This window comes from Cebidichthys violaceus, unplaced genomic scaffold (assembly GCF_023349555.1).
Source record: "Cebidichthys violaceus isolate CVI_PGR_0920_01 unplaced genomic scaffold, fCebVio1.0.p SCAF_12, whole genome shotgun sequence".
Taxonomy (NCBI): domain Eukaryota; kingdom Metazoa; phylum Chordata; class Actinopteri; order Perciformes; family Stichaeidae; genus Cebidichthys; species Cebidichthys violaceus.
Genome location: NW_027176285.1, coordinates 11194434 through 11331933, shown reverse-complemented (window position 1 = coordinate 11331933; position 137500 = coordinate 11194434). Strand labels below are relative to the sequence as shown.

Sequence of the window (137500 nt, the reverse complement as noted above, 5' to 3'; positions counted from 1 at the left end):
TTTCCAAAGAGGAGCAGGACTTTTATTTTGAAAAGAAAGTCAAGATCACAGAGAGAAACAGCCCTAACCCTTTAAAGTTCAGAGGGTTAAAGAGAGCTCAGAGAAACTTCACCTCCTCATTCTGCACTGTGAACCTTAACTTCAATTAAAAAATACACCGAAAATTCAAAACAGATGAGACTGTAATGCCTCGTGCATTCATTGTATTTTGGTTCTCTGAGTAAACCTGTTCTGGATGTGGCTTTAAATCCATCTGACCCCTCCAGCTTGGCTCAGCTTGTTTCTGTTAGACGCCTCAAATCTCTTTTGTCTTCACACGACACAGCAAAGTAAACACTCGGTCCAGAGACACTCAAGAAACAAAGACCTGAGGACCCTCAGGGACCCTCAAAGACCCTCATCAGGTCTCTGTTCACACTGAACGGTAAACAGGCCAAACCCACTCTGTGTTTACATAAAGACTCCTGTAATATGTTGCTGCAGCAATGACTTGTGGGTAACGTGTGCATGTGTCTTACCATGGTGAGCGTCATACGGTCAATCTCATGTTTGTCTTTGGTCTTGTGCTGCCTGAAGGGACTGTGCCTGAGCAGGAGACAGAGGAGAGAGGAGTATTAGTAGTAGTATTTAATAATAAAGAAGTATTCAGATCCTTTACTTCAGTAGAAGTATTCATACAACACCACTTCTAAACATCAGCACTGTCCCTTTAAGAGAGCACTTTGATCCTAACAAGTTTGTTGAAACTGACTTGTGAGGAGAAACACCTTCTAGAGTGAGGCAGAGAGCATCTCTCCACTTTATTCTGCAGATGCATGTCGAGTTTGATACGTGGATAAAGATTAATTTTGTAAGGATTGTGACTTTAATATCAGAGGATAGTTTTCTAGTTTGAGAATTCAGTGTTAAAACATTTCCATCCATCTCTCCAACCTTTCACCAATCACACACACAGACACACTCCTCTTTAAAGTGTTCAAACACACTGAAGACATCAATGAGAGAAACGTCACACACTCTCCTCTTGTACTGTCACTCAGACCAACACACACACACACACACACACACACACACACACACACACACACACACACACACACACACAATTTCTGACCTACTGGGCCCTGACCTCTGGCATTTACACACTCCAGATCAAACAAACACACACACACACACACACACGCACACACACACACACACACACACACACACGCGCGCACACGCACGATCAAACAAACCAAACAGTGGAGACAGAGGAGTGGATTCAAAGAGGATAGAGAGGAGAGAATGAAAGCAGAAGGGAAGTGAAGAGGAAGAGAAGAAAGAGAAGATGGAGAATGAGGAAGAAAAAGAAGAGGAAGAGAAGCAAAAGAAAAAAAGGAGGAGGAGATGAAGAAGAAGGAGACAAAGGAAAAGAAGGAGAAGAAGAAGAAGATGAAAGAGAAGGAGGAAAAGGAAAAGAAGGAAAAGAAGGAGAAGAAGAAGACAAAGAATGAGGAGAGACGAAGGAGGAGAAGAAGAAGAAGAAGAAGAAGAAGAAGAAGAGGAAGGAGAAGCAGGAGAAGACAAAGAAGGAGAAGAAGGAGGAGAGAAGAAGAAGAAGGAGAAGAAGAAGAAGAAGAGGAAGGAGAAGTAGGAGAAGAAGACAAAGAAGGAGGAGAAGGAGAGAAGAAGAAGAAGGACAAGAAGAAGAAGAGGAAGAAGGAGAGGAAGAAGAGATTATCTAGTAGTTACCCTCGGAGGAGCTTGAAGAGCATGCAGCCTAAAGAGAACCAGTCGGCGCTGCTGTCGTAGGCTGTCCCCTTCTGAAGAACCTCTGGAGCCATGTAGCCGTGAGTTCCCCTGAGACACAAACACTCATTACTGCTTTACAGTAACTCTCCGTACAGTCGTTCACACGGGATTAATATCAGAGGAGGAGGTGGGTGAAGATGTAACTCCTCTCATCTCCTGTAATAACTGTTATGGTTGTTCTGGGAGGTCGTTTAGATTCTGGTAAATTACAGGAGTTGCTGAGGAGAAACACAGCAATGCTGCAGGAGAAACACGTGACCATCACCACCAGCAGGCTCACTCAGTCTTTATATTATTTAGTTTTTATTATTATTGTTTTTTTTGCTTCTTTTTAAAGTGGCAACAGACAACTTCCCCCCCCGTTAGCGTTTCATCACCGCAAGAAAACGTGTTCTTTGTCTCGATTATCAAACGGACAACGAGCCATAGATGTTTGTTTCTGGCTGCTAGTGTTAGCGTTAGCCTACATAGCTAGTGTTAGTGTTAGCCTACATAGCTAGTGTTAGCGTTAGCCAACATAGCTAGTGTTAGCCGACATAGATAGCATTAGCGGACATAGCAAGTGTTAGTGTTAGCCGACATAGCTAGCGTTAGCTCGCATAGATATCAATAGCAACATGGCTAACATTAGCAGCCAGAAACTTTGTGTCAGAAACAAATCCAGAAGTTTGTTTCTTTTGTGCCAGAAACAATCATAGATTTTTGTTTCTGGCTGTTAGTGTTAGCTTGCACAGCTATCGATAGCATCATGGCTAGCAGTAGCAGCCAGAAACAATCGCAGATGTCTGTGTCCTGGATTCCTCGTAGCTCCTGGTTTGTTTTCTGGTTTTAGCAGAGTTTAGTTCTCCGTCTACTAAACTAAATAGCATCTATTAGTAAAGAGACTTTCTACAAAATAAAAGCATCATTCAGACATTTCATAGTATTTTAGTTTGAAAAGCTACTAAAGGGTTTAGCTGACCTGACGGATCCCTCATTAAATCAGTGAACTCGCACCTTGCATGTAAAAGTAATGAAAGCTTTCTGATCCACATTCAAGAGGAAACACGTTTAAATTATTCATATTCATATTCATATTATTCAATCAACTCAGAGTGTTGCTCAGCTTTACTTTGGAAGGAAGTGTTGCAAACAGATTGTAGCGCTCTTAATAATGAATGCAGTAGCTTCTAATATCCCATCAGAGAGACAGCTTTCCTCACAGTGATGTCATTGATTTTCTTCTTCTAATGTCCTGTTTATTTCTGAGTGTGTGGAGATGTTATTAGCTGATGAATCCTATATGTTTGGGAGCACTGTTTCATCCAACTGCAACGTTAAAACTTTATTTACACTCTGATGGTTAACGGTAAACCGTGAGGGGGATCCGTATGGATCAGGGACAAGATGTCAGACATTAACACTCTGGACGGGAGTTTAAACAGTGAGCAGCAGACTGTAATATTTAACATCAGTCCAGAGGGTAACTCAGATACTTACACACTGGCGTGAGGTTTCTTCTTGGAGAAGTCACAAGCCAGACCGAGGTCTGAGATACGAACATGACCGTGTTCATCCAACAGGATATTAGCTGGCTGGAAGGAGGGAGAGAGAGGGAGAGAGACAGAGAGGGAGAGACAGAGAGAGAAAGAGAGAGAGAGACAGACAGACAAAGAGAGAGAGACAGACAGACAGAGAGACAGACAGACAGACAGAGAGACAGACAGACAGACAGAGAGAAAGAGAGAGACAGACAGAGAGAGAAAGAGAGACAGACAGAAAGAGAAAGAGAGACAGACAGACAGAAAGAGAGACAGACAGAGAGAGACAGACAGACAGAGAGAGACAAACAGAGAAAGAGAGACAGACAGAGAGCAAAAGAGAGACAGACAGACAGAGAGAGACAGAGAGACAGAGACAGACAGACAGACAGACAGACAGACAGACAGACAGAGAGAGAGATATTGATGGAGGACAGAAGAGATAAAATCAGAGGAAACAATGTTAGAGATTTCATTAATAACTTAAGTTCTAATTTCCGTTTGACGAGTAGAAAAACTCTGGTGGACACAGACAATAAAAGAGAAAGCTCCTGTCCTGGTTATCCTCTTCTGTTTGGCATGAAACGTCCCCCCCCCCCCTCCTCTCCCAGTGTTATCAGCATTGTTCTGCTCTGTTTATTGAAGCCCTAAAACTGCTCCCTGACTTCCACAGAAATATGTCTGTTATTATGGCAACCAGTCCAAACAGGGGAGCCAGAGGAGAACCAGAGGACTGAGGGCTGAACACAGAGCATCTGTGTGGAGGTGTGACGGAGGTTCGGGGTTTGTTCCAGGCTGCCACAATAAGATTTATTACGTCCCAATGCACACTACAGCAAATACCAGCATTTTTACAGTATGCGAGCCAGCCTGTTCCTACCCACAATCCTTTGCACTGCAGAAATATGAGCAAGAGGGTCAGAGTTCCTAGTTATGAGGAAGTAGAATGTCACAGTTTAATGCTTGCTGCATGCAGCAGTATGTAGTTTGTAAAGGTAAAAATGATGCGAGTTCTATAATTATCTAATAAATAATCTGAATATTAAACTTTCTTATAAGGGTGACATGCTTTGATTCATCAATATGATAAAACAGACATCATTCTATATTATTCTTCTTCTTTTTGTCAACAAATGTCATTAAAACATTGTGTCGGTCCGTCTCTCAATACCGTCTGACTTCCTGTTTGTGACTCTCAGCACATTGGTTCCTGCTGAAGACGTCAATCTTTAAAAAACACAAATATATAGTTTGCGTTTCTTTTTTTTTAAACAGCTGCTTGCTGTTGTTTTTTTATTCAAACAAACAGGAAGAAAAATTAGTGCATTTGTTGGGGGTCTAATTTCAGCGGCGGATTAATGCCCATTTGGAGCTGTCGTGAATATTTAAATCTGCACTGGAATATTTTTAATTGACAATATGTCAAATGAGTCATGTGAAACTCATCATTGACTGCTCGTAGCCTCTTTCATCTTGTAGTTTTGGTTTTTATGACGCTCAACTTCATCTAAACAAGAAGACTTCAAGACGAGGGAACAGGAAGTGAATAAAATGCTGATTCATTTCTGCAGCACGTTATGGCAAAGAGGAGGAAGAGACACACACACACACACACACACACACACACACACACACACACACATACACACACACACACACACACACACACACACACACACACACATAATACAACTGTATTTAAGAGTCTACCTTGAGGTCCCTGTAGACCACGAAGCGGTTGTGCATGTGCTCCAGACCCAGGATGATCTCAGCCGCGTAGAAACGCATCTCCTTCTCACTGAACACGCCGTGCTGAGACAAGTGGTAGTGCAGGTCGCCGCCTGAAAACACACACACACACACACACACACACACACACACACACACACACACACACACACACACACACACACACAATAGAGTGAGTCAGTGTGGCCTCATAAAACCTCATGCTTGGATCAATATCTATCAAATAAGAGGTGGCTATTGTCTCGGGGGGGTGAGAATGGATTTAGAGAGATGACTCAGGAGTTTGATTGTGAGACGGCTACAGCAGACCCTTAAGAGGAAGTACAGGACCATAAGGGGTGAGGAAGTACAGGACCATGAGGGGTGAAGAAGTACGGGACCATGAGGGGTGAGAAAGTACGAGACCATGAGGGGTGAGGAAGTACAGGACCATGAGGGGTGAGGAAGTACGGAACCATGAGGAAGTACAGGACTATGAGGGGTGAGGAAGTATAGGACCATGAGGAAGTATAGGACCATGAGGAAGTACAGGACCATTAGGGGTTAGGAAGTACAGGACCATGAGGGGTGAGGAAGTACAGGATCATGAGGGGTAAGGAAATACGGGACCATGAGGAAGTACGGGACCATGAGGAGGTACGGGACCATGAGGAAGTACGGGACCATGAGGAAGTACGGGACCATGAGGAAGTACGGGACCATGAGGAGGTACGGGACCATGAGGAAGTACGGGACCATGAGGAAGTAAAGGACCATGAGGAAGTAAAGGACCATGAGGAGGTGCGGGACCATGAGGAAGTACGGGACCATGAGGAAGTACGGGACCATGAGGGCTCAGCCTACCGTTCATGAGGTCCAGGATGAAGCAGAGCTTGTCGGGGGTGTGGAAGGCGTACGTCATGCACACGATGAACGGGCAGTCCTGCAGAGAGTCAGAACCGGATCATTAACTGGACCTGATACTCACATACTTGTATAATAAAACCTCTGGTATCAGTTCAACAAAGAGGAGAATTATAAGCTCTCCATATGTTTTTATAGTATTGTTTTCATTTTATGTAACCAGTCAGGATGAGTAATCTTCTTTAAGAGAATAAAGCTTAATGTGATTTCAGCGAGTACCTTTTAAAGCGTAAAATGTAGGATACTCATCATCATAATTATTATTATATCTGTTTACATGGAGAAATGTGTGTTAGTAATAATCATGCAGATCAGAGTGAGTGTGATGCTAATCTAGCAGCTGCTAACTAGTCCTTTATGACCAGGTGAATGAGTGTAACTGTGATTAACTAAACTAACTCACCCCGGTGCTGACTAACGACAGCATGATTCTCTCGTTGAGCGCTAGAGTCTCCCCCTGCTTCATCTTGATCCTCTTCTTGTCCAGACACTTCATGGCGTACCTGAAGTTCAGACCACAAGCACTACAGATCAACACAGGCTCAGCCTAACCCCGGACCTCTTTGATCGATTCATTATACATTCTGCTTCCTCACATCTTGCCCGTGTCGGCCTTCCTGCAGCCGTACACCTCTCCGAAGCCTCCCCTGCCGATGATCCGATGCACGCTGAAGTCGTTCATGGTCAGCTGAGGACGGACAGACGGAAGCACAAGGAGGCGTCTTTGAGAGGCAGTCGCACGAATACAGACATTAACCGTCAAACTCACACACACACACGGTGGTTTAAGAAACCGTGGTGTCTGTTTGAAATTAAATAAGTTCGATAAAGAGTAAATTACTGCATTTTATTTGGTCCTTTAACCTGCAGAACTTTTATGTTATTGTTTGAGAGGAGGGTCTGTTACCTGGTGCAGCTTAGGTTAAGAAGAAAAAAGAAGTTTGTTCATTGTTCTGGGCTCTTCTCTTGGTTTTTGTGTGAAATAATAACTGAAACATGAAGTCCAACAGTGTGGCAACATTTCACTTCCTGTTTATGTCCCCCAAAGCATTCTGGGGAGTGTAGTTCTAAAACTAACCACCTTAAATATGCTCCAAACAGAAGACAAAGAATAATAATAATATGAGCAACTAAAGCCTGTTATTAGCTCTTTAGTGTTGCACAACGTCATGGTTTTTAAAGCCTGTACTCACGTGGATGTTTAGCTCCACGTTCTTCCACTGGCAAAAACGAGTAAATTTGTCACTGAAGGGAAGAAGAATAGAAACAAACAAACACACACACACACACACACACACACACACACACAGAGAGAGAGACAGACAGAGAGAGGGTTAACAATGTGAGTTGACTGTTGGAGGTGAGGAAGTGATGAAGCTGCTCTTCTTCTCCGGTCTCACCTCTCGATGAACTTCTGGAAGATCTTCCCTCTCAAGCTGTCGCAGATCTCCACGATGTACGGCTGCAGGGAGACACAAGCAGCTTCTCTCAGTAACATCGTGATCATACATCAACACCTCTCCTCCACATCGCTGTGTCTTCTTGTTAAAGCTTCTGTCCACTTCCTTTTGTCCGCCGTTTAAAGTTAATTCACTTCTCAGGAACTCCCACTGAACATTTTGACAAGTGTGCACATAAGACGCCTCTTTTGTTTCCAGCTGAACATGAAGCGAGAGCTTTGAGGGAATATGTTTTCACTTATGATAATTTTATAGTCACAATGAGAGCCATGCTGCAGTCAGGAGGCTCTGGTGATTAGATTCACTGAGCTCAGAGGAAACAACCGTGTTTTTCTGTGCTGCCTTCTCTGACAATGTATGCTTCTCTCTGAATGTTTAATTACAATCTGAGAGTTGACAGAAAACAAGACCTGCTACAAGAACAGAGCTGTACGACAGAAAAGATACAAACAGGAAACGTGAGTACAGACAGAATACGGTGGAATTATCTCATAACGTATAATAAAGAAGCATAATAACGCTCTTTATTTATGGTGAAAGATGAGGCACCAATACACACACAACAACGAGGGACTAAAACAAACTGAAGTTAAGTTTCTACAAACTTTACTTCCATTAATTTATTCATGAAACCTACAAATCTATTCTGAGAAAGGTCATAAAGTTCAGGTTAAAAATAAGGCAGACAAAGGTTGTGTGTGTGTGTGTGTGTGTGTGTGTGTGTGTGAGAATAATTCACACCCTCAGATGTGTTGAAGGTGTGAAGTCTCTACTGTTTTAATTATTCATTTACCGCTTCAAGTGTTATATTTCGAGAAAAACAATTGTTTATGTCACCAGAACAACATTTCCCAGAGTTCATAGCGGTGTAGAAGTGTCGTGGTTTTACCTGGAACAGAGTCGGGGGAACCTGTTTCTTTGTTAAGTTACTCTGCACGTGGTCCACTGCTTTCTTAGAAAACGGCTGAAATAAAAGAAGAAGCGTTATTAAAAAATAATGAAATAAAAAGCAGCTGTTCCAGTATTCACTTCTGTTTTATGAGACGATATGAGACCTCAGTGTGACCAGGAAGACATTATATTATAGAGACAACTAGGGAACGGTCCGTCCGTCCTCGTCTGAGTGTGTTTTTGTCTGTGTGTCCTCGTCTGAGTGTGTCCTCGTGTGTGTCTTTGTCTGAGTGTCCTCGTCTGAGTGTGTCCTCGTCTCTATTGGGTGACCGTGGCTAAGTGGAGAGCAGGGCCGCCTTTCAATCAGAGGGTCGGCGGTTCGATCCCCTGCTCCACTAGTCTCATGTCAATGTGTCCTTGAGCAAGACACTTAACCCCAAAACTGCTCCCGTAGCTGCATCTATGGTGTGTAGATAGATACTGAATTGTAAGTCGCTTTGGATAAAAGCGTCTGCTAAATGACCGTAATGTAACGTAATGTATTGAGGAGTGAAGGAGACGTCGTCCTCACGTGTGAACACGACAGCAGCTCCTTCATGATGTAGCCGTCGTAAATCTGCCGACTGCGGCTCAACCTCTCCTCCTCTGAGTCCAACTTCTCGTAGTCCTTAATCTGAGAGCAGAGACACACGAGGTCATCGGAGAAACAACAACAACAAACAAACGCTTCCTGGATTACGAGGCCTTAATCTCCCGTCTAATCCCCGGAGGACGCTGTGGACTCACTTCTTCGTAGAACTTGAGCTGTGGCACGGCCTCGTCGATCTCGTTCATACAGAAGTCTTTGAAGAGGAGGAAACCTGCAGCAAACAAAAGACATAAAGAACCATCAGATACATAATGTCACAGAGCAGGAGTGACCTATAGAACATTAACATTTAACAACATAATGAATATGCATGAAACAGGACTATGTGAAATATAATTGACAAATACTATTTGTTGGTTTGAAACATCTAAACTTTTAAACGGGGTCGTTATGAAACGTGGCCGATATTCAAGGTCCCCAGAGGATGAACCCTTCAGACCTTTGACATGACAGTGAGATGGAGATTCCACTCATAAAGCTTGTAAATTAAAACATAAATCACAAAAAGAAACAAGAGGGAAAGATGCTTCCATGTCTCCACAAGAGATGTTTTAAATCTAAATGTGTACTCACAGATAGATAAAGCAGATAAACTGTTGTATTTTACTGCTCACTCTTCTTTTATGTAGCGAGGCGTGAACAACAGAGTGACTTGCTCACATACATACCAGACTTGTGTGATCCAAACATTTACAATAACTCTGGAGCAGAAAGTCAAAATGTATTAAAAAAAGATAGAACATTTTATTTTAAAGTACTGCTATATGAACAAAAGTACAATTACATTTGGTTTGAAACACTTTAAACAAATCAGGTTCTTTTTAACGGCAGTACTCCTTTACACAGTAACAGTTATATTTCTTCACTATCTGTGCTCAGTTACTGACTTTATTTAAACATTCCACTGCTGTGCAACATGAATAAAATGTTCCGCGCACTTTTCATCAAAATGTCTGTCTTCTGTTTTCATGACAGTCAGAGCATTTGAACGCAGCTCCCACTGTTCATCAATATAATGCACCGTAACTCCGAGGTGATGACGGTTACCCGGCGATGTCCGGTAGTCTCCGGTGAGAGCGACAGCTGGTGCACGTTTTTGTAGTCCTCTCCTATTCATACAACTCGTGTGTTCTTCTTGTGACGGTGCGTCTAGAGGGAGGCTCATACGTGCCGTCATTCGTTGATCCTAAGAACGTTCCTCAGATCTTCCACGATACTAGTCGTCCTGCAATTTGTATCTATCCACTTCTCTGTGGCATTTGTTAGCTTGTCTTTAGTTTATCTATACTTCTCCCACACGCTGCATCAACGTAGTCTGATGAAGACTCCCTCCACCGTTTGTTTGGGTGATTTGCTAGCATCAACGGTGTGTATTGCATAAAAAAACAAAAAACGGCGTTAATAGCAATACAATAATTGTCAGCGTTAATTAATGAATGCGTTAACGCGATAATAACGCGTCAAGTTGCCCAACCTCAATATATATATATATATATATATATATATATATATATATATATATATATATATATATATATATATATATATATATATTGAGGTTGTCTTGTCCTTGTTAGGGTTAGTACAGCAGCTGATTCTGAGCCTCCAGCTAACAAATGTACACACACACACACACACACACACACACACACACACACACACACACACACACACACACACACACACACACACACACACACACACACACACACACACGGAATCTGACGACGTGGAGCCGTTCATCTACACTGAAACATTATCTGAAGAAGAAGAGATGGGGGGGGGGGGGCTCATCCACGTTGTTGCATAGATGAGATGCCCTGTTGCCATGGTAATTGCCTCCGTGGCTACAGGCTGTGTGGAGACAGAGATGAGATGAACAGAGACGATGCTGCTGGGAGGTCAGATTAGGTCTACAACAAGACCACCTCAGGGAGACCGCTAGAGACACGAGACCACCAGAGACCAGAGACGACTAGAGACTAGAGAGTAGAGACCAGAGGACAGACACAACTAGAGACTACTTGAGACCAGAGGACAGAGACCACCAGAGACCAGAGACGACTAGAGAACAGAGACCAGAGACGACTAGAGATTAGAGGACGCAGCAGTAATGAGTTAAGACACTCGTTAGCATGTTGACTCTCCTCTCAGCAGCTTTTAGCCGATTAGCTTCAGGTATTAACAGAAATAGACACGCAACAAGATTCTGGACTCAGATCTCTGGTCGGACCTTCAGGAGCGTCCTGGAGGACGACACGGTGGGTTTGTTGAGGTTGTACCAACACATCTAATTACATTAGAGTAAACACATTAGAACAACATTCAAAAAATCTATTCAAACTGAATAAATACATTAGAAAATATAGATTATGGTGAAGTTAGTTACTTTTCCTTGTTAAACAAAAGCAAAGAAGAGAACTAAACCAAAGGGTTGAATGTTGGAGAGTGTTTACCGTCTTTAAAAGAGAGGAAGAGGAAGAGGAGGAGGAAGAAGAGGAGGAGTTTGTAGAAGTGTTAAAGCGATAAAGGTCAGTGTGTTAGAACATGAAGACTAAACTCCAGGAGAGTAAACTGTGACAGACAGTCTGCTGCGACATGTATTGGGTCATTTCTGGTGACGAAAGCGACAAAGACACAAACAATCGTCACAAAGTACACACACTGTGTACAAGTACACTGAGAGGAACTGGAAACAGAGCGACGTCCTTTAAAGCTACTGGAAGACTTTTTTAGGAATAAAGTACTACAGAAGTACCGTAGTACAGTACTACAGTAGTACAGTACTACTGTATTACAGTACTACAGTAGTAGCTGTCGTACCTCGTCTTTACACCGACACGTTAAACAGATATTAACTCAGCTCTAGAAAAGTGTGACAGAGTTTCTATCTTCAGTTTGAGGAGACATTTGAGGTTTTTTGGAGCCTCCCTCCTCATATCACCCATCATGCACCTCTTCCCCTCCCGAAGGCTTTATCGCTCCTCCAGACGTGACGCATCATTTCCCCTCACACTCACACACACACACACACACACACACACACACACACACACACACACACACACACAGCAGGAAGGTGTGAGAGGAGAACTACAGTTCTTACATCACCACGACTCGAGGATTAACCTTAATCGCTGAACACTTCAACACTGCCCAGCTAATTCAACAAATGGCCTCTTACAGGGAACACACACACACACACACACACACACACACACACACACACACACACACACACACACACACACACACACACACACACACACACACACACACACACACACCTAAGCTCGAATCAGACACGAGTTCTTTGGAGCTTTGTCTCATTAGAGAGGATCACCTGAAACGTCTAAAAATACCTGACCGGCTCCATCCAGAGTCTCACATAAAGGAATAAATGAAACAGTTGATGCTTCCATCTTTTAGAAACAGATATTAACGACAGACGTCGTGATATCTCAGGAGTTCACACGGTGTGGAGTCAACATGTAGAAGCATTTAGTAACAGAGTTTTCAGCTCTATTGTGAGCATAAAAACACTATTTCAGGTTTATCTTCTCCCTCCTGTCATGTACAAATACATCAGACATGTACAAATAGATCAGACATGTGGAGGTGAAGAAGAACTCAAATGATGAGGAGATGTGAGATGAATGAGTAGGTTCAATGTGTCAATGAATCAACGAGTCGATCAGTGTGAGGCTCGCTTCATCGTTAGTCACCGTTAGCATGAACATCTACATGTTTATTGAGGAGATATTTAGAGTTTTATTTGGACTAAACCGTCTTTAATAAAGTTGTGATTGTCTCTATGATTTCATCATTTTAAGGAACTTATCAGGCAGATTAATGAACAAGAAAAACAAGTATTTCAGTTTCACTGTCAGCTGGTGAAGAAATGAACTAAATAATGAGAGTGAAGGAACTAAGAGAGCATTGTTGTTTTGTTTCCATTAAATTAATAGGAAAGATTAGCAAAGTAAGATTCATTAATATGTGAAAGTATTTTGTTTAAAGAGCAAATAAATTAGTCAATTAATCAATTAGTCGATCAACAGAAAAATTATCTGCAGCCATTTTGAGAATTGATTGATTCAAATGTTAATGAACTGGTTTCAGTTTGTAATTAAGTAAAATAAATATTCTGACTGAAAACGACTCAAAGTTTACTTTTCTCCTCACTGTGCTGTGAAAGAAATGATTTCAATTAAAAATGTTCAATTCAATTCATGGAAAAATGTAAAAAAAAAGACAGACTGGACTGTGTTGCATTAAACATAAACTGACCTTTACTGGTGTGTGTGTGTGTGTGTGTGTGTCAGATACAACATCAGGATTAACAAACAATGTGAAGTATTCTCCTGATGTCTGCTGTCAGTCTGCTGGTGATCACAGGGTGATGAAGACTAAAGAGGTGAGATATGTTGTTTAAATTTAAATGGTTTTCAGACAACTCTGATAAAATATCATAAAAACATCAAATATGAAGAGACTGTTCATCCTTTAACCCTCTGAACCACACACATGGGATTTAAAGCATGTTTTCTTTAAACAATCTCCTAAACTTCACCGTTTATCAGCCAGAAGCTGTTCAAACCAACATCATCGTCACAATGTCATCTTTCCGACGCTCCTTGAACACATCATGTGAGACGAACACCTCCGCCAAAATAAGCAGCCAAATCAAAGCTTAAAATATTGATATTTTATCAAAATGATTTTATTCTTCATGTTCTCATTATAATAAAGCGTTCACTTTAATCAGATTGTGTAAAAACATTAAATTGTGAGCTCCTCAGTGAAACTATGAAGTCATGATTGATTCATCTGAGACCAACAGTCATGTGACAACAAATCAGAGAAACTTTGACTGAACTTCAGGAAGTGAACACAGAGAGGAGAGGAGGAGAGAGGCTGAAGTAAAGGTTGCAAATATATATATATATATATATATATTAAAAAAACAGATGAGGACAGGAGATGAGAGGACAGAGGAGAGGCTGAAACATGTCAATAGTTTAATATTTAAAACACATGAAGGTAGAGGAGTTCAATATATTATATTGTATAAATATTACAGGACAGTTCATATGGTCGGGGTTAGGGTTTGATTTTTAAAAAATTAAAATAAAAAGGTAAACGTTTCTAACGGCGTACAAATACACGTTTCCAGGTAGAACTCCTCGTGTATCCGACGACTCATAAAGCTTTACAGTCCTTCAGCAACACAGTTATTAATTATTCATCTGCTTAATCTTTCCATCAATCATTTCATCTAGAAACGTCAGAGAATATTGAACGTACGAGGTGAGAACATCATCTTTGTAACCTAAAGACGTTCAGTTTTTAAAGATAATAGAAGAAATAGTTGCAGATTAATTTACTGGCAATCGATTTATGATCTAATGTTTTTAAATTATTAATACCTGACATCTGAAGTCATGCGTGAGCAAAGCTCACATGCTTGTCTCTCCATCATCTCATGTTTAATTCCCCGGAGGTCTTTAATCTGCTAATTAATAGTCAGAAGAACTTCTTATGATAATTAATAAAAAGCGGTCGGTGCCTGAACATCACAGAATATAAATCAAATATTTACCAGACGCAACGAAGCCCTGATCTCTGAGGATAAGTTTTATTCTGATATGAGAATAAAATCATAATATGACTTATTGAGAGGAACAGGAAGCAGAAGTCTCAAACAACATAGAAGTAAATATTTAAGCTGACGATGACATCCTGCCCAGTGAACAGCTGATTCAGAGATCCAGGATGTGATCGGTCCTATGAAAACACACGAGTCAGCGTAAGAGACTACCTCCATAGCCTCAGCACTGTTTGAGCACACGTTGACACGTTAATGACGGAGCGGATGTCTCGTCCTGGAGCGCTCCGCTCTGTTTGCGAAGGCAGCGACGCTGAAGACGCTAAACAAGCATTTGAACAAGAAGAACTCGCCGTGTGAAACATGGAATTATGGAATTATGGAAATATTACCTCGAGATTGTTCATAAATAACAAGAAGCTGAGAGACGCAGACGGACCATTCGTACATCATGCTGAAGATAGAACCGAAGAGACCAAGCTGCTCCATCTACAGAAATATTTAGGCTCATTGTTTACATTCAGAACACATGAGGAGGAACTGACGTGGTCTCCAACAGAAGGTGAAACCTTTCACGTGACAGCTATGTTCATATTTATTATGAATATATTTATTTATCAAAGATGAAGACAAGAAAACCGATACGGACCACTTCAAATGTACGATTAACTGTGAACCCAGAAAACCCGCCATGTTTTCTTTAAACAATCGCCAAAACTTCACCGTTCATCTCATCCAGGAGCCGTAAACGTCATTAACGGCAGATTTTCATCTTTCCGACAGTTTACAAACACATCATGTGTGACGAACACTTCCATCAGTAAAAGCAACCAAAACAAAGCTTAAAAATATGATATTTCACCAAAAACATTTTATTCTACATGTTCTCGTTATAATAAAGCGTTCACTTTAACCAGATTGTGTAAACTATGAAGTCATGATTGATTCACCTGAGACCAACAGTCATGTGACAACAAATCAGAGAAACTTTGACTGAACTTCAGGAAGTGAAAGAGGAGAGGAGAGGAGAAGAGAGGAGATGAGAGGAGAGGAGAGAGGAGATGAGAGAGGAGGGGAGGAGAGAGGAGAGGAGAGGAGAGAGAAGAGAGGAGAGGCTGAGACATGTCAATAGTTCAATATTCATAACACATAGAACATCCATGTGTTTCCAACATTGGTAACACTTGTGGACACTTGTAAATAAGTTGGATAAATAGATTCCAGTGTTTCTATTTCTAAAGACATGTCCTAGTTCTCTCTACTTCTAGTCATCATGGGGTGACCGTGGCTAAGTGGAGAGCAGGGCCGCCTTTCAATCAGAGGGTCAGCGGTTCGATCCCCGGCTGCTGCTAGTCTCATGTCAATGTGTCCTTGAGCAAGACCCTTAACCCCAAAATTGCTCCCGTAGCTGCGTCTACGGTAGATAGATACTGAATTGTAAGTCGCTTTGGATAAAAGCGTCTGCTAAATGACTGTAATGTAATGTAAATGACAGTAATGTAATAAATGACAGTAATGTCATGGTTCTGTTTCCACAGAGGAGCAGGACTTTTATTTTGAAGTGAAAAACAAAACCACAGAGAGAAAAATGTGCAAAAAACACCAAAGAAAACACTAGAGAACCAATAAAAAACATGAGGTACAGGACCAGATGCATGATGGGTAAAAACAGCAGCATCTAAAAACAGTTCAATGTTTCTGCCGATATCAGCAGATTCTCTGGTTAGGGGTGAGTGACTCTGGTGGACTTTGACTCACAAAGTTACATCAGAGGAGCAGAGTCCAGACCAGAGGAAGTTAAATACAGAAAGTTAAAAAGCTATATACTCGTTCAAAACCTCAACAACATTTGTAACAACTCTAATAACTCAAAGTAAACCCGGTTCTTAAAAGTTCTTTAAAGTTCTCCAAAGCCGCATTCTCTCTAGTGTCCATCAGGGGGCGACTCCTCTGGGTGTATAGAAGTCTATGAGAAAATGACTACTTCTCTCTGTGGTCGTTCATACAAAGGGTGGACAAAAAAAACATGAACATCTGTAAATGCACAATGCAGAGAAAGGTTGGTGTTCATTTGTGTTTGTAGAACACATTCGACTGCAACATAACTGAATCATTAAGTATTAACAGTTCATTGGATTTTATTAAGTAACATAAATGTCTGCCCTTTTATTTTGTGAAGCATTGTGAGCTGCATCTTGTGTCTCAACGGTGCCATGAAGATAAAGTTATATTATCATAATTATTACTATGATTAAAGGTTTATGTATTACAGTCCCTGTGTGTGTTCATATAGGGCCTCAGAGGAGACGATGTGAAAGAGGGACAGACATGAGGACAGACGGTCTGTTGACATACGGGAGAAACACTGCATTCTGGGAAACAAAAGGTCTGGGTCTCCAATGCGCTCTATCTCTCTCTCTCATTCCCACTTTAATCAATTTCATTTTATCCCCCCGAACGACGAGCAAAATGCAGCAGTAGTTCTATGTGGGGGTTCCCATGGCAACCCCGCAGTTGCTAGGCAACGCACAACTCTCCATCATCCATTCCAGAAGTCTGACAGATGGAGAGAGAGAAAGAAAAAGAGGGAGAGAAGAGGAGAAGATGGGGGGAAGAAGAGAAGGAAGAAGAAGAGGAAGAAGAGGAAAATTAAGAGAAAGAAGAGGAAGAAGAAGATGCAGAAAAAGATGAGGAAGAAGAAGAAGAGCAGGAAGAGAAGAAGAGGAGAAGATGGGGAGAAAGAGGAGGAAGAAGACGAAGAAGACGAAGACGTGGAAGAAGAAGAGGAGGAGGAAGAGGAATGAGGAAGAGGAAGAAGAGCAGGAAGAGGAAGTGGTCACATGTTTTATTAATAATGTAGTTTTTATGAAGATATCTTGATGTTATGAAGCTTTATGTCACTGAGGCCTTTAGAGACAATGAACACATATTTATTAATATCTATTATTATCTATTATTTATTATTATCTATTATTATTTATGATTATCTATTATGTATTATAATTATGTAATATTATTTATTATTTATAATGATTTAATCTGCAGATACTGTTTGTGATTTACTTTAAAACTATTTTAACAATAAAAACTGTGAAAGAATTTGTAATTATTTCAACAAACAGAAGCACTAACATGAACAATAAAGGTTTCTGATTTATACATTCATGTTCAAGAAGCATAAAAAGTCATATTTAATATTTAGTTAATATAAGTGATAATCCAGTCTTTATCAAAAAGTGTGATTTTAACTTTCCATGGTGGAATATCAAGGTTATTTATCTGGCAATCAACACAAAATGTTGTTCATATTAAGTATTTATATGACTCTGAATTTATGCTACGTTGCATCAAAATACATTTAAACTACAAGCTGTTTATATTTGTAGACTTTCATCAATGTTCTTTATTTGTACTTTAGACTTCAAACAACTCCCCTGAATAAATAAAGTTTTATCTCATCTTTAAAGCAGCAATCATTGATTTTCCGACTCGCAGTCTGAGCTTAAATCACCTTTTAATGTTCTTATTGTTCCTCAGAGCGACTTTAGCATTCACTAGCCACGCTAAAGCTAATATAATAATGCAGCTTTTAAAGACCAAGCCTCTATAATCAAACTACTGGACTTAGTCAAGTTTATCACCAAAACTACATTTTACATGTGAACACATCATGATAACGTTGTAATGTAAGTTCAGCCAGTACTCATTTTCACTGAGCAGAGCCTGAAGGCATCATAATGTAACTGAAGTGAACCTCCGTTGGTTAGCCGTTAGCGGTGCTGCTAACGTTACTAGCTCTCCTCCTGTTGGTTTAAACACTGATTGGTTTTTTACAAAGAAACATTATCAGAGATCAGATACTAGAAACACATGTTCTACTGAATACTGGAGGAGAACCATCGTCAGGAAAACTTTATTTACACTGTGATGGTTAACGGTAAAACTTTATTTACACTGATGGTTAACGTTGTTTGATTCACTTTATGCACAAATTCAAACTAACCTAATTCTCCATTTAAAAACATCTCATTGTTGTTCTCTGGACTAGAAGTCGGTTGTCTTGATGATCAACGAAGGCTTGTTGAGCTCGAGGACAAAAACTCTTTAAAAAAGAACTAAACTCGAAAGCAAAACTCAAGAGAAGAGCTATTCAAAGTGAGTCAAAGTGAAAAGATGGCCGACGTATTGAACGCATGAGAAGGAACCAGAACCATCAGGTGAACCCACAACCTGGAGGGTCTGACGCAGATCCAGGAGCATTTATTCTTTATTTTCACATTTTTGGATGTGGCTCAATCATTAGAGGCTCTGGTGTGTAAAGTCAAATGATTTTCCATTCATTAATCTAGTTGCCTCGGGTGAATGAAGCAGCTGTTTTTAGGCATCTCAGTTTTATTTTGTATGAAAAGCAAAACGCTGAAAAGAGTTGAAGAGCGTCGCAGTAAGAGAAGCAGGAAGGAGGACAACACGTCTTAAAAATAACTGAAATGTGCTTTAAAACATTGACTTTTAACTCTATTTAACAACGTGGCTGATTGGTTCGTTTGTGCAATTAGATGTTAAAGCAACAGGTGTGAGTTTGAGGTCACCGCTACTCGACCACACGGACGGTGTGACGTTTAAACGCGTCCCGTTTTACAAGGAAAAGCACCAATATTTGCCATTCAAATGTGTTGAGCACACAGAACACTGCTCTCAGAGTCTCACCACTCAGCTGAGCTGGATCAAGAGACTCCGACTGGCTGTTCTGGTTCCGTTCACGGTCTCAAACCAGAGAGGAGGAGGAGGAGGAGGGTCTCCTTCATGTAGACTACGTCTCATCCATCATGGCCGATATCACCTCTAGTGCTGCTTTGTTCATGTCAAAGTCTCAGATATCCGTCTGGATCATAACATCATCATGAGGAGTGTTCACCGTGTCTAACTAGACACACGTCGGCTGGTTTACTACAGCTGTATGAACCATAAATACACATATATGCTGTGATTTAATCACAATAAACTGATGAAAATGAAGCAGAAATAACTTCATAATGATGGTGATTTGTAAAAAGTCTGAATTCATGTTTTAGTAGTAACTTTAGTAGTTACTGTCAACAAGACGACAAGTAAACAGCTTTTAAAATGCTTGTTTTATTAATGGAGTTTGGTTTGATCGATGCTAAGCTAACGTTGTAGCAGCTCCATCAACACTCACAATAAAATAGTTTTTTACCTTGGTATTAAATGTTTATCAAGAATCGTAGAACTTCACTGGTTTTGGTTATCGTGACCTCCTGAGAACAACCTGATTTTTCTAAATAAAATGAATATTGAATGCGTTTAAACAAATTCACAGACAATGACGAGACGGATAGGTCAAAATGAACACTTGTGATGAGATCCTGGTTTAATAAGACAGAAGAAGAAGTAACAGTGACGTCCACATTAGAGGAGACCAGATCACAAGCAGAGGACGGCTGCCTGTAAACGTCCCCAGAGACACGTGGAGCGGCCCGGTGTCAATGTGTTCTGGAAGAGCCGGATAATGACCAGTAATGAGCAGTGGGACCAGAGGACAGCGATGTGGTCCCAATAAACCCTAACCGTCACACAGTCACTGATCCAGGGTCAGCAATCTGAGCCTTTTATGTTTGGATAGTTGTAAATTGATATTTTTAATTCTTACATTTGAAGACTGGACTAGTTCCCGGACACGTTGCACGGGTTAGTGAAGTGAAACCTGTATTTTCTCACACTTCTGCCGGAGGGAGAGCTGAAGCTGAACACAGAATTAGCTCAGTCTCTTTAGACCCAGAACAGTAAGTACAGGGAGCAGGAGCCTGCAGGGCGGCCTCGGTCCCCCGGTGCTCCCGCTGCTCCGCCGGCTCTCAGTCCGTCTGCTCGCTGTGGAAACAACACGAGCAAAAGAACTGCTGCCGAAGAACCACGGAGGACAGGAAACACGACGCTCTGCACCAAGAACGCCAACGATACTCACAAACAAACGCAGAAATAAAGGAAAGTACTTCACGTTAACCATCTGAACATCAAAGCAGTATCAGGGGGGTTTGCTCCTCTCACATTTTAATCTCTCTGTGGTCTTGATTTTCACTTCAAAATAAAAGTCCTGCTCCTCTATGGAAACAGAACCATCATGACTAGAAGTAGAGAGAACCAGAACATGTCTTTAGTGCAGAAACACAGTTATGATGACATAAAGGCTCTACGATTCATATGAATATCAAACTATTAAGTTTCTCTGATTTGTTGTCACATGACTGTTGGTCTCAGATGAATCAATCATGACTTCATAGTTTCACTGAGGAGCTCACAATTTCATGTTTTTACACAATCTGGTCAAAGGAAAAGCTTTAATTGAGTAGAGATTTGAATTTTTTTATTTTAAATCATTTAAATCAAAAATGTTAAGTTTTAGTTTGTTTTAGCTGCTTTTTATGATGGTGTTCAAAGACTGTCAGAAAGATGAACATCTGATGATTATGACTGTTTTTAAAGCTCGTGGCTGAGATAAACGGTGTGGTTTTGGCGATTGTTTAAAGAAAACATGGCGTGTTTTGGGGCTCAGAGGGGTGTGAAGACGTGGAGGAGCAGCAGCGATGAAAGAACACCACAGAGACCGATAACAACAGAGCTAACGCTTCACCTCCGACTGTCAGATCAATGTGGTCGATGGAATATCTGAGGAGATGAACGTCACTGATCTCTGTGCTGTGACAACGTCTCATTACATCTGGATCCAGCTCATCAAACTCATTCAATAGAAAATATAGAATATAAATGAGATCGATGCAGAAACTCTGATTATTGTTCACATACTGAAGATGTGAGGAGCAACAGAAGATATGAAATGTGGATTAAATGTATCCGACTTCAGAAAAACAGCCGATTTTTATGGAGTTTCTTAAAAAAGAAATATTGTGAAAACTTCTAATAGATTTATGGGACCCTGCCAAATCCTACTACTACTCCAAAAACATCTTTATTTAGGAATATGTGAAGTTTTGGAGGCTTCACCTGCTTCTTTTTCACTGGATGTGGTTGAAATTTGTCCTGAACAAATAAAAAAAAGATTTCCGACATGTGTTCATGTGAAAAAAATGTTTTTTTTATACCTGAACATTTTTGAAAAATCTTTCATTTTCAAAAATGTGTATCCAGGATCTTATAAATAAAGCACTTTTTAAGATAGTTTAACTGTATTTCTGGATTATTTTGCGTTTATATAAAAATATAAAAAAGCACCAACAGGGGAACATGACTGTATGAACCAAAATTGTCCATCAACAGTTGAGTTTTTACTCAAAACCACAAATTTCCACCTCACGGTGACGCTACAGGAGGAGCTAGAGGATCATCAAAAACAGCAGGGTTCATCCTCTGGGGATCATGAACGCCTCCACAAACATTGGTGATAAATGTAGTAGAGGTAGAGATATTTCAGAGGTAAAACTTTGAGTTGAGATATTGTATAGAAATAGAGAGGATGTCCCCAGCCGCTCAAAGGAGAAATAAGAGAGTAGTTTTATTGTATTGTTTGTGGTCTTTTCCTTCCTGTTATCACATCTGCACACGTCTCCTTCGATGCGATAAGAAAAATAAAAAACGTTCACTTACCAATTTTCTGGTTGAATATTTTGTCAAATGTCAGCTCGTCTCTCTCCTCCAGGTACTTCTGCATCACACTGCGAATGCTGTGAACACAGAGCAGGAAGTGGATTAATATACATACATAAATACATATATACATACATACATACATAACACATATCTCATCGTGTCAGCCCTCCTCCTCCACCATCTGTGTGATCCCGGCCTCGGTTTGGGACTCTCTCTGCCACCTGAGACCTGCTACCTTGGGAGAGGCTGTTAACGAGAAGGAGTCTCGGGGACAACAAATCAATTAGCGCCCCCCCCCCCCCCCCTCCTCCACAGGGCCCATTAGCACTCCACCAGCACCCCAGAGAGAGAAGTGGCCCTACAAGGGGTGTACTGAGCATGTGCAAAGGAGGCTCCTTGAGACGAGGTCATCAGTCCTCCAGTGTTTACGTTGTGATAGCGTTTGTTTCTTCAGGATCACGTCCAGAGGAAGAAAGCTTTTAGACGACTTTACAACCATACGAATAATAACCGACCTCAACATTTGGTTTTTATATATTATCATTAATAACTCAAACTGATAACAGACTATCAGTGTGCAGTTCTGAGTGTTTTCACATTCAAATGGTGTTTTTTTTCCTGGTGTTTAGTTACACACTGACTGTTTACATGCACGTTAATACTGCATTATTATTATCAAGAATAAGGCAATATTGTGTATTTGATACATCTTGTTTTTTTGCAACCAGTGAACAGGAAGTGACCATATCTGGACTGAGGAAGAGTGACGAAGACACGTCGTATACGTCTCTGGTAGAGACCTGTCAATCACTGTGTAGCCCCGCCCTAAAGCATACCCTGCTTTATGGTCTGTTTGACTCTAAATGGACCATAATTTACTAAATGAACATCATGCTGTATTGAAGAAGACTTGAAACTAGAGATTGAGATCATAAACTCATGTTTACTGAGGGAATAAATCAAGAGAGAAGTAGAGTCATTTTAGACTAGACTTCTATACAACCAGAGGAGTCGCCCCCTGATGGACACTAGAAAGAATGCAGCTTTAACACTTGAAGCTTTGACTTCACTCTTCACATGACTGCAGCTAGAAAAGGAGGGAAGTTTAAGTTATTTAAAGGACGTAGCTGTGGATGTTCGTCATGGGGCACTTAGTCAGAGTATGAACGGCTGCATGTGAAACGGGAATATTAGTGAAATATTCATCATCATCATCATCAGATGTGTAAAAACAGCTCAGTGTGAATATTGTCTTTTTCAGAACAATGGCAAAAGTGCAATATTTTGGGCCTCAATAGATTTAAATGTATCATATATTCATAGTAATTTATTATACTTGTACTACCCGTTTAAACCTGCAGTATAAATATGTATCTATTTATTTTCCTGTATATTTTACAGTTTGTTTATTTCTATCAATATTGTGCTGTATTTTTTGTATATTTTAACATCTTAACCTAGTTTTTATTTTATATATATATATATATATATATATATATATATATATATATATATATATATATATATATATATTCTTGTAGTATTGTTGGAGGGAGCCTGAAATCTTTACCAACCACAAATAAAGACTGTTATCTGCCCCACCATAAAGTTGTGGTATATTTGGGTTTTGCACCAGAGACAATGGCTGAACTGTAAATACAACACATGTATTTTGAATGTAAAAAGAATATTGCCTGATTTGACTTACTATTAGCCTTGTTAGCATTAGATAAATAGATACTTTATTTCAGACATTAAAACTATAGGAGGTCACAAATTTCTCACTAAATGTTTAAAATTTAGCAATTATATTCATATTATTTATTTCTGGTTTCAGGTGGGCAAATAATATACGTCAAGGAATAATAAAAAGGCTAAATGACTTTCTGTTATTGTCACTTCTATATTTTCTTGAGCCAATAAACACATTAAAACTACAACGTGTCCGGTGCAAACTGGGATTAATTACCACCCAAAATAATGAAGCCTCCCTGCAGCAGACCAGTAGTCCCAGTTACTGATGTGCATGCAGAGAGCAGCCACGCAGGAACAAGAAGCTAGGAAGTAAACACTTCCTCTTTGAGAGGAGGCCCGTTTGTGAGCAACGCTGAATCACTAGCAGCTGACTCCATTCGTGTGGAACCTCTGAGACACTTTTTCGGCGCCATATTAAGACCGTCGGTGACATTTAGAGTACAAGTCTGTTTGTGTGGTTGTTGAGGTTAGCTAGGAGAAGCCATCGGTCCACAGGTGCTTTAAAAAAAAAAAAAGACCACAGGGGTTATTTTCTATAACGTCAGGTCAATATATAAGAAAGAACATTTCAACACGTCTCTAAATATATAGAAATACACCACCGTCCCGGCAGCAGCTCTCAAGAACACGCAGACCTCGTTGTGAGCGGTCACGCCCAAGAAAACACCTCCGTTAGCAACAGCTTCACACATTAGCGTTAGCTCACGGGAGCAGACGACCTCCTGCTGTGACAACGAGTGACCGCTGGCAACGCTCAGATAAAATAAGGCAGGATCACAAGCGTATGACTTTTGTGAAGAAAATAACCCTCTACTCCTGTTGGTTTGTTTACAATGAAACATTATCAGAGATCAGAGACTAGAAACACATGTTCAACTGAATACTGATAATGCTTAAACTTTATTTACACTCTGATGGTTAACGGTAACACTGCAGGAACGTGCTGGTTAATGTGGGGTGAGTTCAGGAAACACAAAGACACGACGTGTCCTTGAGCAAGGCTCTTAACTCCTCTGTGTGTTCACTGCATGGTCAGATGCAAACGAGGGCCCACAATGCACTGCACCTTCCTTTTGGCAATGTGGTTACGTAACTCCGCCTCCATTACATCTGCCTCAGCAGGAACCAGCTGTTACCTCCACAACAAGATGAGCACCATTACAAAGAGCCACGAGCTAACAACACCAGTCTCCTGATGGGGACACCGTAAAATAAATAAAAAACTCCCAGAAGCCACTGCTGCGATGACGAAGCAGCACCCTGAAGGTGGGAGACGCTTCCTGTGTTCTCTGACCTCGTTACATGCATTTAATTTATTATATTTACTACAGGACGGCTGCTAAAGTGATACTCTGTGTGAACAAAGTACACATACTCAAGTACAATTTAGAGGTTTTTGTACTTCACCTGTCAATATCCATGTTATGTTACTTTATACTTCTACACTACTACATATCAGAGGAAACTATTTTACATTTTACTCCATTTGACAGCTTAAAAGTACTATATATAATATATATATATATATATATATATATATATATATATATATATATATATATGTTTATATAACCAATTGTTTATATAACATAGTAATTAAAATGAGCTCCCCCTCCACCAGCTGCAACATTACAGTAATTAACACATTAATGACTCAATAATAATAATAATAATAATAATAATGTAATATTATAATATATATTATTCTGTACTTTCAAGTATATTTTGATGCAAGTAAATGTAAAAAAAAAACACTAAGGGTATTTCTACACTGTGCTCTCGCTACTTTTACATCAGTAAAATGTTTTGAGTACTTCTTCCACCACTGGTGGTACTAGTATTGGTGATAATAATTCATATATATAGATCCACCCCGGTCCGGTGGATCAGACCCTGTTCACACCTGCTCTAACGTGGGCGATCCCGTCACTATCAGAATCATCTCAAATGAGAATAAACACCTCCATCATTTCCGTTTTTGTAAAACAACAAATGAGTCGAGAGGCATCAAAGCACTTCCTGTGTCTCATCTGTGGGAAATAAAAAAGAAAGAAGAAGAAATCCAAAACCACTAACGACTGAGTCTGTTCCAGACAAAACCAATCGCACAAGATGTCTGACGGACTCGTAATATAGACGATCCATGTTAACAGATACAGATCACTTTGTTTGATTACAGCAGCTGGTCTACAAGGATCCAGAATGTCTATTTTTGCCAGGAGAACCATCGTCAGTAAAACTTTATTTACACTGTGATGGTTAACGGTAGACTGTGTCAGTAATATTTAACTTGTGTATTTGTCTCTTGATGACCGGACAATGACCAGCTTTGTAACAGGACCAGAAACGCTTTCATTGGCTTATTTAATCCTCTACGCACACATTTACTCTCTTTACCTGAGAAAATAGTTGGCCTCTGAAACCTGTTTTTCCGGCTGCCGCTTGGCGCCTGAATGCAACAACTGTGAGGTTTTAGGGTTTGTTGAAGGAGACCAAGAGTTTGAGAGACTAAAGTCAGTCCTGGATCAGTTTTCCTTCCTTTATAAAGCTGATGTACCTCCAACGCTCTCTCAGTGTTATAGACTGTGTGTGTGTGTGTGTGTGTGTGTGTGTGTGTGTGTGTGTGTGTGTATATATATATATTTCATATTTTAAGAGGGGCTCCAGAGCCGCCACCAACATGCTGACTCTCAGGATTCATGACATAATACACAAAACACAAGTTTAAAGTAAAACAATTATTGTAATTCCAATACAAGAGTCACTACAATATGTCTCATTGATTCTTTTAAGCTTTGTTTGTTCTCGTTAAAGCTCAACAAGCTGTTCGCTGCATTATTCTCCAAAAAAAACCAGAGGACGTACAAACAAAATGAACAGTTCAGAATCAAAAAGACGAGTTTAACTGATAAAAACACCATAAACTAACCTCCAAACCAACTCATATCTCATATTCATGAACTACTTAATCATCTTTATACAAACCCTGTAAAGAAAGTCTAGTATTAAATGTATTCTAAAGAAACAAAGGTTTAATATCCTGTAAACTATTTGATTTGGCTGAAACATATTTACTCAAATGTATATTTTTAAGACTTCCTGTTTCCAAAGTGTTTTAAAATCCTCTAAATAGTGATTTTATTAGTGAACTATTTGTGACAGTCACGTCCAAAAAGCTCCAATTGTGCGACCAAACCTCACTACAGTGAGTATAAACTAAGCTTTATGCAGTATAATATATAGTACTTCAAAAGTCAGAAATCATTATAATAACAATAATCGCTGCAAAGTAGTTCCTAAAAATAATGACGAATCAGCTGAAACAGAAACAGAGAAAGTTAAAGACAACGGTGAGGAGTCAAGTCTTAAAAACTGTGTATATGTTAAAGTACGAGTACTACAGAACTGTGTATATATACACGTTAAAGTACAAGTACTCCAGCTTCAAGTGTTTGAATTTTCTTTGGGGAGTCAAGTGGTGCTTTTCTGCTGAGTCACCGCTTCCTCCAACAGGAACATGAAACAAAAGTCCTGTTTAAAAACTCCACAAAATATTATGAAACATTCCGAGAATCCATATTCATCTACCTTTGTTTTCAATTACACATCACGAATCATAAAGAGGAAAAACAATACTGGAAATCAACCGTTTTTTTATCTAAATGTCAATAAAACTTCTGACTGAATTATGATATCAGATATGCACTTTATCTTCTAATATTAACACAGATAATGTTGGAGTTTCACAGAAATACAGATTAAAGTGTTGAGGTCAACTTCAGAAATCTACTTTCCTTAAATCAACTTTTATGATTCCATTTATCAGACCAAAGTCTTCGCCATTTGCTACTGAGCATGTGCAGCTCTCACTAGAGCCGAGAAGGAAGCCGTTATTTGTAATGTATTAATATTGTTACAATATATATATATATATATATATATATATATATATATATATATATCTTGTAAAAACATCTTGTCAATAATACTTTACGTAGTCCTATATTATGCAGATTTATTTTATATTCTCTGATAATATTGTAAATTGTAATATTATAAAGGTTGAGGCTTTAAATAAGCAGTTGGCTTTTTGTCTCTTCCAGCACTGTGATATGTATTTATCTCTGTTGTTTGCTTATTTTTATTTTACTGGTTAAATTGTGCAAGAATAAATAAAATAAAAGTAAAATAAATTTACCAGCGTTTCTTTTACTTTCCAGGCGTCATTGTGACGACGGAATAAAACAAACTGTATTTAGTATTTTCAGTTTTAAAATCATAAGAGATGCTTTTCTATTTTATAGCCTGTTGTGACCTGTTGCATTCTGGGAAAGTGTGTTCCTATAGTTTCAGACACGCGTGTTTGAAACGATTCTTATTTTTCATAATGAAGATTTATTAACCAAACTAGCTAGTGGACATTGTGTCCCTCTTTTTTTCTCAAACTCTCACCAAAACTTGACTCCTAAAGCGAGAAGCGAGCTGTGACTTCTGTGAAGCGTTGACACATCTACGGACTACAGCTGCTCGCTACAACGCTGCTCACACAGTTGATGCTGCTCTTCATTGAATAAAAACAGATTTTATTATTAAATGTGGTGCATCTGAGCCTCCGTATTCTCCCGTATCTCCACCTCCTGGAGAACTTCATGGCGTCTCCGGTGGTGATTTCTGGATCACAGAACCCCCCCCCCGTCAAAAATCTCACCTCTCCGGCATAGGCCCGCCGAGAATGTGGCAGCACCACGTTATCTCCAAAAGTGCCACATTTAACTTGCACAAAAAGCTTTGCACGTGCACCAATGCTGAAAAACGTGCATTGCTTTATGCAAGTTTTTGCACACGATCTCTACGATCTGGTTTCATGGACACATACAGACCCTTTAACAAACCGCATTAAAGTCAGTCAAACAAACAGAAAGCCACGGTTTCATCCCGTTAGATCGGACACATTATGGAGATAATAACGACCTGAGTGACATGTTTTAATACATCTCCACATGATGCGAGTCCATTAGTCGAGGCTTTTATCTCTGCAGCTCCTGTGGGCACTAAATAACACGGCTCATGTCCAACATAACATCCCATAATAAACCACATTCACAAACAGAGTCTTCTGTTTGTTCGTATAGAAACTCCTCTACATGAAGCATTAATGAAGCATTAACCCTCTGAACCCCATAAACACATTGGTGGGATTTAAAAGCATGTTTTCTTTAAACAATCTCTAAAACTGAACTGTTTATCTCAGCCAGACGCTGGAAAACAACTGCATTATCGTCAGATTTTCATTTTTCCGACGGTCCGTGAACATATCATGTGAACCTCAGATTAATTCCACAGTTTAACGTTAACCATCAGAGTGTAAATAAAGTTTTATTGTTAACCATCAGTGTAAATAAAGTTTTAACATTAACCATCACAGTGTAAATAAAGTTTAAACGTTAACCATTAGAATGTAAATTAAGTTTTAACGTTAACATCACAGTGTAAATAAAGTTTTAACGTTAATCATCAGAGTGTAAATAAAGTTTTCCTGACGATGGTTCTCCTCCAGTATTCAGTAGAACATGTGTTTCTAGTCTCTGATAATGTTTCATTGTAAACAACCAATCAGTGTTTAAACCAACAGGAGGAGAGCTAGTAACGTTAGCAGCACCGCTAACGGCTAACCAACGGAGGTTCACTTCAGTTACATTATGATGCCTTCATGCTCTGCTCAGTGAAAATGAGTACTGGCTGAAGGTACATTATAACTTTATCGTGATGTGTTCACATGTAATCTGTAAAATGTAGTTTTGGTGATAAACTTGAATTAACAAATAGTTTAAAGATGTTTTCACATTAATATAAAATACATATTAGAGATGAATTGTGTCGTCATAACTGTTATTCTGCACTAAAGACATGTTCTAGTTCTCTCCACTTCTAGTTATAATTGTTCTGTTTCCATAGAGGAGCAGGACTTTTATTTTGAAGTGAAAATCAAGACCACAGAGAGATTAAAATGTGACGGAGGGTTAACCAGTATCAGAGCTTCATCAGGTGATCTCAGTGATTACCTGCTGCTCTCCTCTTGATAACCTGATAATCAGTCTTATAACCTGCTGTTGTCTTCAGAAGCGTCGGAGCCTCGTGGTTCTAAATCCTCAGATTAACTCCCAGCGTCGATGTTTTGCAACCCCGGTTCTTGTCTGAACGTCTGATGAGGAGCAGCGACTCAATTAGAAAGAAAGTTTTTACTGTCAAACGAGACGAAAGACACACGGCCTGAATTTAACAAACGGATCAATAATCTATCAATAATCTATCAGTAACCTATCAGATATCACCTGGTGTTCAGTTTGTCTCAACAGCAGAGTTTAGCACGGGTTTAATAAAAACTAGCTCACTGGGTCTTCAATTTGTTCGGGTGTCATAATGATTTCAACACCGGTTCCTAATGTTTGATTTGAAAACCAAATATTTTATATTTTACCTCTATATACTAACTCTACCAGCTCTACCAACAGTTGGCTAGTTGGTTTGTGTTCAACACACAGAGCTGCTGGTCAACAGGAAGGAGACGTAAAGATCTCTTTTGTTTTGATCGTTTAGCATGAGGCTAACAACACTAAAGGCTAGTTTAGCATCTCTTTAACATCTATATATCTATATATCTATATATATCTATATATCTATATATAGATATATATATATATATCTATATATAGATATATATATATATATCTATATAGATATATAAAGATATATATATGATGTCACAGGCAGGTCCTGTCCTACAACAAGGCGAGAAACGTTAGCAATCAGCTGATTCAACAAAAGTATATTTATTGTAAATTTAAGCCCCGCCCCCTTGGAGACCACACTGTCACTAACTGCACTCCCTGAATGAACATCATCGAGTTTTCTGAAAGTGAAGACAGACAGAAGACGATGACATGAAGGAACACTGTTAAAATACATTCAGCAGACCTCCGGTAGCTAGCGCAGCATAGGCATGCTTTACTGACCACACTTTGAAGAAAAAAAGAAAAATATTACAAATGGTAAATTACCAAAATCACATTTACTGTCACTGCAGGTTATTAGCTCAATATTAACCTTATAAGTAAAAGAAAAATACTGTCAAGTACAGTGAAAGAACCTTCAGGGATTGTTCCTCCAAAAACATAACGTTTGTGGAGGCAGGCTTGAAAGTTTTTAACTAAATTACAGAGCCAGTGACCAATAGAAACGTCTTTAGACGTTCATAGGAACCTGTAAAAACCCACTTTTGCAGCATATTAAATATGCAAAAATATGACTAAATACACAACTTCAGTTTGACGTCAGCTGTTTATTTGCTCATATTTACACATTATTTAAACGTGTGACTGAAACGTCACGTTTCTGCAACTTGAGTTTATTTAAAACCAAACTGACACAAACTGAAACCGATGAGGAGGAAGGAAACCCACATTTACCAACTTGAATGAGGACAAAAAAATTTAAAATAAAAATCACAAATACTTAGCAGTAGCGTGAAGCTAACGTCACTAGAAGCTAACAGGATAGAACCCTGACGTGTGATCTAAAAGAGGAACACTGAGACATCGTGATCGATACGTCTTTGACTTATTAAATAATTACTATATCTAGTGAGACGTCTGAGGTTAAGATAGACAGTTTGATAAACACTGGAGGTCACCGTGTCTCCTTAAGCAGAGGATTTCTGCTTTTTAGGATTGATTAAATGATTTGAAAACTGACAATTCATCTAACAGGGTGTCACATTGAATTAGCTCCCCTTTGATTCATATCCACGACTGTAACGCACCATCTGGACCGTTGCTTTCTGCTGATCTGCCAACACAAGTCAGTCAGTAAGTAACCGACCAGCTGACCTCCTCCAAACAACAACAACAAAAAGGTTTAAATATAAATGGACGTTTAACCCACATCAGCACTTTGAAATGTGGAGCCACTCTGGTTGCACATGTGTGGGCGTGTGAAGAAGAGTTTTCAGTTGGCGATTAATAAATGTTGAAGTACGAGGTGATGAATGTAAAAACACCAGGAGCACTAATCCAACCTGACAGTGGTGACTGACTGACTGACACACACACACACACACACACACACACACACACACACACACACACACACACACACACACACAAGCTCGAATCAGCAACGGTGATCATTTGACTAAAAACTCAAATGGTTTCTGTGAAGGTTGCTAACCCTCTGTATGTAAAACAAACCATTTCAATAACCAAATTTTAACCACATCCTCTTCAATCAAGCTGCTCGCTGCAGGCCCGTAAAAAGAGACAGATCCAAGGCCGACAAGCTGCGTAGCTGCAGGGACAAAAGGGTGTGCAATGATGTGTACATGTTGGATTGGGGGGGGGGGGGGGTATTTAAATCAGATTCTAGATGAAGTCTCTCTGAAGACCTGCTCACGCTGGGTTCTTTGCAAACAGCTCGGATGTGCAGAGGTTTTCAGCATCGAGAGCTGCACATAGTGACAGTGCAACTGCATCAAAGGGGGGGGGGGGGCAGCAACAGCACAGACTGCAGCCTCCACAAATGTGTTGTATCTATGATCACATACTGACATGAACAGGACACGGTACTGGTATTGATCAGACAGAGCAAAAGAAGATAATATGGTGACATGTTGTGCATGTAGCTGCTGATCAGGAAGCTACATGAGCACCACAGTTAACTTCTCTGTAAGTTAGATGAGAGCAATACCATGCTAATGGAGTCATGCATGGCTGTTTTGGGGGGGTGATCATCATGAAGTTGCAGCATGTTTACTAGGAGTCATATTTGAACATCTACTGTAAGTGAGACAGGGGTTTTTGGGGGGAGGAAGCACGCCTCCATCCCCCTATATGGCTGCATAGCGTGCACACAAAACACATCCATCCGTTAACATGCATGCAAACGTAAAGCTGGTGTTAAAGATGGTGCTGTTTTTTACCTGGGCTCCGGAAGGATGATCTTCTTGCTCGCCCTGGCCGCTGGAGTAGATTTGCTCTTCTCCATCGCCATCAAATAACTGACATCGGCGAGCACTGCTTCGAGGTCCGCCATCTTTCGACCCTGGGACGACCAAAAATCGATAAAACAACCAGGGATGGATGTGTGTTTGGAGGGAGGGGGTTATTCTAGGGAATTAGAAATAAAACAATGTCCTCCACAGGATTGTGAGCAACATCAAGCACCAAGCTTGAGCGGACCATCGACGGGAAAAGGTGTCGTTGTCTCCGGCTGTAGTCTCTCAAACTACCATCATTGTGACAGACACACAATGAAGAGAGGAGACCTCAAATAAACACGAGATCAGCGTCCTTGTAATCCCATGTTTTTTGGTAAAAAAAAAAAAATGCAGGTTTGCTTGAGGGAGAGGAAAAATAAAGCAAAAATTAGATGAGATCTTTATAGTGAGGAGATGTCTCACAGAGATAGGTAGATGCACCAGGAGACAGCTGTCACAATCCTACAGGTCTCCTGGTCCCTCTTGATGGAAATATGTCCCCAAAAAACACGACTGTTTGCAGCATGTGCAGGACTTCTTCTTTTTTCCACCACCACCCACTTTAAAATGTAAACACTGTGAGAAACACTGAGAGAAAAACAAAATCTAATTTTTGCTTTAAATGGAGCAGCTAGAGAGGCTGACTGGCTCCTGATGAAAAAGAGAAACCATTAAACCTCTAATAACCCAGGGACACGTGTGGTTCTTCTTCGTCTCTCGAATAAAAGGTTGACAGGTTGATCATCGAGGTGCTACTTCTTCGTCTTCCTTAACGTCTAATTAAAATATTATAATGCTAATCTCTTGGTCGGGCTTTTGGCAGAAATACAACCAACACAGGTTAAAGATGAGCCAGGAATCCATAAAAATAGAAACTCCTGTTGTTTATGTTTCCGTCGCTGCTTCCTGTGTAACGTCCATTAAATCCATTAAAAAGAAAACACCCCGAAAAGATGCCATTAATCACCTTAAGAGGCTTAGCTAAAGCTAACGGGTGTAATCGATTAATCACGAGCTAAAATCCACTGAAGCTAACTTGTTTTAGCCTGCTCGATATTTTTGGGTTCGTCTTTGCTAGTTAGCCACCAAGCTAGCTAGCTAAAAGAAACTGCTAGCCAGTTAGGCTAACTACTGCATATAAGCGTGATTAATCAGTATATACATCTAGTTTGGATTGTTTCACTGCAGCCGATGTATTCGTTAAAAAGCCCCAGTTGCCAGCAGCTAACAGGCTCCACTGACTGGCGGACTTAACGGCTACTCTGGCTCGATTTCGGATTTAGTTTAATAAGCTAACGGCTGCGAGTCAGCTCGTTATTTAAGGGGAAGTCTTGCAGCGTTTTTCTGAGAGAACCCCGGGAAAACAAAAAAGCGTCAAAATCAAAGAGTTAATCGCACAAGATAATCCATAGTTTGCTCATTGAGTGGTAGGGGGGTGGTCCCTCCTCGTCTGGAGACCCAGCAGAGAGCGACTGACCGTAGGGTTGATGGTGACGCTGATGTCGGTGGTGGTGGTGGTGGAGGAGGAGGAGGAGGAGGGGGGGAGATGGAAATCGGGCTCCGGCGGTAGTTTAGCTTGTTAAAACGTGTTCCTCTTTCATATTTAAAAAAGTAAAAATACGTTAAATACGTCAAGTATTTAATTTAATTATAAAATGTATTAATTTAAATATAAAAAACTATATTTGATTTGAAATATGTTTTAAATACGATAAACTCGTATTTAAATAACACGACAACACATTTTTAAAGAATCGCGTTGTCGTGTAAAAAAACACCCCCAACACGACACGGAGGTCGATATCGCGAAAGAAGAACCGAGCGACTCCTGGCTGCTCGGGCTATACGCTCTGGAGAGCTCAAACTCCGGCTAAAAGAAGCTGTCCGTCCGCGGCCAACCCTGGAGCGTCTCTTCCCAGCCGATACAAGCGTATCGCTTCTTTTTTTCCGGTTAAGCTGTCCGTTTTCCAGCTCGGGACATGTTTTAATTAAAAGTCCCTCTAGATTGATGTATTTTTATGTGTGTGTGTGTGTGTGTGTGTGTGTGTGTGTGTGTGTGTGTATATATATATATATATATATATATATATATATATATATATATATATATATATATATATATATATATATATATATATATATATATATATATATATTTTGCTACTGCTTGCTTTGTGGGTCCAACTTCCTCCCACTGCGGTGGAGGAGAGGCTCATAAAACCCGGAGCGGTCTCATTGTTGGCTGGAGCCGGACTCTCAGGCGTTGAGAGAGAGAGTGAATGGCTTTTTTGTTTTTCTATTTTTATACACGTTACAAAAACTGCATTTTCATCTCTTTGAATCGGAAATGAAAGAATACATGTATAGCTATACATAACCACAGTTTTACAGTTCTGGAGTTCCCCTTTCTTACACATTTAGAGTATTTTGTGATGATTTACGACCTTTACTGTTACAGGACATTTCACAACACACATATTTACTGTATTTGTTTGTATGAAATCCTCCCTGCAGCACACATAGCATGGTCTATTTTTGATGTCGGTGTGAAATAATATATTGTTTTTTCCACATTTAATCTGAATGTGCATGCCTCCCCTGATAATTAATGTTACATCTTAGTGTATTCATTTCCTCCTGAGAGCTGTGTTTGTGTGGGAACATAGTGCCGTTTCCTGGTTGGTAGAGGAACTGCTCTTCATGCAGTGTGAAGATCAGGCCTGTAGGCTGCAGCAGGCCTTCACATGTAGGATCAGGAGCATTATTCATCAGAAACAGGTGTTTCATACCTTGACCCTGCAGAAAAAGCATGCACCACCAATGAATTCTTCTCTTTGTTTAGGAGTCATAAGTGACATTTGGTAACCTTTGAACTAAAAGATATATATATTATAAGCTTTTAACTGTGATCAGTTAAATAAATGATATGTTCTTTAACTGCAGCTTTAACAAATGTTTATTTTATTTATTCTATTTATTTTAGATTAATTTATTAATGTGGAACAAATTGCCAAAAAAGCAAATCCAAGATTGATTTTAAATCAAATTTATTCGTCACTTTGCTTTTATTGTTTGTATCATTTATTTATTGTGGTTTTACCTGTGTAATCTATACAAAGGTTGTTTTTCTCCATCATTTAGTCTATAAACCACCTGAAAAATATGTCAAATATTCACAAAGTGAATAGAACCCCAGACTTTTACATTTGCAATCATATAAGAGAGGAATAAAGCAGATCTTCTCATTTGAAAACCAGATTTTTGCCATTTTTTCTTGATAATTCAAATTATTATTTAAGTTTTTTTTGTTTTACTTGAAATAATTTTACTGCGCTGTAATACTATAAACTATTAAATCACAAATGTTTTCTAGAGCACCTGTTGAGTAGAAGAGGTAAATCAGGACAACACGTGGACGTCAGTAGGGTTTAAGAAAGACAGTTTATTCAGCACTGGGGGTCAGAGGTGAAGGGTCACATGGGAGAGAGGGGGGGGGGGTATTTTTTATTTTTTTTTTTGGGGGGGGGGGGGCGTTACTGCTGAATACGGCGGATGGACTGGATCTGAGGGGTCTGGCAGTGGGAGCCAAACTCCCTGAAGTGTTTGAACTCCCCACAGTGACGATCACACTCCATGATATACTGGTATCCACGATAACCAGGGTACTGGTAGCACACAAATCTGTGGGGAGGAGGAGGAGGAAGAGGAAGAGGAGGAGGAGGAAGAAGGGCCGGAAGTTAGGATGACATGTTGCAACAGATTGTTGTTGTGGAAGCAGGATTATTTAGTTTTTTTAAAACATGCTGGTGGGAGAAAGGTGAAGAGGAAATGTGTTGTGAGTACTTGTGAGTACTTGACAATATAAGAGAATGATGTTCCTCCTTATATTAATATTATATCTTCTTTCATTGCTTCTGCATCCTTTGTAAATTCAGTTTTTAGGTTGACTTTGTAACATCTGTTCAGGGACTACAGATGAAAAATATAAGTTTACAGGAATGTTTTTATTAATGTGGACTGTCCCTGACCAGATAAAGCAATAAAATACAATAACATAACATAACACTTACGCTCCAGACTGGATCCTGAGAGAGCCCACTTCATTGTTGCACCAGCCCATGGCCTGGAGGGAGGGATAGTCGTCACTGAGCTCACCCTTACGGCCCAGGAAGTTCTCACGCTCGAAGATGGTCATACGACACTCTCTGTGGTTCTGCAGGAAAACACACACACACACACACAGGAACACACTCAGGAGTTGTTCTTTTTAATCCTAAAAGAAAATAATATATAATATAAAAGATAGCTTCACATCTTCAGTAGGAACCAGAGAGTTTTTCATTCATCCTTCAAATCTGCTAACGCAGTGTTCCTGAAGCTAAAAAGTAGACCAGACTTACAGCACAGGCGATGGGTCTGAAGGAGGTCATCCTCTCGATGTGGTAGGCGTTGCTGCCTCCGAAGGCGTCACACTGGGGGTACTCTCCTCTCTCCAGGACGAACTGCTGCCCCTGGTAGGAGGCGTGCTCGTAACCCACCCAGCTGTCACACACAAAATACACCACAACTCTCTTTTAAAAACTCCTTTTTTTTTGCAGGATATTATTAGAGTATATATCGGAGCAGTTCACTCACGCTCCGCTCTCCACCCTCAGGGAGCGCACGGTCTCGAAGCCGAACTCCATCACGTTGCAGCACTCAGAGGTGAACTCATGGCGACGGCCCTGGAAGCACTCCTCGTCGAAGACAATGATCTGGAGGAGGAAAGAGATGCAGATGTGTTTAAAGAAAATAAAGCAGCTGATGCACAATAACAATAACTACATATAGACACTAAAAAAACACTGTTTGATGTAAGAAATCTTTAGTTTAAAGGCGTAACATTGAGGTAGTTTTACAGATTTAGATAGTGTTATTTATTATATTTAGCTTTATTTAACCAGATAAGTCAATTTAGAGATTCAAGACAAGATAAAAACATCTCAAACAAACTCTTAAAAACTAGTAAACTATTAAATAGTAAGTAATTTCTCTCCAGAGAGGTTAAAATATGAATCTTGTGTTTTTCCATAAATGCAGACTCACCTTCCAGTGACCGGAGAATTTGGTGCAATGGTGAGTCATCTTGTCTGGAAAGAAAAAGAAAAAGCACAGACTGATGAGACTAAAAGTAAAAGTTTAGGCATTTTAAATTAAAGCAGCACGACAGGAGAGAAACTCAGTGTTATTCTATGCAGACGACACATTGAATAACCTATAAAACAACAGTGTGTGTTTTTAGAAGAGCTTCAGCAACTAGAATGAATACAATCTATATTTAGTTCTTCATCTTTTTGTTATCTGCTCTTGCTGCAGAGAGCCTCCACCGGCTTTTGGGCCCTTGTCTTTTTTGGGGGGATTTGTGTGTGTGTGTGTGTGTGTGTGTGTGTGTGGCTGAGGGACGGTGAGGGGACTCACCTCGCTTTGGTGTCCTGCTGTGAGAGTGAGAGGAGCCACGCGCCCCCACCCTTTTAAAGCCTCCCCTGGCAGGGGGCCACACAGAAAGCCCCGGGTCAGCAGCGGGGGAGGGGCCACCTTTTTTTTTTGTGCCCCCCCCAACAAAAGCGTGGTTAATCTGTGGACGGGGCAGAAGTGCAGACGCCACATTATCACGTTGTAACAGTGGACACATGGAGACACAGGAATATAAGACAGACGAGAAGATGCAGCTATCATTGAAACAAATATTATATTTATTATAAACATACTTATTCTGTTGAATATTCAAGTTTCTTCCATAAAAAGTCCTAAAATAATGAATAAAAAAGCCCTTGTGATGAATCAAAAGTCCAAAAACAAAAGATATTCAGTTTATGATCAAATGTGACAAATAAAAAACATCCAATCCTCACGTTTGGAAACATTATTATTAACAATTAAAGATTATTAGATTATCAAAACATTACTTTTCTAAGTTGTTCAAAGTATTCAGAACTTTTACTGAAGTAAAAGTAATACAACACTCTGATACAAGTACATATCCTGCATTCAAAACTTCAGTAAAACTATGTTATCCTCATAATATACTGAATGAACCAAAAGTAAAGTACTCATTATGTCAAAATTACATATATTCATTCTATCATGTCATGTATTTTATTTGTGTGTCAAACATTTGTTCCGACCTACGTGAAGTTAAGAGACGTCACCAACTCTCCCATTTACAAAAAACTAAACAACAACAACAAACAAATCCATTAAATATCTACAGATTATCTCAGTGAAGAGCTTTTTAAAATATAATATAATATTATTGTATTTGAAGTAGATGTTGTACTTTTTACTGTACTACATCTCAGAGGTACATGTTGTACTTTTTACTATACTACATCTCAGAGTAAATATTGTACTTTATACTGTACTACATCTCAGAGGTATACAAAACATTAAAGCAATGCACATATTAATGCATCAATAATAATACTTCAATAATATTCTAAATTGGACCATTCAGTATAATGTCATTTTTTTTACTTTTTTTTTTTCTTTTGTACTTTTACTTGAGTTAAACTTTGAATGCAGGACATTTACTTGTAACAGAGTATTTCTATACTGTGGAGTAGTAATACCACCACTGATAATTAGTGAATCACTTTATAGTTTTTCCTTCAAAGTAAAAGAATAGATTCTGCTCATCATGAGAACAAAACAGTTTCCTTCCTGAAAGACATTATTGATTTATTGGGATTGTGTGGATCACAAATGAGTGGAGATCAGTTACACGGTGTCATGATCAGCTGACGGGATGGTTCATCAGAATCAGAATCAGAACCGTTTATTGCCATGGTATGTTGAACATACAAGGAATTTGACATGACGGGAGGTGCATAACATTTAACAATCAACAACAATTAAACGTTACAGAAGGGACAGGTCATGAGGTCAGGAAACATCTATGTATTTGTTCCTGTTGGTGGCCTGAACTGTGAATAGAAACATTAAAATAAATATAATAATAGTTTTAATAAATAAACAAGATGGAATAAAGAGAACAGTCAGGTTTTATGTCTCACAGATGATTTTGGATGAAGGGATGAAAGAGTGACGGCTGCTGAAGACTGAGAGTTTATTGATGAGAGGAAGTGATACAGGGACAAACATCTTCCTGTTCGGAGCAGAGAGGTTCACTGGGGATTGTGTCGGTGCACAAAGCTTCTTCTTGAGTTTAGTTTATTAAACCAAAATAATACTTTACATTGACAAATATAAACATGAGTACCAAAAAATGTATTCATCCGTCGCTGTTAAAAAATAGCAATATAATATAACTTTATTTATGTTGGACATTTAAATACAGAGAGCAATACAATTTAATTTTATTTAATTTTATTTAATTTTATTTAATTTAATTTTATAAAATTGTGAGTATGATAAAAAATAGAAATATATACAAAAATGTAATATCACCATCCTTTATCAAAAGAGATTTCTAACAATGTGATAAATTATTATGCATCTATTCAGGCACTGCAGTCTTTTGATACTCCACCAAAAACAGTATTGCGGTTTGATCTCCTGCCAGATTTGTTGCACAGAATCCAACAGGAACCACACAGATTACACAGCGGGATTAGTTCACACCTAATCTGCACATATCAAACACGTTTTAATCCAAACTGCTTCCAGAATGGAAATAATCACAGCAGAGGTGATGTAATCCAGATGTAATACAGGCTGTAATCCAAGAATTATCATCACCACCAACAATATTTATTTCACCCCTGAAGACCAACAATCCTCATTTACTTGCTTTAATTATGGAATTATGATGGTTTATAGTTATTAAATTCTAACAGTGTATCTATATATCTTTATGGATGTAGATTGAAAGAATAATCTTCCTCTTACAAATGATGAATTCAGTTCTTTTGCAATAAAACTTTTGCTTCTACTGTCGTACTTCATCTGATGTGACCATTAGCTCATGGTGGCTAACGTTAGCTAATGCTATTGAACATTGCATAGGTGTTAATGTGTTTGTAGAATGCGTGACTCTGGTTGTTATGCTGCATTCCATTCAAAGTCGGAATTTCTGAGTTCCCGGTCGGAAATTTCATCTGGAAGTCAGACTTCAGACTCTGAAATTTGGAAGAACCCCACGAATCCCAACCACAAAATCCAAGATGGCTGCCCAGTAAAAAAACTGTAGTACTATGCTGTTCATTTGCACTTCTGTCTTACTTGTGCCTTTATTAAATCAGTACAATACAATACTGTCCAACTCATATCTGTTAACATGTTGCTACGCTGTTTATATGCTCAAAATAATGTGTTGTTGCCAACTGGTAATGCTAATAGTGGCTAAACTAGCTGGAGCTGTTGAACTGGAACGCAGTCACCTCCAGTTTGATTGCGTTATATAATTCAAACAGTGCATCAATATATATTTATGAATGTAGATTTTTGAAAATCTTTCAAATGAAAAGTTGAGTTTATAAATAATAAAACTGTTTACTACAGTTTTGCTGCTATAGTCTTACTTGGTCTGGTGTGAACATTAGTGTATGGTGGCTAACGTTAGCTAAGGTTATCAAGCATTATATAGATATTACTGTAAAAGCAGAAACAGTAAGCACTTCAGATAGATGTCGCATGTTCTCGGCTGGCTAGCATGCTAGCGGTTAGCTATCCTGCTGCTACATCGGTTTACCAGCTAGCCTTTCACTGACCTGTTTTCAGGTGTGATCAGGCTTGTTGCTAGGTGTATTCATAGCTGTTTCCTTCCTGCTTCCAGTTTTTATGCTAAGCTAGGCTAACTGCCTACTGACTCCAGCTCTGCAGCTAACACACAGATAAGGGATTGATATAAATCTTCTCCTCTCACCCTTTAGAGAGAAAGCAAAATGTAAAACTATGTATTTACCTGACCTTTTAGGTTAATTAGCCGTTAAGCAGCTAAAACTCATATAAATCACACTTTTCTTGTGTTTTCTTTGAAATGATCCATTTAACACAACAAGACCCAATTTAACTGTTGTAGAAATGATAACCAGGTGTGTTTATTCCCATTTATTTTCATTATTTTCTCGCTGTGGTTCCTAAAAAACAATAAGCTTTCTGTTTCAGATGGATGGCTGATTTTAAAATCTTTGTTTCCAGAGAATATGTTGTGTGTTTTCCCTGTAGGTGATAGAGAGAAGGGATTACCTCTTTGTGCCCTCTGAACCTTTTGCATTCCTTCTCTCTACATGGCCAACCAACCCAACACATGATGATGGGCGTGGGGGGGGAATGCCTCGGTCAGTGGTTTCCTTTGATAGCAAAACGCTTACGGCATTGGCCAGAGGCGGCCGGGCGGCGTTTTCCAGGCGATGCGATGACCCGGCTGGCTTTGGCACGGGCCGACTGTGATGACGAGGGGCTTTTTCTTTTGTGCCGTGAGCCTCCACGTTTGGCCTTTGCCAGAGTATAAAAGCTTGGGTCGAGCGTTAAAAGGCACCAGCACGAGCCAGCCTCCCACACGGCACTGCAAGCTATACTAACGCAGGTAAGGACACACGGACCGCAGACACCAGAACCAGAAGTCCAGGGCCCCCCCGTCCACCCATGACCCCCCACATAAAAAAACAGCAGATTTGTGTTTTAATCCTCATCCCATAAACACACCAGCCCTCTGACCACGTCAACACCTCCACTGTCTCCTTGTCACTTGCGTTGACACCTTCTATTTCTGTTCCGTCCCCTCAATCTCTCTCACCCAGACTCTCCTGAAGCCCCTCTCACCATGTCTCAGACCGCCAAGTCCGCCTCCAGCCAGGGCACCGACGCCAAGGACAAGGGAGCCCCCGCTCCAGCCGCCTCCAGCAAGGCCACCAAGACCGGAGAGCCCGGCATGGGATCCTACAGAGTGAGTGCCACTGCTGGTTTTATTTAAAGGGACAGTTCCTCATATCCAGACAGACGGCAGATAGTTTTTGTTTCATTTGTTCTGTTTTTAAAGTAGATCAGGACGTTGTTTCTATAGAGATTCGTTGCCGTTTTTTTAAAGCTATACCACGAATAATAATTTGAGTGAGCAGACCCTTTAAAGGGGGCTTTTCATACAGGTTATTGCTTCATATAGCTTGGATTAGTTTCATTTTATTTAAATGGATTCAACAGACAGTGGAAGAAGAAGTTTTCACATTATTTACTTAGTAGTAGTAGTAAAAGTGCAGTAGCAATACCACTTGTGCAAAAATACTGAAAGTTCAATGATTCATTGTGCAGAAAAACTCATTTGGGAGTTGTTATATTATTGCAATTTTTATTATTGCTGCATTGACATACACACATCATTTTAATGCTGTTTAGCTGGAGAAACATACTGAACAGAATTACATACTGTTCTATAACGCAACTAGAACACAACCGGAATATTTTATCTCTTGTTTTCTGCAAAGAAGCTAAAGCTGTTAATAAAACTAGTGGAGTAATAAAAGTAGAATATTTTCATCTGAAATGTGGTGGAGTACAAGTACAGAGTAGAAAAGGAGAATACTTTTGTAAATACACTTCCCACCGATTATTCTTCCAGTTTAGAGTTGAGGCAGACTCTGCTGGGACATGTTTTCATGGTACCGGTGTAATGTGTGAAACCTCTTCTGTGCAGATCATGATGTTCGACCAGGAGAACTTCCAGGGCCGGATGATCGAGGTCCAGAATGAGTGTATGAACGTGTGTGACCGTGGCATGGATAGAGTGCGTAGTATCATTGTGGAGTGCGGCCCGTAAGTGGACACACAGACTCTGTGATCACAATCACAACATGTTCACCGTCGTCTCTCCTCTAATTCTTCTCTCCTGTCCTCTCCAACCCCTCTGTGCCCCCCCCGTGCCCGGCGGACCCCCTTCTCCAGCTTCGTTGCCTTTGAGCAGACTAACTTCCGTGGGGAGATGTTCATCCTGGAGAAGGGAGAGTATCCTCGCTGGGACACCTGGAGCAACTCCTACCGCAGCGACTGCCTCATGTCCCTCAAGCCCATCCGCATGGTAAGAAATTAAATTAAATTAAATTAAACTAAATTAAATTAAATTAAATTAAATTAAATTAAATTAAATTAAATTAAATTAAATTAAATTAAATTAAATTAAAAATTTAAAATACATATTTTTTAAAACTACATACATCTATATATTGTTTTTCCAAAAAGATGGTACAGTTAAACAAGACTGTATGTATACATTTTGAAGGCATATTGTTTAGTGAGAAACCCTGTGGTGAAAGGCATGAATAATGATAAGAATAATTATACAAAACAAACAACAAAATAACACAAACAAGACTGGAATTGTTATTTAACAACATAAATCTAAATTGTAAAAATATCTAATATATAAGTAGACAAAAATGTGTCCTCAGAGGACATGACTTATTGAAATGTCTACATTTGTCTGACAAACAGTCTAAAATCTAAAGACAATTAATTTAGTGTCATGTATGACAAAGAAAAGCAGCATTTTGTCACATTTGAGGAGCTGGAACCAGCAAATGTTTTGGTATTTTTGCTTGAAAAATGAGACTATTAGTGGATTATTAAAATAGTTCCTGAGAAGTTTTCTGTCCATAGACTAATAATCGCTTCTAACGATAAGTTTGCTTCTCTTGGATTCTTTTTTAGGACATTTTAAACTTAGCTTTTGTGGCACCGATAAACCAACACCACCTCCCTTTAGATTAAACAAATATAACTAATTTACATGAACACGTATAACATTAAATGCTAACTCTTAATCTCCTCCCTGCAGGACAGCATGGAGCACAAGATCTGCCTGTACGAGCTCTCCGACTTCAAGGGCAACAAGATGGAGATCCAGGAGGATGACGTGCCCACCCTCTGGGCGCATGGCTTCTGTGACAGAGTGGGCAGCGTGAGGGTCCCCGGAGGAGCGTGAGTAGACACCAGCAACATCAATTCATTAGAGCATATATAAGTATATCTAAAGTGGAGGCTCTGTACTGCAGCTGCAGGCCTCCAGAGTTCCATTACAATGTAGTTGTTCATGAGAAGTAGGGTCATCACAAGGCTCAAAGCTGACTGCCTGGGGTTTTTATTTGTCGACAAATGTGTATTTTTAGACACATTTTTTTTCTTCACATTTTTTATGACCTCCAGAGTCTCACAGTGAAGTACACAGCTGTTCCCCCTACAGGCCTCCAGAAACAGCTTCAGAGTTCTCTGTTATTGATTCTATAAATGTGTGGAACTCTGATGGAGGGTTGAACGTTATTATTCCATAAAGATGTTCCCTCCTTCTGTGTTTGGATGATGGTGGTGGGATTCAGCCCCCTAGAGGATCTCTAAAAGGTCCTGAAGGTCTACTAAGACATCCTCAATGATCACTAGAACCTCTTAAACACTCATAGAACCTCCTCGTTGACCACTGGAACCTTATCAATGACAACCAGAATCTCCTAATTACCTCCCCAATTACAACAGTACATTTTAAAGGATTTGTAGCCTCCTATAGCCTCCCAAAGGACTACTAGAACTTCTTAATGGACCTCTCAAATCTAATCAACGGCCTCTAGAACCTCCTCAATTGACAAACCCCTTGGGCTTATCAATCCTCCTGAAGGACCACATGAACCTCTTTAGGGACCCCTAAAAAGCACATCAATTAAAACTTCAACCTCCTTAAAGGACCCCTAGAACCCCCTCAATTACCACTACAACACTTTTTGGGACCCATAAAACCTCCTAAATAGAACCTCTTTAGGGATCACTAGAATATCATCAAGGACCACTAGAACCAATTTAGACCTCCTGATTGATCACTACAACCTCCTAAAAACTCACAGAACCTTATCATTGATCACTAGAACCTCTTAAACTCATAGAATTTCCTCATTGACCACTAGAACCTCTTTGATGAATCCTAGAATGTAATCATTGACCACTGGAACCTCTTTACGGACTCCTAGAATGTTCTCAATGATCACTGGAACCTCTTAAAAACTCATAGAACCTCCTCAATGACCACTAGAACCCCTTATAGGACCTCTAGTCTACTCAGAAACCCTACGGCGAGAGAGGAATAGACTAATCATGTGATCAAGGGAGATTAAAGTGACCCATAACGTTCTCCTTGTCTCCCTCAGGTGGGTGGGTTACCAGTACCCCGGATACAGAGGCTACCAGTACCTGTTTGAGTGCGGTGACTACAGACACTACAACGACTTCAGTGCCTTCCAGCCCCAGATCCAGTCCATGCGTCGCATCAGGGACATGCAGTTCCACCAGAGAGGATGCTTCACCTTCACCTCCGCCAGCAAGTGAATGACGCCCGCTGGAACTCTGTTCGGCTCCGTCGACGCCACGCAGCCCTCTCAGCTTTTTATTTCTCAAAAAAAAAATGCCTCCTTTCCTAAATCATCCACCACCACCGCTCCATCCCAGAGGAAAGACAGATTGAGAGCAAATATAAATATACACGGGACAAACATTCACTGACTTTTTATGGTGCTAAAAAAAAATAAACATGTTGTGAAACACCTGAAACCTCCCTGTGGCTGGATCACCTTTATTCTCTCTGCAGACAGTGTTTGGATGATGCTCCTGTTGATGGTGTGTAGCTGCTTTGTTGTGACCTTAAAGTTAAAGTTTTAATTTATTGTGCTGTTTTTACATTTTCTGTATTTATTGTGTAGGGTTACCAATAATACACACACATAATATGGGATGTGGTCAGTAGAATTACAGACTTACTAAGTAAATATATGGCCCAATTGTTTTAATTAAAGATACAGCAATATACCGTACATAGTGCCAGATAATGAAATGACCCAAACAAACATTATGCATAAAGATATGCAGTCAGTAGAATTATATATATAGAAGAAGTACAGAAATACATAAATAAATAGCCCGACCACTGGAACCTCTTTAAGGACCCTAGAATCTCTTCACTGACCATAAGAATCAGTTAAAGAGCCTCCTTAGAGACCACTAGAACATCTTTAGGGGGCAGAACCTCCCAAATGATCACTAATACCTCTTTAGAAACCCCTAGAACCTCCTTGGTGAACACTACAACCCCTTTAAGGACCACTAAATCTCCTCAATGAGCACTAGAACCTGTTCAACGACCACTAGAACATCTTCAACAACATATAGAACCTCTTTAGGGACCACTAGAACCTTCTAAATGACCACTATACGTCCTCAGTAACTATAAGAAGCAAGTAATAACAAGCAGATTGAGAACCTTTGCAGGACACTTTTCATCGTATGAAAACATCCAACAGGTTTTTGCACCCATGAGGCTGAGACACTTAACCACATCTTACATCATGCAGGAAATGTAACCAAGACAAGGACTGAACACGTAGTTACAGCAAATAGGGCGGGTAGAGGAAAACATTAAAGTTTACTGGAGGCACTGCTCAAGGGAGGAAATGGTTATTTAGTTTAATGGACTGGAAACACGACTTTAAATAACCTGAGGGTTGCAGTACTGCAACATTATTGATGCCAAACTGCTGTAAAAACTCAACGAAGAACAACATTTAACCATTTCTTTGCTCACAACTTTTGCCCCCACCTCCCGAAAGTGCATAATACCGACAGCATGTCAAGGCAGCAGTGTGAAGATTATAGAAGAAAATAGGTGTGACAGAGAGGAGGAAGGGAGACATCTATATCATATTCAAAAGTCAAAGTTACCGGGGTAGGAAGTAGGAATAGGAGAGAGGAAACGGTGTTGACACGGTTACGGTTGGGCCATAGTGCACTAAACACTGAAGATGAGAGGAAACACCAGACAGGGTTGTGTGAGGGATGTGGAGAAGAGGAGTCAGGGGAATCAGGGGAGCATGGATGCACACTGAAGGGAGTACTGAGCACAGGTTAGGGTCCTGTTTGCTTCCTTAAGGAACACAGGGTTTTTACAGGGTATGATTGAAATGCAGGGATAAGGTACAAGGGTGCTGGGAGCTTGTTATTTTATTTTATTTTATTTTATTTTATTTTATTTTATTTTATTTTATTTTATTTTATTTTATTGTTTATTGTGATTTGTTTTGTTTTGTTTTGGGGTAAAGTCTAGTGTCTGACCCACACTCCGGAGCAGAAGGTGGCGGTAATGCACCAATAAAGATGGATGCCAACCGCCGTAAAACCAGAAGACGAAGAATGCAGCTGTGTGCTTCATAATAGTTGTGCACCTGAAGCCGAGAAGAAGAGGAGCCATGGCTGCACTGTTAGGAGCTAGGAGAGGTGAGTACACAAGGAGACAAAGTATTATAACAAGAGACAGTACTTATACATCAAATACAATGCTAGCCTTAGCTAAGTTAGCATATGTTAGCTTCGTGTGGATAGATACCGGAAATACCAGAGTGTTATCAAACCTAGTTAGCTTAGCTTGCTATGTAACCAGTACACACACTGGTAACGTTATATCAATATATATATTTATAATTAAACACTAAAACATTAATGTTCGCCAGCTTTGGTTACTGTCAAAAGAAAAAAGAAGCTAAATATTAACGTTAAAAATGTTTCTCACAGTTACATGACTGATGATGAGGAGTATGAACTTTCCTCTAGTTAGCATGAAGCTAACTAGTGAGCTAGTGCTGCCTTCAAAGACACAGTGAAGTAGTGGAAGAATGAGAACCTCTGAGATGTAGTACGGTAAAAAAAAGTACAATATTTACCTCTGAGATGTAGTACAGTCACAGTACAATATGTACCTCTGAGTAGTAGTGGTGAAAGAAGTACTATGCAGCAGAACATGGAAATACTCAAGTAAAATATGTAGAAGTTGTACTTAAGTATAGTACTTGGTAGTTTAATTCCACCGCTGAGTAAAAGTACAAAAAGCAAAGTGAACACTCAGAGTATTAGAGGAAGAAACATAAAAAAACACATAGAGTGTAAGAGTACAACAACAAAGCACACTCAGGACAAATACTGTAAAACATGCTGATGAATCTTCAGCTTTTTTTTTGTCTAATTATCATCAGAAAGACCAGAGTGACATCATCTTCTTCAGTTAATTGTTGATACATTAACGTTTCCACAACATAACGTTTAATAAATCACTGTTGTGTGTTTCTCTGCTCTTTGTTTTGTCTTCTGTGCTGACAGCCAATCAAACGTGACGTCGTCACAGCTTATCAGATCAGTCTGTGAATCATTACAGTACAACACTCAGTGTCACCTCTCATGACCCGGACCAGCGGGTCGAGGGTCAAATCCCCAGAGAGACGAACTGGATCTAATCACATTACATGTTAAAATGTTGTATTATTAATATAGTTAGATAGTTATTGTATTAATCTTAAAGGGGAATTGTTTTCCGCTACAGCAGCATTTACACAAACAGGTAAAGCAATAAAAATAACAGAGTAAAAATATTTAAAAATTATTGTTTTTTCAACAAACGCAAAATAACAAATTATTCACAATTTTTCTTCTTCATACAAAATCCTAAATAGTTTTCTGAATGACCCTAAAGTTGTATATTTATCCATCCTGTACTTTCTTATATTTAATTAATATAAAATATTACAGTTCTCATTTATCAATACTTATTCATACTTTAAACAGAGTCAGAGGATCAATACAGTTACTACATTTAATCCACATTTCATCACAGTTCAGCCAATCGCTGCAGAGATGTTTCAGTCTGGACTAAACATCGACGACTCTCTATTAAACTGTTTTTATGTATTCATTGTATTTATGTTTTCCATCCCTCAGCTCTCGGCTTGTGTCTCTCTGGTCGTAGAAGTCTGTCTCAGCTGGCTGAGCTACCGGAGACTCACCAGCTCCTGAGACAGACCTGCAGAGACTTTGCCGACCGAGAGCTGACCCCCATCGCAGGCAAGCTGGACAAAGAGCACGCTTACCCTGCTAAACAGGTACTCTCACTCACTCACTCAGTCACTCACTCAGTCCAGATATGAAAACATCCTGTTCACTGGTTGCGAAAAAAACAAGATTATTGTTTTATTATTATTATAATAATAATAATAATAATAATAATAATAATAATAATAATAAAATGAATAAGTTCTTCAAACTGTTGTTTTTGTCAATTTTATTAAAAAAATAGTTTATTACTGTGAATAAAGGCAAAAAAAATATATCTAAACAAATATATAATGAATATGTTTATAATAATATAAAAAACTGTTGTTTTTGTCAATTTTTTTTTTACTGTGAATAAAGGCATGAACCAATCGTCTTGAGGCCAGTATTTAGCATTTTTCCGTGTTGTTTATTTATCTTCTTAATGTGTCCAGATCCAGGAGCTGGGAGCGATGGGCGTGATGGCCATCGAGGTCCCAGAGGAGCTGGGAGGAGCTGGGATGGACTACCTGGCCTACAGTCTGGCTATGGAGGAGATCAGCAGAGGCTGTGCCAGCACGGGAGTGGTGGTGTCTGTTAATAATGTGAGTGGGTCCAGTGGAACCAGAATCTGTGAGGTATTATAATTATTATTATTATTATTGTTATTATTAAGCTGTGGTTCTGTTCTTAGTCTCTCTACATCGGACCGATTCTGAAGAACGGCACAGAAGAGCAGAAGAAGAAGTGGATCACACCTTTCACCACCGGAGAGAAAGTGGGCTGTTTCTGTCTCAGTGAGCCAGGTAAAACACACACACACACACACACACACACACACACACACACACACACACACACACACACACACACACACACACACACACACACACACACACACTCACTCACTCTGTTTCTCCCTCTGTCTGTCTGTCTGTCTGTCTCTCTCTCTCTCTCTCTCTCTCTCTCTCTCTCTCTCTCTCTCTCTCTCTCTCTCTCTCTCTCTCTCTCTCTGTCAAAATGTGGATCTTTCCCCCCGTATATGAAGCACGATACCCGTCTCTACACCTGTGTGATGTGTGACTCTTGATCTTTTTTAATCTCCAGGTAATGGCAGCGATGCGGGCGCTGCCTCCACGGTGGCCCGTCAGGACGGAGACGAGTGGGTCCTGAACGGAACCAAAGCCTGGATCACCAACAGCTGGGATGCCTCGGCCGCCGTCGTTTTTGCCACCACGGATAAGAAGCTCAAGCACAAGGCACGACGCGGCACTTTAAACCTGAGAGATAAAGAGTGGATTTGTTTCTATTGACTGCTCCTTGTCTGCAGGGCATCAGTGCCTTCCTGATCCCGATGCCTCACCCAGGCCTCTCTCTGGGGAAGAAGGAGGACAAGCTGGGCATCAGAGCCTCGTCCACCGCCAACGTCATCCTGGAGGACTGCAGGATCCCGCTGGACAACATGCTGGGACCGCGAGGGGCCGGGTTCAAGATCGCCATGGTGCTTCTTAAAAAAGACCCTGAAAAACCTCTTCGTTCATTGTGACACAGAGGCTGTCGTTATATTTCAAAATAAGAGCTGAATGCAACTAAACATGTCTCATGAAAGTAGCACAGAATGTAGCGTAACTTCCTGAATATCAACATTCTAGAGTTTCTGGAAATAAAACAGTTCCTTCATTAGAAACACGTCCATAAACCAAGATGTGATTTCTGTCGTTAAAGGAGTGAAATGTTAAAGTACGACGTTTGCATTCTGTGGCCTCTAGAAATTCAAACGAATCAGTTTGTTCAGATAATTAAAAACAAAATAAGACCGTCTCCTCTCTGCACCTTCAGCCAACAACACACACACACAACAACAATGAAAAAGTACTCACTTGTTGCATGAATATATGTATATTTTACAGGTTTTTTTTGTCCCTCAGCAAACCCTGGACAGCGGGCGGATCGGCGTGGCGGCTCAGGCCCTCGGCATCGCTCAGGCTTCTCTGGATTGCGCCGCGGACTACGCTCACAAACGCACCGCGTTCGGAGCGCCGATTGGCAAACTACAGGCCATACAGGTGACACTTTAAACTACGGGCCATACGGGTGACACTTTAAACTACGGGCCATACGGGTGACACTTTAAACTACGGGCCATACGGGTGACACTTTAAACTACGGGCCATACGGGTGACACTTTAAACTACGGGCCATACGGGTGTCACTTTAAACTACAGGCCATACGGGTGACACTTTAAACTACGGGCCATACGGGTGACACTTTAAACTACAGGCCATACGGGTGACATTTTAAACTACAGGCCATACGGGTGACACTTTAAACTACGGGCCATACGGGTGACACTTTAAACTACGGGCCATACGGGTGACACTTTAAACTACGGGCCATACGGGTGACACTTTAAAGTACGGGCCATACGGGTGACGCTTTAAAGTACGGGCCATACAGGTGACACTTTAAACTACAGGCCATACGGGTGACATTTTAAACTACAGGCCATACGGGTGACACTTTAAACTACGGGCCATACGGGTGACATTTTAAACTACAGGCCATACGGGTGACACTTTAAACTACGGGCCATACGGGTGACACTTTAAACTACGGGCCATACGGGTGACACTTTAAACTACGGGCCGGGCGATTGACTCTTTAAACTACAGGAGGACAAACAGGTTTTAAATGATAGAAACTATGGTTTATTAGAACTTCCTCTGGGAACAATGTGACATTGTCAGCAAAGTGTTTTAAAATAATCTTTAAACAGTATCTGAACTGGTTTATTTAAATGGTTCGGTTGATCATTTTATTTACAAATTTACTTTTCTCTTCCAACCTTGGGGGGCTTGTTTTAAACTAGTGTGACATCAGCAGACCAAATGCAAAATAGTCTGAAAGATGAGTCTTTGCCAGAGCCAATAAAACATGAGCTCACAGATTCGTCTGGTTTTAAGGCCAAATTTTATGTGTTTGTTCTTGAGTCTCCTGATGCTGAACCTCTGAGGTTTAATAGATCTCAGGATTTAATCAAAGATGCCCGTCACAGTTTTCCTCTGAAGCACAAAGATCTTCAATTTCCGGCATTTTATTTCAATGTTTTTGCTTCATAAATGACTTTTAATGAATCGTCTAATCGTTGAAACACTATTAAAGTATCTTTCTCACGTCTTTTAGTTCAAACTGGCCGACATGTCCGTGGCCGTAGAGAGCGCTCGTCTGCTCATCTGGAAGGCTTCACTTCTCAGAGATTCAGGGAAACCGTTCACCAAGGTACGCTCCGCTTCTCTTAACCAGTTTTAACCAGTTTTAACCCGTTTTTAACGGGTGAAATGTTATGTTGTTTTTTTTTACCGCCCTGTGTTTTTGTCTGCAGGAAGCAGCCATGGCCAAACTAGCAGCGTCTGAAACCGCCACTTTCTGCTCCCATCAGGTAACAAAAACAGACCGTGAGCTCTCATCATAACACCCTCCAGGTAGACCTTTAAGTCTCATGTTTGTACTTTTTAAAAGGCGATCCAGGTTCTGGGGGGGATGGGTTACGTGGCCGACATGCCGGCCGAGAGGCACTACCGCGACGCTCGCATCACGGAGATCTACGAGGGCACCAGTGAGATCCAGAGGCTGGTGATCGCCGGCCAGGTGCTGAAGGAGTACCAGCAGTAGACCACGTGGACATTTAACACCTCTACAGATAAAGAGGAGCATTGTGGGGTTTATAGATCGAAGATGACGATGCAGAAGTCCATCAGGAATTCAGACGATTTTAGGTTTGCATTAACTCTCGCGTCTCAAAGGGAATTCATGATCTTCAACACGGAGAGGAGCAACTTCAAACTTTGCAAGTACGTCGCTGGTTTAAAGGGTCAGTTCACCTTTTATTTAAAAAACAAAAAGGACGTGTAGTTAGTTTCTGTAATTTCTGTCCTGGGGCTTAAAATCTGCCAGCCTTGTTTTCGCTCCTCTCTCTTCTGCCAAACTTCCACCGTAATGATCTTTATCTGACCGTGAGTCACGCTACATTCAGCATGACTCACGCGTTCAGTCGATGTCATTGTTTTGCAGATAAACGTCCATAAATCTGCTCCTCATAACTGCAGAACTCTCCTGAGAATCTTCCTGTTTTTAAGTTTTCTTTCACATCAAAGTACTCCAGTGATAGCATTGCACACCTGGATGTAGATAACACTAATAGAAGCTATTAATAGATAATTCTGCATACTTTTAATTTTGATAATTTGCAAATATAGGCTTTAAAAGTCCCCGTCTGTCACTTTAAAGCAGTACTTCAATAGTTTAGTTGTACTTCGGAAGAGCGAAATATTTAACAAGATTCAAGAGTTACAATTTTTATTTGTTATCAATAAACGTCCATGAATCAGATTTGAAATCATAGAAATAAGCTGCTCCTCATAACTGAGAATCTTCATGTTTTTAAGTTTTCTTTATGATCAAAATACTCCAGTGATGGTAGTCTGTACATCCATGTGTGCACTGCTAACAGGAGCTGCATAGATCATTCTGGATACTTTTAATAGACAATTTGCCAAAATGTGAATGAGAAGCTGAAAAAGAAAGTTTAAAATGAGTTCCTGTGAGAGCTTCTCACCAGCAGAGGGCGCCGGAGAGCCTTCAGGTCTCTGTGACCCACTTGTGATTACGGATCAGAACATTCATCTCTGTAACGTACTGCAACGTGAGCTCTTGTTTTCAGGTTGACTCCAGATCCACTGATTCGGTGATCTGGTCGTCGGTCAGTTTATTCTTCAGTGATTGTATTCGATGACGTCAGTCGGCCTGAAGACGGTTTCTGATGTTTGACTGTAAAAACACACGACGTCATCTTTATTCGGGCTGAACTCACAGACGTCTTGTGCCTCAATAACGTGTACATATTTTAATGTAATTTATTGTGTGCAGATGATGATAATAAAAACACAATTACAGGACGTATTACTTTGGATTTTATTTCAACATTAAAAACAAAGTTTATTTCAGTAAATCACACTTTATTTTTATTATGAGGGAGGTTTTAATGAACCACAAAGTGAGATTAGAGTGTTTTCTCCTTTACTGCAGAAGCTAACGTGCTCCGGAGCATCTTCATCTTCAGTTCATAGGACATAAAAATTATTAAAAATACTCACTTTGCTCTGAAGACGTATAGAAACTCCCACACATATTTATAGACTTACGAAAGTTACTTTTCTACATCTGATTTAAGGGGAAATCAGGTTTTAACAAGATAGTGTTTGTTGTTGTAATACTCATGTTGGCCACTAGAGGCTACAGTGCACCACTACCTCATGTTCTAAATAAGATTAAAAGCGGCTGATTAAAATATGTTGATAGGCAAAAATACACATTTTAAACGAGATACAGTTCCACGTGTTTCACAGATGTCACCTGTTCTTAAAGGGCCAGTGTGTTGTACCCTGGTGACTCCAAATGGACCATAATTTACTAAATGAACATCATGCTGTATTGAAGATGACTTGAAACTAGAGATTGAGACCATAAACTCATGTTTACAATGTTTACTGAGGTAATAAATCAAGAGAGAAGTAGAGTCATTTTCTCATAGACTTCTATACAACCAGAGGAGTCGCCCCCTGATGGACACTAGAGAGAATGCAGCTTCAACACTTAAAGAACTGGAGGTTTTAGCTTGGATTTGACTTCATGAAAGATTTTAATTCTGGTTAAAGTCAGACTTTTTAGACACTTTTGTTAATCTTTCTGTGAACCACCGCTTGTCTGTCTTTGTGTTTCCTGATTTAGTTTCTTCTTCTTGTTGATCCACTGAGGTCCTGATTGCTCTGCTGGTCCACATTCAGGCTGAGCTTCCTGAATGTGATTGGTCTGATGGCTGCATTGTTCCATCGAGGTCGTGTGAACCAGAGTCCTGATTATTTTCTGGCTCTTTTGTTCGTCACACAAAACAAAGACATTTACAAAAACATTACATGAAACTCAAAATGACCTCATTATGGAGGTGAGATTCAGCTTTTAATGATGAATAATGACCACGTTTATATTTCATATCACATATCACGGCCTTTAAATAACAAGCAGACACTTTGATGTTTGTTTTTTTTGGTCTTTATTAGAAAACGTATCAAAAATGACAGGAAGTATAAAAACACTGTGCATGTATTCAACTGCAAATCAGCTCTCTTTGATCCAAACGTGATGCTCATTGGTCTGCAAAGACCTGCACACTGTGGGAACCAGTCTCTAGACCAGTACACTAAACCAGTCTCTAGACCAGTACACTAAACCAGTCTCTAGACCAGTACACTAAACCAGTACACTAGACTACTCCGCTGGGAGGAAAACACACACACACACACACACACACACACACACACACACACACACACACACACACACACACACACACACTATATATATTTACAATTAAGATCTGCAGCCAATCAGCGGCCGCGAGCACAAACTGATCAACAGATTAAACCGTTAGGAGCTCCAATAAACAGCACGTGCTCTGAATGAGGCTGAGCATCTTTTTTTAAACTTTCCCAGCAGAAGCTTCCAAAAAACAAAAGTCCCAAATATATAACGTATTTGATTTAAACGTAATGCTTCTTGTCGAAGTCCCCGTTGGAGGTGATGGTCTTGGTGGGCGCGTACTTGATCGGGTACGCGCCCCGCACCCCCCGGGAGAAGGAGCAGACCAGCAGCGTCCCGCCGAGCAGCAGCAGCGCGGTGGCGGCCCAGCCGATGTAGATCGCAGCCCCGATCTCGCGCTTCTTGGACGGCGGCACCTGCGGGTCGTGGAAGTCTACGATGATGTTGTTGGCCATCCAGCAGAGCGGCACCAGCACGAAGAGCCCGCTGACGATGTACAGGACACCCCCCACGTTCACCACGCGCGCCTTCACCGTCTCCTCCCGGATACAGTTGGTACACTGCGCGCCGGCTATCGTCACCGTGAGCGCCACGACACCGAGCACGGCGGAGATGACCGTGAGGGCGCGCGCCGTCTGCAGGTCCCCCGTTAGGGACAGAACCGAGTCGTGGACCTTGCACTGCATCTGGCCCGTGCTCTGCACCACGCAGGACATCCACAGGCCGTCCCAAATTGTCTGCGCCACCACGATGTTGGAGTCGATGAACGCGGTCACCTTCCACATGGGCAGCCCGCACGCGACCATCACCAGCAGGGAGCCCGCGAGGCACAGCGCGAGGCCGAGGAACTCCAGACACGCGGCGAGCATGGTCCTCCTGATGATGATGAGGATGAGGTCTTCTTCTTTGGTTGGTGATGCTCTGCGCGCGCTCAGCCTCGCCTCCGGTTAGTGAGAGCGTGCGCTCCGGGGCGTTCCATTTAAATGGACTCCTGTCAAAACAGAAACTTTTTGGGGGCCAATCAGCAGCTGAGTTCATGTTTGTCTCAACCAATGAGGAGGTGAGGTCTGCAGGAGCAGCATCTCTGACACACACACACACACACACACACACACACACACACACACACACACACACACACACACACACACACACACGTTACTTGTGCACGTTCACGCGCACGATGTGAGGGAGTAGTTACCGGGTTGGAGCAGCAGATGTGAGTCTTCTGGGAGGAGGTTTATCTGGAAATCCAACTTCTTAACTTGACCCAACCCAGGGAGCAACTTTCTGTGGAAAAGATGTTTCACAAGTGAAACCAAAGAGGCAAACTAAGAATCCACCTCTACATTTCTCTGTTGAAAAGTCAATATTGCGAATCCTAAATATCTTATAATAGTCGGTGTAAAAAACCTTTTAAATGCCTTATAAACGTAAAGATGGTCACAGTTAAATATTCAGAAATGTACATATATGTAGTCATATAACACATCTTAAGTTTACACTTACAGGATAAAGAACACCAACTGACACAGGCAACAATTAATTTGTATTTATTAAGCAACATTATAAATATAACTGTATATCTGTATACGTGTAGACGAGCTCAAAGTCATCCAGGAGCCGGTTTCAGATGGTCTGTCGTATTTAAGGTGGACAGTTATAAATAAAACAAGTATTAAAATTCAAATATGTAACCAGTTTTGAACATCTCTTCACCGTAAAACTGCTCACTGGGATGTTACACAGTATAATACTGTACACTGTTTTACAACAATGTTTTGACCCTCTTCTTTGTTTTACTTCTTCTGTGGTGTATTTTAGATGTTAAATGGCCTAAAACTCACTTTTATAACGTTGGGCTACAGCGACCATAAAGTCAACCAGGAGACAAACCTCTGGTTCTTTAAAGTTCTTCAAAGCTTCATGTGTTAAAGCTGCATTCTCTCTAGTGTCCATCAGGGGGCGACTCCTCTGGTTGTATAGAAGTCTAGTCTAAAATGACTCTACTTCTCTCTTGATTTATTACCTCAGTAAACATTGTAAACATGAGTTTATGGTCTCAATCTCTAGTTTCAAGTCTTCTTCAATACAGCATGATGTTCATTTAGTAAGTCTATGTGTAATACATATATATATATATATATATATATATATATATATATATATTTATATTTATATTTTAGATAGAGTTTAGTCGTTTAAATCCTTGTCTCTAATTGACTGTTTCCTCTCCAATCCTACATGTGAACCATCGTGATTGATTCTTCTAAAGTTCATATCAGAGACACTTCAGGAAGGAGACGACCCACCCGTCAGTTTCCTGATTCTATGTCACCACATGCCCCGCCCCCCTTTTAAACGTGCCGGTCCATTAACTCCTATGGGAGAAGTGAACATGAACTTCAGACCCGGACGGATTCTTTACATCTAAAGCTAATCTTCATAATGCTAAATAAACCACGCCCACCTTTAGGCCAACAGACAGGAAGTGTTTGCCATTTCAAAAACCCATTTGGTGGAGCTTCTATTTGTGTGTGTGTGTGTGTGTGTGTGTGTGTTTACTACAGAGTAAGTGATGCGTGTTGATAAAAGCTGGACCACACCTTCTGTATTTCCTCTTAATCCTGCAGTTTCAGTCATGAAGTTCATCTTCCTTATTTAGACAGGAGGAGCTGAATCAGATCTGTGGTATTTATTGTGGGGGGGGGGCTGACTCATTGCAGATAAACAGAATCTGGGTTAGAGGAAAAAAGTTATTCTTTAATAAAAACTATGAGCAAACTTGAGCTAAACTATACATTTTTCTTCTGATGCGGAGAACTGGAAATAATAATTCGGTATTGTTAGTGTGGATCAATATCTTTTGTACTTCCTGTTTTATTGATAACATATTGGATTATAAGATGACATGAATTCAGGATTTTCAGAATAAAACACAGAGGCAGCAGGTGTTGAGCAACATGCTGACAAACAACATTCCTGCAGAAAAAAAACACAATCAGGGTCTCCGTCTGGAAATCTCATTATATCGTTGCGTGCGCACACACACACGCACACTCTCACACTCACACATGCATGCATGCACACGTGTACATGCACGTGTGGGAGAATGAAGTCATGACGTTGCTTTGTGCTGCAGATGAGTGGGTCATGAAAATCACCACAGCACCTCGTGTTCATCAGAAGTTGCTGCCAGCAGAGTGATTGAAACAATAGTGTGTGTGTGTGTGTGTGTGTGTGTGTGTGTGTGAGTGTGTGAGTGTGTGTGTGTGTCCTCAGAGGGCCAGATGTTTCCTCCTCAGTGTTTACAGATACATAGAGGGTACCTCCAGCTCCATCTGCTCACTGTGGAGATACTTTTAGATCACAAAGCATTCTGTGAAGACTAAATAAAAATGATGAAATATATTTAATAAATGGAGGATTTGAAGCCTTTTGGTTTTAGTGAAGCAGTTAACTAGTAACTAAACTAAACCAGTCTTTACTAACTCCACTAAAGTCCAGCTGAAGAGAGTGAGAGTAGAACTCTGGTCATGTGACTAGCTCAAAACAAAATGGCGTCCAGCACCGACCATAGAAACAGAATGAGTTTGCCCGCTACAGTTCTTTGCTACGGTGCATATAAAAATGGCTTTTCTTTACTTCACTTCATTTACTTCAACTCAGATCTAATGCACTCAACTCCACTTCACTTTACTTTACTTTACTTTACTTAGCTTCTTTTGATTCAGCTCCACTTCACTTTACCTTACTGAACTGCACGTTCACTTCATCACTCAGCTCAGTATCAACTCCACTTCATTTCATGTCTCTTCAAGTTCCTGCTGGATTCAACTCCAACTCCACTTCACTTTACTTCACTTCACCTCATTCAGCTCCACTCAATTCTGCTCAACTCCTTTTTAACTTTTTTTTTACCTTACCTTAATTTACTTTACGTTTACTTTACTTTTGCTTTACTCCATTGCAACTGCAACTCCACTTCATTGCACTGCTCAACTCAACTTTACTTTACTGAACTCAACTCCACTTCATTCAAGTCAAGTCAACCAAGCTCCACTTCATTTCACTTCATGTTTTTGTTTGTTTGTAGAGTAACGATTACTGTATTTATTCTGCAAAAATGATCTTTCTTCTCTTTATTATCTTAAAAAACAACTTAAAATGGACTTTTAACTTATTAATTATTAGAGTTTTTTTGCTGTAGAAAACATTAAATCATCACAAAAAATAGTTAAAATTACAGGTGAATGAATATATAATGATCATTTAATAATATAACATAACACCTTATGAAAGGGTCCATTCTGCATAATGAGTACTTTTACCTTTACTACATACCAATAGTAGTCACTGTAGAACAAATCCATGTACTTTACTGTGTTGTACTTATATTTCTGTGCTCTTGAGTACACTTATTGTATTCATTATGTTTGCAGAAGCTTGTTTACAGAATAAAGTATGAATCAATAACAGAATAAATCATATTTAATGACTTTATCTCCACATTATGGTTGTACTTTGCTGGTTTGTGTGACGCTGATGGACAGCTGCTCGGAGGGCTGAGTGTTAGGATGTCCTGTCTCTTATCACTTCCCCTTCGACTCCATTGTTCTCCGAATGTTCTCCTCCTCCTCTTTCCACATCAACTCCTTTTATTATCCACAGCGACGTGTCACCTGCCGCGGCCGCTCGGCACTGCGGAGGCAAGAGGCTTTGACGTTTGGTCGAGTCGTGCGTTTGTCCGGTCGCAAAATATTTGGCCAGTGGTTTAATTCAGAGATGCCTTTAATGTGTGTGTGTGTGTGTGTGTGTGTGTGTGTGTGTGTGTGTGTGTGTGTGTGTGATACCTTTATGGTCTGTATTGTCTCATGAAGGTAACTGTGTCTCACACTCTGTTTCAGTGTCTCACTCTTTGTGTGTTTCTGTTTAACACACTTCATTCACTCAAAAGTAAAAGTGAGCTCTCACATTAATGGAATAAAAAACAACAGAAACACAAAGATAAACTTGTTCTAATGGATTTATTTCAATTATTATTATTACTATTTATTATTCATATTAGAGTTATTATTATTTATTATTATTATAAGCATTATTAGTTATTATTATTACTATTATTATATATACGTATATACATTTTCTCTTCTTTGTTCTTTGTTTTTCATGTATTTATTTGTTTTTATTGGATTGATTGTTGTTATTTTTGTCTATTTTATTTCCTCCTCATGTTAGATAAATAATATTCACATAACTATTTCCTGTCTCTACATTTTAAATTGAGAGCGTGTCATCGTGCTCAAGTGTTTTATGGCTCACATGTGTTGGTCACAGAGTTTACAGCTTTAACGAGCCGCTGACTCACAGTGGAGGAATCACAGCTCTAGAAAGTCATCAGTCTGCTGATAAGAGACACAAGTCCTTAATGTCCTTTGTGCCGCCTCTTTCTCCTCTTCCTCCTCTTCCTCCTCTGACTAACTGAGATTCCACCTGCTGGAACAAACGGAGGACGTGACACATTCATCATCAGCTCTGTCTTCCGGAGAGACTTCAGCTATTCTTTAATCATCCTGACACCAGTTTAGTGGTTCGTCTGTCAGATTCCTCTCGTTTATGTATTTAATGATTATTAACGTCAGAAACAGTGAAAACATAACAACAGATTCCTGAACCCTAAAGAGACGTCTTCAAATGTCAGTTTACAAACCAAAGATGTTCAATTTACAAAAATATAAAAGAAAGAAAAAAAGAAAATATTCACATTTAAAAGAAAAGTCAAATGTAGAGAGATGGAATATAATGAATGTTATTAGTACTTTCACTGTAACATAGTATCTTTACACTGTGGTATTAGTACTTTTACTGTAACAGAGTATCTTTACACCGTGGTATTAGTACTTTTACTGTAACATAGTATCTTTACACTGTGGTATTAGTACTTTTACTGTAACAGAGTATCTTTACTGTGTGGTATTAGTACTTTTACTGTAACATAGTATCTTTACACTATGTGGTATTAGTACTTTTACTGTAACATAGTATCTTTACTGTGTGGTATTAGTACTTTTACTGTAACAGAGTATCTTTACTGTGTGGTATTAGTACTTTTACTGTAACATAGTATCTTTACACTGTGGTATTAGTACTTTTACTGTAACATAGTATCTTTACTGTGTGGTATTAGTACTTTTACTGTAACAGAGTATCTTTACACTGTGTGGTATTAGTAATTTTACTGTAACATAGTATCTCTACATTGGGGTATTAGTACTTTTACTGTAACAGAGTATCTTTACTGTGTGGTATTAGTACTTTTACTGTAACATAGTATCTTTACACTGTGGTATTAGTACTTTTACTGTAACATAGTATCTTTACACTGTGGTATTAGTACTTTTACTGTAACAGAGTATCTTTACAGTGTGGTATTAGTACTTTTACTGTAACATAGTATCTTTACACTGTGGTATTAGTACTTTTACTGTAACAGAGTATCTTTACAGTGTGGTATTAGTACTTTTACTGTAACAGAGTATCTTTACAGTGTGGTATTAGTACTTTTACTGTAACAGAGTATCTCTACAGTGTGGTATTAGTACTTTTGCTGCAGTATATGATCAGAGTATTACTCTACTGCTGGTGTCTTTTCTTCCATCATAATGTAGAATGTTTCCAGCTCATGAGAAGAGCACAGTGAGAAGTCTCTGGTCAGTGAACATGAAGGTTAACGGGTTTTCACAATGACGTCTGAAGGCATCGCTCCAGTGAAGTCGCCCCGCGGTGCGTTCAAGTCATCCTGTTGACCTCGCTGCATTAAAAATATTCTATATTCATCTTTATCAATTGATAACATATAGACAAACATTTCACTTTGTCACAGCTAGTCTGAAATATTATTTTATGTATGACTTTAAATGATGATGAATGTAACTGCTTTTTAGTTTATTTTAATAGGGTTTGTCTAATTTTACACACATGCATACACATACACACATGTATACAAATAAATATATGTATAAATATATACATATACTGTATATGTATACATTTATTTATTTATATTTATTTGTATAAAATATACATACACACAAATACATACATATATACAAATATATACGTACATATATGTATATCTATAAATATACATATATTTGTATATTTATATATATATAAATATGCCTATACAGTATATATATATATATATATATATATATATATATATATATATATATGTATATTTAAAATGTATATTTAAAATTTTTAAATTCAATTCTGATTTTAAAAAACACATCCACATCTGTTTGTAGGCATAAAATAAACACAACAATGTCTCTAATCAGACGTCCATTTTTAGGACATTTATTGTGAAAATAACCAGCTAACTGGTTGCTCCGACTGACTCTCTGTAAACATCTTTTGACACGTTCGTGGAACACATATTTAAATGTGTCCTTCTACTCCTCGTCCTCTGTTCCATCCCTCAGCTCCTTCACTGAGGACTTGTGATTTCTGGAGCCATCAGCTCACTTCCTGTTTGTAACGGCACCATTTCCTGTCTCTGTGGAGCACAATCACAGAGATAACATTAAATACACATTTGTTTCTGCTTGTTTATTGCTTCTATTTGTGGGACTGCACGTCTCTGTTTGTCCCTCTGAGACGTTTTCACCTCAAACATGCAGAAAGTATTTATCCGGGTTACTGCTCACACTGTGACCCACATATGGCCCTCACAGATACTAGTCTGAAAAGTACCTTAAGCTGTCACATTAATGCAGTAAAAGGTACAACATCTCCCTCTCAGATGTGAAGGAGTAGAAGTATAAAGCAGCAGTTTTTACTGAATAAATAGTAGAGTTTTCCTCCCCCGTTTCCCCCAACTCCCCCCTCTCCCTCCATTGTCCCTCCAGCAGGGAAAAGGAGAAACGACTCGTTCACAACAAGAATAACTTCCTCCTGAGGCGACCAATCGACACGCAGCACATGTGACGAGCTCTTCCTGTGTTTCTACTGAGGTCAGTGTGAGAGATTTACATTCAGTCTGTGGGGAGGAAATACTCATACACAGGTAATACACACATAATACACACATGATACACACAGTATACACAGATAATACACACATAATACACACAATGCACAGATAATACACACATGATACACACATAATACACACATAATACACACATGATACACACGTAATACACACATGATACACACGTAATACACACATAATACACATGATACACAGATAATACACACGTAATACACACTCAATACACAGATAATACAGACATAATACACACATGATACACACGTAATACACACATAATACACACATGATACACAGATAATACACACGTAATACACACTCAATACACAGATAATACACACATAATACACACATGATACACACGTAATACACACATAATACACACATGATACACACGTAATACACACACATAATACACAGATATTACACACACATAATACACATTCATGTTTGTCACACAGTGAGCTCATTCTCCTAAATAACTTTCATATTACACATATGTTATATCTATTCATCCATCTGGCTGTCTTTCTATATCTATTTTACATATATATATATATATATATATATATATATATATATATATGTATACATATTTAAACATATATGTACATACAGTTGTGGTCAAAAGTTTACATACACTTGTAAAGAACATAATGTCATGGCTCTCTTGAGTTTCCAGTTATTTCTACAACTCTGATTTTTCTCTGATAGAGTGATTGGAACAGATACTTCTTTGTCACAAAAAACATTCATGAAGTTTGGTTCTTTCATGACTTTATTATGGGTTAACAGAAAAAGTGATCAAATCTGCTGTGTCAAAAATATACATACAGCAGTGCTAATATTTGGTTACATGTCCCTTGGCCATTTTCACTTCAATTAGGCGCTTTTGGTAGCCATCCACAAGCTTCTGGCAAGCTTCTCGTTGAATCTTTGACCACTCCTCTTGACAGAATTGGTGCAGTTCAGTTAAATTTGATGGCTTTCTGACATGGACTGGTTTCTTCAGCATTGTCCACATGTTCTCAATGGGATTTAAATCAGGACTTTGGGAAGGCCATTCTAAAACCCTAATTCTAGCCTGATTTAGCCATTCCATTACCACTTTTGATGTGTGTTTGGGGTCATTGTCCTGTTGGAACACCCAACTGCGCCCAAGACCCAACCTTCGGGCTGATGATTTTAGGTTATCGTCAAGAATTTGAAAGGTAATCCTCCTTCTTCATTATCCCATTTCCTCTCTGTAAAGCACCAGTTCCATTGGCAGCAAAACAGCCCCACAGCATAATACTACCACCACCGTGCTTGACGGTAGGCATGGTGTTCTTGGGGTTAAAGGCCTCACCTTTTCTCCTCCAAACATATTGCTGGGCATTGTGGCCAAACAGCTCGATTTTTGTTTCGTCTGACCACAGAACTTTCCTCCAGAAGGTCTTATCTTTGTCCATGTGATCAGCAGCAAACTTCAGTCGAGCCTTAAGGTGTCGCTTTTGGAGCAAGGGCTTCCTTCTTGCACGGCAGCCTCTCAGTCCATGGAGATGCAAAACACGCTTGACTGTGGACACTGACACCTGTGTTCCAGCAGCTTCTAATTCTTGGCAGATCTGCTTTTTGGTGGTTCTCGGTTGACTCTTCACCCTCCTGACCAATTTTCTCTCAGCAGCAGGTGATAGCTTGCGTTTTCTTCCTGATCGTGGCAGTGACAAAACAGTGCCATGCACTTTATACTTACAAACAATTGTTTGCACTGTTGCTCTTGGGACCTGCAGCTGCTTTGAAATGGCTCCAAGTGACTTTCCTGACTTGTTCAAGTCAATGATTCGCTTTTTCAGATCCATGCTGAGCTCCTTTGACTTTCCCATTGTAGCGTTTGTGGGCGTTTGTATCCAATGAGCCCTATTTAAATGGCCTCAGAGAAGTCACCAGCTGTAGTCACTCATAATCACTCACAAGAAGTTAAGAGGCCATGCTATGAAGCTCATTTCATTGACACAACTTTCTAAGTCACTAAAATTGCTAATTCATGTTGCTGTATTTATATTTTTGACCCAGCAGATTTTGTCACTTTTTCTGTTAACCCATAATAAAGTCATGAAAGAACCAAACTTCATGAATGTTTTTTGTGACAAAGAAGTATCTGTTCCAATCACTCTATCAGAGAAAAATCAGAGTTGTAGAAATAACTGGAAACTCAAGAGAGCCATGACATTATGTTCTTTACAAGTGTATGTAAACTTTTGACCACAACTGTATATATACACACATATGTATACGTATACATATATAGACAAAGTATATAAAAATAGCACTTAAGAAGGAAATAAAAAATGAAAGCTTAATTATATTTACAAGGAAGTTAATGAGTAATATACATATATGTATACACACATTTATATATATATATATATATATATATATATATATATATATATATATATATATATAAGGAGCAAATACTCAGAGGTCCTTGTGGTGGCCCTTTAGGTGAAGGGGTGGTTGCTCATTGTCTGACCCCCCCCCAGCCTGAGAGCAGCAGCAGGAAACAGAGCCATAATGGCCGAATGCCCCCTTCTCCAGTCTCACGCTCTCATCATTGTTCCTCAGCTGTCAGAACACAATCTCACCAAACCTCATGTATGTATATATATGTATATACATATATATATATATATATATATATATATATATATATATATATATATATACATATATATTTTAGTCACTGTTATTGATTGCTGAGGCCTGTGATCAATCAGCAGGTGATCAGAAAGAAAGATGAGTTAACTCACTTTACTTATTTATTATTTAATGAATGAAGATCAATAAAAGTAGAGATGTATATGTTACTATAGATCTGACCAGATCTGACCTCAGACCAGTAGAGTTCACACACACACACTGTTCACACTCACACACACTCACACACACTCACACACACTCACACACTGTTCACACCCGTGTGTCACACCGTTGTGTTGGTGGGTGGCATGTCACACAGAGCCACACAATGCTGCATTGTTGAAAGATATTTTCTCTTAAAACACTGAGTTCCTAACAGGAAGTCGACGTTCACATTCAAATAAATAAACTTTCATCTTAAAGCTGGAGGGAAGAACTCTTTATTTATCCACCAACTCCCTAAATATCCAACAATCTAAATATCGAATAATCTAAATATCTAACAATCTAAATATCCAACAATCTAAATATCTAACAATGTAAATATCAAACAATCTAACAATCCAACAATCTAAATATCTAACAATCTAACAATCTAAATATCTAACAATCTAAATATCCAACAATCTAAATATCTAACAATCTAAATATCTAACAATCTAACAATCCAACAATCTAAATATCTAACAATCTAAATATCTAACAATCTAAATATCCAACAATCTAAATATCCAACAATCTAAATATCTAACAATCTAAATATCCAACAATCTAAATATCCAACAATCTAAATATCTAACAATCTAAATATCCAACAATCTAAATATCTAACAATCTAAATATCCAACAATCTAACAACCAACAGGAATCCAACATTTAAAATCATATAGAAGAGAAAATGACCTTCACCTCCGATGAATCAATAATTATAATAAAATAATATCATATTATTATTCAGACATTCTGTCAAATGTCTTTTAAGTACTTTAAGAACTTTCACTAAAGTAAAGTTTTAAATGCAGGACTTTATCTTGTATCAGAATATTTGTACACTGTGTTATTGCTATTTGTACAGCTTTTCTTCACTAATATTTCATATTCTACTGTGAGATGACTTTTAAATGACCCATTTTCTTTTGTTTTGTTCTTTTTTTTCTCTCCACTTTGTCGTTTTAACTAATTGAATAATTGTTGTTTTTTATGTCAGCTGTGTTAAATTCTCTTCATTTTCTGTCTTTTAGATTCCTAACTATTAAAGCATGTTTTGTTTGTTGTTTAAAAATGCTAAAGAATTATATTAAACTATTAAAAATCATAATCAGTTTTGTTGGCAGTAAGTTTTTTTAAGTCGCTCTCACTTTGTCTGAAATGTGGCCATAAGATATCATTAAATTATATGAAATAATTTACGTTTTTTTCTACATGAATGCTTTAATGTGATGCTCTCTGGTTCTAATCTTCGAATAAACTATCTCTTTAATGATCTGATCTGTGTTAATGTGTTTGTCATCTTCAGTTCAGCCTCCATGTTTTAACAAAGTGTCTCATGGAGCATCAAGAGCATATTTTAGACTCTTTCACAGGGTTCTGGTTTTAAATGAGCCTGTATTATTATATGTACGGTATTGCACATGTATGAATGTTCATATACAGCATGCAGGATTTATATTTTAAGTGATGGATGATACATATATGTTAAAGCCCTCTGGGAATTTATCAGTCAATATTACTGACTAACTAATTATTATTATTATTGCTGTTATTATTATTATTGTTTTTACTATCATATGAATATTATTATTATTCATATTAGTATTAATATTATTAGTATAATTATTACTACTGCTTTTATTAGTATTGTTATTATTATTAATATTAAAACTAATAATATTATCATTATTACTACTACTTGAATTAATATTATTAGTATAATTATTATTATCATCCGATGAAATACAAAGTAACCCTCCAGCTCAGCTCCATGTAAACATTATTATTATCATTATTATCATTATTATCATCATCATCATTATTATTATTATTATTATTAGCAGTAGTAGTAGTATTATTATTATTATCTCTATATAACCAAGTGTTGTGTAGATCGGAGCTCCACTGCCCCCTGCTGGTGCTTCAGGTGAACTGCAGACAGAGAGTCAGAACAGATCTTCTCATTGTGGTCCAGTCTGATGCGTGATAGACAGCACGCGGTTCGGCTTCTCAACACGACGATGAAATCACGATGATTTGGTGATTTATTATTATTTTTTAAATCATCACTGCGCACGTGCCTCGCTGCTCTCGGACGCGCCTTCTCTCTGCAGCGCTCGTGCATCGATCGTTTTGTTAAAGGGACTCCGGACCCGCCCCTTTCCTCTCACATCATCCGACCACAGAGACCCGATGACGGCCAACAGCAGGTACAAGAGCCGCACGCTGCGGCCAGGTAAGTGATCACCGCGTCACAGCTTTAATGAAGCATCGATTATTGATCATTGATCAGTGAGTCATCTGCTCTTCTTCTTCTCCTCCTGCTGGCTGCATGCACGTCTGTCCTTCTGGTCGCGGATGTCTCCTGGAATGTGTCTCACTGACTCAGAGGATGGAGAGGTAAGACACATGCAGGGGACAAATGTGTTTGTGTGTGTGTGTGTGTGTGTGTGTGTGTGTGTGTGTGTGTGTGTGCGCGCACGTGTGCGTTCCCTTTGTTGTGGTGCACACAGCTGTCTGTATATTTAAATGTGTTTAATGAGCTTTTATTGATTCTGGTTCCTAGAATCAGAAGTTGTCCCTGCTCACTTCCTCGTTTCCGGTTCCTTGAGTGTGAAACATCTGTGCACACATCTGTAAACAGAACGACTAGTCGAAAATCAATGAGACAATACACAGAATATTAATGTGTATTTGAGTTTTAGTCATTTTTCAACTGAAATCATTCCAACATTCAGTGATTCCAGCTGCTTCAATGTGTTTTCATTCATCATATGTGTTAATAAACTGAATATATTCACTATTTTATGGACAAAATGATTTATGAATCCGTTAAAAGCGAGCATTAGATGCAGCTCTAATAACAATAATTAAATGTGTTTTACTTTACAGAATCAATAATCTAATAGCTCAAATATTCTTTGAACGATACAGTCAGAGACTTTAAGCCTTATGTCAGTCACACAACTTTATTTCATGATTTAGAGCAGATCAAAGTGTTTAACATATCTCTATTTGAATAAAACTACATCTTTTGTTTCAATATTTCACTTCAGAAGCTGAAACAAGATGAAGAATTTAACGATTATCACGGATTAACCTAAATATTGCTTCATATGTGTTATTTTCATTGTCTAATACAGAAACATATTGTTTTTATAATAATTTAAAACAGAGAAATGTAGCAAATCTTCATATGGCAGAAGATAGAATCAGAGAATGTTTTGCATTTTATCGCAAAAAAAGTATTACAAATATTGAATGAATCAACTCATTAATTCAGCTTTAAAATACATAATACGACTGTATAGATCATGTCTAAAAAATATGTCAGTGTAAACTCTTTATGTCACAAGTTGAACACGGACTCTTTAAAATCATGAATTTATTCTTTTAGAACAGACGTGAAGCGTCTTTATTCTGAGAGACAGTCGCCTAAAATCCCAGCAGCTCAGTCAAGCTGCTGAGGCTGAGTCAGTGTGTGTGTGTGTGTGTGTGTGTGTGTGTGTGTGTGTGTGTGTGTGTGTGTGTGTGCGTGTGTGTGTGTGTGTGTGTGTGTGTTTGTGTGTGTGTGTGTGTGCGTGGGAGCATCCGCAGACAAAACGTCAATATATGGAAGCAAACTAAACCAAAACACCCCCACACATCTCCCCGTACAGAGCTCCATCTGATACAGTAGGTTTTGGATGTAAAAAGCCAGATGCATGATGGGAGGAGGTTCTCTGATGTGACCTACTTCCCGTCTCCTCCTCCGTTGTTCCGTGTTGTTCCATGTTGTTCCGTGTTGGAGCCGCCATGCTGATGAATGGATGCTCTGGAGAACCTCAGGGCTCTCGGTGTCTTTAATAAAACATGAGGAATCATGGGAAACTTTGTCCTACTGACCCAGAAGGCTGGGGTGTCGGCCATTTTGATTTGTTGACATGGATAAAAACTAAATTTAGTTATAATCTTTTTCTCATATATAAAGAAAATCTGTTCATAAAAACAGTTTCATTTCTGTCAACAAAATAACCAAAACACAGTATCTGTACATAGACTGTGTATTACTGCATTTACACTGTGTATTACTTCATTCAGACTGTGTATTACTACATTTTCATTGTGTATTACTTCATTCTGACTGTGTATTACTTCATTCAGACTGTGTATTACTTCATTCTGACTCTGTATTATTTCATTCAGACTGTGTATTACTACATTTTGATTGTGTATTACTTCATTCTGACTCTGTATTACTTCATTCTGACTGTGTATTACCACATTCTGACTGTGTATTACTTCATTGTACCATAGAAACAATGCTAACTAGATAGCTTATGGTAGCTAGCTTAGCAGATCTCACTAAGTTAGCTGCTCTCTCTTTATTTTTGGACTTGTCTAACTTTTTATGACTAACCTAAATGTATTATTTTGATTTCAATATTAATAATGATATTACTCGGACACATAGAAATACGTAATTCCTATAAGTTATCGACTGTAAATTAGTGTCATAGCTTAGCTTAGTTTGAAAAAGTAAACCAAAAACTGTGATTCCTCCAGCAGCGAGTCAACGGCCACAGACCTCCATGTTAAAATGTTAAAACTTTATAAAAACAAAAACATTTTTAAACATGTTCATTTGTCTTCTTGTTTTTAGGAAAAAGATTACGTTGGCTTTGCGACACTGCCCAACCAGGTGCACAGGAAGTCGGTGAAAAAGGGATTTGACTTCACCCTCATGGTGGCAGGTGAGACACGACGTCACCTCTCTTGGTTGCTGACAAATAAATGTAATGAACTAAACTAAACATAGCTATGTACTTTTACTCAAATAAGATACTTTATTTTAAAGTAAACGTGTTGAGTTCTTCTTCCACAGCTAAAAGACATTGTCTGAGCTGACGTTAGCATCAGAGGTCTGGATCTTAAGTTATCAGAGAAACAAGCTAAGCTAATGTTAGCATCAGATGTCTGGATCTTAAGTTATCAGAGAAACTAGCTGAGCTAACATTAGCATCAGATGTCTGGATCTTAAGTTATCAGAGAAACAAGCTGAGCTAACGTTAGCATCAGACGTCTGGATCTTAAGTTATCAGATGACTAAAATCTTTCATCCGGTTAAAAACAACCAAGATCTAAAAATGTGGCTCAAAATTGGTTTAAAGGTCAGTTTATGAAAGTTTCTGTCAGAAAACTACAACGCTGATGTGACGCCACCGACAAATGACCAAATGAAACGCACCTTGATTTAAATTACAGATTTCTCTGTTTGAAAATGGTTGTAAACATTTGAGATGATGTAAAAACACAACTTAACAACATATATAAAACAGGTCTAGTTGTTTTTACACATTTTAAGTGATATATTAATCCTTTAATGGAGACCGATATACTTCATCTTGTCTTCATACGGAACCACTCGTGCAGGATGTGGATGTTGTGAAGCAGCTTTCACCATCACACCTCCGCTCAGTTTTCACAAGTTTCAATGTGTCCTGTGAAAATGATCTGGCTCTGCTACAGTATGAATGTTTTATCTTGAGGAACAGGATAAATTATGAGAGCTTATCTGGATTTAATTACGTTTAAAATAATAGTTTGAAGCCCCCGGAGCTTCAAACTATTTTGTTCTATGAACAAGTTTTAAACTATTTTTGAGTCCATTAAGTGAAAACTGCTGGATTGTTTTATAATAAGGTGCCATGATTTGTCACGTCTTTGTCTTTTTAAAATATCTGTTAAAAACTTTTTTTTAAATGTGCTTTTACTTAATAATCAACTCTATTTTTCCTTATTCTAATATCTTATAATAAACTTTATTTTATTTTCACTGTTATGTGCTTTTTGTAATGATTTTGTAATGATTTTAGTTTTATATTTCTGGTTAGAAGCACTTTGTAATTATGTTTTGAAAGGTGCTTTTCAAGTAAAATGTATTATTTTTATTATATTATTATTATAATGTGATTTAAATTTGTTCAGACCCATTTGTAGCGTATCTTGTTTTTATAACGTCTGGAAAGCATCAATTTGATATTTGAGTCTCGATCTTAAACCGTCCTGGAAGTCTGGGTGAAGCGTTCATATGGTAGTTTTATTCTGAAAATCCTGATCTTGATGCGTAGGATGTGATCACTTCCTGTACCTGTGTTACAGGTGAGTCTGGTTTGGGTAAATCCACTCTGGTGAACAGCTTGTTCCTCACAGACCTCCACAAAGACAGAAAACTGCTCAATGCAGAAGGTGAGTCCACATACCTGTGTTTATTAATACAAGTACTGGTAGTAATATTAGTACTCTTACTCCAACAGAGTATTTTTACAGTGTTGTATTAGTACTTTTACCTTTCACTAAGTATTTTTACTGTGAAGTAATAGTACTTTTACCTTTTCAAAGAGTATTTTTTACTGTTAAGTATCTGTACTTTTACTTGTAAATGAGTGACAGTTTAGTCTTAGTATTTTACTATAACAGATCATTTTTGCAGTGTGGTATTAGTACTTTTACTGTAACAGACTATTTTGACTGTGTGGTATTAGTCTTTTAATTGTAACAGAGTACTTTTACAGTATGGTATTAGTACTTTTTTGTAACAGAGTATGTTTACAGTGTGTTCTTAGTACTTTTACTTGTAGCAGAGTATGTTTACAGTGTGTTCTTAGTACTTTTACTTGTAGCAGAGTATGTTTACGGTGTGTTCTTAGTACTTTTACTTGTAGCAGAGTATGTTTACAGTGTGTTCTTAGTACTTTTACTTGTAGCAGAGTATGTTTACGGTGTGTTCTTAGTACTTCTACTGCAGTAACTGGTCTGAATACTTCGTCCTCAGAGCGGATCAGTCAGACGGTGGAGATCACCAAACACACCGTGGACATCGAGGAGAAGGGGGTGAAGCTGAAGCTGACCATCGTGGACACTCCAGGGTTTGGAGACGCTGTCAACAACACCGAGTGGTGAGTGTTTGCTTTGTTTCACATCTGGTCAATGAAAGCACATCTGGAAGCACCAATGGTAAATAATATACAAAATAAATAATACAGCGTTTCTGCAGCTTCAGCACAATCTGACAGAGAAACTCAGAATATCTTAAAAGTATAATTTATGACTCTGACTAATGCTCATGTGCTTTTATTGTTTGGTCTGTTGTTTCCTTTTGGCTCGAGCCGCAGTATTGATCAGCCTTCATCAGGACATTCATTATATTCATCACTTTATTGATCTGGTATCGCTCTGTTTCTCCAGTTTGAGAAGTAGTTTTCTACTTTATTTTTAAAAAAGTGCTTTATTATTACTTTCCTTGTTGTGTTGTTGCTGTTTTGTAGTATTTTTTATGAACTGAGGGAAATGATTTTCTGCAGTATTTGAATGAATAAGACGTGTTTCAGGAGATTTCATCAGACAGTAAACTGCAGCTGAACGTGTACAGGAATATCAGCCTTGTACTTTCTGTCTCTTTTCTATCATGGCTCTTCTACCTGATATAATGTTTTATATGCTGCCTTGAAGATGTTGTTATAATTAATGACTTAAAATTAATTTTCAGACCTGTGTTGTTTCCAAAAGGAGATCTTTTTGGTGTTTTTTGTGTAAAAACTCTTCTTCAGCTGATGTTCAGCTCATATGACACCTGGCACATAAATAACTCCCCAAACTAAAGTGCACATCACATGTAATGATACATGACAAGGTTAATATTGAATATTCATCACTAAAGGTAAAATATTCATGTAATAAACATAAATAGTGAATGAGCAGGAGCCTCGCTTTTAAGGAATAGTTTGACATTATCTTGGTGTTCTTGGGTATTTTAATCTACATTATATTTTTAGGCTTATCATATGTTTTATTTGTAAAAATCTTAGTAACTAAAGTAACTAAAGCTTTCAGATGAATTAATAAAAATGACTTTATTAATGAAACACCTTTCAAAATAAAGTTACAAAGAGCTTCACGATAAAAACTAAAATAAAACACAAAACACAATATAAAACAAAATGAATAATAAGTAGAGTAAATAAATAGCGGAGTGAAAAGTACAATACTTCCCTGCAATATGGAAATACTCAAGTGAAGTACAAGTACCTCATGTGTGGGTAGTACTTAGTTACTTTTCTCCATTGGTGTTGATCAAACTGCTCATCTCACTTTTAACAAAAAAGCAAATTCTTCCCAAAACTTTGAAGTATACTTCATAAGTTCTTTGTACCTGCAGTATAACATATAATAATATATAATAATACATAGTATATGCAGTATATTTGAATATACAATAATATATATTACTATATAGTATATTTGAGGTAAAGACACACGACTGTGTTTGTGTTCTGCAGCTGGAGGGCCGTCACCGACTACATCGACCAGCAGTTTGAACACTACTTCAGAGACGAGAGCGGACTCAACAGGAAGAACATCCAGGACAACAGAGTGCACTGCTGCCTGTACTTCATCCCTCCATTTGGACATGGGTACTACTACACACAGTACACAGAGTAAAGTACATCAATGCTCATGCGTGTGCGTGCGTGTGTGTGTGTGTGTGAAATGCTCAGTAAGGTTCTCATGGTCCTGCAGGCTCCGTCCCGTCGACATCGAGTTCATGAAGGCGCTGCAGGAGAAAGTGAACGTGGTTCCTCTCATCGCTAAAGCCGACTGTCTGACTCCCTCTGAGATGAAGAAGCTCAAAGAACGGGTGAGACACAAACACGACACACGTGATACATAAATACTGCATGAAATATGATAACTGTAGCTGCAGTAGAGCCTTGATCCTAAAGCCAGACGAGCTTTAAATCTCCAGTCTGTGTTCGTCACGTCTTTCTGAGTGATAGTTTATATTCTGTCTGTTTGTTCTCTCTAAGAAAGAAAAGCTTCCGAGAGGATCAATAACAAACCTAATCCCACTTCCACTTGTTCTTTCTATACACTATAATAAGTTTGTCTATTTATTTGCATGTTGATTTAAGATAAGAAAAGATAAGGTAAAATAAAAATGTAATTTAATTTAATTTAATGAGGTAGAATAAAATAAAATAAAGTAGAATAAACATAATACAAAATTAAATTAAAATTAAATTAAATTAGTAAAATAAAATACAAAAAACAAAGATAGAACGTTATTACTCCCAAAGGACATTCTTGTGCCAGAGTTTGATCAAAGATTACAACAATAAAAATATAAACATATACAATTAATAGAGTATTAAATATTGAGTATATAAGAAGTAATACTGAGACCAGTGCTAATAGAAGCTTAAATAGATAATAAATAATATTGTGCATGATATTGAGAGAAATATCATCATTTTGAAAAGTAATAAAAAGTAACATTGCACATGATTTTTTTTATTGTAGCAATAAAGTTCAGCTTTAAAAAAAATAGAGCTAAATTGCACTATCATCATTAATTTAATTTAATTTAATTTAATTTAATTATTTTATTCTGATTTTATTCTGAATTGTTAAGATGCACTTCAGGCAGTTGAATGAATAAGTATTTAATTAAATTGAGCTTCAGATTTGATTCATTTCAGTGACTCACAGTTTCTCTCAACAGTAAATCTTTTCAAGGCGGCGACTTCCTGCTGAAGTTGAGCTCTAAGTGGGAGGCTGTGTGTGTGTGTGTGTGTGTGTGTGTGTGTGTGTGTGTGTGTGTTTCTATTGTCACCATCTCATCTGTGTGTGTCGTCCCTCCAGCTGAGAGAGGAGATCGATAAATTCGGGATAAAGATCTATCAATTCCCCGACTGCGACTCTGATGAAGACGAAGAGTTCAAGCGTCAAGACAAAGAGCTGAAGGTGAAGTCTGAATCAGACGCTGCTATGAGAACTTTCTACCTGCGTTTTACTTCCCAATTGTGGACGCAGGACTTCTACTTGTAATGCACTAATGCACTTTTAATGTATTTTTAATGTACTCTGCAGGAGAGCTCTCCGTTCGCTGTGATCGGCAGCAACACCGTGGTGGAGGCCCGAGGTCAGAGGGTGAGAGGGCGGCTCTACCCGTGGGGCATCGTGGAGGGTAAGACGCCCCGCAGAGATCCATCCCATAATCCCCGTCTCTCTCTCTGTGACGTTAATCTCCCCCTGTCTCCCCCCGTCTCCCCCTGTCTCCCCCAGTGGAGAACCCGTCTCACTGCGACTTCGTGAAGCTGAGGACCATGCTGATCAGAACCCACATGCACGACCTGAAGGACATCACCAGCGACGTCCACTACGAGAACTACAGAGCCCAGTGCATCCAGACCATGACCAGGTGAGAGAGAACTACAGAGCCCAGACCATGACCAGGTGAGAGAGAACTACAGAGCCCAGACCCTGACCAGGTGAGAGAGAACTACAGAGCCCAGACCATGACCAGGTGAGAGAGAACTACAGAGCCCAGACCATGACCAGGTGAGAGAGAACTACAGAGCCCAGACCATGACCAGGTGAGAGAGGATGCTGCTGCATCATCAGTAAACCAGTGACAGAGGGTCAAACTGTGGTCGGCGGGTCAAATCTGGCCATCCAGCTGAAGTTTTCACCTTCTTGTTTACATAAAAACATCTTCATGATTTTCCACAAATCCTTAACTTAAAGGAAAACTTCTCCTCCAGTAAAATGATCATTTCAATTCTGATGACTACGTCTACATGCACCAAATATTCAGTTTTTTTGCTGTTTTTAATTTAATTTAGTAAGGTAGAATAAAATAAAATAAGATATGGAAAAATTAAATTAAATTAAATTAAATTAAATAAAGATAGGACGTTATAAATCCAGACTAACAACAGAATAATACATATTAAGTGTATAAGAAGTAATACTGACACCAGTGCTAAAAGAAACTAAAATATGTCTTTTTAGAAAAAGACAATATTCCTAATAAGCTGTGTACACGGCTAAAGAAAATTAATATTCCCGTTTACAGCCGTGCATTTTCCCATTAATGTCATCATCATCATCATCATCATCATCATCATCATCATCATAATCATCATCGGTACAGCTATAAAACTGTAATTCATCACAATTAAAAAACCTTGAATCACAGTCCACATCACTGGTCGTACAAGATGGATTTAAATTATTAACCTTTAATAGTGAGAACCATCCGCCTCCTTTGAATCTGCTCTAAATATACATTTATTTATTTAAAAATGTTTTCTCATCTTAAAACAAATTGACTTCTTTCGTGAGAGATGCTATCACTGTTTTATATATTAATAGAATAACCTTTTTTATTTTGTTTTGATTACATCTGTGCTTGTTTCTTAGCTTGTTGTTTGTTTGGTCTTTGTTGTTGTAATGTTTGTGTTATATATTATTGTGTTTTATTCTCTATTTCTTTGGGAAACGAGATGATCCACCTCTAGAGTTTTATTCTGAGATAATAACATTCATGATTGTGTTGCAACACAACTGAGAAGAAATGAAGAAGACTTGTTTTTCTCACTTTTTTTTCTTCGCTCGTCCATTCCTCCCAAATAAACCCGCTGGCTTCCTGTTGTCTTCTCTTACAGTAAGATGAATGCAGATAAGCGGGTGGAGAGCCCGATCCCGATCCTGCCGCTGTCCACGCCTGACGTGGAGACGGAGAAGCTCATCAAAAGGAAAGACGATGAAGTGAGTGAACCTCAGACGCAGCAGGTGTTACGTAATCACGTGTGAATGTGAAACGATGATTGCGTCACTTCGTCCTCTCTGTGCTGTGGTTTCCTCTGCAGCTGAGGAGAATGCAACAGATGCTCCAGAAGATGCAGCAGCAGATGCACGAGCAGGACCTGTGACCTATGACCTGTTGATGTGACGTCTGTTCTTAAGGAGACAGAAATCAAACTCAGAGCAGATTTAAACCTTAAACATCCATCTGCTTAGTACGGGAGCCCTGGTTCTGGTGATGCTTTCTCTAGATCTGATCTAACGTGTTTTATTTTCTCTGTTCATGACAGAAAAACAGGTGAAACAAACTGAGTTTTATCAAGAACCAAGTTCAAGACAGGTGATTTTCTATATGAGTTTTAATTTATATATATATATAAATTAAAACTCATCTAATAAATCACCTGGCACAATATATAATATAATATAATAATGTAATATAATATCATATAATATTATATTATATAATATCATATGATATAATAATGTAATATAATATGATATAATATAATTTTCATCTGTTTTCGCAGACGGAAAAGAAAAAAAGTAACTTGAAATAAATTTATTTATATTTTTTTTTCACCTGGCTATACTTTTTTCCTGCCTGTTTCACAGATCAAAAGATTTTAGGGGACTTTAAAAATATTCTTGCAAAACTTCTAGTTCTATTTAGAACATGAGCTAGTGTTACTCTTCAGCCTCTAGTGGCCAAAATCAGTATTACAACAACAAACTCTTAAAATAATGATCCTGACAAAAGATATAAATCATCTGACAAAACGTTGTTTCACCTGTTTCACGGATATTCTTGCAAAACCAGTTTATAAGCCATAAACACAAGAGATACAAATATTTAAAGAAATACTGTTTCTCTTTTTTTGGCCTCTCAGGGCTTCCGTACTTCAGATGAAGAACTCTTTAGATAAAAACAGTCAATAATTCACCCGATTCTTAAAACCCTGGTATCAAAGAAACAGTAGGTGAACAGCATGCTGGGAGATGTATTCCAACCTAATTTAAATAATAAACTTTTTTTTAAATTGCAGTCATTAGCCAAGTGAGTGTAGTGAGTCAATAGAGAGTAGATTACACTTTAGATCACAGTACTAGAAGTACTAAATGAGACTAATGCACCGATCATTTAGTAGATCATGCTCTGATACTTATACCGAATGTGTGGAACTGAGGCGGTGATGGTTTTTGCTGATGGTTTGTATCTTTGGTTTTATTATTATTATTTCATAAGGACCACGAACAAAAGTACAGCTATAACCATCAGCACTTTTTTAACTCTGCTGTATGAGAGAGAGTGTGTGTGTGTGTGTGTGTGTGTGTGTGTGTGTGTTTTTACTCAGCATGATATTCAGTGAAGCCTCGATGAATTTATGAACTGTCGTTCTTAAACCTTGAACCATGAAACAAAGTGTTGCAGTGTACAATCATTAAGGAAAGGAGGGAAGGAAACACATGTATAAACAATCCCTCATTCTCTACGCTAATTACATGTTTTGTTTGTTTGTGTATAATATTCAGCATCACCAAGGCTGTTACATATGATTCAGATGAGACCATTTAGTTCAGTAAACAGATATACCATTAGAGTAAGATCCCAACGATGTATTAGACCTATAATAATAATTATTACAATAATAATATTTATAATAACTTTTGTTTGTATACCACAGAAACAATGTGACACAGAGAAACAGAAAATAAAATCTTGGTTTTCATCATAAAGTGTCTGCTGTCTTACATCAATAAGTAAACATGTGCATTTTTTTGAATTATTAAATAGTTAATATTTGTTTAATGTTTGTCTAATGAAACATTTACTTTATTACAAAACGATCAAAAGGACTTGAGAGTTTTTCTCAAATCCAGTGCAGTTAAAGTACGAGAAGCTTTCATTCTGTGTTGATTCTGTCTCCCCCTGTGGACTAAAGTGGTAGTGTCTCTGAGCACCAGAGTCCGTTTAGAAAACCTCTCTTTCTACTGCAGCAGGGACAGTCTGCCCCTCTCAATCCTGGTTCTGGTTCTCCCGTGGCTCCCTTCCGCCCAGCGGGTCCAGCAATACGTCCTGGGTCTCCAGCAGAGAGGAGAAGCTCTGCTCCTGAAGGAGGAGGAGGAGGAGGAGGAGGAGGAGACGCTGCTGCTGCTGCCAGGAGCTGAGCTCTCCGGAGCTCCTGGATCTGGGTCTGTCCACAGTGGACCGGTCTCTGCTGGAGTCTGAGCTGAAGGAGTTTCGACCCGGTGGCAACGATGACGAGCATTAAGAATAACTCTATAGAAATAGACCATATTCTCTCTGATGGTCTCTGTACTGATGGAGATCTGATAGAGGATCAGGACTACTGAGACTGGTTCATTTTCTCTCTGATGGTCTCTTTACTGATGGAGGTCTGTATTTATTTTATTTTATTTATTCTTTTGTCTGCATCATTTGAAGAGTTTGTTGTTGTAATACTCATTCTGGCCGCTAGAGGCTTCGTTCTATTAGAACATATGGTGGTGGTGCACTTCAGCCTCTAGTGGACAGAATGAGTATACTTAGACTTAGACCACTTGTAATGGTTTAGGTCAGTACTAACTTGAGATTAACCAGTTAAAATGAAACTAAATATGAAGATGATTTTTTAAATTAACTGACAAAGTTGCATTCATTATTATTATGTTTTGGGCCGCTAGGGGGCGGGCACACACACACACACACACACACACACACACACACACACACACACACACACACACACACACACACACACACAGAGAGAATGTGTGGTGGGCTGTAATCTGTAATCTCTCCAACACGGACCAGGTGGAGGCGGGTCCTGGTCTCATTTTCCGCGCCTGGTGTTGAGGAAAAAGGGGGCTGAACGACCCCGACCACCGGAACCAGTCTCCCCAGTGTGTGTCTGTGTAATAGTGTAGTAGTTGTTTGTGTGTAATGCTTCAACACAGAACGTGTTAAGTTCGTCTGCAGGATCTGCAGAAATGGAGCCGAGCGACGCGCACGAGAACGAGAGCGGCGCGTCGTCCCAGCAGCAGACCACGATGTGGAGACAGTTCCAGGCCAGAGCCAAGCCGCTGCTCAGCCCGAAGCTGGGCTTCAGAGACCCGGAGGACAAGAAGGACCGAGGCGGCGGGTGGATGTTCAAGAAGATGAAACGGAGGGATCACGCCGTCCTGGACCGGGTCATCTCCTCCTCGCAGCCGGACCTGCTCTTCTCCGCTCCGCTCTGCGGCAAAGCGCCGACGCACAGCCCGAAGAAGTCCACGGTGGCTCACCTGGTGCAGTCCCACCACAAGAGCTCCTCTCTCGGGTCGGCGTGCCTGGAGAGCCTGGCCGAGCCACCGAGCGGCGACAGCGGCGACAGCGGAAGAGGAGGAGGAAGAGGAGGAAGCGGCGGTGAGGCGGCAACAGCTGCGGCGGAGACGCAGATGGAGAGCCGGGACGAGCAGCCGGTGAGTTCACCAGTACAATGTGGTTTTGGTGGTTTTGGCCTTTTAATGTGGCTCTAGTCTGAAGTGATATTTAATCTCTGGTTAGTGGACGTGAGGAAGCAAGTATCGTGCCTCATAGCAGGAAATATACACAAATAAACTAAATATATAGATCACTATATCACTACTATCACGAGTATCACTAGTATCACGAGTATCACTAGTATCACGAGGGAGTGTAATGCACATTTCATTAAAACACATGTGAAACATACACACAAATTAAAAATAAATCAATAATAAATCAAAATGTATTATATATATATATTGCAATGCCACATAACAACTAGTGGATGAGCTGTTTTTATTATCAATAAATCTCCTGATTATTTTCTCTGTTAATCTCAGAGAATTAGTGAAAAATCTGATCACAGTTTCCTGAAGCTCAAAAGTGAAGAATTCAAATTGATATAAAACAAAGAAAAAAAGCAGCAAAGCCTGAAGAGAAAGAAGCTGGAACCATAAATAAATAATAAACAACTTCAATGATAAAGGTTACGCACACTTGTAGGACTTCAACTTACATGAACTAAAAATACAAAGTAGGTGCTGCAGGACAATGCATTTTATTTTGTAAGAACAACTGATGTTAAGATTCTAACGGAGAGATGTATGAGAGTTGTGTTTAGTGACTCGAAAATCAAAGGGAGTAAATGGATGAGCTGGAAACAATTAAAACTAACTGTGGATGATGAGTCAGCTGCAGGAACACAGATGTAAGAACTCAGATAACGGCTGCAATCCAGTTATTATTAAAATAAGTAAACTCATGTACTGTTTCAGGGTGTAATACGTCCACTAATTGTGTTTAACAGGCCGGTAGATACAGCTGGTCAGCAGTTCACACAGGTAGAACAGATCGGGGGGGTGAAGCTACAATATGAACAGGAAACGGACTTAAATCTTTAACAAGAGACACGGCAGGAAAACAAGAAAAAACAGAAAACAAAACCTGGAGAACTGATTAAAACAAAGACAGATGAACTAATAAAAGCCTCTAAAAGTAGAAACTGTTGTTCGTTAAGATGTATTTCTGCAACAACACATTGTCTTTTTTTGTGTCAAGCTTTTTGTGTCCTTAACATTTTAATTTTACGTTTTTATCCCAAAAACAAGCGTGATCGTGGATCATCTCTAAAAGTTACATTTGCTCCCTTCTTTTTAAAGTCGCACTGATCCGATCCGTGAGATTTATGATCCGCTGCACCCGGAGCCAGCTGGCACAGAACCACAAGTGTCATTCATTCTATCTTTGACACCTTTTTAAACAACGCAGTGAATGAGTCAGAGAAGTGTGGATGTGATGCTTTGCTAGAAAAGTCTGAAGCCTGCAGGAGAAGCAAAGAAAAGCTTTTTAAACTGGTTTTAAAAATAAAATGTGTGAGTGTCTTCAGTTGTGGAGGTTCATGATGAAGAGGAGTAAATGATGAAGTCCTTCACCATAAAGAGAGACGGAGCCGGGGCCGAGGAAATGGCCTTAATGTCCGGAGGGAGATCGTAGGATAAAGACGTCATGTTTTACCAGCAGACGGATTCTAAAGGGCCCGTAGTGCAGTACAAATACTGTACTTCTGTGTGTATTCACGTATTTATTGGAGGATGTTTATAGTACGAGATGAGAGATGAAATACATTTCTTTGCCAGGATACTTCTACATGTTCTGACCTACATGAGGTCACACATCAGACTTCACAGAGAGACAAGACGCTGCAGGAATATTTGAGTATCAGCAGAGCGGCTGAATTATGGAAACATATCGAGCATGATAACAGCTGATAGCAGCAGATAACAGCTGATAGCTGTGGACGACGGTTCGACGGTGAGGGTTGCCAGGTTTCCATTGGCAACCATTTTGAAAAAATTGGCAATCACTTCCTGGTCTTTGGTTTCAGCAAAGTCTCTCTAGCTGTGTGTGAGAGGAGAGTCCTGTAGTCTGTATTTAAAAGATGAACAACGTAAGACATCAATCTGAACTGCAGTAAAATATCCGAGAAGAAGAAGAAGAAGAACAACAAGCTGTTTGACCAGACCAGATCTGTGTAGAATAGGACCAGATCTGGGTAAAACCAGACTTGATCTGTGTAAAGCCAGACTAGATCTGTGTAAAACCAGACTAGATATGTGTAAAACCAGACTAGATCTGTGTAAAACCAGACTAGATCTGGGTAGAATTGGACCAGATTAGACTACTGTTGAACCAGACCAGATTTAGGAAGAGTAGGACCAGATCTAGGTAGAATTGGACCAGATCTGGGTAGAATCATACCATATTTGGGAAGAGTAGGACTAGATCTTGGTAGAATCAGACCAGATTTGGGAAGAGTAGGACCAGATCTTGGTAGAATCAGATCAGATTTGGGAAGAGTAGGACCAGATCTTGGTAGAATTGGATCAGATCTAAGTAGAATAGGATCAGATCCAGCTCAAACCAGACCAGATATAAGTAGAATAGGACCAGATCTCAGAAGAACCAGACCAGATCCTGGTAGAATTGGACCACTGTCATTGAACTGTCACATTGTACTGTCATTGAAATATGGCTGAAAATATTTGTTTGTTTTTCAGTTTGACACTTTGTAGTTAAAATGTCCAAAGTATTCTAGCAAAAGTACACAGAAACACAAACACAGTTCAAACTTGAATCTCTGTATTTTAGGACTCAGATTGACCTTAAATGTGTCCGAGACCTGAGTAGACTTCTGTCAGTCAGGCTTACTCCACTGGAGAAGGATTATAGCCGAGCCAACCAGCATGCTTCCTCCTCTTCCTCCCTCCTCCCCACCTCTTTCTCCCTCCTCCTCTTCCTCCCTCCTCTCATTCAGCTGTAACACCGACTGTGGTGAACCTTCTCGCTGCTTCTCGGCCGTTTTTCTTGGCAACCTGGAATCGCCTTGGAAGTACCCTCCGTTTTCTCTCCCACATTTCTCCTCCCCCCTCTTTGCTCCCCTCTTTACCTCCTCTGTATCCTCCATCCTCCCCCCCCACCCCCACCTCCCCCGTTCGCCCTCCCCGACCCTGGATCTCTTCCTAAGAGAACCCCCGGTGGCCGAGTCCCGTCTAGTGAGTCGAGGGCTCCTTCATGCTGCCTCTTGGGATGAGTCCTTTTCCCTCGCCGCCACATGTGGTCGTCTGCTGTCGGTGAGCATCATCGCGTTTATTAGATCTGGATGATGAGGTCTGAAGAAATATGATAATATAAAGATTAGTGGAAAAACTCACCAGCTATCAGCATTAAATTCATTAAAACATTAATGCATCAATAATTATAATACTGCGATATAATATTATTGTTATTTGGGCCACTTGGCACAGTGAGTAGTTCTGCTTGTATTGTTGGTGCTTTTTTTATGTAAATAAAGTTTTGAATGCTAGACTTTTACTTGTAACGGAGTATTTACATGGTTTACATTATTGTGGAAATGCAGTTTCTGGTCTCGTTTTGCAACATAAGAAAAGTGGAGTATGAGCCGGCAGCAGTGTCTTCATTTTTAACATTATTTGAGTTCTGCGCAGGCACCTCTTGTCACCAATACCACCGATGCTCAGTAGATGGGTACCAATGATTTCCTTTTTCAACACTTTTTTTACGACTTTATTAAGTAAAACATCTCAGTACTTTGTTCTGTTATGACACATGATTAAAGCGGGTCGACCAAAGTGTGTCATGATGTCTACGTGACATTACATTTACCTACGTTTGATCAAACGTCTGAGCAGTTTTTTTATAAACATACAGATTAATTATTCACTTTAAATAAACATTTGACACTTAAACAAAAGACTTATTTTAACATACTCTTAATTTGTTTATTTCTTTATCATAATCTATTGTACATTTTTATATTTTGTATCTTTAAATTATGTCTTTTACTATTATATTTATTGTCACGCCCCAATCACAAAGCAAAATGTCTTTTATGTGCAAACGTAAGTTTCTGATTCTGACTGTACAACAAACATCCACTTATTAATCATCACCGTATGTTTTATTTTGTGTTTATGACAGTATGACATCATAACACAAAACGTGTTTTAATACAATTGTTCTTAGAGAACAGTAGAGACTCGTCCGTCTTAAGTTCTTAATTAAATGAGAAAATATTTCACTTGTCAACAAGAGTTTACAAAACCATGTGGACATTTGATATGAGACTATTTATTTATTGAATTACCTGAAAACATGCTGTATCATGATATATTTTGTTATTGAAATATGAAATATACTTATATATGCAGTATATATAAATATATATATATATATATATATATATATATTTATACTGTAAGCAAAGGTTTTCTCCAGATTTCGCCCTTCCCTAGTGATATGAAGAAAATCAAATATCATCCTTTAAAACCAGGAATAATACAACTCTTATTGACTAAATCTAGGACGATAGAGGGGCGTTCACCGACCTGTTTTAAATCAGAGAACTCAACGTTAGATTCTCTTCAGCTGGTGTTAAACGCTGACGCTGACTCATGTCTGGGTTTTTGGACTCTTTCCTGCAGCACTCTATACCAAATGATAAATCAGTAAGATTTATATTACATTACATTATTAGATCAAAGGTTTTAATTCATTTTGATAAAACAGATCTCAACAAAATAAAAATCCTCTGGTTTAGTGATTGTTTGTGAAGAATGACAATGACGTTAATGATAATAATTATAACAATAATAATAATAATACAAATGATAATAATGATGATGATAACAATAATAGTAATAATGATAATTAGTAATAATAATAATGATTCTAATGATAATAATAATAATGACGTTAAACATTATGATCTTTTTTTATAAAAAATATGAATGTGTGTTTGAGAACATGTTTAGTGTGTGTCTGTGTGAACCGTGTGAACATGAAAGATGTGTTTCCTTTTATTAAACCAGTTCACATGACGTTAGATATCAAACATTCATGGTGGTTCATTCATCCTGCTGACTTCAGCACTGATTTACTGTCCAGGTTTTATTTTGGTTCCATTTATTTCAACACCTGCTGAGTCATGATGGACTCTAACACAACCATCTACTGGTTTTAGACACAGAATATATCTATCTATATCTATAGATATCTATCTATATCTATATCTATCTATACCTCTCTCTATCTATCTTTCTATCTATCTATCTATCTATCTATCTATCTATATATATATATATATATATATATATATATATATATATAGCTATATATATCTATATCTATATATATATATATATATATATATCTATCTTTATTTTGCTTTATAAACACAGTTCACATGTTTTACAGCATTGCAAGAACATTCTGTGTTTTTACAGCGAACTGTTTGATGTATTTTGTGTCTTTTACTGAAGTAAAAGTACCAGAACAACAGTATAAAAACATATCATGAGTAATAGTATTCCTTTTAAAGATCTCACTTGTGTATCAGCATTTATCAGTACTTAAAGTATCAGCAGTAAAAGTACTCATTATGCATTAAAATGCGTGACTGTTGGAGCAACTTTAAATACTGTATATCCAGTTAGTTTAGTCCAGATCATCTCTGAGATCACTGATCAGCTGAGAATGTATTTCAAAGATGTTTAACTTCTCGTATTGCTGCTCAAGAAAGACTATTTGTTTACATACAAGAACAATAATTAATTATTGATTCTTTTCTTAATTAATTTTTTGTTGTTGTCATAAAATAATCCAAAAGAACCGATAAGAGTATTGATAAGGAACCAAACCAATAAGCAGTATCAATAACAGTACTAGTATCAATAGCATCCTAATGATACTCGTCCCTACTTTGGACTAAAAACACTATTTAAATGAAACACGGTAGAAGATTAGAGGTGAAATGTCTCTTTGCTGGAACCACCTCTGGTTAAACCTTCAATATGTTGTGTTTTATAAGCTTATTACATGTTTTAAAGGTTAAATAATAATAACTACAGCGGCCAGATGACACAGTATTTCCCTCTGAGATGTGGTTTAATAATGTAAATACTCCAGTAAAGTAAAAGTGCTTCCAGACGCTGTGAAGAAATTGAGTTTCTCTCAAAGAGTGTGTGAAGCTTCATCCACAGTATCGATCGCCGTGGTCTGTATTGGCTCCAGTATTGATGTTAATGGACCCTCGAGGTTCAGCTGGCACGTCGCGGAGGATGTGAAGAAGACGTACGAGCGGCTCTCCTCAGTGGTTTTATCGACTTTACCTCCGGCCTCCCTCGTTCATCTTCACGCGTCTGTAGCTACGGACGCTGGTTCCTCACTCATTCTTTTACGTGTTGAACACAAAGATCCGTCTTCTGATCACCGGGGAAATAAATAAAGTAGACATGCAATACTTAGTTGATTCATTTAGAAGTCAATCAAAAGAAGGAAAATTGGCAAACATTTGCTCCTTTTCTCTGTCATATATGGTATTAAATGAAATATTTGGGTTTCTTGAACTGTAGGTTGGAAAGAACAAAGACATTTGAGGAATTTTTTTTAACCAATAATCAAATAATTGATGAGTATATAAATCAATAATTCAAATACATGTTAGTTGCAGCCCTAAAATACAGAACGCTGATGTCATGTCACTTGATTACTAAACGTAGGATTTCTTAATTAGTCTGGACAGACGTGGGTGTTTACCAGGTAGTACAGGTGCAGTTGAGTTAGTTGCATTGTGGGAAATGTAGGTGTTTTGACCCGTAACAGAGGGTCATGATGATGAACGACACTAAGATACTCTGCCTTGAAGTTGGGTCAGTGTCTTGCTCATGGGCAAAGGCAAAAGGTTAATCTCATTTGCAGATTCATCGATACTTAAAAATAATCCTGACGCTGCAGATGTGTGTGTATGTGTGTGTGTCCTAAAATAAGTGCAGCTGATGGGATTGTGTGTGACCTGCTGCTATTCTCTGCTTCCTGACACAAGACGGTTAATCCTCTGCAAGCAGCTAGTTAACTCTGGTTACTACCGAGTGTTTAAAGCACTTCATGCTCACAGCGTATGAACCGGTATTGTGTTAGTTCAAACCTTTGGGGAATCAGATTTTAGCAATTGTATGTATTACATCTTAAAAGCATACCAATGCACCCAGGCCTTTGATTCAGAACAGTTTATAGACATTTAATTATTTTATTCACGTGTTTTATTTTATTTAAGTTGTAAAAATGTAAATCATTTTTATTGTTATAGTATAAATTAATAATTTTATTATATTTGAGTTTTGTACTTTTATTCCATTTTATTGTTATTTTAAATTAATTTCACTGTTTTAAACTACTACTACTTTTATTATAACTTTGAATAACATTGTATTACTGTTCATCATTTCATTAAGTGCATAGATCTCAAGTAGTTAAATTGTATTTTTTTTTTTTGCTATTCTTTTTTTGCTTAAAAGTCCTCACGAGTTAAAGGAGCAGTTAGAGAAAATTAGCCAAGCTTAGCATAACAACTGGAATCAACTGGCTCAGTCTGAAGTGAAGAAATACAGCTCTTACACTCAGATTATTTTATCTTGTTTATTCAATCAGTCCTCGTACAGAAACGAAGAGTCATGTCTCTGCAGACAGATGAACTGATGTCTGTCAATATGACGCCACATAAAACCACAAAATAAGATAAATGAGATACAACAGAAAGCTTTAGATGTGTTGGTAGGTGTGTGTTTGAACCATGTTAGCTGTTTCCCCCTGCTTCCAGTCTTTATGCTAAGCTAGGCTAACTGCCTCCAGGTGCTCTTGTTCTCCAAAGAAAGAAATGTTAAACCTACGTTAACTGTTTCTTTTTTGCGGCCATTTTGGGGCCAACGCAACAAGCACCTTCTAAAGTTGATGTGTTGAACTTCTTCTTATTTCTACTTCCATCAGTTACAAAAAACATGTTGATTCATTAGGAGTCTTTGTGTTTGTGTCACCTGATGAATGCAAGTCAGAAATTACTACAGAGAGACACAAAACCACTACAAAGAGACACAAAACAACTGCAAAGAGACACAAAACTACTACAAAGAGACACAAACTGACTTCAAAGAGACTCAAAACAAGCACAAAAAGATGAAGAACCAGCGTGAAGACACTGCCAATTGCCTAATTCTCTCTTTTAGCTCTGTTTTGGGTCTCCACCACCTCCTGAGACGAATATCTGTCTCTTTATCTGCTAAATGATCCACTTTGTTCACCAGCTAGTCTCTAACTGAGTCTGTCTGCTGTTTGTTGCTGAGCAGGTAGAGAACAGTGGCTTTTAAAAACAGCTGCCTGATATTGTTGCAGGCCATAAAACCAAAATAGAAACGCTGGATTAGTCAGTCTACAAAACGTTGTGTCTGACTTTGTTATTGTGATAGCACGAGAGGATGAGGGCTTCTCTGCTGACTAAACAAGACAGTGTATTGGCAGTGTCTTTGTGCTGGTTCTTCACCTCTTTATGCTTGTTATGCGTCTATTTGGTGTCATTTTGTGTCTCTTTGTAGCCGTTTTGTATCTATTTGTGATTGTTTTGTGTCTCTTTGTAGTAATTTTTTGTCTCTTCTTGGTGGTATTTTGTCTCTTTATTATCACTTGGTTTCTCTCTGTAGTTGTTTTGTGTCTCTTTGTGGTGGTTTTGTGTCTCTTGTGTTATTTTTGTGTCTCTATGTAGTTGTTTTATGACTCTGTGTTCTTTTTGTGTCTCTTTGTAGCCGTTTTGTGTCTCTTATTTGTTGTTTGGCGCCACTTTGTAGTTGTTCGATTGACTTCCCAACAACAAATGTTCACAGTCACTTTAGACCGAGGCTCTGACCCAGGGGTCGCTAACATGAGCTGAAAGAGCTTTATAATATCAGATAAGATAAACTTTTATTAAGAATTGCAGCAACTCAAAGACAGAAAAATACAGATAAATATAGACTGTAAAAAGTATCTGTGTATAACAGAATATATATAGTCAGTGAGTGATTTTAAGTTATGTAAAGTTGACCTTGAGCACCTCGTTCTCTCAGCCTGTTGGTTGACTTTATCTCCTTATTTAATATCATCGTGTCTGAACTTGACTTACCTCACTTCAGACTACGTAGTGTTTCAGCAGCCGTACTCCTGCAACTCAACCTCCTGTCACACACACTGATTTTATTATTACTCTGTTTTTATGTTTCTGCCCAGTGGAATTTCCACAGATTGCAAAATGCCAGAGCAGAAAAGCTTGGCACACTTTGAACGTTTTCAGCTTCAGGAAACAGAGTTTGTGTTTCCTAATGTGTGTAACAGGAAGCAGACACTGATATGATGCTGATAAAGTGTTTTCTTAGTAGTATTCAGTGTTAAGTATTAGGTATTAATACCACACTGTGAAAGTACTCAACTATGTAAGTCCTGCATTCAAAACCTTACAGAAGTAAAAGTATGTATCAGAAAAAATGTAGTTAAAGTAAAAGTATTGATTGATCTGGAGATTCGTGGTCTTCCCTGGACAGGAAGTTACTTTATCTTTATCTTTATTAGTATATTTATTTATCTAAAAGCTTTAGTTCCTTTTCACATTACGATTTTACACTGAAAACCTGATTGAAAGGTTTATAAAATACACCACAATATACATCTCCGGTAGAGACCTGTCAATCACTGTGTAGCCCCGCCCCTAAAACATACCCTGCTTTATGGTCTGTTTGACTCTAAATGGACCATAATTTACTAAATGAACATCATGCTGTATTGAAGAAGACTTGAAACTAGAGATTGAGACCATAAACTCATGTTTACAATGTTTACTGAGGTAATAAATCAAGAGAGAAGTAGAGTAATTTTCTCATAGACTTCTATACAACCAGAGGAGTCGCCCCCTGATGGACACCAGAGAGAATGCAGCTTCAACACATGAAGCATTGGAGGTTGTCTCCTGGTTAAAACGCTGTGTATAAAGTGTAGTGACAGACATGGTGCAGCATTCTTTGATTTCTTAAAAAACACTCTAGAACTCGGTAATGGATCAAAAGAAGTATTGAAATCATGTGAAAATGAACCGTTCATGACCTCCTGTGGTGGAGTATTCACCCAGACATATTTAAAAAGTGGTCTCTGGACGTGTGGACTGTGAATCACACAGTGAGCTGAGGCCTCTCCTCAAACCCCACAGTGGTATAAGTGTTCATGTATTATGTAATTATTGATATGGAAGTATTGATCTGTGTAAGTGGATACGTGTGTGTTGGCAGGATGCAGCATCCCAGCAGAGTCGTCCTCTCACGTTAACAGTGATGTATGGCGATATTAATGTTTCATATGAATCTGTTGCTGACATACGAGCGTATTGAAGGAGCACTGAAACATGTAGAAGAACATTTTATCAAATTTAATCTTAAGGTTTAATAATTACAGCAGTTGAATATGATCCAATAATCCAGACTTTTTACTAAACATTATTGATGTGTCATGCTCAGAATCAATCAACAGATCTCTTTGTTTGTGTGTCGATACCAAACAAGTAAACAACAAATGAAGCTCCCCGACTGCAGACTGGAGCCTCGAGTCGTCCGCACTGATCGAGTGATTTGTGCACAAAAACCTGCAACAGGAGTTTTATCAACATTTTATCAACAATAGCACAACGTCAGAAATGAGTTTGTTCAGAGAATTTGCACCAACGACTTTCAGTCATGGAGTTTCTGCAGGAATCATTTAGTCTCTTCTCGTTGTTTTGCTTCCATTTTGTGGGGTTTTGATTGATAGTTTCTGGGCTCAGACGATGATATCGAGCTGTTGCAAGACGACAACAACATGCAGAAACTCTTTTTGCATCGTGTAGAGTTTAAATGAAGCAGCATTGAGCCATACGAGCTCTGCAGGATGTCTGTTGTGTGTGTTGAGGTTCTGCAGCAGTGAAAGTAAGAGTTATACAAAGTAGCTGCTCAACAACGCTCTGATCGGATAGGAGGAAGCTCTCTCTCTCTCTCGTGTAGCTTCCTGTTAGCGGTCGCCCCTGGGACGAGTTACTGAGCTCAACACTTGCATCAGTGTTGGCGGTGTGTGCAGACACGAGAGAGGAAGTGAAGGCTTCACATCTACAGCTTTTATTTATTATTCCTCTCAAAGATGTCGGTGAGTTTATCTTTTGAGGCTCGTTCGGTGCAGTTTGTGATGAAATGCATTTAGATTTTTTTTTTTTCCTCCCCGACAGGGAATCGGGGCCCCGGGCTCCTCGGGGGTCGCCTCCAGCTCCTCGGGGATGTACAAGCTGGAGGTCGAGCTGAAGAGAGGACGCAACCTGGCCGTCAGAGACAGAAGAGGTAGAGTCAGAACGTCTGTTCTTCTTGGTGTTGTGCGTCTTCATCCGTCACAACTTTGATTTGTCTTTTTTTTCAGGCAGCAGCGATCCGTACGTGAAGTTCAAGCTGGCTGGTAAAGAAGTGTTCAGAAGCAAAACCATCCACAAAAACCTCAACCCGGTGTGGGACGAGAAGACCACTTTGATAATGGACTGTCTGAGTGAACCTCTGTATGTGAAGGTAAACACACACACTCACTCACTCAAGCTTTTCCATATTAATTATAAATGAACGAACTGAAGAGTCAGCAGAGATTCGTTGTGTTGCTGCTCTGCAGGTGTTTGACTACGACTTCGGACTCCAGGACGACTTCATGGGTTCAGCGTACCTTTACCTGGAGTCTCTGGAGCAGCAGAGGTGAGTCCGCCTCACCTTCGCCTCTGTGTCTCTTTATGACCTTAACTAAACTCTTCTCAGTTCCATTATTGCACATGTGCATCACATTTACCTTCTTTTCGTACTCCAGCCACAATACAATCATACAATAAGCCATATTTGTATATTAAAAATAGCTTAATATATAACATTGATATTTGAATTCTGAATTAACATTTATTTTGCATGTTTGTTCATTTTTATTTAAAGTCAGTATTTCTGTGGTTGTTTTGTGTATCTTTGTGGTTGTTTTGCATCTCCTTGAAGTTGGTTTGCGTTTCTTTGTTGTCTCTTTGAAGTCATTTGATTTCCAAACATGTTGCCAAAATGTCATGATGGTGATATGTGGACATTTCTTTTAGTGTTTTGAAATAAAGCAACTTGCTAGAAACTTAAAATGAGGTAGATTTGTTTGCAGCACTCATCTTTACCTTTAAAAATGTTTCTTTTACGGCACGCTCACGTTGTTGGTTTGTTTGCTGTAGCTTTAGCTAACGAAGAGTTCGGTAATGTTTATTCTCACAGTTCAAAATGCAAAAGAACAAGAGCAGAAAGACGTTTTCAACAGTTTGTTTGGTAAAAATCTGTTCAGTGCGGGTGAAGACATCAATGTTTAAAATCAAGAAAACCATTTTGCCAATTTGAGCTTGAAGGTTTCAAGTAGTTTATCATCAGCAGACTGTCGGCTTTAAGTGATTCTAACATATTGATCCAGAGAAACAGACACTAAACATAAAACCCTTCAGAAGATCTCATTAATGTGTCAAATTAAGACTTAAATCTGTTCAGTACCTGAGAGTCACTCTGAGTGAACCTGCAGCTTGTTCAAGTCACAGCGAGTGAAACTGTCGTAAGTGTGGTGACACTTTGTGAAATATAAAGCACGTGAGCAGAGAGAGAGAGAGAGAGAGAGAGAGAGAGAGAGAGAGAGAAGAGAGAGAGAGAGAGAGAGAGAGGTTTTATTGTGTAAAATATTCAAAATAAAAATGTTGAATTGAAGAAGTTTGGACTTTTTACAACTGACATTACTTTTTTGTCACAAAGAGAGTAAAAGTACCAAAAGAAGTATTATCTATAGTGATAATTAACTGCTGACTCTAGAATAATTATTCTACTTATCTCCATTCGGTTATTATTTCTGTTTACTCTGCACATACGACATCTTTTGTCTGTTTTAATCATTTATTTTTAATTATCAGCTGGTCCTGGAACAGAGGTGAAAACTGTGAAAAGTGCCTTCAGCTCAACCAGCTGATCACTGAGCCTCCTCTTCATCAGTCACCGTCTCTGGTTATCGATCGTTTTCTCTCATTACACGAAAACAACTCCTCTTGTTGATCTTTTCATAAACTCTATGTTGTTCTGGTTTTCTAACCCTCAGACTTTATCTTGTATACAGACCAGGAGACATGAAGTCAAAGCTTCATGTGTTAAAGCTGCATTCTCTCTAATGTCCATCAGGGGGCGACTCCTCTGGTTGTATAGAAGTCTATGAGAAAATGACTCTACTTCTCTCTTGATTTATTACCTCAGTAAACATTGTAAACATGAGTTTATGGTCTCAATCTCTAGTTTCAAGTCTTCTTCAGTACAGCATGATGTTCATTTAGTAAATTATGGTCCATTTAGAGTCAAACAGACCATAAAGCAGAGTATGATTTAGGGGCGGGGCTACACAGTGATTGACAGGTCTCTACCAGAGACGTATACGGCGTCTCTAGGTCACTCCTCAGTCCAGATATGGTCACTTTCTGTTCACTGGTTGAGAAAAAAACAAGAAGGATGAGGACCAAACAACAACAGAGGCTCAACAACATGAGGAAACTTCCAGCTTGTTTGTGCTTTTGGTCGCAGACGGTGGAGATAAATCTCTCAGTAGGAATCAACTGTTGAGGCTTTGCGTAATGAAAAAGCGGTTCAAGACTTTGACAAAAATCGGTTCCATTAAAATCCAAAGATCATGTTTTGCATGCAGTATTCTCACCTGCCCCCCCCCCCCCTCCCTTGTGTGCTGCAGGACAATACCTGTAACTCTGGAGCTGAAGGACCCTCAGCACCTGGATCAGGACCTGGGCTCTCTGGATCTGTCCGTCACCCTGACACCTAAAGACAGTCCTGTAGAGGAGCGACGAGACTCCACGGTACGACTACCTTCATGAAATACTGCAAAAAATAAATACTATTGTATTTAAGGAAAGTGAGTTATTGTAGGCTCGATCATCAGCTGATAATTTTTCTCATTTACCTCTCGGTGCTTTTGTAATTCAATTTAAAAGAAAAGCAAATCCTCACTTTTTAAAGCCTGTAACCAGAAAATATTCAGGAGTTTTGCTTCCAGTAAACAACTTAAACCTTTAACCAGCTGTTCTATTCACACACTAATATATTAATCTAGTACTCCATTGGTTCCCAAACTGTGGTTCAGGACCCACAATGTAGAATTGTTGGGCCCACAAGATAAAAATGTATTTAAATTTGATCAAACTCACCTCTAATCTTTGCTGTTCTCCTTGGTAAATATTTTGATTCAAAAGAATTCAAACAAATCAAATATGAATGTTTGGTTTAACTGGTCACCACTGGTATGAAACCAGTGACGGAGGGTTTACAAGTGGACGTTGCTTTGTTTTAAAAGGTTGGGAATCAATGTGTTCATCTATTAATCTACTAATCACTCCGACGATTATAAGGTCCCCATTAAGAGAGAACACCAGCTGTGTCTTTAAAACACCAACACGTTTTATATGAACTATAACTTTTTAGTTGTGAGTCGGTGATGAAGAGAGTTTGTGTTTCCTGCAGCAGAGAGTGGTTCCTGCATATCGGTGGAGGCCGTATGTGAATAAAGTGAGTGTAGTGGTGATTAGGCTCCTACAGCGTCGCCCCGATTGTACCTTTACCTTCTCCCTTACCTCCTTGTTTACCTCCTTGTTTACCTCCTTGTTTACCTCTTTGTTTACCTCTCCCTTACTTCTTCGTTTACCTCCTCATTTACCTCTTTGTTTACCTCCTCGTTTACCTCTTTGTTTACCTCCTCGTTTACCTCTTTGTTTACCTCCTCGTTTACCTCTTCATTTACCTTCTCGTTTACCTCTCCCTTACTTCTTCATTTACCTCCTCGTTTACCTCTTTGTTTACCTCTTTGTTTACCTCTTTGTTTACCTCCTCGTTTACCTCCTCGTTTACCTCTTCGTTTACCGCCTCGTTTACCTCTTCGTTAACCTCTTCATTTACCTCCTCGTTTACCTCTCCCTTACTTCTTCATTTACCTCCTCGTTTACCTCTTCATTTACCTCCTCGTTTACCTCCTCGTTTACCTCTTCATTTACCTCCTTGTTTACCTCCTCGTTTACCTCTTCATTTACCTCCTCGTTTACCTCTTTGTTTACCTCCTCGTTTACCTCCTCGTTTACCTCTTTGTTTACCTCTTTGTTTACCTCTTTGTTTACCTCTTCATTTACCTCCTCGTTTACCTCTTCGTTTACCTCCTCTTTTACCTCCTCGTTTACCTCCTCGTTTACCTCCTCGTTTACCTCTTCGTTTACCTCTTCATTTACCTCCTCGTTTACCTCTCCCTTACTTCTTCGTTTACCTCCTCGTTTACCTCTTTGTTTACCTCCTTGTTTAACTCCTCCCTTACCTCTTCATTTACCTCCTTGTTTACCTCTTCATTTACCCCCTCGTTTACCTCCTTGTTTACCTCTTCATTTACCTCTTCGTTTACCTCCTCGTTTACCTCCTCGTTTACCTCTCCCTTACTTCTTCGTTTACCTCCTTGTTTACCTCCTCGTTTACCTCTCCCTTACTTCTTCATTTACCTCCTTGTTTACCTCTTCGTTTACCTCCTCGTTTACCTCCTTGTTTACCTCCTCGTTTACCTCTTTGTTTACCTCTTCGTTTACCTCTTCATTTACCTCCTCGTTTACCTCTTTGTTTACCTCCTCGTTTACCTCTTCGTTTACCTCCTCGTTTACCTCCTCGTTTACCTCTTCGTTTATCTCCTCGTTTACCTCCCCGCTTACCTCTCCCTTACTTCTTCGTTTACCTCCTCTTTTACCTCGTTTACCTCCTCGTTTACCTCCTCTTTTACCTCTTCGTTTACCTCCTCCCTTACCTCTTTGTTTACCTCCTCGTTTACCTCCTTGTTTACCTCTCTGAATTTTCTCTCAGATTATTAAATCCTAAATTTATGAGACAAAAATAGTGTCAAATAACAACAGAGTAACATAGGAATAAACATAGTGAGAAAAGAAAAAGATACAAAAAGATAAGAAAACCTGTACAGTGTTTGAAACAAAGAGGCTTGAAAGGGCAAATGTTCACATTATAAATTATAACGAAAACGTGCAATTTGCAAAGACAATCACTAAAAAATAAATTGTGTGTTGTTGTAACACATTGAGTCAAATGTAGAACATTTTATCCAAAATACTGGGGTTAGAGAAGAGCTGTGCTGCCCCCAGGTGGCCAGAATATATTTTATTAATGCAGCTTTAAATGAAGCTTTATTTAAACATAAAGTTAAATTTGAAACCATTCTGGCATTTCTTTGCTTCCGTAAATGTTCCAGTTTAGTTTCTTATTACAACTGTACTCACAGTTTGTGTTCAGTTCGATATATCCGTGATCCTCTACGTTTTTTTGCAAATTCATCCGCAGCACAGAGACACTAAACACAGCCTGTCATTTATGTTTTATTCAGTATTTAAATTAATCATGAGGTCGAGTGTCAGTCTGTGCTGCAGCTCCAGCTGGAGAGGAAGAGATAAGCGACAATGAGAGAAGAGGAGTGAAGATTTGTGGAGAAATGAACACAAAAACAATAACAGAAAACAGAAGACGGGGAGCTCAGATAGATCAAAGTGTCGTTAAAGAAAACGAGGTCACAATAATGAATATTCAGCACATTCTTCACAGTTAGAATCAGATTACAGATGCTTTATTCATGGAGCTTAAAGTTGCAGTACACCTCCTTCCTCGCATGTTTTATCTCCTTGTAGTTAGAGATAACTATGCACTATAGCGCCCCCTAGTGGCTCATAAAAAGGTGTTTTGCAGCCCTTTTGTTTAAAATCACTAGTCTTCTTCCACCATGCAGGAGTCAGTTGAAATAATGTATTTTAATGTATATTCAGACAATGCTGCTCAGGAGGTCCTGGAAACGATCCACTAAGGTAAATCATCATCGTCGTCATCATCATCATCGTCACAGCTCTCCACGATCTGTTCTGACATCTTCACTCTGATCGCCAGTTTTGTTTGTTATTTTAATATCAAGGCCTCATTTGACAGTTTTTTGTTTTTTTCATGCCGTTTTTTAGAAATAGACGTCAAACATGTTGTATATTCTGCTCCTTAAATTACTACGTTTACATGCACAACATATTTAGCTTTTTTGATCTTAGTTTTGGAAAATTGTTGCTGTTTGTCACCAACAATTGAGACGTATATATTCTGAATTCACTGTATACGTGTCCAAAGAATGCTTCTAATAATATCGGCATATCTTCATAGGAAAATGTCACATCTGGAATATTTTGGAATATCCAAATGGAATATGTGTACATGACCTGTATCAAATTGTGAATGTTGTCGTATTCATAATAATATTGAAATATCAGTTTGCATGTAAACGTAGTCAGTGTTGGTTGTTGTCATGTGTTGTAGCTGCTCTCATTTCCATCTGCTGGCTGTAACCAGGGCCCTGTTCTTCAGACTGTTTAACATTCTTGATACTGTGATGCTATCAGGATAACATCATGCTATCAGGCTAACATCATGCTATCAGGGTAACATAATCAGGCTAACTTGATGTTATCGGGCTAACACCATGTTATCAGGCTAACATAATCAGGATAACTTGATGTTATCGGGCTAACACCATGCTATCAGGCTAACATAATCAGGCTAACTTGATGTTATCGGGCTAAAATCATGTTATCAGGCTAACATAATCAGGCTAACTTGATGTTATCAGGCTAACATCATGCTATCAGGCTAACGTCATGTTATCGGGCTAACATCATGCTATCAGTCTAACATCCAGATAAACCAGCTTTGAAGAAAATTAATTTCGTCTCATCATCATTCAAATCAATCTAAAGAACAGGGTCCTGCATGCTCTGCTTCGTCTTTCTGATATGTGATGAATAAAGTTGTGTGTGTGTGTGTGTGTGTGTGTGTGTGTGTGTGTGTGTGTGTGTGTGTGTGTGAACCAGCAGCAGCAGTCACTGCGTCTATCAGAGCTTCATCGGAAATCGCAGCTCTGGCGAGGCATCGTCAGCATCGCGTTGATCGAAGGCCGGGACCTGATCCCCATGGACTCCAACGGTCTGAGCGACCCCTACGTCAAGTTCAGGCTGGGACCCCAGAAGTACCGGAGCAAGGTACGCTAACACTGACCTCCACCCAGTGGCGTTTACTCAGGAGAGACGCTCATGTCTGGAAATGTTTCTTTTTAAGTATACAAGAGCATGTTTCCCATGATGCATCTGTGTGTTTGTGTGCAGACGGTGCCAAAGACCCTGAGTCCTCAGTGGAGGGAGCAGTTTGACCTGCATATGTATGAGGAGACCGGGGGGGTGTTGGAGATCACAGTGTGGGACAAAGACACCGGGAGGAGAGACGACTTCATCGGAAGGTCAGCTAATCTTTTCCCTAAAAAGTGATGTACAAAAACACAAACATATGGGATACACATGAAAAAAAACAACAACATACAGTTTGTTAGTAAGATGTCCTCCTCAATGACCGCTAAACCACCTAAAGGACTCATAGAACATCCTAAAGATCTCTAGAACCTTTTAAATGATCCCTTAATAGAACCTCCCAAAGGACGTAGGACCTTCTTATTGACCACTAAACCACCTAAAGGACTCATAGAACATCCTAAAGGATCTCTAGAACCTTTTAAATGATCCCTTCATAGAACCTCCCAAATGACGTAGAACCTCCTCAATGACCACTTAACCTCTTTAAAGACTCATAGAACATCCTAAAGGATCCATAGAACCTTTTCAATGACCACTAAATCTCCTCATAGAACCTCGTAAATGACTTCTAGAATGATGTCGAACTTCATTTTGACCACATATGTACTTCATGTGCTTCATTGTGTGTACTGTTACTGTGTTTGCGGTCCAGCTGCCAGTTGGACCTCTCCACTCTGTGTAAGGAGCGGACCCACCACCTGGAGCTGGCTCTGGAGGAGTCCCGGGGCCTCGTGGTGCTGCTGGTCACATTGACCGCCTCGGCTCACGTCTCCATCGCCGACCTGTCCGTCACGCCGCTGGACGACCCGCAGGAGCGCCGGGAGATATTCCAACGCTACGTGAGCTTAAACTCCGAAAGCTAACGGTCAGATCCACAAGATAGAAAGACAGAACACGTTATAACGGTGAAGTACTTCCTGTTTTCTCTCCTCCAGAGCGTGTTGAAGTCGTTCTCTAACCTCAAAGACGTCGGCATCGTCCAGGTGAAGGTGATGAGAGCTGAAGGACTCATGGCGGCAGACGTAACGGGTAATCCAAAAATACACCCTGTACTGCGCTTTATACTGCTATGGTATACTTTAAACTGCTATGTGATGCTTTATACTCATCTACAGTACTTTGTACTTGCTTTACATTACTTTATACTCATTTACAGTACTTTATACTTGCTCTACAGTACTTTATACATCCTCTACAGTGCTTTATACATCATGTACAGTACTTTACTTGTTCTACAGTACGTTATACTCCTGTACAGTACTTTATACTTGTGTTTGTAGGTAAAAGTGATCCGTTCTGTGTGCTGGAGCTGAATAACGACCGACTACAGACTCACACTGTCTACAAGAACCTGAATCCAGAGTGGAACAAAGTGTTCACCTTGTGAGTCCTCAGAAATACTACGTGTTACATTCATTGTACTCTAAATACTTCTGTCTGTACATATCTTAGTACCACTTTCGTTCTTATGCACTTTATTTGTCCTCATGTCTTTGCAATGACAAACAAGTTGCATTTAATCAAACATGATCCAAATAAATACTTAATATCAATGCTTAATATTAACTAGATTTTTGCCAATATGCATTTTTTAATTCCAATTCATATATTTCATATGTTTCTATTGTATGATACTTTATACTGCTACTCTACTACATCTTAGAAGTAAATATTGTACTTTTTACTTCACCATATCCAGCTGTTGTTATTAGTTACTGTGCCGATGAGTAATTTACTCAAAAAATGCAAATAAAGTTTTTATGGTATATTTTAAGTAGCGAATATCTCTTATTTTATTACATAAAATCCCAGTGTGTAGTACAGAGGTCTTCAACGGGGTCCGCGACCCCTAGGGGGTCCGCAAAACCTTTGGTTGATTAGACAATTTTATTTATTTATTTATTTTTTTCACAAATTTAAATGTCTTTAAATACACATTAACATGAATCCAATATATTGTAGCGAACAGATAAATTGAGGCAGAAAATGTTATCTTTCACTTCAGAAATGCACACATCCAGCGACACACAGGAGGTCTCTCAATCTGGGCACCGGTTCACTCACAGCACGAGACTAGCCTGGACCTGTGCGAATGCTCGATTCATTTGCAGTCGGACACGGAGAGCGTTACCTCTCTGCTCTGATTGCAGCTGGGACTGCTGAGCGAGGCTACTGCACGAGCCTGTGAGTGCTTTAGGGCGGCCCACGGTAACACTCGCTGCTCATTCACAACAGTAACTGTAGAACAATACGTGCTTTCACGTCAGAGTCAAAACACCAGAAAAGTCTCCAACAACACCAGAAAAAGTCGCTAGATTCGTCGCTAGTAGCTTTTGACAAAAAAAAAGTCGCCAAGAGGGTTTGGAAAGTCACCAGATTTAGCGAGAAAGTCGCCAAGTTGGCAACACTGCCTTCAAGCTTCCAGCACACAAAGAGGAGGACCCGCCCTTATCGCTGCTGTGCCAATCACAAGGCCGCAGGTTACATGCTGGCTCTGTCAGGTTCCCCGTGATTGACCGAGAGCCTATTCAGTCCCCAGCTGACTAAGATTCCAGACACAAGGACGCATCCTGCAATATTATTTGAAGAGGAGATACTGTTGTAAAACAAAATCAACGACATTTACTTCACCCACGAATCCTTGTGCAATAATTTTTGCAAGATTATCCTGGCTAAAACACTGCAGCTCCTATCCACAACAGCCAACTACTGAGGCCAGTATATTATTATACCAAGTGTACGGACATTATGAGCAAAAATGGATCGTTTTGTAACTCAACCAAAAAACATGAATCTGTCCATTATTTTAATAGTTCAGTATTGTATGCATGAAAACAGGTATGTTTATGCATAGCAGTGGTACTAATAGACCATCGCTAATTTTTCGTTTCCACATTTATGTTTAAAATAAAAACGTCAATTTGAATAGCTTGTATGCATGATTATCATGCACTTGACAGACAATGTTGATATTGGCATTGGTATCAGTTGACGAGGTATGTTTATAAATGGCAGTGGCACGGCCACCCTGCTCACTGTACCTTGCACATGTTTAAAATAAAAACATGACGATATGACCCTGTGTATTATTTGAATAGCTTAGTATTGAATGCACAATAACACCGTATACATGGCACTAGGCCCAGTTTGATATAAAACACAATTTTATTCAATATATATAGTAGGGGGTCCCTGCTCCATCTCTCTATCAGTTTGGGGGTCCTTGGCCTGAAAAACGTTGAAGACCCCTGGTGTAGTGTATATATACAGATATTATTCTAACTCCATTATTCCTCCTCCTCTGTCATGTTTCTCTCTCCAGTAACGTTAAAGACATCCACTCGGTGTTGGAGGTGACGGTGTTTGATGAGGACAGAGACAGGAGCGCCGACTTCCTGGGAAAAGTGTCTATTCCCTTATTATATGTGAGTGGAACCAGAAGTAATACCCTCAAAATACAAAGGTGTACAAATACATACAAATACAGGGTTCAAATATCAAGTAGACCGGGGCAGATTTGAAGTTTTGTACAGTTCCCAAAAGTCTTAGTTTTGAAACCTGTCGATACTTTAAAGTGTACAAATACAAACTGTGACCGTGTTTTTATTTGTGTGTCAGATCCAAAACGGTGAGCAGAAGAAGTACTTGTTGAAAAATAAAGATCTGACAGGACGAACTAAAGGAGTCATTTACCTGGAGATCGATGTGATCTACAACACCGTGAGTACACGGAGCTCCTTTGTACCCTGATGGGACCTCACTGACTACATACTCTGAAGTACTGAACTACTAGTATCTCAGAGGTAAACATTGTAGTTTTTACTCTATTACATCTCAGAGGTAGATATTGTAGTTTTTACTGTACTACATCTCAGAGGTACATATTGTACTTTTTACTGTACTACATCTCAGAGGTATATATTGTACTTTTTACTGTACTACATCTCAAAGGTACATATTGTACTTTTTACTGTACTACTTCTCAGAGGTACTTATATGTACAGTAAACAGCTGTAACATCTGTCCTCGGTCACATGACCCGCTTTCTTCTTCAGGTTAAAGCTGCTCTGAAGTCGGTCGTTCCTGCAGAGCAGAAATACATCGAGGAAGAACCAAAAGTCTCCAAGCAGGTTTGTTTATGTGCATTCATATTATTTATTATACTGGTCTGACTTCCTGTAGCTCTAATCATCAAACCCATGCAAATATTATTCTCATCAGAGTTAAGGATCCAGATCTGTTTCCTCCAAACATTAGAAGTATATAAAAAGTACTCTGACATGTTGCAGCTACATTCACATTATCTTGAATTCTAATATTTCCTAAATATAACTGATTATGACGATAATGTATTAATAATATAAAACTTTCTGTCTCTCAGTTGCTGCAGCAGAACTTTAACCGTGTGAAGAGGTGCATCATGGTCCTGATCAGCAACGGGACGTATATCAACAGCTGCTTTGAGTGGGAGTCTGCACAGAGGAGCATCATCTCCTTTGTGGTGTGAAACACACACACACACACACACACACACATACACACACACACACACACACACACACACACACACATACCGCACCAGAATCCGACCCGGTGGCACCGATGACGAGCATTAAGAATAACTCTATAAAAATAGACCATCTTCTCTCTGATGGTCTCTTTACTGATGGAGGTCTGATAGAGGATCAGGACTACACTGATACTGGTTCATATAGAGGATCAGAACTACACTGAGACTGGTCACAGTAACTTGGTCCTCCAGCCTTTTGAGTTCAGACAGACGAGTACTTTTACTGCTGGTACTTTGGGTACATTGTTAAGTACATTGTTTTCTTGTTTTCATCACCAGCTGTTCGTTGTGGTCGTGTGGAACTTTGAGCTCTACATGTTGCCGATGTCTCTGCTGCTGCTGCTGGTCTGGAACTACGTCTTCTCCTCCAGCAGAGAAACATCCGACACGGTGAGCGAAACGAAGACGACGCGTTGTTTTCTTTTTTTAATGAACGTCCGTCTTTCAAACAGTTAAACTTTTTAATTTCCCGCTGCAGTCCATGGAGGCCGTGTTTGAATGGGAAGATGAAGAAGAGGATAAAGAGGACAAGGTAAATAAAACAGCAACACATTCATGCGTTACATTGTTTTAAATGTACTAAAGCACTGATCTTTTTCGTCGTTCTCTCTTTCAGGAGCCGGAGCCCAAAGGCTTCATGGACAAACTGTACGCCATCCAGGACGTGTTCATCAGTGTTCAGAACGCTCTGGATGATGTGGCGTCGCATGCAGAGAGGATAAAGAAGTGAGTATCACAGAGGACGGAGCAAAAACTAGAATTAGACCTTCGAGGTTGACGCAGTTAAAGCACAGAGCTCTCTGTCGTATAGATGCAAATACAACGTCATCATCAGCGTATCATAGGAAGTCCTCTTCTCGTTCTGCAGCACCGTGAACTGGACCGTGCCTTTTCTGAGCTGGTTGGCGATCGCTGCCTTGTGTTCGGCCACAGTTCTTCTCTACCTCGTTCCTCTTCGATACCTGGTGCTGGCGTGGGGTGAGTCCTAGTTCTTACAACACAACACAGAGAATATGCTCTATGAGTGTAGAATTACTTCAAAGCTGCTTTCATTTTCTTCTGCAGGTGTGAACAAGTTCACCAAGAAGCTCCGCGATCCGTACCTGATCGACAACAACGAGCTTCTGGACTTCCTGTCCAGAGTCCCGTCTGATGTTCAAGTGGTGGGTAACTCCTTGACTTTGTGTTGTAGAGAGAGAGAGAGAGAGAGAGAGAGAGAGAGAGAGAGAGAGAGAGAGAGAGAGAGAAGCTTTATAAGATGTTCAATTCACAAAATGCCTACAGAGAGACCACAACAAGACTCAACTACAAAGAGACACAAAACAACCACAAAGAGACACAAAAATTACCACAAAGACACAAAACAACCACGAAGAGACACAAAAATGACCACAAAGAGACACAAAAATGAACATAAAGAGATACAAAACTGACCACAAAGAGACCAAGTAAGCTTTGCAGCAGCCTGACTCTGTGTGTGTGTGTGTGTGTGTGTGTGTGTGAGACAGATGCAATACCGCGAGCTGAAAGTGGATCCCGGACAAAGTCCCAGCAAACGCAGGAGGACGAACCCGAGTTAGCCGCTCGTCGTCGGTCCTCTGTCCTGTAAACTCTGTAAACTAAGTTATTTATATATTTCTTGTATATTTTGATTGTTCTGAAGAAGTTCTAATCTGTTGAGTTGCTTTTTTTTGCTGTTGTTTTTTTTTTTTTTTGTTACTGTGGAAAGCTTTATTTTCTAAATCTTGTAAAGAAATGCTGTAAATGTTTTTTATTTGTGTAAAAACACAAAATTAACATGAACTTAATATATACGTGTATATATACATATATATAATAACGTATGTTATGAATGTGAATGTAACACAGAGGATGCATGAAGCTGCTGCATGGAGTGTTTTATCTATTTCAACATGTTTGTGCTGCTTTGAACTCGATGTGTTTGTCTGATGTTACTCTGAAGACAGAGTTGCATGTTATTATATACGACAGTATTTATACACTCAGTGAATAATATCTGGTATTAAACACACGTCAGACCCACAGCATGTTGAAATTACAAACTGTTCCTTTATTTGCACTAAACACACAGAGTGGGTTTCAGTCTGAAGCTACGGTGGCGTTTCAAGGACATCGTAGGTGAAAAATGAATTCATATATCACGGAGGAGGGGGATGATATTCAGAGGAACAAGTCGTACATTTAAAGATCAGAGATTTAAGTAAAACTTGTTCCAAGGTTTTTTTTTCTCGTCTTCATTTTTTTGGTCTGAAAATTCAGATTTTTCAAGATTAGATTAAAGACATACATTATGAGAAAAAAAACTTGAGTATTTTCTGAGATTATTAAGGTTCATCCAACCTTGCAAAGTGATGTGCTTCCTTCACAAAAAACCTGTTACTTCAGAGAATATCGGAGAAGTTTCTTCTCGTGAGTTCAGGTTCTTTTGTCCTAAATTGAAGACTTTTATCTCAAACTCTCAATATTGCTTTTTTTCTCATAAATTCACCAATGTAATCTTGGCTATTCTGAGTGTTTTCTCTGAATATTACCCACCTGCCCCAGCTCTATATTTATTTATTATTTTTTACCTACGATGGTTCTTTAAAAAACTTTAAATAAAACAGTGAAATCCTGCTTTAACATGAGTGCATGAGCAATAATAATACAATGATAGAATATGAAATACTAGAAATTTTTTATACTTTTAATACTTCAAGGTTTTTGTTTTTTACTTTCACACGAACGTATACATGTACTTTAGTATAGTGTAGTATTTTAAAGATCTGAATACTTCCTCCACTGTCTTTAAGACTGTTTGCACATTTACTCATCACTTTTATTATTTATACTTATAAAGTTCATAGAAACAAATGTGACTGAAACTAATGTAGTCAGTATTATTTCAATTAATTTAGTTTATGAAGACAACATTGTTATTTTAACATTTCATGATGACAGAAAACATGTTTATTGTTTGATTTGTTTTTATGTCTGTATTTTTATAAAACTGAACTATATGTTTATATTCTATATTTCTTCCATCAAATACAGAATTGAGTTTTAGTTTCATTTTATGTTCTGCTTTTTGCCTAATTCTCTCCTCGTACAATATATTTCATCCTCTCTAACTAATTGGACGTTAATATCTTTGCTCTGACGTTCATAACCGCTGCAGTATTTCATACGTGTAGATTCTGGGATGTGATTCTCCTGCATGTCTGATGTGTAAACTGTCATTGTGTGTCTGTCAAAGTGTTTTTTATGCATGACTGAACATTAACTATATGCAAAGTGCATTTATGAATGTGAAGTTCATCTAACGTGTGACGTCTTTCATCATCGATTCATCTCTTCCTGTTGCATCATGGGTATTTGCTGCTGAGTTGTGTGGACCGACTGTGTAGTGTTCGTCTGAGAAAATATATTTCTACACAGATCCACGTGGCTCCGTTTGTTATTGTATAAAGTTCAGTTCAGCGGTAGAAACTACGACCATCGTCTTCATACTGAACAGAACAGCCAGTCTAAACCTCAGATCCAAACATCTTCAACATGCTGCAAATATCTTAGAATAAATGATCAAATAAGTATATTTCTATCAATTTTAATAGATTTTGTCACCTTTAATATGTCTTTGTCTTACTTCTATTTGGGGGGATGATTACGCTTTTGTAGTTTTAGGAACTAGAGTTCCCATGATGCTTTGGGGTCGTGAACAGGAAGTGTTATGTTGCTACGAGTCAGTTAATTAGCGGTTTGCTACAAATACTTAATGTTGTGTATTTGTACACATTCACTCGACGTATCTCCATTTAAAGTGTGTTTTATGTATTTATTCCTATATTTACATGATTATTGTCTCCTGGTTTGGTGCTCAAAATCTTCTGTCCACTTTTTTGTTTCATTGTCTTTTTCTAAATAATGTATTTACGAGTTTAGTTTTATTTACCCCCCCCCCTTTAAAAAAACTAACACAGAAACAAAAGTACATTTATTCAAGTACTTGTTATGAGATTCCTCTGCGTTACTTTCATGTTATCCTGCCGTACTTCTTGTACTTGTACTTCTACTCTAATAACTAAAGTACCTCTCATGATGATTCTCTGCTTCCACCAGCAGAGGGACTCACATGCTTTTCATTATTTACAGATCAGCACCGAATATTATATTTGTCATTTTTGTGCTGGACGACAAATTATGCAATTTATGCAAATTATGCAAATGTTCACCATCCTGAAGCTCCTCTTGATCTTCTGTGATGGACCGATGATGATGAGGAACAGAACAGTCCACTAGTTCAACTATTAGTCGATTAATCGATCAGTCTGCAACTATTTTGATCATTCTTTGAGGCTAAAATTGTCAGTTAAAGCTTCTCAAATGTGATGAGTTGACACTTTTCTTTGTCACATCTAATTATAAACTGAATATTTTGGGTTTGTTGTCATAAAAGGACTTTTCCTCTATTTTCTGACACTTTACAGACACAATGATGAATGGATTCATTGAGAAAATAAACGACTTTAAGTATATTATGATACAAATACTTTAGCGATTCTAGAGTTTGAAAGCAGGATATTTACTTGTCCCAGAGTACTTCTTTTCTGTGGTATCACTACTTATGATCAGAGTACTTCTTCCACAACTGTTTAGACAGAAAATAGAGATAATCATAATATTAATAACTTATATTTCTCACATGAATGTCCTGACTGGATCAGAGCAGAAGAAGACCATGTGGCGCGATCAAAAGCTCCAGAAGAGCTACTGTAAGTGCGAGGCTGTCTTTCTGTCGTTGTGATGTTGTGATGTCATGATGTATTTTACTTACATTTTGGCTCATAAATGTAATAATTATTGATGCTTTTATGTGTTCGTCACTTTAAAGGTGGAGCTCATTTGAATTGATTTGAATTGACTGCAGGTAGTTTGATCTGTAATAATACATCATTATGTATTAGTTAATTATATTTTCTATTAATAAGTGCAAAGTAACTTGTGTTGTAATGCAGTAAAAATGGACAATATGTATCTTTGAGATGTAAAGTAGAAAAAATATAAAGTAGCAGAAAATAGTCTAAAATGAAGTACAAGTACTTAAGTACAGTACTTGAGTAAATGTACTTCAGTCAGAAACAGACCCTTTAAATATAAACACATGAATTGGAAATGATTAGGTAATATAAAGTACCTCAATATTGTATTTAAGTACAGTCCTTGAGTAAATGTAATTAGTTTATTTATGTCACTGTATTGTTTAATATTTGTAGTATTTTCCTTTTGCAGCTTTTGTTTTACAGTAATGGTGGAATATAACTAGCTCATTTACAGTACAGTTTGAGGTACTTTATGTCACACTACTACTTCATACTTTACTACTTAAGAGTAGTATTTCCCTCTGAGAGGTAGTGGGGTATAAAGTATAAAGTAGCAGAAAATAGTCAAGTGAAGTACATGTACTTGTACAGTACTTGAGTAAATGTTTCCAACATCAATCAGAAGGAGACCCTTTAAATACAAATACATAACAGTACAATTCTATAATAGAAAGTACCTCGAAATGGTATTTAAGTACAAAAGTATTTAAGTACACTCCTTGAGTAAATATACTTAGTTACTACTACTTCATATTTATTCCTACTTAAGAGTATTATTCCCTCTGAGATGTAGTGGAGTAGAAGTATAAAGTAGCAGAAAATAGTTACTCAAGTGAAGTACAAGTACTTAGTACAGTACTTGAGTAAATGTACTTAGTTACTTTATATCATTGCATCGTTTAATATTTGTAGTTTTTCCAGTAACGGTGGATCTAACCAAGTAACTATACACAAGTACAGTTAAGGTACTTCATTTATACTACTACTTCATACTTCACTACTTTAGAGTATTAGTTCCCTCTGAGAGTGAAGTAGAAGTGTAGTAGTGTACGATGGAAGAATTCAAGTATCTTAAACTTGTACCTAGTAGTTCAGTAAATGTACTTAATTACTTTCCACCATTTAAAATAGATCCAGAAGAATTTAATAACTAATTCTGAAATAATTCAAATGTATTTCCTCTTGATAAGAACTGAGTGGAGACATTTTCTTCTCTGAGTATTTGTACTACCGGCTGTATTGCAGCTCGTGTGTGTGTGTGTGTGTGTGTGTGTGTGTGTGTGTGTGTGTGTGTGTGTGTGTGTGTGTGTGTGTGTGTGTGTGTTTTGTGCGCACATGCTCAGTGGAGCTTTTCTTCTTTTTTTTGCGCACAGAGGCTTTAAGAGCGGAGCGGCTGGATGCAGACGGCAGCAGAGAGACCGGAGAGAGACCGGAGAGACACCGGAGGAGGAGAGCTGGAGCTCCGTCAGCTGCGCGTCTCAGACCCCGGATGAACCGACACCGACACCGCGGAGGAGGAGGAGGAGGACCCGGCTCTGTGCGGGGCGCCCGGAGCTAAGGCGCATGTATCCGCGCCACGCGGGGCTCTTTACGCACAACTTCTCCTCCATAGACTCTTTATATATAAATATATATTGTATATTAATATAGTTTCCTCATTATTGTCATCATGGTGCTGGGCAAAGTGAGGGCCCTGGCGGTCTACTTCGACAGCCTGAACGAGAACAACCTGCCGGCGTTCTCCGGCGGAGACCAGGTGTCCGGGCGCGTGGTGGTGCAGGTGAGCGGAGACGTGCGCGTGAGGAGCCTGGAGGTGACCGCGAGAGGAGTCGCCAAGGTGCGCTGGACCGAGTCCAGGAACACCGGTGCGAACACGGCGTACACGCAGAACTACACGGAGGAGGTGGAGTACCTGCAGCACCGAGACACGCTGATCGGAGAGGACCGAGGTAAGACTGTGTTTACACGATCAGCTGATCGCTGCACAAACTTTCTGAGACACCAGCTGATTCCTGTGATTTCATCTAAAAAAACAACAACTAGAACAACTTTATTAATACAGAGACACAAAAACAAAAACAGCCTGAAAACATCCGCTGGTGACAGTTTTTGGTGCTGATGCAACAGCTGATGTTCTCTCTTCAAACGAGCGCGTGCGTTAGGGAATCAAACGGCTTGACGTGCACACAGTGACGCTTTTGATTGATTAAAATGTGTTTTTCATTTATTAATGAGAGGTTGTTGTTGCTTCGCATCTCAGTTTACTACAGGAAGAAGAAAAGAAAGTTGAGAAACAAAAAAAAATAAATAAATCGATCCAAAAAATAATGAAAGGTTGGTTTTTTTTTATGGTTCATGTCTTGTGCATCGATCGGATTGAAGGAGGAGAAACGTGTTTTATTTACTGATGACATCCTGAAGCGAGGCTCGAGCAGCCAACTCCCTTTGTTAGAAGCGGTTCAAACCTGTTCACAAACGGCCAGAGAGGGAGGGGGGAGGAGGCGAGGAGGGAGGGAGGAGGACCCAGCTGACTCTCTCTCTGTGTGTGTGTGTGTGTGTGTGTGTGTGTGTGTGTGTGTATGTGTTGAATAATATGATCTGCTGTTTAAAGCTCCACCTGTTGTTTTGTGGTTGTTTTACTTGTAAAACAGGATGCAAACGAGGACAGTTTGATGTAAATGAGATCCCATAATAACCAGTAGAAACCAGTAGAAACCAGTCCGTATGAGTCCATGTGAAGGATTAAGAGACATTTCATCCAGAAGAAGAAGAAGGAAGTTGGAGGACTTTTGTTTATTTGTCGACTTCCTGTCAGAGGTGTGTTTATCTGACGGAGGTCAAAGGTGAAGAAGAAGAGAAGCGATGACATCAGACTCAACTTTCAGGGATGAATCCATGAACTCTGGACTCAAAGGAAAGGATGAACATTCCTGAGCTTTTGACTGCGTCATATGATCTTCCTCAGCTGATGGAGCCAAAAATCCTCAAAATATCTGAAGTTTATAGAACAAGAAAAGCCAAACCAGGTTCAATTATTGAAATAATAATGTATTCATTTATGTAGAAGTTTTCACAAAGTGCTTCACAAGACAATGACAGATTTAACAAAAGTAAAAACAATAAAATAACAAAAATCATGTGAAGACACAAAAAACTGTGTTGTATCCACTCACTCATATTAATGTCTCTTTTAATTTGAGGAATATGTGATTGACATGTTTTGTATTCCATCGTTGTTGTGAACGAGTTATGAGACGATGGTCCTCTGACAGAAAACCCTCGACTACAGATTCAAAAAGACGCTTTTGTAGTCGATTTACGTCTCCTTGTGGTCGTTTCATGTTTTTTGTTGTTTTTTTGTCTCTTTGTGTTCGTTTTGTCTCTTTTTAGTCGTTTTGTGTCTCTTTGTAGTGTTTTTACATCACTTTTTTAGATGTTTTCATCTCTTTGTGGTCGTTCTGCATCTCTGTTTTGTTCGGGTTTTTTTACTCTTTGTATTCTGTTTTCCGTCACTTTTTAGTTGATTTTGTCTTTTTGGTCGTTCTGCATTTCTTTGTAGTCATTTTGTGTCTCTTTGTAGTCTTTTTGTGTCTCTTTGTAGTCATTTTGTTCCTCTTTGTAGTCTTTTTGTCTCTTTGTAGTTGTGTTGTGCCTCTTTGTAGTCTTTTTGTGTCTCTTTGTAGTTGTTTTGTCTCTTTGTAGTCTTTTTGTGTCTCTTTGTAGTCATTTTGTGCCTCTTTGTAGTCGTTTTGTCTCTTTGTAGTCTTTTTGTCTCTTTGTAGTCATTTTGTGCCTCTTTGTAGTCGTTTTTGTCCTTGTTTTGGTCGTTTTGTGTCTCCTGATAGCTTTTGTTTTTGTAGTTTTGCATCTCGTTGTGAGGCTCGTCCAGTAATCCGTCCACATTTGGGATAAGTGAGGACTGACTTACCTCGATGACATCACTGACATGAGTCTATTTAATGAACATTAAATCGTTATTTATCTGATGATGTGAAGCTGCGTATGCTTATAATGTGTTTTCTGTTTCAGTGTTTTACACGGGTTTATGGAAAGGTTTTATATATTTTATTTCTCTTTTTATTGATTTAGACAGGATTTAGGTTGTGATTTGGCCGAAAACCTTCGATCTGATCTGGAAACACAAAGACATTCATATTCATATTAATATCACACGAGACACAGAAAAAGAAAAGTGAAGAGAAAACAAACAACTTAAAGGAAAACAGCTGCTTCAACTTTGTGATTTAAAGTTCATTCTTAGACCTCAGCTTGCTTTGTAGTTTTTATCATCCATCCAATTATTCCATGATGACTAAACTCCATCAGCTGAGGAAGATCATGAGATTCGATGGAAAGCTCCAGAACAGCTGCTAAATGGATCTCCTGGTGAGATGTCTTTAGGTTTACATGTTGAACTTTTGTACCAGAAGGATGTAAATGTGATGAAGACTCTTTTTTTATTTGTATCTCATTTCCTCTGTGAATGTGATTTATTTTTAAAGATTAAAGAATGAAATGCTGTGAATGTAAAAGACGTTTCTCTCATCTTTTATTTAACTGTGAGAGTTTCACTTCTACCTGTTAGTTCACTGTTGGTGTCGGACGCCCTTCCTCCTCCTCCTCCTCCTTCTCTCATGCGACACACCACATGGCTGTACTAATGTGGGCAGGGGCTTGTCTAGGCTGAGCCAATCAGAGCCCAGATTGTAATGCATGTCACGTTCTCCTCCAATGAGGAGCCGAGTTGTGATGCAGGCATTGGGAGTTTCCAGCTGAAGGAGGCTGATCAGTCTGGTTCATACCGGTCTACTCCTGCTCTCTCTCTGAGTGTGTGTGTGTGTGTGTGTGTGTGTGTGTGTGTGTGTGTGTGAGTGTGTGTGTGAGTGTTCGCAGGCGACCTGACATGGAACACACATGCATGCAAGCTGTTGATAACAGCTCTCACCCGAACAGACAGACAGACAGACAGACAGACAGACAGGAAGCTGATGTTCATCATGTTGAATCTGAAGAACAAATAAAGAAAAGAGGAAGTAGAGTTCATGTTTCTCTCAGTTTGTAGCTTCAGCTTCTTCACTGCTGCTGATACTGAAATACAGCAATACAATTACATTATTTAAAAATATACAAAATATACAATATTAACTGTGTGGTATTAGTACTGTTACTGTAACAGAGTATTATAACTGTGTGGTATTAGTACTGTTGCTTTAACAGAGTATTATAACTGTGTGGTATTAGTACTTTTACTTTAACAGAGTATTATAACTGTGGTATTAGTACTTTTACTTTAACAGAGTATTATAACTGTGTGGTATTAGTACTGTTACTGTAGTAAAGGATCAGAATACTTCCTCCTTGTACGGCTTCAACTAACAATCATTTTCATAAACATTTATTTTTTAAATTAATAAATAATGTTGTCGTCATATTGTTTGTTTTGTCCGACCAAATGTCCAAAACTCCAAAATATTCAGTGTACTTTGATACAAAAGCAGAAAATCTGCATATTTGAGACTGAAAACTGTGTTTTCTGATTGTGGAACCTGTTCTCCGTGTTTCAGATGAGGAAGGTCCAGAAGAGAGTCTCACGGTTCTCCACGCCGGACTACACGAGTTCGCCTTCAGCTTCAACCTGCCTCAGATGTGAGTGCTGACTCAGTACATTTATTTAAGTACAAGTACAATGTAATGAGGTACTTTCTGAGAGTATTTTTTAGTTTAATGCTACTTTATACTTCATTTCAGAGGGAAATATTGAACGTTTTGTAGCTGCAGTTACTTTACAGATTAAACATATGATACATGTTTAGAAAACAACAACGTGTTTTTAATAAAGCACATTTCAGACAAGTTGTTAGCAGTTCAACCAAAGAGCTAAAAGTTTAAATATGACATATATTTAAAAGTTGTTGTTCAGATTCAAAGCAAATGGAAACAGACTTATTGAATAAATGATGACATATGAAGCACGAAGAGCTGGAAACATAGAATGTTCTCTTCTTCTTCTTCATTGTCTTCTTTTTCTTCTTCTTCTTCTTCTTCTTCTTCTTCTTCCACTTCTTCATCTTCATTGTCTTCTTCTTCTTCTACTTCTTCCACTTTTTCTTCTACTTTATCTTTATCTTCTTCCTCTTCTTCTTCTTCTTCCTCTTCCACTTCTTCTTCTTTAACTTTTTCTTCCTGTTCTTCTTCTCATCATCTCGACCCCTTCAGATTTATCTGGTATCCCTGTGGAGGGGCCCGACCCTTAGGTTGGGACCCACTGGACTAAACTAGCTATACAGGAAACATTTCACTGCACAATGGGTACTTTTACTGATGATACTTTAAGTACATTTATCTGATAATACTCCTTAAACTTAAGTAGGAGTATGACTGCAGGACGTTTACTGGTAATGGAGTATTTAAACGCTGTTGTACTTGTACACTAATACTACTACTCTCTACTACTCTTTCTCTCAGGGCTCTGGCCACCTCGTTTGAAGGTAAGCATGGCAGCGTGAGGTACTGGGTGAAAGCTGAACTCCACCGTCCGTGGCTGCTGCCGGTCAAAGTGAAGAAAGAGTTCATAGTGTTTGAGCACATCGACATCAACACGCCACTGCTGCTGGTAAGAGACACTTTATCTGTGGTTCTAAAGGAGTACCAACACTTTATCTGTGGTTCTAAAGGAGTACCAACACTTTATCTGTGGTTCTAAAGGAGTACCAACACGTATCTGTGGTTCTAAAAGAGTACCAACACATTTATCTGTGGTTCTAAAGGAGTACCAACACTTTATCTGTGGTTCTAGAGGAGTACCATCACTTTATCTGTGGTTCTAAAGGAGTACCAACACTTTATCTGTAGTTCTAAAGGAGTACCAACACGTATCTGTGGTTCTAAAAGAGTACCAACACATTTATCTGTGGTTCTAAAGGAGTACCAATACTTTATCTGTGGTTCTAAAGGTGTACCAACACATTTATCTGTGGTTCTAAAGCAGTACCAACACTTTATCTGTGGTTCTAAAGGAGTACCAACACGTTTATCTGTGGTTTTAAAAGAGTACTTACACATTTTGGGAACCCAAATGGTTCTAGATAGCTCCGTTATTTCTTTGTGTATTAATCAAACAAAGATATTACATGTTAATTGGTGAATTTTAGAGATGTTGAAGGACACATTCTATTTCGTCAGACAGCGCTAGGCTAGCTGTTTCCAGTCTTTATGCAAACCTAAGCTAACCAGCTGTAGTGTCATGTTGCCTGAACATACATGAGTGTGGTATCAATCTTCTCCTCTAACTCTCGGCTACGTGAATGAGCTCATTTCTCAAAATGTTCCTTTGAGAAGGCGATAGTATCCGTGATGTTGTGGAAGCACTGACCCGGGTGATGGTGTGCTTCAGGCCCCTCAGGCTGGTTCTAAGGAGAAGACGCTGTGCTGCTGGTTCTGCGCTTCAGGCCCGATCTCCCTCAGCGCCAAGATTGAGCGAAAGGGCTACACACCAGGTGAGCCAACTCTCCCCCTTAACTCCTTCAACTCTTTCCTCTATTTTTACTCTCAAGGTTTCACTTATTTCACTTCTCTCTCAGTCCGACAGACTGATCTCTTCTCCCTTCTCTCCAAGGCGAGTCAATCCAAATCTTCGCCGAGGTGGAGAACTGTTCATCCCGGGTGGTGGTGCCCAAGGCCGCCCTGTATCAGACCCAGACCTTCTTCGCCAAGGGCAAAGGAAAGCAGATCCAGCAGCTGGTGTCCAACCTGAGAGGAGACCCTCTGCCTCAGGGGAAGAGCCAGAGCTGGGAGGGCAAACTGCTGAAGATCCCCCCGGTGTCGCCCTCCATCCTGGACTGTCCCATCATCAGAGTGGAGTACGCCCTTGTGGTGAGTCCAGGTGTCTGTGCACACTCAAAGCCACTATGTGTAGAGACTGACCCGGGTACACTGAAGATCAATTATATTTTAGAGAACTATAATGTAGTATTTCATACTTACATACTGAAAAACTACACACTACAGTAACACAGCAAATACTAATAAGCTACTAAATAACAAAACAACAATAAGAAACTGTACACTAATAACCTGCTTGTTACACAATAAAATATAAACTTTAACTTATTAATAACCTGTAAGTAATACAAGAAAAACTAATAATAAACTGCTAATAACTTGAACATGAATAACTTACTAATAGCACAGGAACAACTACTAATAATTCAACACACTAAAAAGTTCAACCTGACAATAACGTACTAATGTTCGTTGGTACGTTATTGTCAGGTTGAACACTTAACAGGAGATAAAAATCACCCAAACACTGCAAGTTCAGTTACAAACAATTAAACAGGAACATTAAATATTATTCGGTAAAATATTGTTATTTAAAGTCCCAAAGTGTGATTTGTTATTATGTTTTTAATAATTATTATATTATATAATAAAATGTGGATGTATTGTAGCTGGAGGTGGTTCAGGACGTTTCTGTTAAAGAACGAGGAGTTCTCGTCTCTTTACTCTCAGGTGTGTCAGCTTGTGTAACGCACCAACAGGTCATGTGTATATGAAAATACTTCATCACCTCAGGAGCTCATATGAACCAGTCCAACTGGCTCCCACTGAGACCAAGATGTTCCTGCCCCCCCCTCCCCCCCCCCCGCAGGTGTACGTGGACGTTCCCGGCGGGTTGAACTTGTCTCTCTCGCTGCCGCTGGTGATCGGGACCATACCTCTGCACGCCTGCTCCTCCCGAACCTCCAGCATCAGCAGCAACTGCAGCACTTTGAGCTGGCTGGGTCTGTCCGAGAGGCCTGAGGGTACGAATACACACACACACACACACACACACACACACACACACACACACACACACACACACACACACACACACACACACACACACACACGTTTTCTCTCTCGCTGCACTGAGGATCTCTGACCCTCGTCTGTTGTTTTTTTGCAGCGCCGCCAAGTTACGGCGATCTGGCGATATCGGAGTCTCAGAGGCGGGAGTGTCTGCATGGCTGTGGGAGGTCTGAGGACCAGGACCAGGAGGCTCTGCTCACTTACATCACAGAGTTCAGATATCTGCCCCCCCCATTCTACTCTGAGGTACAGTTCATGCGCACACTCATAAACACACACCGTCAGCAGACAGCTGTCACTCACTGCAAGAGAGTACAACATGTACAACATTTACATTAAGATACAATAAGAGTATACAAAATATATAAAATATCTATTGAGATGTTATACAAAATATACATTAAGATGCAGTCAAAGAGTATACGGAATGTACAACAAATACCCATTAAGATGCAGTAAAACAATATACCAAATATACCAAATATTATTTAAAGATGCAGTAAAAGAGTATACAAAATATACAAAGTATCCACTTAAGATGCATGAAGAGGTATGATTTTTCAAAACTACTTCTAAACAAATCATAATACTTAAAACATTAAAAAAAGAATACAGGATTCAACAGGATTTTGATTTTCAGCATGAGGAAGTTTATGTATGCGCTTTATATTTATTGCTCCATCAGCAGCCGGTAAAGACGCCACTCTGTTCCCCCCCCCCCCCAGGTGGATCCATACCCCGACCCTGTGGAGGTGTGCTCGGAGGCGGACGTCAGGAGACCCGACACGTGTCCGTCCCGCTGAGGAGAAGCTCGTGAGCTCCGAGAGGCTTCATGCACAAACAAGACACAGCGTCAGCCCTCGACTCCAGCCAGCTTCTCACCAGATTATATATCACCATAAATAAGGCTGGGGGGGAGAGTCAGCTGAGAGAGTATTCGGTGACCACACTGACATATGGACCAGGGATTTTAGAGCCATGGTCGTTCCTCTATATCCTGTGCTCACTATGAGGCAAAAAACAAAGCTCCTTGACACCACTGTTCCACTCTGACGAGGCCGAACACAAAGAAGAAGCCTCCACAGTCAATTTTGCACAAACCGTAATTACTGTTTTTTCCTTTTTCGGGGGGTTTTATATATTCTGCAGATTGCCGCGGGCCTTTTTTTTTTTTTTTGTACGGTAGATTCTGTCCATACACAATATTCTCTTAAATATAAAAGGCACATTTTGTTCAAGACGAAGACAAAAGCTACATGTTTAGCTATTAAAGGAGAGTTTGAGCTCTGGGAAAACAAACCAGACGAATGATTATTTGCAAAAAAAAAAAAACCTTGAGCACTGAAAGTAGAGCTCAGATTGTATGTGTGTGTGTGTGTGTATGAGAGAGAAGTGTGTGTGTGTTGGTTTAAATGACCAGGGTCTAGAGAAAAAGCACAACTCCGACCAACCAAGATAAAGTACCACAAGTCGCCTGTCGGTTTCTGCTCTGAACTAAAGCTTCTCTTGCTGTAGATTTTATTTTATTATTTTATTTTTTTCAAAAATGGATGTTAAGAAGCTTTGTGCTCAAGAAAAAACCCATAAAAAAGATAAAAATGTTTACAGATAAATATATCAAATTGAGAATGTTGTTCAAACAGCTTCCACCTAAAACTTCAAAGTGCAATATATTTTTGTATGAGTATTCTTTTTTTTTGCACTAGTTTTTCATATACTCTGTTGCTGTTTATTCCATTTATGTGCATTATATATTATTATCATGATCTTTCTGCTGTCATGATACATTTTTTGATAAAATAAAAGGTTTATTTTATAAAATAATGAGTCATTTGCAGTGTTTTTGTACATTATGAGATACTAAGTCATTATAATGAGATAGTATCTCATTATAATGACTTACGGGATCTTTATTTTTTCCCTCACAGTGGTGGAACTGCAGAACTTGCCTGAGAACCCTCATGTTTTTAATGTGTTCTCAAGTATTTCTGTAATCCAGTGATAGTTGTGCGTACATCCATGTGTACACTGTAAACAAGAGCTGCTAATAGTTAATTCAGCATACTGTAAATGGTGTAAAACATGTCACATGTAAATAAATACAGGCTAAAAGAAATAGGGACCGAGTGGTGGCCCATGGCTAACCAGTATACTTCAGTTTACTGTCACAATGAGACATTTGTAGTGTTTTTAAACAAGAATATTCTTAATGTGTGTTAGTGTGAAACTCAGCAGGTCTGTAACTACAAAGTCATGTTGAGTGAGAACTTTATTTAACCTCTTGTCATAACAAGTGACGCAGTTTAGATACACTAAGTGTGACTTGCACTCTACAAAGATATAATGATCTCAGTCGTCGTGAATAAACGTCCATAAACCAGCTTAGGAAAACAACATAACTTGCCTGAGAATCTTCATGATTTTAAGTTTACTTCAATATTCAAGTACTCGAGTGATAGTTGTGTGTACATCTACGGCGTACACTGCAAACAAGAGCTGCTGCTAGTTAATTCGGCATGCTTTAAACCGTGCCACTGTGCCAACATGTAAACAAGTATTGTCTGGATGTGTCAGACTCGGTAAATCCCTGGCCCACACTCCCTCTGCAGTGCTGCAGCAGCTGTTCCGTCATCCTGCTTTCTGCAGATACAACAAAGCCAGATGTGAGACGGAGCTCTCGTGAGCCGCTGACCTAATTCCCCTCTGCACACTTTGCAAAAAATAGAATTGAGCTTATTGAGTAATGCCGTTTCATAACTTATGCAGGGAAGTAGTTTCCAGTTCAGACCAAACGATACAGACAAAAAAAGAGTTTCATGCACTGGTCAATTTAGAGATTTTCTTCTTTCAGACTCGTGAAGAGAAAACATTTATTTTATTATTTTGTCTGTATAGATTTCTCCTAAATTCACCAAAAGTTACCATTACATAATGCCTCATTTGCATATTTAAACATAGTATTTCAGCAACAGCTCCAGCAGGGGACTCCAAACTTCCCTTTCCTGGGCCACATCAGCCAGCTCTGACTGGGGGATCCCAAGGCGCTCCCAGGCCAGTTTGGAGATATAGTCCTTCCACCTGGTCCTGGGCCTCCCTCGGGGTCTCCTCCCAGCTGGTCGTGCCTGGAACATCTCCCTAGGGAGGCGCCCAGGTGGCATCCTCACCAGATGCCCGAACCACCTCAACTGGCTCCGTTCCACGCAAAGAAGCAGCGGCTCTACTCCGAGTCCCTCATGGATGATCAAACTTCTCACCCTATCTCTAAGGGAGATGCCAGCCACCCTCCTGAGGAAACCCATTTCGGGCGCTTGTACCCGCAATCTAATTCTTTCAGTCATGACCCAGTCCACATGACCATAGGTGAGGGTAGGAACGAAGATTGCCCGGTAGATAGAGAGCTTTGCCTTGCGGCTCAGCTCTCTTTTCGTCACAACGGTGCGGTAAAGCGACTGCAATACCGCCCCAGCTGCTCTGATTCTCCGGCCAATCTCACGTTCCATTGTTCCCTCACTCGCGAACAAGACCCCGAGGTACTTGAACTCCTTCACTTGGGGTAAGGACTCATTCCCTACCCTGAGTGGGCAATCCACCGGTTTCCTGCTGAGAACCATGGTCTCAGATTTAGAGGTGCTGATCCTCATCCCAACCGCTTCACACTCGGCTGCGAACCGATCCAGTGAGTGCTGGAGGTCACAGCCCGATGAAGACATCAGGACTACATCATCTGCAAAAAGCAGCGATGCAATCCTCAGCTCACCGAACTGTAAACACTCCTCCCCACGACTATGCCTCGATATCCTGTCCATGAATACCACAAACAGGATTGGTGACAAAGCGCAGCCCTGGCGGAGGCCAACCCTCACCGGAAACGAGTCCGACTTACTGCCGAGAACCCGGACACAGCTCTCACTTTGGGCGTACAGGGATTGGATGGCCCCCAGAAGTGGCCCCCTCACCCCATACTCCCGCAGCACCTCCCACAGTATCTCCCGGGGGACCCGGTCATATGCCTTCTCCAGGTCCACAAAACACATGTAGAGCGGATGGGCGTATTCCCAAGCCCCCTCCAGGATCCTTGCGAGAGTGAAGAGCTGGTCCGTTGTTCCACGGCCAGGACGGAATCCGCATTGTTCCTCTTCAATCCGAGGTTCGACTATCGGCTGAATCCTCCTTTCCAGCACCTTGGAGTAGACTTTACCAGGGAGGCTGAGTAGTGTGATACCTCGGTAATTGGCACACACCCTCTGGTCTCCCTTTTTGAACAGGGGAACCACCACCCCGGTCTGCCACTCCCTAGGCACCGTCCCATACCTCCACACAATGTTGAAGAGACGTGTCATCCAAAACAGTCCCTCCACACCCAGTGCCTTCAGCATTTCTGGACGGATCTCATCAATCCCTGGGGCTTTGCCACTGTGGAGTTGTTTGACTACCTCAGTGACTTCCACCAGGGAAATGCTCCCCCATCAGCCTCCAGCTCTGCCTCTACAATAGAGGGCGTATTAGTCGGATTCAGGAGTTCCTCAAAGTGCTCCTTCCACCGCCCGATTACCCCCTCAGTTGAAGTCAACAGAGTCCCATCCTTACTGTATACAGCTTGGATGTTTCCCCGTTTTCCCTTCCTGAGGTTCCGGATAGTTTTCCAGAAACACCTTGGTGCCAACCGAAAGTCCTTCTCCATGGCCACTCCGAACTCCTCCCACACCCGCTGCTTTGCCTCCTTCACAGCAGCGGCTGTAGCCCTTCGGGTCTGTCGGTACCTTGCAACTGCCTCAGGAATCCTCCGGGATAACATATCCCGGAAGGCCTCTTTCTTCAGTCGGACGGCTTCCCTGACCACCGGTGTCCACCACGGTGTTCGAGGGTTTCCGCCCCTTGAGGCACCTAAGACCTTGAGACCACAGCTCACCGCCGTAGCTTTGGCAATAGAAGCTTTGAACATCGTCCATTCCTGTTCGATGCCCCCAACCTCCACAGGGATGCTAGAAAAGCTCCGCCGGAGGTGTGAGTTGAAGATCTCCCGGACAGGGGTCTCCTCTAGACGTTCCCAGTTTGCCTGCACTACCCGTTTGGGCTTACCAGGTCTGTCCAGAGTTTTCCCCCACCCTCTGACCCAACTCACAACCAGATGGTGATCAGTTGACAGCTCCGCCCCTCTCTTCACCCGAGTGTCCAAAACATACGGCCTCAGATCCTATGATACGATAACAAAATTGATCATTGACCTTCGGCCTAGGGTGCTCTGGTACCACGTACACTTATGAACATCCTTATGCTCAAACATGGTGTTCGTTATGGACAATCCATGACTAGCACAGAAGTCCAACAACAAACGACCGCTCGGATTTAGATCAGGGATCAATCACGCCTCTCCAGGTATCCTCATCGTTGCCCACGTGCGCGTTGAAATCCCTCAGCAGAACTATGGAGTCCCCCACTGGAGCCCCATACAGGACTCCAGTCAGGGTCTCTAAGAAGGCCGAATACTTTGAACTGTTGTTCGGTGCATATGCACAGACAACAGTCAGAGTTTTCCCCCCATAACCCGCAGGCGTAGGGAGGCGACCCTCTCGTCCACTTGGGTAAACTCCGACGCAGCGGCACTCAGCCGGGGATTTGTGAGTATCCCCACACCCGCCTGGCGCCTCACACCCTGGGCAACTCCAGAGAAGAAAAGAGTCCAACCCCTATCCAGGAGTATGGTTCCAGAACCGATGCAGTGCGTAGAGGTAAGCCCCACCAGATCTAACTGGTAGCGCTCCACCTCCCGCACAAGCTCCGGCTCCTTCCCCCACAGAGAGGTGACGTTCCACGTACCCAGAGCCAGCCTTTGCTGCCCGGGTCTGGTCCGTCGAGGTCCCTGGCCTTCACTGCCACCCATGGGGCAGCTCACCCGACCCCAGCGGTCAACCCGGCCACCAGGCGCTTGCTGTCGGGCCCTCCGACTGGGCCTGGCTCCAGACGTGGGCCCCGGACTTCCTCCGGGCAGGGTCTCCTCGACTCTTCTTCGTTCTTTCATTGGGGTTTTTGAACCATTCTTAGTCTGGCCCTTCGCCTGAGACCAATTTGCCATGGGAGACCCTACCAGGAGCTCTAGGCTCCAGACAACATAGCCCTCAGGGTCATGAGGGCACTCAAACCTCTCCACCACGTTAAGGTGATGGCTCCCCGGAGAGGTCATTTACACTACATTTATTAATAAAAACATGGAGGAAATGGATCACTTATAAACTTTATTTGAGTATTTTAATGCTATACTTTCCTCTCACTCCACTCCCTCTCAGAGACGTTTTACTTCACATTTATCTGGCAGCTTCTTTTATGTATTAAGATTGTTGCATATAGCTGAAATGATTAATCAATAAGTCAATTTAACAGAAGATCTATTGGCAACTATTTTTACTTTTTAATTTTAAAAACATTTCATGATTCCAGCTCCTTAAATGTAAAGAAAGGCTGCAGTGAAGTCACGCTTCTATTTGCCGGTATGCTTCACAATCATTGGCCCATTCAGAGGCAAGTGACCCGCAGCCTCAAGTCACATTCCCGCAGGTGCATAGCTCGGAAGAAAAAAAAACTAGTGCTTCTAGTTTTTTAAATAATAATATGATTAACGGAGTTAATAATTCAGGTGGACCGAAGTTTTTCCTGCTGCCTAAATCTCCCATTTCTTATTGTATTGTATACAGTTAAAGGCACATACATAACTCCTAATACTCATAATCGCTAAGCTGTTTGAGTTTGGTCTATTAGCTCTCTTATGCTGTTCATCTGATCTGTAGTACTTGACTCAAACATTGGTTTGGGGTTGTATCATAAAGGAATCTGTAGCTCAACTTATGTGGTGACTTTTTATAAGTCAAGTCAGTATCCTGAGACTAATCAATGTTATTGACGTGCATCTGTACCGGATCCAGCTGCATGTTTATCTGAGTTTTTCTGACTTGCAACCATAGACTGTATATAAGAAGTGGACGTATCGTGACGTCACACATTGGGTTGTGGACTGATGTTTTATAGCCTCGAGTTCAGTGTTTTGTCCGTTGACATCTTGGTTTTTCTCAGTCGCCATGTTATTGTTTTTTCAACCAGAAAAGACAAAAGAGGGTGGATTTAAGTACAACCATGTGTGTGAAAACACACTGAAAGAGTTAAAGTTGAAAGACGAAAAACTCAGACAATTCCCAGATTGGGCAACTCCTCTGGTAGAGACCTGTTAATCACTGTGTAGCCCTGCCCCTAAAGCATACCCTGCTTTATGGTCTGTTTGACACTAAATGGACCATCATTTACTAAATGAACATCATGCTGTATTGAAGAAGACTTGAGACCATAAACTCATGTTTACAATGTTTACTGAGGTAATAAATCAAGAGAGAAGTAGAGTAATTTTCTCATAGACTTCTATACAAACAGAGGAGTGACTGTGTGACTGTAAATGGTCGTCACGACTTCAAGGCTTTTGGCATTTGAAAGTAGGCGTGGTTTAATCTCTCAGCCCCTCACCCACCTTATTTATGCATTTTTAAAACTATGCAGTAGGTGAACTCAGGCTCTGATCTGTGGCTGAAGTTACACTTTTTAATAAGATTAGGGTTTTTACTTGTACTTGCGTGTATTTCTATTTTGTTGTATCGTACTTTTACTCAAGTAAAGGATATGAATACTGTAGAAGTCAGCAGCAGACTTAGTTCCATTCTTATCATTTAAATCTCATGACTAATTGTCTCTAACTCCAACAAGCCGCTCTTCTTCTATGAAAATATATCGTGTTCATAAGTGTTTCTACCTTGATTCTTTAATTTCAGCGTTGCGTTGCATACCAAGAACAAAAAACACAAAAACCCTCCTCCCACACAGACAAGAGGACACATGAACGATGTTTAGACTTCCACCAACAGGCTGCGCCCGTCCAGCTGATAAACACAAACTGGTTTCAACTGGATGCAGAGAGGCAGACAGACAGACAGACAGACAGACGGGCATCACGCCTTCCTCATATTTCCATGAAAGATAAAGTTTTTGTTTGTTTTTTTCCCACTGCCAACTGTGAAAAGGTGGGAAAAAACTATAATTTCTGTGTGTGTGTATATATGTATATATATATATATATGTAGTTTATGTTTGCTAAAGTCACGTGTTGGCCTTGGAATAGTGTGCATGTGTGTTCTAGTTGCACATGCATCAGTAAAACACACATTTCTCTGCAGGCGTCTGGGCCTCGTGCCAGTTCACAGGGCGACCTTGATGACTTCTGAACACAGCTCAGGTTTGGTGTCTGTGCAGATTCCAACACCCCCCCCCCCCCCCCCCCCACACACACACACACACACACACACACACGCACACACAAACCCTAAAAGAACAGGTCTGGATGAAATGTAAACATGCACACACACACACACACACACACACACACACACACACACACACACACACACACACACACACACACACACACACACACACACACACACACATTAGTGCTTTTGTCACTTTAGTTTCCTTCCCTCTTGCAGGAGTTTGCTGCTTTTTTAAAAGTTGAAACCTTTCGCCCTTTATGTCGGCATCCCGCTCATGTGCCAGCAGTCTGTGGCATCGCCCCGGCGGACAGAAATAAACACGAGCTGTCTGCATTCGTATCGAAGCAGTGAGTCACAATTTATGAGCGGTTTGTACACGATCACAGCGCTGAGCAGCCCAAACAAGACGAGCTGCAGGGTTACACAAGGCCCTTTATTTTAAAGTGGGGGAGTGTAACTAAGTACTTTTACTCAAGTAATCTGAGGTACTATTACTTCACTACATTTATCTAAATTCTCGATTTCTGCTCACTAAATATGTTTTGTTTTAAAGTACAGCTGATCTGATTGGTCAATGAATCAATTAGTCAATTGACAGAACATGTATTGTTTTGATCTCATGGTTTGATACTGTGTTGAGCAGTTTGACCATAAAACACAGTTTAATTGACCTATGAATACATGTTAAATGGTGATAGTTTAAAATAATAAAGTACATATCTGTCTTCAGGTTTTGGACATTTGAAGACGAACAAAAGTAGTTCCATACATCAGTTATTCAAAACAAATTATTCATCAATTAATTAAGAAGATAATTTAGATTTATTCATTGTGAATGTAATTGTTAAGTTAGAAGGTATGTAATACTTTGTAGACTTACAGCACAAATATAAGTACATTTACTCAAGTAAAGTACCTCAATATTGTTCTTGAGTATTTCCATTTTTACTTCTGCTCTACTACATTTAGAGGGAAATCTTGTACTTTTTACTGCACTGCATCTGCCTGACAATTTTATCTACTTTACAAATAATAATTTTGCAGTAAAAAGTATATTATATTCTTATTAATAACGACGCTTTGTCCAACTTCAGCATTATTTGAGTGAGAAGGACTGTGGCGCCCCCTGGCAGTCGGTTTGTAGAAGTGTGACATGGCAGCAGTTTGTAATACTACAACTACTACTACAACTAATACTACAACTAATACCATACCGAGCTGGAGCTGAGATTTTAGAAACATTAAGTCCAAATTCACGGAGCAGCCGGCTGAAGAAAGACAAAATGAAACCCTCATAACTTATAAAGTAACTTTTTATTAATTCATTTAAATACCAAATGATCATTTCTGTCAGCTGTATCTCCTTAAATTATTACTGAATCTTGCTTCTCAGCTTTCACAACCTTTTTTAGTTTTTAAAGTAAATTGTTGTTTTTCATTGTTAAAGTTGTCTAACTAATAAATGTGCTATTCATTCAGAATTATTGTTAGAAGTATTAAGATCCTATACTTCAGTAAAAGTAGTAATACCACACTGTGCAAATAGTCCACTACAGGTATAAGTACTGCATTCAAAACCTGACTTAAAGTGAGTGAGTATTAACAGTAAAAGTACTTATTGTACAGCAAAATGTTGTTTCTGGATTAATATTACATTTTACTCCTGTAGATGTTTCAAATCCTTTATATACTGTTGGCTTCTATATGACTTTATTATGACACAATATACTATACTTTTTTATGTTTTTTATGACATACTATAGCTTCTTTAATTTTTTTTAATACTATACTATAACTTTTTACTTTTTATGACATACTATACGATAACTTTTAAAATGTTATTTTATTTTAATACTATAATATGACTTTTTACTTTTTTTTTTTTTTTCAACGACATTCAGTCCTCACAAAAATCAAAACCACACGTGATCATTGTAACAGAGCCTGTTTTTATTTTTGAATATTTTTCTGCAAAATACAAATACTATCACATGTGTGAGTGAGGGAGTTGCTGTACATGATCTCTGACTTTGTTCTTCTACTGAGAAACTTTGTCTCCAAGTGGCGACAAAAGGCCAGCTTATGCCGCTAACAATCTCTGTTAATATTTAACTTGTGGTTATTAGAAGCACGTGAAGAGGGAAAGGTTTTACATTTATAGTACAGACAATCAAATCATTTCATTGGGGGGGGGGGGGGGGGGGGGGGGGGGGGGGGGGGGGGGGGGGGGGGGGGGGGTGTACAAGTCCAGGCAGTTACTAAAAGAAACCCAACAAACACGATACACAGTTTGGTTAGTTTACACCTGAGGACGAGCTCCGGGCTCTGATGTCCCTCAGCTTTGTTAAACCCACAGTCGGGTTTAGTTTAGTTAATCTGAGCTGGAACAGCTGACCAACCCGGAGACAACCGGTCACCATAAAGAAACGCAGTGCAGAAGAAAACACATCCGGGCTCTGCCCTTTTTTTTTTTTTTTTTCTTTTTCCCAACAGACATCATTGTGTAGTTTGTAAATAAACTGCATGTTTTATTTTATTTTCTTAACTAGAACAGCTACTATTTTATTTGAATTAGTGATTACTTACTCACAGATGGGACACAGTGGCTGAGGGTTCAAGCTCCAAATATACAGTTTTTAAACCAAAATATTCAAATGAGAACGACCCTCAGACCGTCTGTCTCTTTAAAATACAAACACTCTGTTCAGGCTCTTATTGTGGCGGGGTGTTAGAGCCAGTTTTAAGTACAAGGCACAAATTATTCAATATGTCCACAATGTCCTTGTAGAGTCGCAGTACACAGAGGTGGAAAGTACATTTGCTCAAGTACTGTACTTGAACAATTTTTGAGGTATTAGTACTTTGTTTTGTACTTTAATATTTATATTTTATGCAGTAAAAAGTACATTTCTCTCTGATATGAAGAACTTATGGAGATTAATTTCTAAATATTTTTTTTACATTTGTTGTACTTTTACTTCAGTACAGTTCCACCACTGTAGAATACTGCATATGTTTTTAATAATCACCAGTATTTGTCCTTTGAGCTTCACTGTGATACACCTTCCTAAAGGATTGTTGCTATTTAACGTCCAGCTATATTCAAATCTCCCTGAATGTTTAATAGAAAACCTCTGCTTGTTTATATTACTGTTATCTTATTAAATAGAGCTGCAGACATCTAAGAATATCAATTTGATATAATAAAGACTTCAAAAATCATAACACTATATAAACGTTGTGCAGCAAAGCATCGCTGTCCTGTTGGATATGGCTTTTAATACAATCCTCACTCTGACTGCTATGCTAAGCTAACAGCTAGCTTTGTCTCTGTGCATAACAACAAGGCTGTGAGTGACGTTTGTTCATCGCTCCAAGTTCAGACGACAAGAACGCAGTTCTGTTTGTATGGAAGCAAATAAAGAGCGTAATAATGAATAAGTTGTGAAATGTAACCGTTACTAAATACTTCAGTACATTACGTGGATAGATTCAAGTGTAAAGTCAGTTGTGTGAAATTATGTGGTTTGATTTATCATCATTTCAAATTCTGTACATTTTTGTATTTTTTTACATAACCGTACAGAAGTACAGATATTTAAGTTGTATTTCATGTCAAATCTGGAATTTAAGAATCTTAATTTGTAACCCTTTTTAAAATCAGAAACTTTTCTTGTTTTGTAGTTTTCCATCCGTCATTATTTATAATGAATTTAATCCTGAGTCTTTAGACGTTAGTTTACATTATATTCATGTTTTATTTAAGTATTTGTGAATGTTTCTGCACTAAGTATTCAGTGGTGGTTGGCTATTATTCATTCACTAACCTTTCTTTGCTTCCAAACTTTTATCTGAATTGCGATTCACAGAAAAACAAATTTTTGCTGACACGGCTCTAATAATTCTCTAACTCTGAGAAGCGTTTTCACATCAAGTGAAACTTTTCTATGCAACCTGTTGCAAATAACCTCCTCACCATCACACTGAACCTCCTCACCCACCTCTTCTCTCTCTCTCACCACAGCTCCTCCCTCTCTCTCTCTCTCTCTCTCTCTACTTCCTCTCTACCTGTTTCTATTTGCCTCCCCCGACCCTCCATACATTCATATTTATAAATGTGCGCAAATATGTTGAACCTGCAACACGACGTGGACCGAGTTCCCCTCAGCACGCCTGCTCAGAGTACCAGACTTCTTCTTCTGTTTGTTTGCATACATGTGCACATGTGTGGCTGTGCATGACACATTAGTTATTTACTTATTAACCCCCCCCCCCCCCCCCCCCCCGCAAAACAAGCAGTACATGTACACGACAAACTCTCTTCAGCCTCTGTAGTACACACATGTAGTACACACGTTTGTATGGGATCATAACCTGGAAAGTCATTTATGAAACTGTAAAAGTAAAACTCATTATGACGTCATGATGAGTAATACGTTACCAGACTAAATCGGTGTCTCTGATTGGCTAGACTTTAGTCACTCTTGAATGTAATTGTCAGCAGTTTGATGAATACTTTCCTGATGTACCAGACGTACTTCCTCTCGTGTACACTTGTAGCTACAGTACATGTTGTAAATACAGCAGAACGTCACCGTATTCTTATAAAACTCTTTGACTCCCCCTCTCACGTTACCATTACACATATAGCACACCCACTCGGTACAAGAAGAATATGATATTAATAATAACACTATAAGGTAACTTTTACCACCCCTCCCTCCCTTCTGGCTGCAGCCCGCCTCCCATCATGTGGCCCAGCCCTCCGATAGCCTCATCCGTTTGACCGACGGGCTGTGGCGCTCCTCGTGATTGGCCAGCGGCTGCAGGAGGAAGTTGCCGTGGTGATCCTCGCCGTCCTCGTACGAGCTCCCGCAGCTGGACGCACTGTCGCCGGGCGAGCGGCCGGCGGCGGAGTAACCGCCAGCGGCGGTCAGGCACCCGCCGACGAGTCCCACGCCGAGCATGCCGATGCTCCGGTCTCTGGGAGGAGAGGCCGGCTCCGACTTGATGTGGAGGTTGGGATGGTGGCCGGAGGAGAGGTTCAGGTTTGAGTTCTGACACAAAGTCCTGGAGAACGAGAGGGAAATACTTTAGAATCTTAGTGTCTATGCTTCCTTCATTGTTGTCATATTGATGTGTGTTTTTGTCTCAAATAGACTCACCCCATGTGTCCGAGTGCCGAGTGCTGAAGGTTCTGTATCTGCTGCTGCTGCTGCCAGCTCGCTACTGATCCCAGACCAGAACCCCCGAACCCGGACAGAGAGGACAGGTCGCTGCTGAGGGAGAACTCTGAGGAAACAGATCATAGTTCATCAGATGTGTTTTTATCTCAAAGACCAGCGACGCTACAAACATATGATGTCAGAGAACGTGATGCATTGATCAAAGGCTTCTACAAGAGATACAAATATATCAATGAAGTCATTGTATGCCATGAAAGTATCATTAGAAAAAGTCGTGAAAAATGTATACAATATGTCAAAAAATTTCTTGAACAAAAGTCGTAGTAAAACATGATTATAGTCATATATCATGTAAAAAATATAAAAAATGTCATATAGTATGTTGAAATGTCATTAAAAAACAATGTAAAAAATGATCATGAAAAGAAGTCTTTTCTTTTATTATAAAGTCATATTATAGTATGTCATCTTTTTTATAATAGTGATATTATAGTATGTCGTCTTTTTTATAATAGTCATATTATAGTATGTCATCTTTTTTATAATAGTCATATTATAGTATGTTGTCTTTTTAATAATGAAGTCATAGTATAGTATGTTTTCTTTTTTTATAATAGTCATATTATAGTATGTCTTCTTTTTTTAATAATAAAGTCATAGTAGAGTATGTCGTCTTTTTTAATATTAAGTCATATTATAGTATGTCTTAATTTACTGGACTCTGAGCTGAAGGAGTTTCTGGTGAACCTGCATGATGTCATCTGATCTCACCAGATTCTTTGAATGCAGGTTTGAGTATTTCCACAGTGTGGTATTAGTACTTGTACTTGTGTATTTGTAATCACCTGTGCCATAAGAGGAGGAGAGTGTGGACGGATAGCCGCCCATCAGCTGTCCAGGTAGAGTCTGAGCAGCGAGGGACACGGTCGGAGAGGACAACGTCTGAGCGGTCTGAGAGTGATTTATTCTCTGGTTCTGCAAAGACAAGACAAGAGGATCGTTACACAGCTGCACGTACTCATACTCATATACTCATACATATACTGTAATTATTATCAGCAAAAGTATTTTAATTATTGTGCAAAATCTAAAGCTGTCAGACAAAAATAGTGGATAATATTATAATATTCATATATAGCTACCTCTGAGATGTAGTACAGTAAAAAGTACAATACAGTATGTACCTCTGAGATGTAGTGGAATAGAAATATAAAGTATTATTAAGCGGTAATACTTTAGTAAATGCATCTTCAGATTTGCTCAGTTTAAACTGGTACAGTATGTAGCAGCTGTTCTGTCCTGTGATTGGCTGGACGACATTCCTTCAGTGTTTATAATTACAGAGTTTATGAGTCGCTTTGTTTACATCCTGTCAGCCATGACACATTCTATGATGTCATCACGAAAACACAGAGAAGGACCAATAAAGTTAGAGGTCCTTCACCAACATGAATAAACACTATATACTACTACTACTACTACTACTACTACTACTGCTACTACTACTACTACTACTACTACTACTACTACTACTACTACTACTGCTACTACTACTGCTACTACTACTACTAATAATAATAATATACTACTACTGCTACTACTACTACTACTAATAATAATAATAAATTAAAATATATAAGTATATAACAAAAATACACTCATTCATTTAAAACATACTGTATAGTGTACTTATAAGTATTTTGGCATAGTTTTCTTTTCTTTATTAAGTTTCCAGACTTTTGCTGAACTTGCTTTTTATTTTTATTTTCCCATATTATGTTTGTTATTCTGCACCAAAGAAATAAATAAAATAAATAAAATAAATAAAATAAATTCTCCAGTAAATGAAAAACAATTAAAAACCATCTAATGCCCCATAAATAAGTATTGTATTGTTCATATTGTTGTATCACTTACCAACATCAGATCAAAATCCTCACACTGGAGCGCAGCGTTAAAACACAATGAGCCTCCATGATATCAATAACACACTGGAATAAATACATAAATAAAGTGTGAATTAAAGATGACGAGCAGAACTCACGATGGTTGGCATGTTGCTGCACTTGTTGTTGGGCGGCATCAGAGTCCGGAGGTCGGGCTTACGGCTCATGCTCATTGGAGGAGGACTCTTGTCTGTCATGTTCTTGGACACGCCCCCTGGAGAGCCTAACCCCAACCCCGGGGACGAGCAGTGGGAGCTGTAGCTGCCGTTTCCTGCAGACGGACACGGACGGACGTTTGTGATTAAATATAGATTTAATTTTAATAAATATACAAAAACAATAATATAAAATAATACAATACAGTACAATTATACAATAAAATATAATATAATACAATATAACATAATATAATACAATATAAAATAAAATAATATAATATAATATAATATAATGCAATACAATTCAATACAATATGTTATAATAAAATAAAAAATAGAATATTAACAGTGTGGGATTAAATTCCAATTTTAATATCCAGATGAGATGCTGAACAGCTGGCTGGTCTCCTGCTCTCTAAATAATAATAATAATGAATAAAAGTGAGTCTTACCAACACTGGAGACCACAGCAGTCTGCAGCTCTGAGCCCATCAGTCCTACAGACACACAACACATGTTCACGATCACGTGTTCACAATATAAAAACGTAGAAAGTCTTTTTACTAATAAATGTTGTTTAGTTTAGTAGATAGAGAATACAACTCTGATCAATGGTTCAACTAAAGAGACAAAGATTATTTCCATTTATTATTTCATTTTATTCTATTTATATATATATATATATATATATATAAAATATATAATATATGTATATATATATATATATATATATATATATATATATATGTATATATATATAAAGTGTATGTATATTTAGATATGAATACTGTACTTGCAAAAAAAAATAATTCTATTATTATTGCCTTGTCTTTTGAGGACTGTCCTATTTTGTTTTTAAAATTAAAAAATAAAATAATAATAGAGAAATAAATATAAAAAAGAAAAGAATACAAATAAGTTGTATTTATTAACAGACAACGTGTTGCTTTATTAAATATCTTCTTCAGACCTCACAGCAGAAACAGAAGCTCTTCAATCTATATTTATTATTTACTGATCAATAATCAAACTTATTCTACATCTAGATTATTTCACATGTGAATAAAACATCTGGTATCTAAACTAAATAAGTGAAGTTAAATGGTATTTATTATTGAAGTGAAGAGGATCTGATCCAGAACTTCCTTCATCTTCATAGTGTCTCCTCACCTGCGTCCCCGGTGCTGGAGGGCCTCTGAGGCGACATGCCGTTCCTCTGCAGAGAGGCGTGTGAGTGGGGGATGGGCAGCAGGTTGTGGTTCCCCAGTCCACAGCTGATCCCGGGATGGGAGTACAGCAGACCACCGGGAGCGCTGGCCGGGACGGAGACGCCCATGTCGTAGCTGGAGGGAACCAGACCCTGCTGGAGGAACCGGGGAGTTCAGTCAGTCAGCTGTCACTGACGACATATATATATATATATATATATATATATATATATATATGTGAATATACACATATATATAAAGTACACGTACACAGATCCTCTGTCTGTTGATCATCAGGTCGATGTCCTCGTTGATTTTCCGGTACTTGTCGTCGGACTCGGGGCTCTGACCCGCGGAGTCGTCGGCCTCGATGTCGGGGCTGTCGCAGCCGTTCAAACCTTTCTTACGCAGCGTCTGAAACACAACAAACATCTGGATGAGTGAGGCATGAATAACATATATAATGTAATGCAATGATATTAAATACGTAATAAATAAACTGTGGTTATTGGCTTTAGAGCAGAAAAGAGAGTCAGTTCAGAGGAACGTTTTCTACAACAGATTAAGTTTTAAAGCACAAACCTTTGAGTTTTGGAAAGAAAACAATCAGCAGATTGTTCAATAATAATAATAATAAATGTGTTGCAGCTTTTATTGGCTTTAATGTGACGAACTTCAGTTATAAATCAATAAATACAGTCAATAAACACATAATGTAAACTTCATGTACTTCAAATAGATGTTGTATTTGTTTTTACTGTGATGTAATATAAAGGGCTGATATATATATATTAAAGTACAACTGCATTAAAATAACAACTTTAGTTCCTCTGATAAACACAGTGATGGAAAGTAAATTAAATATTCTACTTGAGTACAATTTGAAGGTACTTTGTCTGTACTTACTGCATTTATTTGATAACTTTATTCAAATTATTAAAAAAATATACAATCAACAAATAAATGGTGATTTTGTATTATTACAGATTAAACTACCAGCTGTTTATAAAGTCATTAAAATGAGCTCCACCTTTAAAGTAATGAACACATTAATGCATCAATAATTATGATACAATAATACACTATATACTATTCTGCATGTTGTGTACTTGTACTTTTGATAATAAGTATATTTTGATGTTAATACAGCGATCAATAACTCAGTTAAAGAGCATGTCATCAATGTTCCACCACTAGAGGGCGCCGTCTGATCAGACATCAACTCAAGTACTGAAGGAAAGTACAAATACCTCACAATGTGACTCGAATATTTCTATTTTCTGCTACTTTATATTCTACTTCTCCACATCTCAGAGGTACATATTGTACTTTTTACTGCATTTATTTCACTTTAGTTACTTTACAGATTCTGATTATTGATACAAAATATAACCAATAATAAATAATGATATATTAATATACATTAAACTACCAGCAGTATATCAAGTCAAAAAGTAAAATGAGCTGCAACATTAAAGTGATGAACACATAATTATAATACAATAATATAATATAATATAGATTATTCTGCAGAATGAGTACTTTTACTTTTTTACGTTTGCTTAGTAATATTACTTAAATATAGTATTTCTACACTGTAGTATTACTACTTTTCCTTAAGTATAACATCCAAGAACTTCTTCCACCACCATGTGTGTGTGTGTGTGTGTGTGTGTGTGTGTGTGTGTGTGTGTGTGTGTGTGTTGCAGTGAAAGACTGAACTAATGGGCTGTGAAGTGCTGAAGCAGACGACTGAGAACCAAACCACATACTGTACAACACACACACAAACACACACACACACACACACACACACACACACACACACACACACACAGGGCTCAGCGGTTGGCCCAGTGCAGCTATCCCACTCATCCCAGTCATGTCCACCTGTTTGGCTTCAGAGAGGAGGGGAAGGTCCCGGGTGAGAGGAGGGTGGGGGGGCAGCTACCACCAATACTAGCGTAGCTCCCGGACCGATGGCCGTAGAAGGCTATTTATT

General features: G+C 39.2%; 9 protein-coding genes across 15 annotated transcripts in view; 5 read left to right on the top strand and 4 right to left on the bottom strand.

Moving 5' to 3' along the window:
* The window catches only part of grk3 (G protein-coupled receptor kinase 3), a 44798-nt gene extending 10294 nt beyond the window's left edge, over positions 1-34504 (bottom strand). Inside the window, 14 exon segments of the mRNA XM_068706355.1 lie at positions 519-585; positions 1735-1842; positions 3274-3368; positions 5025-5155; positions 5907-5985; positions 6370-6469; positions 6563-6654; positions 7160-7211; positions 7367-7428; positions 8316-8390; positions 8889-8990; positions 9104-9177; positions 22192-22268; positions 32924-34504. Of these exon segments, the coding sequence (XP_068562456.1) occupies positions 519-585; positions 1735-1842; positions 3274-3368; positions 5025-5155; positions 5907-5985; positions 6370-6469; positions 6563-6654; positions 7160-7211; positions 7367-7428; positions 8316-8390; positions 8889-8990; positions 9104-9177; positions 22192-22268; positions 32924-33036 (1227 nt within the window). The 5' untranslated portion in view covers positions 33037-34504.
* Positions 34505-36499: 1995 nt separating this feature from the next.
* On the bottom strand, positions 36500-38511 carry cryba4 (crystallin, beta A4). Its single transcript, XM_068705565.1, has 6 exons — positions 38438-38511; positions 38066-38109; positions 37616-37734; positions 37381-37522; positions 37051-37193; positions 36500-36661 (listed from the first exon to the last, which is right to left on the bottom strand). The coding sequence occupies exons 2-6, from the start codon at positions 38102-38104 to the stop codon at positions 36514-36516; spliced, it is 591 nt and encodes a 196-aa protein (XP_068561666.1). The 5' UTR covers positions 38105-38109; positions 38438-38511; the 3' UTR covers positions 36500-36513.
* Positions 38512-42466: 3955 nt separating this feature from the next.
* Positions 42467-46279, top strand: crybb1 (crystallin, beta B1). The gene is made up of 6 exons (XM_068705564.1): positions 42467-42506; positions 42721-42866; positions 43611-43729; positions 43859-43991; positions 44748-44890; positions 46102-46279. Exons 2-6 carry the CDS (start codon positions 42744-42746, stop codon positions 46277-46279), a joined length of 696 nt encoding a protein of 231 aa, XP_068561665.1. The 5' UTR covers positions 42467-42506; positions 42721-42743.
* Positions 46280-48128: 1849 nt separating this feature from the next.
* acads (acyl-CoA dehydrogenase short chain) lies at positions 48129-54754 on the top strand. Its single transcript, XM_068706354.1, has 10 exons — positions 48129-48217; positions 49709-49869; positions 50254-50403; positions 50493-50604; positions 50906-51057; positions 51129-51299; positions 51727-51864; positions 52983-53078; positions 53182-53238; positions 53319-54754. The coding sequence occupies exons 1-10, from the start codon at positions 48190-48192 to the stop codon at positions 53469-53471; spliced, it is 1218 nt and encodes a 405-aa protein (XP_068562455.1). The 5' UTR covers positions 48129-48189; the 3' UTR covers positions 53472-54754.
* Positions 54755-55895: 1141 nt separating this feature from the next.
* On the bottom strand, positions 55896-57109 carry cldn5b (claudin 5b). The gene has a single exon (XM_068706353.1). It carries the CDS (start codon positions 57041-57043, stop codon positions 56396-56398), a length of 648 nt encoding a protein of 215 aa, XP_068562454.1. The 5' UTR covers positions 57044-57109; the 3' UTR covers positions 55896-56395.
* An 11988-nt stretch (positions 57110-69097) lies between these two features.
* On the top strand, positions 69098-80451 carry septin5b (septin 5b). Of its 2 annotated transcripts, none has more exons than XM_068706352.1 (11): positions 69098-69358; positions 71765-71855; positions 73264-73350; positions 73937-74060; positions 75441-75575; positions 75682-75799; positions 76804-76905; positions 77032-77128; positions 77227-77362; positions 78612-78714; positions 78816-80451. In XM_068706352.1, exons 2-11 carry the CDS (start codon positions 71846-71848, stop codon positions 78876-78878), a joined length of 975 nt encoding a protein of 324 aa, XP_068562453.1. In that variant the 5' UTR covers positions 69098-69358; positions 71765-71845; the 3' UTR covers positions 78879-80451. The 2 variants fall into 2 exon arrangements, with proteins under 2 accessions (XP_068562453.1, XP_068562452.1); XM_068706351.1 differs by lacking the exon at positions 69098-69358 and adding an exon at positions 69417-69522.
* A 749-nt stretch (positions 80452-81200) lies between these two features.
* Positions 81201-108404, top strand: mctp1b (multiple C2 domains, transmembrane 1b). Of its 3 annotated transcripts, none has more exons than XM_068706347.1 (21): positions 81201-82212; positions 93381-93489; positions 93566-93708; positions 93806-93885; positions 95921-96044; positions 99039-99077; positions 100125-100289; positions 100413-100543; positions 101047-101233; positions 101330-101423; positions 101675-101777; positions 103717-103819; positions 104013-104114; positions 104450-104524; positions 104776-104895; positions 105244-105354; positions 105443-105496; positions 105581-105690; positions 105833-105942; positions 106030-106127; positions 106473-108404. In XM_068706347.1, exons 1-21 carry the CDS (start codon positions 81742-81744, stop codon positions 106542-106544), a joined length of 2601 nt encoding a protein of 866 aa, XP_068562448.1. In that variant the 5' UTR covers positions 81201-81741; the 3' UTR covers positions 106545-108404. The 3 variants fall into 3 exon arrangements, with proteins under 3 accessions (XP_068562448.1, XP_068562447.1, XP_068562450.1); XM_068706346.1 differs by having other exon boundaries at positions 100122-100289; XM_068706349.1 differs by lacking the exon at positions 99039-99077 and having other exon boundaries at positions 81202-82212; positions 100122-100289.
* A 2742-nt stretch (positions 108405-111146) lies between these two features.
* On the top strand, positions 111147-120489 carry LOC137869145 (arrestin domain-containing protein 3-like). Its single transcript, XM_068706350.1, has 8 exons — positions 111147-111793; positions 115409-115490; positions 116310-116457; positions 117238-117340; positions 117460-117716; positions 118495-118648; positions 118795-118943; positions 119423-120489. Exons 1-8 carry the CDS (start codon positions 111514-111516, stop codon positions 119498-119500), a joined length of 1251 nt encoding a protein of 416 aa, XP_068562451.1. The 5' UTR covers positions 111147-111513; the 3' UTR covers positions 119501-120489.
* Positions 120490-131266: 10777 nt separating this feature from the next.
* The window catches only part of mef2ca (myocyte enhancer factor 2ca), a 23406-nt gene continuing 17172 nt past the window's right edge, over positions 131267-137500 (bottom strand). For 3 of the 4 annotated variants that reach the window (XM_068706342.1, XM_068706343.1, XM_068706344.1), the window contains 7 exons: positions 135769-135912; positions 135461-135653; positions 134743-134787; positions 134231-134403; positions 133032-133161; positions 132166-132292; positions 131267-132070 (listed from right to left, as the gene is read on the bottom strand). In XM_068706342.1, coding sequence (XP_068562443.1) covers positions 131749-132070; positions 132166-132292; positions 133032-133161; positions 134231-134403; positions 134743-134787; positions 135461-135653; positions 135769-135912 — 1134 coding nt within the window. In that variant the 3' untranslated portion in view covers positions 131267-131748. The remainder of the gene's footprint in view (positions 132071-132165; positions 132293-133031; positions 133162-134230; positions 134404-134742; positions 134788-135460; positions 135654-135768; positions 135913-137500) is intronic. The other variant, XM_068706345.1, reaches the window with a different exon arrangement.

Coding starts and splice junctions, on each gene's coding strand:
- cryba4 (XM_068705565.1), bottom strand. CDS start 38,104: ATGACTCACCATTGCACCAAATTCTCCGGTCACTGGAAG. Junction 37,735..38,065: donor AATTCTCCGGTCACTGGAAG/GTGAGTCTGCAT, acceptor TTCCTCCTCCAG/ATCATTGTCTTCGACGAGGA. Junction 37,194..37,380: donor TCAGACCCATCGCCTGTGCT/GTAAGTCTGGTC, acceptor GTTTTCCTGCAG/AACCACAGAGAGTGTCGTAT.
- crybb1 (XM_068705564.1), top strand. CDS start 42,744: ATGTCTCAGACCGCCAAGTCCGCCTCCAGCCAGGGCACCGACGCCAAG. Junction 43,730..43,858: donor ATCATTGTGGAGTGCGGCCC/GTAAGTGGACAC, acceptor CCCCTTCTCCAG/CTTCGTTGCCTTTGAGCAGA. Junction 44,891..46,101: donor GTGAGGGTCCCCGGAGGAGC/GTGAGTAGACAC, acceptor TGTCTCCCTCAG/GTGGGTGGGTTACCAGTACC.
- acads (XM_068706354.1), top strand. CDS start 48,190: ATGGCTGCACTGTTAGGAGCTAGGAGAG. Junction 50,404..50,492: donor TGGTGGTGTCTGTTAATAAT/GTGAGTGGGTCC, acceptor TTCTGTTCTTAG/TCTCTCTACATCGGACCGAT. Junction 51,058..51,128: donor ATAAGAAGCTCAAGCACAAG/GCACGACGCGGC, acceptor CCTTGTCTGCAG/GGCATCAGTGCCTTCCTGAT.
- cldn5b (XM_068706353.1), bottom strand. CDS start 57,043: ATGCTCGCCGCGTGTCTGGAGTTCCTCGGCCTCGCGCTGTGCCTCGCG.
- septin5b (XM_068706351.1), top strand. CDS start 69,481: ATGTCTCCTGGAATGTGTCTCACTGACTCAGAGGATGGAGAG. Junction 73,351..73,936: donor AAAACTGCTCAATGCAGAAG/GTGAGTCCACAT, acceptor CTTCGTCCTCAG/AGCGGATCAGTCAGACGGTG. Junction 75,576..75,681: donor ATCCCTCCATTTGGACATGG/GTACTACTACAC, acceptor ATGGTCCTGCAG/GCTCCGTCCCGTCGACATCG.
- mctp1b (XM_068706346.1), top strand. CDS start 81,742: ATGGAGCCGAGCGACGCGCACGAGAACGAGAGCGGCGCGTCGTCCCAG. Junction 96,045..99,038: donor AGGAGCGACGAGACTCCACG/GTACGACTACCT, acceptor ATGTATATTCAG/ACAATGCTGCTCAGGAGGTC. Junction 103,820..104,012: donor TGTCTATTCCCTTATTATAT/GTGAGTGGAACC, acceptor TTTGTGTGTCAG/ATCCAAAACGGTGAGCAGAA.
- LOC137869145 (XM_068706350.1), top strand. CDS start 111,514: ATGGTGCTGGGCAAAGTGAGGGCCCTGGCGGTCTACTTCGACAGCCTG. Junction 115,491..116,309: donor AGCTTCAACCTGCCTCAGAT/GTGAGTGCTGAC, acceptor TCTTTCTCTCAG/GGCTCTGGCCACCTCGTTTG. Junction 118,649..118,794: donor TCTGTCCGAGAGGCCTGAGG/GTACGAATACAC, acceptor GTTTTTTTGCAG/CGCCGCCAAGTTACGGCGAT.